This window comes from Carassius auratus, chromosome 3, assembly GCF_003368295.1.
Source record: "Carassius auratus strain Wakin chromosome 3, ASM336829v1, whole genome shotgun sequence".
Classification (NCBI taxonomy): Eukaryota; Metazoa; Chordata; class Actinopteri; order Cypriniformes; family Cyprinidae; genus Carassius; species Carassius auratus.
The window spans coordinates 24,440,577-24,550,133 of NC_039245.1; the positions used below are offsets into that span (position 1 = coordinate 24,440,577).

The 109,557-nt window shown below is 38.0% G+C and overlaps 4 protein-coding genes across 9 annotated transcripts; 2 read left to right on the forward strand and 2 right to left on the reverse strand.

Annotated features, from left to right (window-relative positions):
- Positions 1 to 1,524: 1,524 nt before the first annotated feature.
- Positions 1,525 to 10,274, reverse strand: LOC113051969 (interleukin-6 receptor subunit beta-like). Its single transcript, XM_026216173.1, has 15 exons — positions 9,879 to 10,274; positions 9,323 to 9,604; positions 8,239 to 8,374; positions 7,983 to 8,134; positions 7,603 to 7,745; positions 7,022 to 7,166; positions 6,555 to 6,631; positions 6,218 to 6,452; positions 5,725 to 5,913; positions 5,526 to 5,627; positions 4,994 to 5,125; positions 3,501 to 3,644; positions 3,266 to 3,344; positions 2,548 to 2,623; positions 1,525 to 2,467 (listed from the first exon to the last, which is right to left on the reverse strand). The coding sequence occupies exons 1-15, from the start codon at positions 9,940 to 9,942 to the stop codon at positions 2,096 to 2,098; spliced, it is 2,328 nt and encodes a 775-aa protein (XP_026071958.1). The 5' UTR covers positions 9,943 to 10,274; the 3' UTR covers positions 1,525 to 2,095.
- A 2,327-nt stretch (positions 10,275 to 12,601) lies between these two features.
- On the reverse strand, positions 12,602 to 14,445 carry LOC113042042 (relaxin-3-like). Its single transcript, XM_026200626.1, has 2 exons — positions 14,165 to 14,445; positions 12,602 to 13,165 (listed from the first exon to the last, which is right to left on the reverse strand). The coding sequence occupies exons 1-2, from the start codon at positions 14,325 to 14,327 to the stop codon at positions 12,873 to 12,875; spliced, it is 456 nt and encodes a 151-aa protein (XP_026056411.1). The 5' UTR covers positions 14,328 to 14,445; the 3' UTR covers positions 12,602 to 12,872.
- Positions 14,446 to 16,068: 1,623 nt separating this feature from the next.
- Positions 16,069 to 34,936, forward strand: LOC113051976 (MHC class II regulatory factor RFX1-like). 6 transcript variants are annotated; one of them, XM_026216184.1, is made up of 19 exons: positions 16,069 to 16,431; positions 18,502 to 18,853; positions 18,985 to 19,094; positions 21,582 to 21,677; positions 21,950 to 22,285; positions 22,839 to 22,936; positions 23,252 to 23,699; positions 24,886 to 25,085; positions 25,375 to 25,494; positions 25,583 to 25,707; positions 25,860 to 25,978; positions 26,069 to 26,178; positions 27,213 to 27,364; positions 27,550 to 27,647; positions 29,319 to 29,468; positions 30,564 to 30,772; positions 31,150 to 31,303; positions 31,578 to 31,623; positions 33,142 to 34,936. In XM_026216184.1, exons 2-19 carry the CDS (start codon positions 18,517 to 18,519, stop codon positions 33,300 to 33,302), a joined length of 3,069 nt encoding a protein of 1,022 aa, XP_026071969.1. In that variant the 5' UTR covers positions 16,069 to 16,431; positions 18,502 to 18,516; the 3' UTR covers positions 33,303 to 34,936. The 6 variants fall into 6 exon arrangements, with proteins under 6 accessions (XP_026071969.1, XP_026071978.1, XP_026071985.1 ...); XM_026216193.1 differs by having other exon boundaries at positions 18,507 to 18,853; XM_026216200.1 differs by having other exon boundaries at positions 16,070 to 16,431; positions 23,252 to 23,648.
- A 7,051-nt stretch (positions 34,937 to 41,987) lies between these two features.
- LOC113052002 (glutamate receptor ionotropic, NMDA 2C-like) lies at positions 41,988 to 107,912 on the forward strand. Its single transcript, XM_026216240.1, has 13 exons — positions 41,988 to 42,979; positions 62,507 to 62,948; positions 71,501 to 72,099; positions 75,059 to 75,173; positions 88,087 to 88,298; positions 96,802 to 96,970; positions 97,990 to 98,143; positions 98,924 to 99,049; positions 101,151 to 101,380; positions 104,219 to 104,379; positions 104,477 to 104,664; positions 104,736 to 104,968; positions 105,689 to 107,912. The coding sequence occupies exons 2-13, from the start codon at positions 62,523 to 62,525 to the stop codon at positions 107,276 to 107,278; spliced, it is 4,203 nt and encodes a 1,400-aa protein (XP_026072025.1). The 5' UTR covers positions 41,988 to 42,979; positions 62,507 to 62,522; the 3' UTR covers positions 107,279 to 107,912.
- Positions 107,913 to 109,557: the final 1,645 nt, after the last annotated feature.

A 109,557-nucleotide genomic window follows, 5' to 3' on the forward strand; every position in this document is an offset into this window, starting at 1 on the left:
TTGTCGGCGGAACAGATCGAGACGGATCTACGAATACGAGAAAGAAAAGGAAGAAAGTAAAGCAATGCAAAAACACAAGGCGAAAGAAAGGGGACCTTACAGGAACAAGCTCACACCAAGCGCAAAACAGCGGTGTTTGGAGAAGCTCTCAGGCATCCAAAATATCGACCCATACGAGCTCCCTGCAGTAGCACAGAGACATGGACCATTTACCTCCATGCACACATATGGACATTGGGAATTATATTGTTTTTGGTTTAAGTTACTACACTATGCAGGAGTTTAAAAGCCACAAGTCTTTGGAAAGTTACGAGGCTTTCTGCTGTGGCTGGGTCCATCTACAGCAGGTGATAAAAACAGTGTTGTACTGGCCAAAGAAAAAAAGTTTACTAAAAGTTTAGTAAAAGTAATGCAGTTGATTAAAATTTATGAATTAAAGGTGGCAGTGGCTCAGTGGTTCATGTTGGTTGCCTAAAAACCGGAAGGTTGGTGGTTCGATCCCTGGCTCCACCTGACCAAATGTCAAGGTGTCCTTGAGCAAGACACCTAACCCCAGCTGCTCCCGACGAGCTGGATGGCGCCTTGAATGGCAGACACCGCAGTCGGTGTGTGAATGAGTGAGTGGATGGGTGAATGTGAGGCAAATCGTAAAGCGCTTTGGATGGCCATGTGGTCTGTTGAAAGCGCTATATAAATGCAGTCCATTTACCATTTAAAAAAAAAATGACTTACCTGCAATTGGTTTCCTCTCTGTGTTTTCTGTCACGATCGGTGTACAGGAAACACAGAGAGTGAACCAATTGCAGGTAAGTCATTTATTAAGGGATAATCCAAAGGGGTAAACAGTCCAGGCAGGGTCAAAACCAGAAGATCCAAACAACATAAACAAGACACAAAGGCAAGGCAAGGCAAGAATTGACGGACATGAATAATACTCAGACATTAAACAAGGACTCCGGAACACAGACTCAGACAGACCGGGTATAAATAGACAGAAGGATAATGAGGGAACAGGAGACAGGTGGGGAACAATCAATTACACAACAAGGAGGAAGGTGACCAAATAAGGGAACAGGAAGTGATAAGGTGACAGACACCGTGAGAAAGGGGGACATCTAGTGGAACCCCAGGGAACACAACCCAGACACTGTGACAGATGTACTGTTACTTCCTCTACTGTCAAAAATCTGGGTGTTATATTAGACAGCAACTTGTCTTTTGAAAACCATATGTCCCATGTTAAAAAAACAGCATTCTTCTATCTTAGAAACGTTGCCAATATACGAAACCTTACCTGTTTCTGATGCAGAAAAGCTAGTTCATGCAGTCATGACCTCTAGACTGGACTATTGTAATGCACTGCTACAGTAGGTGGTTGTCCTGCATCTTCAATAAACAAGCTACAGGTCGTCCAAAATACAGCGTTCCTACCAGATTACATTGTAAAAAGGGCAATATAAATAAACTTAAATTGAATTTAATCTTACAGATATAATGGACACAAATAAGAAGCATATTCTTATATAAAATTATGTACATTCAGTTGTGTATTTATTAGTAATACTATCTCATTTGTGTCAACATGTGCAAGGTTTTCCATGTTAAATTATAAGGTTTAATGTGCAGAGATGCCTATGATACATTTGTAGGCTGAAATCCCTGAAAAGTGTAAGCCACGTGTCACTGAGGATCTATCAAAACTGTGCTCTCGTTTATCTGAGCATTCTGACCTGCCTAGCATTAGCTCAACCAATGGCTGGAGTTTGTGGCAGGAACATTCATTTTGCCGACCAATGGCAAAAGAGGAAAGTATTCTGGAGACCTGTATAGTCCTTTGATGAGGCTAATGACACAAAAAATATGTGTCAACTTTAAAAGTTGCAGCTAGTGTGAAGGACTGTAAATGTTAAAATCTGTGCGTAGTTCTGCAAGACCTCTCATGGATACATTTGTGTCATTTCATGAATAACACTTGTCTTATAACTCTTTTCCATGTTATTAAAAAGTACACATGGTTCTTCTGCAAAACTGTCCTTTTCATATGGTTACATTGAAGGCACTACAGTACAGATTAAACATCCTGAGGAGTGAAAAGTTAATTTGCTTTAACAGAAGGCAAAAAATGTCTTTCGTAGTCCGAGACACATTGCTGGTGCCACCACTCATCATCATCACCATCATCATCCTTCTCTTCATCAGTGTCGACCATCTCGCTATACTCCTTTGCCCAAGTGTCAGGCTTTGAAATGTTTCCTCTGTTAGGTTCCTCAGGCTGATCTCCACCTTCACTTGTTTTGCCCAGTTCATCTGGCACCTGAAAATTTTGGGGTTCCACATCGATTAAAACATTCTCTGATTCAGTCTCTGATGGAGGAGTAGGTGTGTTAGGATCCAGGTTCTCCACAATCTCCAGCTCCGAGATCTTTAGGGTCAACTCAGAAGGAGAACAGAGCCGTGGCCACACATGCTGGAAGAAAAGCCAAGACGTGAACAAATATACGTGATCTCTCTTTCATAAGGAACACTCAAAAGACTTTAGATTCTCACCTGAATGTTCATATGTTTAAACGTTTTACTGTTTATTGGATCTGGGATCTTCACAAAACACAGAGTTGCTTTGCACCTAGAGAGCAGATATTAATTCATTTATCACAAAATGTTGAGTTCATCAGTTCCACTAATTTTGTACGCCGTATGCAAGATGATAATCCTATGCATACAATGCTTGTTTTCAGAATACTATCACCTACTCATAATAACTAATAATGGATCTGCATATCTTAAAATAGGTGGACTTTTTGTAAAATCTGACAGCTGCCATTGAGCTATTTATATTCGCCACACACACACTCACATCTTCTGTGTCATAACAATGTGGTGTGACGGCATTATGACCACGTATGGAATTAATGGAATTGAACATCAGCAGGATCCAAATCAGTGGCTGATCTTTTGAAGCATTCATAGAAACTAAAGTTTTTGCATCCATATTTGACCTCAAAGCATTGGGAACCACTGTGGTAGAATTAGGATTTATCTTCACTGGACTAGCCAAGCTCATTGTTTCTGGGACACTCACACAGAATGCCTTTGAAAAAAGTGAGACGTGGATGGTGGAATGTGTACATCTAACACGTATTTATGTAGAAAAACTATAGAGCCCAGCGTAATGGAAAAATGCATTCTGTGTGAACCAGCTTTTAGAAGGGGGTGTCCATGTACTTTCGACCATATAGATGGAATTATGATGAAAGGCAATACTTACACCAATGTAAAAACCCAAACTAATACCAGGAACATCAATAATGGTATGAATACAGCAAACAGTATTGTGTTAACATCACCTAGGAGATGAGATGGATAGAAATGATTGGTTTACTACCTAAAGCTAAATTAATCTACATAATTTATGCAAAACAAGGACCTACTAGTATTCTGGATAATGCATGCAATGTAAATCCCAAAGGAGGAGAGAAACGGCCTGTCTTCCTCATACTTACGGTCTTTCTCATTGGTGGAGAAAGTGGTGTATCTCCTGTTGCCTTCCCCAGCAGCACTCACAGCGCTCACCCAGACCTGGTACTGTTGGGCCGGCTGCAGTTCTGACAACAGCACACTGGTTCTGTCACTGCTAATCTCAGACCCTGTTACACAGGCCATAGGACACAGATATACACTACTATTCAAAGTTTATGGTCAGTACAATCTTCTTATGCTCACCAAAAATATAGTAAAAACATCAATATTGTGCAAAATTATATATTTTTTTTAAAATCCTTTTCTATTTGAATATGTTTTCAAATGTCATTTATTCCTGTGATGCAAAGCTGTATTTTCAGCATTATCCATCACTCTAGTCTTCAGTGTCACATGATCCTTCAGAAATCATTCTGATATGCTGACTTAATGCCCGCGATCTTCTGGGAGAAGTGCCCATACAAGGAATTCCGGCCTTTATGTGATCATACAGGGTCAGGGATTTTTCTCTTTGAGTTTTGTTGTTTTATTAGCGTTAAATATTTCACCCAAAAATAAAAATTCTGTCAGCTGTCCGTCAATTCTGTTATAGTGTTTTATATTTATACCACCATTTACTCACTCAAAAGTGGTTTTAAACATGAATGAGTTTCTTTCTTCTTCTAAACATAAATGCTATTTTTAGGAACGTGGAAAATCAAACAGTTGCTGGTCTACAATGACTTACATAGTATTTTTTTTGCTACTATTAAATTCAAATATGGTTACACACATTCTTTAAAATATCTTATTTTGTGTTCAGTACAAAAAAGAAATTAATACAGGTTTGGGACAACGTGACAGTGAGTAAATAATGACAGAAATGACATTTTAGGATGATCAATCCCTTGACACTAATGACCGTAAGCTACATGTTAAAATAGTCCTACTGTCCCTTTAAGACCTGCACACATCTAATATACAGGCACTTATATGTTTTTCTCTCAACTGTTTACTTTCATTTTAGACATAACCAACTGGGTCTACATGTAAAACTTGTGTGTTTTTACAGTATTAGCACAAAAGATAACTTAGTTCAATAATCAGGCGCTATTTGACAGGCTTTAGCGTGCGTGCTTCGGGTGCAGAGACAGATCAGTGCGCGAATGAAACAATTAAAAGCACATGCAAATAATGAGAGAGTAACTCTACCACTGAGTTAACACTGATGTGAATGCATGTGGTGTTGTACAGTATATGACGGAGGCTCCAGAACTACAGTGTAGCACAATATTTCTTCAAAAATAAATTGTGGAGACATTTTTATCGTCCACGATCAAAAACGTCATATCGCACACCCCTACCCTAAAGGAGTGTATTTGGCACAGAAATACTCCATCATGCATCCAAATAGTTTTTTTTTTTTTTTACTTTGGCCATGTTTAGCATGAGAATCAAACTTTTTAACAGTGTACATAAGTCAGAATGCATGAAATTGCATTAGTTCGCCCCTTTAAAAGGAGTGACCATGGGTTACCTGTTTCTTTGATGCCCACTAAGTAATGCAGGATGACACCTTTGCTCTCATTTACAGGGATGGGGCTCCATGTCAAAGTGGCAGAGGAGTGAGAGATGTTATTCACACTGATCTCTGGGACTTCAGGAGGAACTGGCGGGGGAGATGAAGAGATGACACAAACATGAAGGCTAGAAAACCTGATTATGGGATCTCACATTTACTAGCCAAGTTCTTTGAGCCCTAAAACATGCTCAGTGTGAGAAAATGTCTGTCTTTTTTTTCTAAATCCAAGTGAATGGTACTGTCGCAATACACAAGCTAATTATTTACAATGCAATACACTTTTACAATGAATGCATCTTTTAACAAATAAGGTGGTTGTAAAAGGATGCCAGTATTAATTCATGGTAATGATAATTTAAAGAATTTTGAACTTGTGCTGTATTGTACCATTTGCAAATAAAACTGGAAAAGTCCCATTTTATGTGCTATCTTGTGGACTATTGTCAATTAAATAAAAGTGCATTCAGCGATTTAAGAAATGGCATACCTCCTTCAAGTGTGTATGCAATCTCTGAACTGAGGAAGGTGCTGTGGTTGTTGAAGACAGCGAACAGTGACACATTATACGCTGTGTAGTTCCTGAGATCACCTGTGGATGGAGGCAAACACAAAATCACTGTCAGCATCAGGCTGCACTAAAGCTTTCACTCTCTCTCTCTCACACACACGCACACACACACACACACCTTTGAGTGTGACAGATCTCTGGGTTCGGTTTACTCTGACCCAGTTCAGGCACGAGGGAGGTACCACAGACACGTGCTGTACCACATACTCCAGGACGCTCTCAGAGAACTGTGGGTGTACGGCCCATGAGACCAGCAGCATCTGGTTCTCACCTATTACACTCAGATTCACCTCAGGCGTCGTCTGTCCTACAGGGCATAAACATCATATAACAGAAGATATAATTATCCACTACCTTTCAAAATGTTTGTGGTCGGTAAGATTTGAATGTTAAGGCTGCATTCATTTGATCACAAATAGTGTAAAAACAGTACTACTGTGAGACAATTCCAAATTCAGTATTTTATTGTATTTTAAAAAAAAAATTATTCCTGTGATATCAAAGCTGAATTTCCAGCATCATTACTCCAGTCTTCAGTGTCACATGATCCTTCAGAAATCATATTAAGATACTGATGTGCTGCTTTCGATCAGAATTTGGCATTGACATACCCCTCACAGCAAACGGCATGAATGTGGGGTCTGATGTGCCCATTGAGGTGTTGGCTGACACAAAAACTCCCATAACACCCGGCTTGAGTGGGACACTCAACCGCAGGCAGCTCTGTTCAGCAGGATGTTGACTTTCAGTGTCTCTCCGCTGCCTGGTGAACTGCGTGCCATTTTCAAGCTGCAGCGTGACAATATAGCTGATAACGTCCCCTCTAGCCTGAGACAGAGGCATCTCCTGAGCGACAGAAAACGACAGCGAGACAGTCAAATGTTGACTGCTCATGCATGATCTACTGTACCACTAAATGTACTGATGCATTATGGGAGTACAGTCTACCTTCCAATAGACGTTACAGGAAGATTTGTCAGAATTAGGGGCACAGTCACTCCAAACATCCAGCTGTCCAACTGGTGCTGAAAAGAGACAGTATTACAGACACATCAGAGTCATTATCACTGATTTTGTTATATAAATGACTGAAACGTGCACTAAATGTACTGAATAAATGTCATTTTAAATATATATTCAGTTATTATAAACTGTAGTAACATTTCACTGTATTTTTGATCTAATAAATGTAGCCTTGGAGAGAGCCAAATGATCCAAAACATTAGAGGGAGTCATTCTGGATACACAACATGGTGGTGGCTCTTGTTTTAATCCAAACTGCTTTTGTATATAGAACTTGAAAACAGGAGACACATCCATATTCTCCTGCTGTGTGAATGTGCATCAAGAACATCTTCAATAAAACGATTACTGAGTGCATCAGCGTCTTCCATAATGAGGGGTCGTTCTCTGACCTGCAGGAGGCGTCCTGACTGAATACACTGAACTCCAGGAACTCATGACTTTCTCTTCATGTCCACAGTGGCATCGAACACGAAAACTGTACTCTGTGAATGGCTGGGGGTCGTCCAACACATACGTGACCTGGCGATCACCCACCTGCACAATGAGAATTCAACAGAGACACAATTTGTTTCGAACTAACCTCTGACACTGTAAAATGAATGAGTCATCTTTGATTGTAGTCTTGATGTCTTGAACAAGAACACATTTACATTAAAGAAGCAAACATTGTTAAAAAAGTAAGTAGTAAATACAAAACGCTGTTGTGCTTCTTCTCCTGGAACTAGTTTATAATCTGTATCTTATTGAGACTTCCATGTTTGAAAACAATCCGATTTTGATTCTTGAATCCCCAACATTTTGATGGATGCCATTAAATTGCAGATGGATTTTCTTCACTATAGAAACTCAGTTTACAAAAGCACTTTTGAACACGTGAACTGCACCCCTAAAGCCAGTGACGTCAAAGCTTAAAGGAAAATGAAGAAACATTCTTCCAAATCAGAATAGAGTCAGATCGATCTCCTCTCACCTCTATCCAGTCCATGTGACTGTTCTCATGGTACTGCACTTGACAGCTCTTGTCTAAGGGACCCAATCCATCACAGTACATGTCCCAGATCAACTCCAGCGGCACAGAGGTGAGCTTAATATTGTATGGGGGGTCTGGCCGTTCTAAGAAAAAATTGGAAAGAACATTTTTTTTTTTAATATATAAGCTGGCACAAAGTTACCAAACCTCTGAACTCTTGTATATATCTATGGAGTAGAATATCAGAGACTCTGGAGGTGTCGCACACACTCTTTCTTTACATTTATTAATAATAATCATCAGAACAGTGTGTACACTGGCTAATTTTCAGTGCTTTAAGAAAGTAAGTGATGGTTTATAGTAGATTAAACATGACTTACTGATATGACCCGTGTTGAAGTCAGACTTTTCGGACTGTACAGAACCCAGCACGTTTTTGGCAGTGACCCATGCTGTGGTGGAAGTGCTTTTCATATACTCAGTCCGCTTTATGACTGCACTCTCACTACTGCTTTCCCGGGATTTAATTTTCCTTTATATAAACACAGACAACAACAACAAAAAAAAACATTGTCAGATGCTCAAACACAAAGTCCATGTATAATGCAATGGTGGTGTTAATAAGAAAACACACACCCATCATAATCTTTCCAGTGGAGGGTGTAAACAGTAGGAATCATTGGCTCATTGGATTTGGTCCAAGAGCAGGAAATGTCTTCTACTTCCAAGTCTTCAACAGCACAAACAGGGCGGGACGGGGGAGAAGGTGGATCTTTAAAAGATGGAAGAATTTCAAACTTTGTTGAGGGAAGCCAACCAAAAGAAACAAAAAAAAAGACAGTGTGCTGCAAGAGCCCCATTACTGTTTAAACTGAGAAAACAGAAGTCATGTGGGGAAATCTGCAAAAGAAAGCCACCAGAGTGTCGCACACATTACATCCTTGGCTATTTTGGGACACCATCTCATCACAAAAGCATTTCTCAAAGACAAAACAAATTAAGCTCTGTTACCAAATAAGAGTTCCCTATTCAGCAGTTGCCTTTCATCAAAATGATTCACATTGCATTAAAGTATGCATTTTATCAATTTGTGCATTTCCTTGCAATCAACCCATGCTCTACTGTTTGAGCTACAGCTACACAACTTTCAGTCTTGCGCTTACAGTGCTAAGTGGATTACTTATAAATAGACCTTAGTCAGCGTGACTCGGATGTGAGGGATAGAAGTACAGTGCATTCAGTGAAATATACTGTTGTTTAACAACAAACCAATTGTTTAGCTGACGAAATGTCTCTCGGATAAAAGCCTTTGGTAGTCGAAAACGTCATAAAAGAGTTTCGAAAGTTGTGAAAATTGCATGATGTGGGACCTTTCCACATTGCGTGCCATTGACTGCAAGTCTATCCTTCACAGCCTCGTTTTCATCCGTGGTCATTTCAATATAGTGTCTAACCTGAGTCTGAACACGGATTACAATTACATTATGAAACTGTAGTAACATAATCTGCTACATTAAACATTTTAGGTAATATAATCCGACTACTTTTTGAGTACTTTTCCCCCTAACTTGTTCATTCATCTTAATTGTTTATGAACACCCAAATGCTGTAGTGATTGGGATCAAACAAATCCCTTCATTGTGTGCATCTAGTGAACGAAACATTTCCAGAGCTAGTAATGAGGTCATTCCAGATGAATGGTCAATTCTGTCATACTCACAGCCTCCTCTCACTGTAATGTTGCAGGTCTCTGCTGTATTTCCATTGCACGTGCAGCGAATATTCTCTATTTCTTCTGTTGCTATAGATAAGCTGATAGTTTCATTGGTACTGGCACATGTGCTGGGAAACTGATGTCTGTGGTCCTGGGTGATAACATTAAGCTGGCAGACATCACAACTGTTTGCTCTTGCCAGTGAACTCGTGTGGCACACGACAGACACATTACGTGCCACAGGAAGAGCTTGATTCCACCAACAGTTTAAAACCACTTCACAAGAGGCTGAACAAATAAAAAAAAGACAAGAATAGCAAGTTGAGGCAACAGAGCTATGATGAACTCAGATACATACAAAAATGCAGAGAAAAGTGACCAAAAGAGTTTTGAGGCTCATAATGAGTCTCAATGGATTGTGACATTCTTTCAATTGAAACAACATAGATTTACAAAAAGTAGGTTTAAAGTATGAAACAACCACTTTATTGCATAAATAACAATATATTGTCACTTGTATATGATAGAATGAAATATTATAAAAGGAAATACTTTTGCTCACCTTGAGAGCATATCCACAGGTAAAGTATTATAATAAAATGCACTTTGACCTTCCTCCATGCCATCGCTCATGGCACTCGGGCAAGCAAAAAAAGTCCAGTGTGACGCAACGTCCGAATTACAGAGTCACGGAAAGTCCACGCTCAGAGACTTGATTGTTTCGCTCCAGAGTCACATCGTTGACCCACATCCGCGTTTTTCTCTGTCGTCAAACTTATTTTCACGAATCAAAGAAAAACAGTAGGCTACTATTCGTCTTTACATCCTGGAACGAGCATTTTCCATTTGCTGTGATCTTGTTCCTTTTTTGTTCAATTTTCGTCGATTAAGTTGCAGTCAGCGTGCACAAACCTCTTCAAATGACACTGTTCATCTCTCTTCACGTGTAAACATACAGTAGCTCGAGTCACGCCTGTTTCACAGAAAGCGCATCACAAGACTCCGCCCAGACCCCGCCTGCGCTTAACCAACCAACCATAAAAAAAAAAAAAAAAAAAAAAACTATAAATGCATTCTGTAAATGCAATGACCTTTAGGGGAAACTGATTATTTAGAGCTTGTCAAATACCCACAAGTTGAGGTCTTGGTCTCCTGAGAGCGCGTGCACGCAACAAGAATTAACTATTTAAGCACCACTCAAATTGTGTCATCTGTTATAGAGACTACTGAACAGAGGTATACAGTATTGTTCAAAATAATAGCAGTACAATGTGACTAACCAGAATAATCAAGGTTTTTAGTATATTTTTTATTGCTACGTGGCAAACAAGTTACCAGTAGGTTCAGTAGATTGTCAGAAAACAAACAAGACCCAGCATTCATGATATGCACGCTCTTAAGGCTGTGCAATTGGGCAATTAGTTGAAAGGGGTGTGTTCAAAAAAAATAGCAGTGTCTACCTTTGACTGTACAAACTCAAAACTATTTTGTACAAACATTTTTTTTTTTTTTTTTGGGATTTAGCAATCCTGTGAATCACTAAACTAATATTTAGTTGTATGACCACAGTTTTTTAAAACTGCTTGACATCTGTGTGGCATGGAGTCAACCAACTTGTGGCACCTCTCAGCTGTTATTCCACTCCATGATTCTTTAACAACATTCCACAATTCATTCACATTTCTTGGTTTTGCTTCAGAAACAGCATTTTTGATATCACCCCACAAGTTCTCAATTGGATTAAGGTCTGGAGATTGGGCTGGCCACTCCATAACATTAATTTTGTTGGTTTGGAACCAAGACTTTGCCCGTTTACTAGTGTGTTTTGGGTCATTGTCTTGTTGAAACAACCATTTCAAGGGCATGTCCTCTTCAGCATAGGGCAACATGACCTCTTCAAGTTTTTTAACATATGCAAACTGATCCATGATCCCTGGTATGCGATAAATAGGCCCAACACCATAGTAGGAGAAACATGCCCATATCATGATGCTTGTACCTCCAGTCTTCACTGTTTACTGTGGCTTGAATTCAGAGTTTGGGGGTCGTCTCACAAACTGCCTGTGGCCCTTGGACCCAAAAAGAACAATTTTACTCTCATCAGTCCACAAAATGTTCCTCCATTTCTCTTTAGGCCAGTTGATGTGTTCTTTGGCAAATTGTAACCTCTTCTGCACATGCCTTTTTTTTAACAGAGGGACTTTGCGGGGGATTCTTGAAAATAGATTAGCTTCACACAGACGTCTTCTAACTGTCACAGTACTTACAGGTAACTCCAGACTGTCTTTGATCATCCTGGAGGTGATCATTGGCTGAGCCTTTGCCATTCTGGTTATTCTTCTATCCATTTTGATGGTTGTCTTCCGTTTTCTTCCACGTCTCTCTGGTTTTGCTCTCCATTTTAAGGCATTGGAGATCATTTTAGCTGAACAACCTATCATTTTTTGCACCTCTTTATAGGTTTTCCCCTCTCTAATCAACTTTTTAATCAAAGGACGCTGTTCTTCTGAACAATGTCTTGAACGACCCATTTTCCTCAGCTTTCAAATGCATGTTCAACAAGTGTTGGCTTCATCCTTAAATAGGGGCCACCTGATTCACACCTGTTTCTTCACAAAATTGATGACCTCAGTGATTGAATGCCACACTGCTATTTTTTTGAACACACCCCTTTCAACTAATTCAACTAATTGCCCAATTGCACAGCCTTAAGAGCGTGCATATCATGAACGCTGGGTCTTGTTTGTTTTCTGACAATCTACTGAACCTACTGGTAACTTGTTTGCCACGTAGCAATAAAAAAATATACGAAAAACCTTGATTATTCTGGTTAGTCACATTGTACTGCTATTATTTTGAACAATACTGTATTTTAAAATGCTAATCATTGAAAATCAGAAAAAGCTCTGTAAACACTTGCATTTTTACAACATTATAAATGTGTTGCATCAGGAAATGAACATTTTTGTGCACACTTGTGGTATTCATACTCCTGTGAAAACTTGGGCCAAATACATGAAATTCATCATGTAAGTACATAGACAAGCTCCTAGTTTCTGGGGGCTGAACACCTGAGCTCACACTGTACAAATATATATATATATATATATATATATATATATATATATATATATATATATATATATATATATATATATATATATAAACCTTTTCAACTCCAAAGTTGATTAATCACATTTTATTAAAACTATTGTTTTTAATTACAAGTTTTCAGAAATGGTTTTGATAAAATATGCAAATGACCACACACAGATTCATAAGCAATTAATGCAAATAATCACGTTTATTCAAGATTGAAATATACTGATAAAGATTAAAACGCGAACGCACTGAATCCAAAAAGTTTACATTACAACATCAAACATTATAAAAGCAGTATTTAAATTAACTGCAACATGGCAGCTCAATGCAAATCATTTACAAGTCTCAAGCACAACATGGAGACAGAAAAATGAAACACAGGATGTGACGGAGAAGCACACACACAAACACACTTTTTTATTCACTCATGCATGCCACACAGAAGGTTAGTCTCTCAGCAAAGGGAGCTGATTTCTCCTTTGCTGCAGCCCCATTTGCAGCAGGCGTTGGACAGTCCCACCACTACATCTCGTCCCTTTCTGTCCACGGTACGCAACGCTTCCAGCACCTCCTGTGAAATGAGGGAGCGCGCTGGCCTGCTGAACAAGTCACCTTCCTGTTCACCTTGTGCCAGTGATGGAAGATTTGAGTCAGGGGCATGCTGGGATGACGGGGCAGCACCATACAGCACTGAACTGTCTGCTGGAACATTACTGTCATACGAGCTGAATAAGTCCAGTATTTCATCTGTGAAATAAGACGTGTTGATTCATGTTATAGTTGTTGAACAATACACAAATCATCCAATAATCCTTGTTTTATTTACCACTACAAACAAGTATACATAACAAGTCTGTATATTTTAAAGAATCTCAAATATATAATATATTTTATGTTAAAAGGTTTTGCCGTTAATAAGATTTGTGTTTTTTTTTTCATTTATGTGTTCTAAAAACTGTAATATTGTGAAATATCATTACAATTTAAAACAACTGTTTTCTGTAGTGCATTTTAAAAATGTATTAATTTATTAAAATTAAACTATTAATTCCTGTGGTGTTAAAGCTGTATTTTCAGCATCATTCCTCCAGTCTTCAGTGTCACATGACCCTTCAGAAATCATTCTGACATGCTGATTGGCTGCTCTTGTGTTGCTTCTTACTTTTTGTGGAAGCTCAGATTTCTATTCAGGATTATTTGATGAATAGAAAGTTCAAAAGAATTGCATTTATTTGAGATATAATTTTCTGCAACATTATGAATGTGTGTGATCCCGCTTTTGATCAATTTACTGTAACGTGTCTTTGCTGAATAAAAGTATACATTTCTTTCTCTCAACAATTTTTTATAGTAGTGTAGATAATTCCTATACTTCCATTTTGTGTTATTTTATAATTTTAGTCCACAATTTTAAATATAACACTTTGTAACACAGTAAAAACAGAGTTATATGATAGATGGATAATCCAAATGTTTTACTGGTAGCGTATAGGTAATATTGTTGCAACATGGAATTTTTTAATTCATTATGTTAAAATTCTGACTTGCAAGAATTTTATTCGGTATTAAAATGTAATTTGGTGATGAAATCTACTCTAAAATAGATATTAAATAGGTGTATCAAAAATATTTAGCTGCTACTGTATTTCGTAATATTGTTGCAACCAGAATTTTTTATTTACTATATTTTCAAAAAAAAAAAAAAAAAAAACAGAAAGTTTTACAAACCTGCTTTTTAATACTAACCTGTGCTTGTCAAGGAGCGCTTCCATCGAGAGCCTCCGCAGGTGAAGATAACAGCTCGGATGAACTCCCGGCCGCATAATTTGACTCCGTACGAGGGGCCGTCCAGTGCCTGGACTCCAGCCAGCAGCAGACACACTGCAAGCGCGGTGGTTTTCCACATCATGCTGAGAGCAGATATTCACTGACTGCTGAAGATGATGTTCAGAAGCTGCTTTCCTGCTGGGCTCTCTTTGGTTGGGATCTAGGTGCCTGTTTGATGTTGTGTGATTTCTACCAGGTCCCTGTTTCTGCTTATAAAGAGGTGAGGGGCACACATGCAGGCAGGAGTCACAGATAACCCTGTGAGATAGTGGCAGAAACCTTTCCACTAACAAAAGCATGAGCAGGAAAGGTGGATGTGTAATTATGAGGGCATTCTTTGACACTAAACTCTCTTTCTTCATTTGAATTGATGAATCATATTTGCCGTACGACTCATGTCAGGATATTGCAGTGATTGCTCTTTACAAACAGTGATTGAATTAAGATGTCTATCTATTTTTCCATTAAAATCATTGCAGTTATTCTTTTTATTTACTTTTTTATTTTACATTGTTGCATTCAAGACATACATTTGATCATTTCTTGGGAATCAAACTTATGACCATTGGTTCTACTGTTTGAAATGCATCATTTATATAATATCTAAAGTTACAATTGTATAGGGGATGTATTTTTATTATCACATATTTTAAGGCATGTTATGTCTAAAGTGTGTTTAATTTTAGAAATATATTTTTTGCTAGATATCAAAGTTTTATTTATATTAAGATTTTTATCCAAAGCGACTTACATTGCATTTAATATATATATATATATATATATATATATATATATATATATATATATATATATATATATATATATATATATATATATATATATATATATATATATATTTATATAGTTTTAAGCCTACATTGCATATATTATGGTTTTATCCCAAATCTTGCATTGCATTCGAGGTACACATTTTATCAGCATTATAAACTCCCTGGGAATCGAACCCATGTCCATGGTGTTACTATCATGCTCTCTTGTTTGGGCTACAGGAATCCAATCATGTATAATAGGACTGTTAAATATTTCATCATGTGCATGCCAGGTTGTTCTGGATGGTTATTGTCACTTTGCACCTGTTTTATCATACCACATGATATACCACAAAAATTTAAGTTGAATCACATATGAAAGCAACGGCCCATCTCTCAAAAATCTGTCCTGAGTTCACCCGATTACTTGTTTTACCTTCTTTGCACTTCAGTGCAGATTTTTTATTTACTCATTTTCCCCTTTTTTTTTTCAGATGATGACTGTGAGGTGTGGAGGTTAAGAGAGAAAGAGGTGAAGCGAGCATGGCATTTTCAAAGTGTGATAACACAGACCATTGCACACGAGTGATCTTTGCAACCACACTGACAAAGGTCACCAATATCCAAAATGACAACAGAATAATTTCTTTTTAATGAATGTGATGATAACAATGACAACAGCATGACATTTCGAAAGACATTAAATAACCACAATATTTGACGTACATCTTTGCGTGTGGGGATGGTGGCCATGGAGAAAACAAAAAACAAAACATAAAATATATCTATAGTTAAAATATTTAACATATATAATTTAATAGCATATAATTCTTATAAAGAAGTACAAATTACAGGTCCATCACATTCATGAATGACACTTTTCTAAATGCATGCAATTAATACAAAAAATTTAAAATAATTGGAATACATCTTCTATTTTGTTATATATGAAAATTGCATATATTTATTAAATACATGTTGCTTCATTTGGAAGAGCCGGTTGTATCGTGTGTTAAAAGCTCTCTTGGATCAGCTTTCTATCAGTTGTTCTGTAATAGCGAACGTAAACCTCACAATACGACTGATATCAGATCAGTGCACACGATCTGAGCGCGAGCCTCTGATTGACACACGTCAGACCAATCAGGTGCGGCGCGTCACACTGGCTCCCTGGCTCCACCAATAGGAAGACGCGACGTTATAGTTATTGTCCTCGGGCCAATCAGAGCAAAGAAAGGGGGCGGGAACGCAGCGAGTGGGTAGCAACAGTTGCCCGGGTGAGGACGAAGCGCCATAGCCACGGTAGCCGTGGTGACAAGACCCCAGCAACGAGAATCAACAACAACAACCCGATTCACTGACAAAAAAAAAAACATTAAATCAAAATACGGCTGGAAAAGTCACTCGGAATAAGAGGTGATTCCGTTTCTTATTTTTCATATGAAGCCACACTATGTAGAAAATAGAAACAGGTGCGAGGATGCTGATATTCGTCGCGTCTATCGATGTCCGATAATAATTGTTAGTGAGCGGCTTTGCTAAGCGATCGTGTCGCGCTAGATAACAGGTAACTCTCTCAGGACAGACATTATTAGCTCAAGCTGCTCGCTGTTATGACCATATACGAGATAAGACTGTACAAAATGGCGGGTGTTGTTTGCAATAATCACACACCGCTGGAGACTCGGCACCCGTCCACAGCGTGCTGCTAGCGTTGCTATGGAGCCAGTTGTTACAAACGCTGTTGGCATAGTTACACCGACGACCACGTTGATAAACCTGGAGTTAATGCTGGATAAACCAGATAACTACCCCCTGTTCTTAACCTCCATATAACCACCACCCGGTCCTTAACCTTGGCCGACCAGTCCATGCTTATGGGATATGAAATAATATAATATGTAGTATAATGCGCCGAAATCGCATTCATGTGAGTCAGTGCTTTGTATATTTGCGATGCAAAGCGGCACATTGACTGCGCAGCTCGCACGTCCATGAGTAACGTTAGATTCTTCTGTGCTTTATATATAACGTTTCAGAGTAATCCTGAGTTATGTCTTTATTAGAATTATTATGCTATTTTATACATATTTATATTCATATAAGTGCGTTTTTTGTTTATTTGAACAAGTGATGCATGACAAAACAAGAAGTGCTACAATAAATTCAGTAGATATAAGAACATAAAAGGAAGTTATATGTATACAGGCTTGATGTGGAGATTATAGCATAACTGAATCAAACATTTGACTTATACATGACATTTTGACATTGATATCGATTTTTTTTTAAATTGGCATTGGTACTTAAAGGTTTTATTAACAATATGATTGGATAGAAAAAAAAATCTATTAATTTTGTGTGTGTGTGTGTGTGTCCAAGTCCCAGTTTGTGTTCTTGACAATGGTGTGTGCCCTTATTCATTTGTAAGCAGTCATCAGGTTACTGGTAATAGGACACCAAACGCTCTGCCCTAACCTTCCCTCCACTTCTTTTTGCAGGCCCAACAATGGTTGTAGTCTTTAGGGCTTTTCTGGAGCCATATTGCTGTGCCAAGGCAGTACTTTACAGAAGTGATTTGTGATAATAACGAAAACCCAACTAACTTTGGTAGTATTAGCCTATTATCTATGACAAGCACCTTCATTATTATTGGTCATACTTTTCACCCAGTTCAGATCTCGTCCTACACTATTGGTGATTTGATGGCGATGGTGATTCACTAAACCTAGCCAATGATGAAATAAAAACATTGCATGAGACTCTAAAATGCTTGATTCTGACTGGTTATTTGCGTCATTGGATGTTTAATAGTCCCCTAGTAATTACTGTCTTCAATAGCAATGTTGAATAAGAGATTGCTCATCTAGTTATCTGAGGCTGAAATTTCTTCCTTGTCTCTCGTATCACCACTAACTTGCTCTCTCTTGTTTCATATAAATGCCGCTGGTACCATCTTTTGCCTCAAAATCCAAAAGTCCTTGACTGCATTGAAAATGAACTTGGAGAAACCGATTAGATTTTAAAATTGCTTCCACTCAAATCAGTGCTTCATATCAACATAGTTATTTATTTGGTGAAAATCTGTGTAATAATTGGCTTGACTGTGCATTACTACTTCAAATATGCATCTTGTTTGAATTTATTAGCTGGGAACTTTTTTATTTCACAGAAGAATTGAGCTAATAGAATCAACATTTTCGTGTCCATTTAATTAAGTCAAGTCACCTTGTAATAAGTGAGATAATACGCATTGAGCCAGTTGTTATTGCAGAAACCCCCCCCCCCGAAATGGTGATCAGGACCCTGTCGCAAAGTCTTACTGTATATATTGACTTATATTAAAGGCACCTATTGCCGTGGCAATACATCAAAATTCACCTTCTCCAATCATACAACTGCATTGAAATGTAGTTTTTTAAATTTTCTTTTGTTTATTATATTGTATATATTATCGTATGAAGCTCTGATTAATATTGTATTCAGTCCAGGGTTAACCCAATGGCAACTCCAGCATATGTGAGGGAGCTGCAGCAGACCTCCCAGCCTCAGGGAGGCGGTATTGCTCCCACATCAGGCCAGACTTCCACCGTGACGGCAGCTCCCCAACAATTCCTGGCTGAACTTCAGACTACAGGGGCCACGTCTTCAGCGGCCCCACCCACCGACCAGACCACGCCCCCTCCCTCGCAACCACAGAAGAGCCAGGCAATTGCCCAGGCACCGCCCACACAATCCCCGCCCACTCAGACTCAATATGTCACAGCTGAGATTCAGAGCTCACCTACGCAGTCCAGCAGTCAGAATACACCACAGTACATCGTTGTCACAGTTACAGGTAAGAGTCGGTAAACATCTAAGAATTAATGACATGATATAGTCTCTGCTCAGACAAAATCGGATAAAACATCTGTCAAATATGAATATACTTCTTTTTCTCAATTTTACCCCCTCTGCTCCTTCCTATAGAGGGTTCTCTTCATTCCAGTGACTCTGTGTCAGATTCTAGTCCTCCTGCTGCTGTAGTCCAAACTGGAGTTCCCACACAGGTGGTGCAGCAGGTGCAGACTGCCCAACAGGTAACGTTAACCCTAAACCCTAAAGCTGCGCTTCCACACACACAGTAAAGCTGCCCGCACCACCACTCACCTAAACAACTTAAGAGTGCAGTGCAATAGCACAAAGGGTTAAATAAAGAAATAAATGAACATTTAGACTACTGTTGTATTCAGCACGGATGCACTGGTCTGATCAAAAGTTACGGCATTATTCAGCTTTGTTATCACATGAATAGGTGTTTAAAAATATTAAAAATGCCGATATTTGAAAAATGCCAAATATCTGCCGATATATCGGCATAGGCGTTATATCGGTCGACCACTATAGAAAAAGTTTTCTGAAGTTTAACAACTGTACATCCACAGGGAGCAACTCTATGTCCAAGTGTAACGCTGAATGATTTTTTTTTTTTTTCTTTAACGTGGTCTAACTGATTTAGGTTTCATCAGATCAGAAGAAGTGTTGTTGAAGCTTAGAAAACTGGGAGAGGATTTTTAAACACCCGGGCCTCAGTCAGTCCACAGATGGAGGAAGTCCAGATCTGCTTGTTGTTTGAGCATGTTTGAATTTTGTAGAAGAGCAGTTCTTAGAAAAAGGCTTGCCCTGCAGTCCTCAAACGAATGTAAAATGATGATTGAGGGATTTTTTACAAAAACCCTGTACAACACTAGCGTTAAAGGGAGGTCACCACAGAGAAAACCACCGCTCTCAAAAAACGTAGGTCATTTTAAATGCGTTAAAAACAAATTGGTAGTGATTTGCTAGTATTTCCCAAAGATTAAATTTACACAGAGCTAGATAACTAGTGGTCGACCGATATTGGTTTTTTAAGAGCTGATGCCCATATTTTGGAAAGCAGGATGGCTGATGGCCGATATGAAGATAATAATTTTATTTAATATTTAAGAAATTTGAAATAATTTGAAAATGGATTAAAAAATAAATGTTGATTATTTTCAAGATTACAAGATTTTTAAAACTAGATGTTCAATAGTCATTCAAAGATTTGTTTAAATATAAGCATATTTCCTGAATTATGATGGCAAATGAGAAAGTGTTATAATGTTTTCCTTTGTATTACTAATAATATAAAAGCAATCGTTATAATGCTTTTTTTGTATACATTTTAATTTCTTTGTTAACACGGGTGTCAAACTCAATTCCTGGAGGGCTGGAGCCCTGCAGAGTTTTGTTCCAACACTGCTGCAGCACACACACCATGTAGTTTTCAAATAAGCCTGGAGGACTTGATTAGTTGGATCAGGTATGTTTAATTAGGTTGAAGCTAAACTCTGCAGGCCTGAGGCCCTCCAGAAATTGTGTTTGACACCCCTGCTTTAACAGTTCTATCTGATTATAGACAGACTTCTGTCTGAGGTATGGACAAAACTGTTAACGACGACACTGTGTGTTCAGGTGCTACCGTTCTCAGTGCCATCAAAATAAAAGTCCCGCCACTACCGCATCATTTAAAATCGGCCAATGCCAATATTTGAAAAACGACAAATATCTGGCGATATATTGCCATGGTGATATATTGGTCAACCACTATTTATCGACCGATGCCGATATTTGAAAAATGCCAAATATCTGCCGATATAATATATTATCTATAATAGATATTATCGGCCTTGGCATTATATCGGTCGACCAGTAAAGATAACCTTTTCTGCAAGTTAACAACCGGCCATCCACAGGGAGCAACTCTATGTCCAAGAGTACAGATGCAGACCTTGTAATGATCCACATCACGCAAAGACATATAAGGTTTATTTTCCTTAGATTTAAATAGATTAATTTATTCAGTAAGGATGCATTCGATTTATTAACAAAATAAAAACATATATGTATTATAAAAGATTTCTATTTCAAATGAAAATATGTTTTGAACTTTCTATTTATCAAAGAATCTGGAAGAAAATTCATTACATTTTTCACAAAAATGGAACTAAAAATGTAGTTTGCTATCACAGGAATAAATTACATTTTAGTAAACAATAACACATAATTTTATTTTATTTTAAATTGTAACAATTTTGCAATTTTTACTGTATTTTTGGTCAAATAAAATAGTCTTGGTGAGCATAAGAGATTTAAAAACAGTCTTATTGACTACCGTAATTTTGGAATGGTAGTGCACCTAAAACATACTTCAGGGTTAATTTAGTATTATTGTGCTTGTGTCTTGGTAAGGACGTTTACGCTTACAAATAGCATTAGAGAAGTACCCTATTCACAGCGAGCTGTGGTTTATTTATTCTTAAAGAGAAGGTTCTGAAAACAGGAGGGTTACGGAGGTAAAGCGTATCTGCTCCAAATACATTTTATTAGGCCACTGATATGACTGAGATGAGTCTTTCTTTTATTTTAAACACAAGTGCTATTAATTTCTTCATACTAATTTGAGTGTCTGAGAAGCTTTGTTCTGTAACTTCCATTATTCTGTGAGAAGCAGTAGCTTGTTCGGCAAGCTAATGTTTTTCATTTTCCCTGTGATCTATTAACAGAGGTCAGTAGTTCAAGCTACATCTCAGACAACGAAAACAGAGCCGGGCACCCAGCTGAATGTCACCAGCCTACAATCTGTGCACCTGACACAGGAGGTGAGCTCTCTCACTCATTTAAATATGTGTTATCATGTTAGTAAAGACTGGCTTTGCAGTTAAATTGATGCCTATGATTTCCAAGTTCTTTCTCTCTCTCTCTAAAATGCATTTTTATGTTACTCACATTTCATTTTCTAATGTTCACAATCACGTCATCTTGAATGTAATGCATTAAAGGAATAGTTCATGCAGAAATGTGGCTTAACTATTCCTTTAATGCCAAATTCATTAAGCAGACAGTCATCTAACCCTCTGACGGTTGCTTTCAGAGCCCTTTTATCACACAGAGAGGAAGTGATGCACAGAGAGAGGGTGAACTGAAGAGAAAGAGACAGATAGACGACTGGTTGGAGCATAGGGCAGCAGTAGTACTACTAGAGAAAAGCACTAACCCGTTCGGAGACAGTTTATCTTATGCATCTATTAATGGAGGTTTGCTGGATTGCTCATCCTGTTTTGCCCCATCTCTACCTGTCACCTTTTCACCCCTCACCTTCTCAGTACCTGTCATGTCAGTGGGCTGGGAGAGAGACAGGGTCTCCTACACCTCTGTTCCTGTGCCAGATGTGCAGTCTTACCTCTATGAGATACCCTCTGCCCATAGCGTAGGTGACTTTAGTTAAAACACAGTGTTGTAGGTAAAGCTGTGTCAGTGAGAGTGAGTTGACTGTGTTAGATCATTTAGTGCAGTGATTTCCAACCAAGGGTCTGTGGGGAGTCGATATTAAAAACAGTGAATATGTAATATACACAAACTTGTTCAAAAGATATTTATTTTATCAGTAATATATTTTTATATTAAATATAAAAGCTAAATAACCTCTTAATAAACTTTTAGCTGTTTTCATCCCATCAAAAATATCCCATCTCAACTGAACCGATATCAAATATGCAGTTTGCTGATACTTAATTTCTCAAAAGTCTATTTTTCACCTGCAGTTTTTAGTTAAAAAGTTATTTTCCATTATATTAATAATAATATATTTTGTATTGTGTATAAGACTAAAAGGATGGGAAACACTGATTTAGTGTACTGAATGTTGGGTTTTCTTTTTTTCAGCTTATCTATTATTTTTATTGCAAATGAAGTTTGTTGCAGAACTGTGATCATGTCAATTTTGCCTTCTTGATTTGTGTATGGGTGTTTGTGTGCTACAGGTACAGCAGCAGCTCCAACAGGTGCCAGTCCAGCATGTGTATACTAACCAGGTGCAGTATGTGGATGGAGCAGACGCTAACTACACCACCAGCACCATGTGAGTATTTACTGGAACCAACACTCAGCCCAGGCACTGTGCATATCTGCTGCAAGGCTTTCCGTGCTATACATACTTCCTGGATTAACAGTTCGCTTTTCTTTTTTTAAACCACTGTTAACCATAGGTTAAGCAAAGCTTCACACTTGTATTTTAAGAAAGGATTCGCAATGCTTTTTACTGAAGATCAATTGTGTTACCAAAGATATACAGTGTGAAACAATGTTGTGCTTGTTTAGATACAGACAGCCAAACATAAATACATGTTATATATGATTACAATTCAGATTCCACCCTTTTTTGATATTCCCCCAGTCGTTCCAGCAGTTTCCCATACACCGAGGCCCCTCTGTATACCCAGACCACTGCTGGACAGTACTATGAGACCACCCCTGCCTCTGGGTCTGAGGCCACGTCCCCCGGCACCCCTCTCACCGTCTCTGTGACCACTGGATCCCCCGGCGTGTCCATGTTTGTGGCGGGGACGGGGCAGATTGTGGCCAATCCTACGACGGCGGCAGGGGGCGGAGTCACAGCTGTAGTGGCAACCACTGGGACGGTGGCCAATGGTTCTGGAGACTCCGGAGGCGAGGCTAACGGTAGCAGCGGGAGCTACGTGATTCAGGGCGGCTACATGCTGACCGGTAGCGGGACCGGCAGCAGCGGAAACGGTCACGGTTATCCGCACCCCACCCGTGCCTCTCCAGCCACCGTGAGTATAAACGAAGGCGAGGACAATAGCGTGCCGTCGGCAGACAAAAAGGTATGAGGACAGCAGGGGCGGGGCTTAGTCGTCACTCATCGCCACCCCTCTTCCCGCCACCCAAATGAATTTAAACGCATGGTGATCTCATCGCTCTGTTCCACATGTCAGAGAGCACAGTGATACTGCCAAGTCCAAATCATTTCCAGGTTTATTCTATGAAGAAAGCATTCCGTTTTGATGATGACACGATCCGGTTGACATGTAGCCTGTCAGTGGTGCTTGCTAAGGCTTTCACTGTGCTGTCGTATTCATTGGTGAAAACATTTAAATTCAGTCATAACCATATTCATAATATCCATGAGAGACAGATGGCCTTGTGTTCAACATGGTCCTATATGAAGCAGCCTTCCAGATCTGCTGCACATTCTATTGCAGAATACTTTTAGTTAAGGATTGAGGCATTCATGCATACTTGTCTTGTATGCCACGGCACGCAGAAACAGCTGTCGAGAGGCACACAGAGCTGTGAAAAAATGCAATCTGTATTTTTGCAGATTTATGACAAAAACATGGATGCGTACACTTGTTTGGAGTTTGGAGTCTGAAGAGTTAAAATGTATATGTTATGTCAATTATGTTATTTTAAGAGACTTTCAAAAACATGAAAAAAAAAAACCTTGAATAAAAAAAAACAAATTCTTGGTTTTCTGCCAACCTGAACATAACTGAAACCTTGAACTCCAAAGAAATGCAAGACCAGAAACGTATCTTTTTACCTCTAGAATATACGCTAACAAAATCTACATACAATATTAAAAAATACCTTTTCACAGCATTGTATGTTTTCTGAGCTGTCAAAATGACAATATCCATATGCGTACACATTGCTAAATTGTGCCATTTGTTGCAAATTTGAGTACATAATTTCACATTTAAAGTCAACGCAAACCCCCATTTCAGGTCCAAAACTACTACTACTTATCCAGTCAATTCATGATAATAAAATCAAGCACTGTCCAACATTGTTTTCCACTTTTAAATGAAGTAAAATGGGTTAGTGAATGAAGTTTGCTGTTGACTTTAAATGATTTACACCATGCAAGAGTGTATAATTACAGTGTATGCATGCAAAAGCATATGCATGGGTTTGCATTTGGGTGTTTGTCTATCTTAGGGCTTCTTTTAGCTTGTACTCTCTGTCTGAGAGTGTGTGTGTGGCTGTGTGTGTGTCTTATCCCGGCAGCTGTCCTCTGGCCCTCAGGTGCAGTGGTTGTTGGATAATTATGAGACAGCGGAAGGGGTGAGTTTGCCCCGATCTACTCTCTACTGTCACTACCTGCTGCACTGTCAGGAGCAAAAGCTGGAACCCGTCAACGCGGCGTCCTTCGGAAAGCTCATCCGCTCGGTGTTCATGGGGTTAAGGACCAGACGCCTGGGCACGCGGTGAGAGAAAGCAGGTCACATGACACACACTCTCTAACTGGGATGAAATGTATTTTAGCATTTTTGTCCAAGTTAAATAGATTGTCAGATGTTTTATTGATTATATGTTCAAATCATATGGACTGAATTGTAAAATCGTTTATAAAATCTTATAAAACCCCTACTGACTCCAAACTTTTGAATGGTAATGTTGAGAATCATATTCATGCATATGTGGTTAGATGCCTCCGTGATCCTCTGGTTCAGGTCACGCAGGTGCACTAAAGCTTTCGTCTGGTGTTTGTTCCAGAGGGAATTCCAAATATCACTACTATGGACTGCGGATCAAAGCGAGCTCATCTCTGCTCCGTCTGATGGAGGACCAGCAACACCTGGCCATGAGGCAGCAGCCCTTCTCCCAGAAACAGAGGTGACACACGTGCTCTCTTTCATATCTTGCTCTGTCCGTCACTCCGGTTCCTGTGTTTCTCAGTCCGTCTGGTTCCGTCTCCCTGCAGGTTGAAGCCAGTACAGAAGGTGGAGGGAATCACGAACGGCATGTCGTCCGGATCGGGACAGCAGCAGCAGAGCTCGGGTCTGTCGGACATCAGCACCCAGGTCCAGCAGTACCAGCAGTTTCTAGGTGAGTCATGACATCAGTGTGACATGTCAGAAGCGTAACCTGAGATGCATGTTCTAAAGGAAACGCTAATGTGGACCATTCAAGTGCGCTTTGTTTGGCACCACAATGCGGGTGCACAACTTATATTATTTGCTGTTATCATTGATGTTTAGATGCGTCCCGCGCTCTCCCAGAATTCCCTGATGTTGACCTGCAGGGTAGAGCTTTACCAGAGGGCATTGAGCTGGAACATCTTAAAAGCTTTCAGTTGCTCTACAGAGAACACTGCGAAGTGAGTCTTCGGCATCACGATGAATATCTGTGTAGAAGCTAAATATCCTTTCAGGTTGATTTTTTTTACTGGTCTTGTGTTCATCTGCAGGCCATTCTGGACGTGATGGTCAACCTTCAGTTCCCTTTGGTGGAGACTCTTTGGAAAACATTTTGGAGGTTCAGTGAAAGTCAGACAGGAGACTCAACAACACTAGCTGTGTATGTTTGCTTGACAGCGCAACAAACTCCTTTAGACCAGCACTACATATCAAGGTTTTCACAGTTTTGTGCTTTCAGGAGGATTTTATTGCTTCTACTGAGCAATAGAGCATCAAGTAAACCTGTAAAGCCTGACATATGAAATAATTGTCCTATATATATATATATATATATATTTGTATTTTTTTTTTTTATGTAAGAGTTAATTGAACTTCATATGAAAAATTAAGAAATCTAAAAAAGGAGTTTTTTACATAAGCCTTTTTACATAAAATGCATATCAGTATCAGTTGTGTATCAGTATATCTCCCTTAGTAAGATGATATTTAAAGGGGCCATGACGTTTTTTATTTTATTTTGTTCCCTGAGGTGTAATCATAATATTACTATTAAGTTTTTTGGATGAAAAACATTCAAATTTGAGTGATTTATGACCTTTTCCGACTCTTGTTACTCATCCGCTGACTGAAACAATCTGTTTTGGGTGTTTTCCCTTTAGGAGGTCAGTGTAGCCACCCACTTTTATGATTAACATTCATTACCGCCATTACTGTTTTAGAAATAGTCAGCCAGTATCTTACATACTGCAATTTTTTCTCAACACAGTCAATGGTGAAATGTACTGAACACACATAAATTAGGGGAAACTGAATCCTTTTTTTGCGGTATCTACAAACACGAAAATACAAAATAGGCATAGCTGTCTTGCTCTAGAGGTGGTCATATGCAAAGACTGTGCCCAGGTGACATCACCTTGCCCTCGGATGCAAAACAAGCCTCTTTCTGAGGCTTATTACATAAATGTTTTTTTATTGATGATGAGGACATTTTAAGTGATGAAACTTGCAGGATGTATAAGCAGGAAAGGCCACTTCAGTGTCAAAGGATCAAGAGAAATGTGGTTTCACATGGTTTGATCATGTTGATAATTTAGAGGCCTTATGAATTTGCTTATCAAATATGATAGAGTGGGCTTTCTAGGGTTAATGAATAATAAAACAACACACTTGATCTGTTTTCTTTGGCTATCTTAGGCATGATGAGTCTGAGAAGCGGCTGCCCAAGTCATGTTTGGTAGTGCTCTGTAAATACGATCCAGTGCTCCGCTGGAGTCGTGACTGCGACAACACACTGTACCAGGGCCTGGTGGAGATGCTCATCCCAGACGTCCTGAGACCTATTCCCAGTGAGTTCTCTCAATACAGATTTACTTATTACTATGCAGCAGTATGTGCCAGAGACCACTGGTGGTGATCCATCAGGCGAGTCACATGTTCCCAAGAGTGGTCTATTTTGGATGTGGGTTAACATTCAGGCTGCTGAGGTGAACCGTCCATATATTTTGCTGAAGTATCTTAATTGTTTCTCCAGGTGCCTTAACACAAGCCATCCGAAACTTTGCGAAAAGTCTTGAGAGCTGGTTGACTAACGCCATGATGAACATTCCCGAAGAGATGGTTCGCGTGAAGGTCAGTGATCGCAACAAATCATTAACGTTTAGCAATGACTAGTTCACCCAAAAATGAAAGTCTGCTGAAAATGTAGTCACCCTCAGGCCATCCAAAATGTAGATGAGTTCATCAGAACAGATTTGGAAAAATGTAGCATTTCAACACTTGCTCACAAATGGATCCTCTATGGTGAATGGGTGCCGTCAGAATGAGAGTCCAAACAGCTGATAAAAACATCACAATAATCCATATCAACTGTTTCTTGAGCAGAAAATCAACATATTAGAGGACGGATCATGTGACACTAAATATCCATCACAGGAATAAATTACAATGTAAAAATAATAAAATAATTTATCATTATATATATATATATATATATATATATATATATATATATATATATATATATATATATATATATATATATATACAGTGGGGCTCGAAAGTTTGGGCACCCCTTGCAGAATCTGTGAAAATATGAGTAATTTTCAAAAAAAAAAATAAGAGAGCTCATACTAAATGCATGTTTAGTTTTATTCAGTACTGTCCTGAGTAAGATATTTTACATAAAAGATATTAACATTTAGTCCACAAGACAAAAAAAATTGCTGAAATTATTAAAATAACCCCCTCAAAAGTTTGGGAACCCTTGGTTCTTAATACTGTGTTCTGTTACCTGATGATCCTCGACTGTCTTTCTGTTTTGTGATGGTTGTGCATGAGTCCCTTGTTTGTTTTGAACAGTTAAACTGAGCAGCGTTCTTCAGAAAAATCGTTAAGGTCCTGCAGATTCTTCAGTTTTCCAGCATCTTTACATATTTGAACCCTTTCCAGCAGTGACTTTATGATTTTGAGATGCATCTTATCAGACTGAGGACATTTGAGGGACTCAAACACAACTATTTAAACAGATTCAAACATTCACTGATGCTCCAGAAGGAAACAAGATGCATGAAGAGCTGGAAACTTTCAGAATTTGAAGATCAAGGTAAATTGTATCTTATTTGTGTACCGGGAAACATACAAGTATCTTCTTTCGCTTACGAAGGGCAGAACTAAATGGAAAACAATTATGTTTCAACAAAATAAGACAAATTTGGCCATCTTCATCGTGTTCAAAAGTTTTCACCCCCAGCTCTTAATGCATCTTGTTTCCTTTTGGAGCATCAGTGAATGTTTCAATCTATTTTAATAGTTGTGTTTGAGTGCCACAAATGTCCTCAGTGTGATAAGATGTATCTCATAAAGTCACGGCTTGTTACAGTATATTACATCATATCACTGATCAGCCACCTTGAATTCTGGTTATCTACACCATCTGCACTGCATTTTCTACATTACTCAACCACTACAGTCAATACCACAAAACTTCTGTTTTCTGAATGACTAATGATAGTTAGTGCTGACGGAAAGCTAAAAGTGTGCTCGTGACATACAGTCAGGTGCGCAGTACTCAACTAGGGGAGTTTGAGAGTGTTCATAGACTTGAAAACTTTCCCTAATTAATTTTGTTTGGGAAAATGCAAAGGTCACATCATCTGCATTAAGAAAGAAACTTTTTTACTCCTATCTTTTAAATCAATTTTAATAGCAACACAAAATCCCTAGTTAGATGCATCTCAGAATATTAAAGATTTGAATATTTCATCTGCTTCTAATTGCCTGCTTTCTCTGGTCTGTGTTTAGGTGACGTCTGCGAGTGCGTTTGCTCAGACCCTGCGCAGGTACACCTCTCTAAACCATCTGGCCCAGGCAGCTCGTGCTGTACTGCAAAACACGGCACAGATCAACCAGATGCTCAGCGACCTCAACCGAGTGGATTTTGCCAATGTGCAGGTGTGTGTGTGACTGGACGAATCCCTCACATCCCAGTCAGAACACTGCATTAACGAGGGCTGAACTAGAGCTTTCATCTGTCACCCTCTGAGATGAACTCACATTTCAGCATATGCATGTAGGTGTTTGTGGTCTGTGCAGCTGTCAGGGGAACGGAAAAACATCTAAGGGTTTAGCATAACCAACAATTTGTTTCCTTGAAAGTCATTTAAAAGTCATACTCATTTATGCTGAGTATCTCAGTAGTCATTTAGTAGATGATAAAGGGGTAGTCCACCCAAAAATAAAAAATTTTTTCACCATTTCATCTCCCTCATGTTGTTTAGACATCTATGACTTTTTGCCTGCACAACATACAAATATTTTTTGAAGAATTTTGGTCCAAAACATTTCTGTTTCCATTGATTTCCCATTGAAAGTCAATTGGAACTGAAACTGTTCGGTTACCAGCATTGATTTACAATATATTTTTTTTCATTTTCCACACTAAAAAGTAATTCATACACAGGTTTGGAACAACATGGGAGTGAGTAAATAATGCTAACATGATTTTTTCATTTTGGCTGGAATATCCCTGTTTATAAGGGAACAATCCTAGGTAAGGTGTCTTAGATTTGGATCAACCCTTGTGGGATTCAAAATATTTTTTGGTTACATTTTAGTCATAGCTTTAACCGCTTTGCCTAACCAAAAAGGGGCCATATTGAGCCATATCTACAGGCCAGAATATCATGAAGATATGAGAGTAATGTCCAGATTATTTTACTGTTTGTTAACCTTTATGTCGTCTTCCAAAAAAATGTTAGGTCTGGTATTGGTCTCAAACTTACTGACTTTGCTCACACGGGGTATAACAGCTTCCCCCTAAAAACAACCAATCACTTCTAAATAGAAATACAAAACCGGTGCTTATTGAAAGAAAACAAATGGTTAAATCCGAGATTTGGTAATAATGTAGCACAAGCCACTTTAAAAAGGCTGTTGATTTTTGACTGGGGACACTTGATTAGGTAAAGGGATTCTCAGCACAGCACACAGTTTAATGGATATTTGGTTGAGTTGATGTTTGTGAATCCCCATGCGCTCTCACTTTAGGAGCAGGCGTCCTGGGTGTGCCGGTGTGAGGATCGGGTGGTGCAGCGGCTGGAGCAGGACTTCAAACTGACCCTCCAGCAGCAGAACTCTCTGGAGCAGTGGGCAGCCTGGCTGGACGGCGTGGTCTCGCAGGTCTTAAAGCCGTACCAGTCTAGCACTGCCTTTCCAAAAGCAGCTAAACTCTTCCTGCTGAAATGGAGCTTTTACAGGTGAGCCTCGAAAGGTCGTACTAACACTAGGTTTGTGGACACCACATGGGATTTGTTCTCTGGGAAAGACTAGAGCATGATGTGACACAGCAGTCTACAACATCTACTATCTACAGTTGATTCCAGTCTGATCTTAGCATGTCGCTAAGCTAACAACATGATGCATTGCACAATACTGAGTGTTTAGTTAATTTTGCTGTTTGTAACCGTCTTCACATTGCGTGCTAGGTTTTAGAAAAGTTGTAATGACTGATGGAGCCAGTAACTGTAATGTCAAAGATGTTTCTCTCTTTTACTCATCCTTTTCTGCATCTCACCCACCCCACTGCTCTCTTCGTTCTTACACTTCCTGTATCTTTTCTCTGTTCTCGCTTTAGTTCTATGGTGATCAGAGACCTGACTCTCCGCAGTGCTGCAAGCTTCGGCTCATTTCACCTAATCCGGCTGCTTTATGATGAGTACATGTACTATCTGATAGAGCACAGAGTTGCCCAGGCCAAGGGCGAAACTCCCATTGCTGTCATGGGAGAGGTACAAACACACTCACACACACACACACACACACACACACACACACACACACACACACACACACACACACACACACACACACACACACACACACACACACACACACACACACACACACAATTCTTTACCTAATCTCAGACACACTTCTCCTTTTAGTGAGTGAGACACACAGACGTGCATCACTCTTCTCATAACAGGATATTAAACTGAGGAACTGTGAAAGATTCTGACTGTAGCGTCTTAAACGTCATAATTCTCTCCTTTGCTCTTTAAGTTTGCAAGTCTTGGTCGGAGTTTGAATCCACTAGATCCTGATAAAGGTAAGTAATTTTGCACACAAACACCAAACACATAATAATGGTTTCTTCTTCATTCATTCATTCAAAAAAAAAAACAACAAAAAAAAACTTCCCAAGGCACCCTAGAACCCACATAGGAATGCACTAAAAACTAAGAAAACCACACACAAACAGACGAGAAACTAACCACAATTTAACCAACCAATAAAAAGTTTAAATTAAATTAAACATTTTTTAATAAATATAAGTAAAAGTAAATATAAAAATGCATTGAATTTGTAATAATAAAATGTACATGTGTTTTAAATGAAGTAATAATTATTTTCAGTAATATTTTTTACTGTAACTTTAAAATAAATAAAAAATATCAAATGGATTATCAATATTTTTTAAAGAAGATAAAAATATTTATAAAAATACATTTAATTTATAATTTGATAATACAAAATAATAAGTGTATTTAAAATTAAGTGTTTTTTTTTTTACAGAAATTAATAACGTAAGTTACATTTTAATGTAATTTTAATGTAATAATAAAAAAATATCAAATGTATTATCAATATAAAAAAATATATTGTATACAAAAATACATTGATTTGGTAATAGTAATAAATATATATATTTTTTAAGTAATTATTATTTTCACTAATGTATAATGTCATTTCAAGTTAATGTTCATTTTAAAATAATAAAAAAATATCACTTGGGTTATAAATGTGACCAGTGCTGGAAAATGAGTCCGATTGCGCATAGGCTTTTGAGCTACAGGCAAAAAAGTAGATTTTTTTTTTACGTTTTTATTTTTATTTTAAGGTTTCTACAAAAATGAGTTCATTGAGCCCTCGTCTAGCAATCCCAATGCTCCAGATAATAATTTTAGATTTTTAATTACCTTTATTTGTTCATTTTCTCCACTCGCTCCTCAGACTGTCATCAGATGCGCGTGTGATTCTGATAAATATTCATATATACTTATATAATTTGACTATTCACGCAAACATAATCTGTTACATATTAAGTGAACATTTGGGGAACTGTTGGGGAAAAACATCTGATGTGTAACATTATATTAGAAAACTCGATTTTTCTGAAAATTTACTTTGCGGACTCTATCAACTTCAAATGGATGTAGTATAAAAATTAGTTAAACAATTTTTTTTTTTGAAATTTTGCTCATTGTGACTCATTTTGCCAACACAGGTCACAATTGTTGTTTCACTACTGAGAAATCAGTATTTTGTAACCAGTGTTGGGGGTAACGCATTACAAGTAACGTGAGTTATGTAATCAGATTACTTTTTTCAAGTATTCATTACACTTTTACATTTGCTATAAACAGAACTTCTTATATTAAAAACAATCAAGCCCTGCTCATATTTAAAAAGTAATGCGAAAGTAACACATTACTTTATGTATAATGTAACTAAGTAATGTAATTAGTTACTTTTTTAGGAAGTAACGCAATATTGTAATATTGTAAAAGAAACTTTCCCCTACACTCTTTATAACTGACAGTCTCTATTTGTCTCTGTGTCTCAGAAGAGGAAGAGGAGGAGGAAGAAGACAGCGATGATGAGTGTCAGGAGTTGTCTCTGCAGTCTGATGGGGGCGCTATGGGGGATGAATCTCTAGAACCGCCCGCTAAGCTGGCCCGAACCGATCAGAGAGTGCTGTTCACCACAGGAAGCATGGATAACTAAGAACTTAAATACATACACACATAAACACACACACATTTGCACACACAAGCACACACTCCACATAATCCTCATCTGTCATTCATGCACTTAAACCAACACATGCATCTAAAAAACAAGTGCTGCAGCTTACGTATGATCACAACATTTCAGATGTTTGTACTGTATGTACATTTCCAAGCCTGTCGACGTCTCAAATGCAGAGATACACAAGTGCTCACTGAAACACAGAGACACAAATAGAGCCGCCCTCGCCCTCACACACTCATATCATATCAAGATCTTTGACTGGGTGCTCTTGGATCTAAATCTGATTCTGTCTCTAATAGCTATTAAGACCCAGGAACATGAATGAAACCTGCTGCAACTGGATCCTAAGAGTCGTTTGCGATGGACTGAACTCTGATTGGCTACTGAAACCTGAACGAAAATATCAGTCAAGGTTTTTTTTTTTTTTGACCTAAAAGGGTTGTTAGTGAGAAAAGATGGACTGTAAGTGTGTTTGTTGAGTGTTGATGTATACTTTTCTGCCTATCCGTGTGTTGTTGGTGTGATTGTGAGTGACCCGGGACCTTACCGTTTTTATCTGCTAGCGTGAACGCGTGTGTTTTTGTGCATGTGCGAACGACCGTCTGTGGCTCTCAAGAAGTGTTGACAGTTGTTTTCGTCAGTGGTACCTTTTTTAGTTCTTGATGCCTTCAGCGACTGCCATATCATTAATTGTTTTAAGCATATTATAGCCCGGCTCTTTAAAACCCTTGAGTCTATAGGTGTACGCAGCTGGGTTGTGTATTGTTGATTTTTAGGGCTAGTCTATACATACCTCTGCAAATGACAGCAGTTTGCCAGAAATAAGAAGGGAGTTTTTTTCCCCAGTATGTTTTTCCTCTCTCTTTTTTTAAATGGTTTTTATAACATTAATTGACCTATTTTGTTGCACTTTTTCCTCCTGCCAAATGTCGTTCTGAGATTGGTACAAGACATTAAATGTTTCTGTGCTTACATACGTTTTTCTATGGTCACGAAGTGACAATCTTGATGTGTACAGCGTTGTCTCACACTGTTTAGTGCATATTTGATGGTTTGCTGTGTATTTGAGATTTGGGTCAAGATGTTTTACTAGAAACCTTCAGACAAACTTGACACCATTGCCCTTAGTAGCTAGAAGATGTAAAAGGTAGAGAGCGAAACGAACTTTCAGCCATTTCCTTCTCAAGACTCTTTGGTTGAATTAGTTACTTGTGTTTGTGGCGTATTCAATGATCAGTTTGAGAGACCTACAGTACATTAAAACTCAATATCTCAAATATAAACATATATAAACTATGATTATTTCTGCTGTATATCTGAGCATTGCACAAGATGCTGACTGATCTCAGACCAGCATGATGATTTTCTTTCCCACGGGAAACATATCAGAAGATCTGGAGATCCTCTCTTTATGACAGCCATTTTCATAACAAAATGAATTTCCCTGTTCACATTTTTTTGAAATCATTTCCATTTCCTGCTCAAAAAAAAAAAAAAAAAAAAAAAGCAAAACAAAACCAAGTGTGGCAGTGTTTTGAGTAATCTGTCACGAGAATGGTTGTGCCTTTGCAGTTATCAAATAAAATCCAGATGTTTTTAATTTAAAATAAATTAATAAATTAATCATTTCTAAAATTGTGAATTGTTTCAGATATGTAGTTGGATCTAGTTGCGTTTGTGTGTGTGTGTGTGTGTGTGTGTGTGTACTCTTGAAACCTGTGGGGTTTCACACCTCATTGTTATGAGTTGTCAGTGCCATATTAACTGCAGTTTGGTGTGTGACATCCTGTTGAAAAACATCAAAAGTGACGAGGAGACAGCGCATGTGGTAATGAGAGGTTTATGCATTTACTTGCCAAGGTACTTTCCTGTCAGACTGTCACATTATGTACCTCTTAGACATTTCTGAGAAAAGCAGCTCATCAGTATCGAGAAAAGGCAAAGCCTTTGTACCCTTGATGGTACAAAGAACCGACAAAAGAAAAGTGACTTCCTTTCAGAAATGAACTAAATGTATGTTTTTATATATTTATGAATTACGTATTGCATACTACTACTACTCCAAAAGTTTGGTTGCATTCATTTGATTCAAATTACAGTAAAACAGTAATATTAGGAAGTATTACAATTTAAAATAACTAAATAAAATTTATATTTGAATATATTTTAAAATGTAATTTATTCCTGTGATACAAAGCTGAATTTTCAGCATCATTCCTTCAGTCTTCAGTGTGTCACATGATCCTTCAGAAATCAGTCTGATATGCTGATGTGGAGCTCAAGAAACATGATCTTATTTTAAATATTGAAAACAGTTGTGTTGCTTAATATATTGTTTTTTTTTTTCAAGATTCATTGATGAAAAAGAACAAAGATCGAAAGAACAGCATCATCTTTATTTTTACAGCACTTTATACAACAGAAACAGTTTCTAAGCAGCTTGATGGTATTAAAAAGGAAAGTAACAAAGATGCAACTCAGTTTGCAATGCAAAGGGACTTGTTCCCTCTACATACCTTTGTGGTTAGCACTGCAGGAATGATTGCAGTAGAGAGAAGTTCAGAAGGTCATGTGGAAACTTTCAGTCAGACCACAAAGAGCTTGCTTTGAAAATCTGCAGTCTTCCCAAAAGTTCACCCTGGCATTAGTGGTTTCCTTCGCTGTTTGCTTGCCTGTATCTTTCCCAGGCCAATCAACTTGATTTTCTTAATAGTTGTTAGGAGGAAGGTGTTCTGAAATCTAAAAACTAATTTTTCATTCACACACGTTTAGCACAGGTACTCAGGGGAGCTTCAATGTGCCATCAATAGGGGGCAGAATAATACTGCTTTTTGTTGTGTTTTCAACGTTGGCACGCACATCAGCAAGTAGCAGGACATTATTATCAGACATCAGACACCACAGTGAGCTGGTGTATTTAATTTGAATTGTACACTCATAAAAATAAAGGTTCTTTATTGGGATCAATGAAGAACCTTGAACTCTTTTCATTGCACAAATCATTCTTTATAGTCGTCATTTTATTTTATTAAATATTCTTCACACTAAAGTTCCCAATTGAAGCACTATACACTATGCACTTATTCTGTACTATATGTAATCAACCGTCTAGGGTATGAATCAAGCTAAAACAGTTGACTGAAGGGTCCAACATTCCACAATTTGTTTACCCAGTTAAACCCAGGTACATTATCCAGGGATTTGAAGTGCACTTTTTCATTTTGGAATTGTGGAATGGGGATTTTTTATTTATTTATTTGACTTCACTTGGTGCAAAGTGCAACTTCTTTGCATGAGCTTGCGTTTCAGGTCTCCTGTATTCGCATGCATATGAATGCAAGTCCCTGGAATGAAAAGTGTGATGTGGCCAGCCCTTGAGAGTGTACACCAAGTTTAAAGAAGTGCACAGATGAAGTATCATCTGGTCTGGCACCTTCAAACAACTCCAATGCTTGGCTTGCAGCTGTTCGCACAGATGTTTAATAACATAACTGATTTCTATTCCTCAGGACTGGATGAAAATGACTGAACTTGAGAAACGTGACACTGACCAACAGTCTCTGTCACAACAGCTGCAGATGTAGATGTTATTCATCTTGAAGAGAACATTTCACCAGACAGCTTCTGAACCAGTGTCTTTAATTATAGCTGTACTTCAGGGTTATTACCAATAACTAAAACTTTAATTTAAACTAAAATGGAATATGTATATATATATCTCAGTATATCAATGATGCTAAAATAACACTGCTGTTCATCTGAGTGTAAATGTGCTTCTTGCTTCCTAAAACGAACACTGTGGTCACTTTTATTCATTTTCATATTCACCTGTTAACCTGGACAAAAAGTGGTACTGTAGATGCAGCTCAAGAAATGTAAAAAACAAAACAAAGATGAGTTGCAGAATAGAGGAAGAGGGCATCGGAGAGAGGAAGGGGCAGGTTTGAGGATGTAAACTGAGCTGCTGTTCAATACTCCGAGACTTCTGCCTATATTTGGATGTCTCCCCTGAGATCTGGTCCGTGCCAAGTTCTCTTCCCCTCTCCTTTTCTCGTTTTCCGTCAATCCCTGACTAATAATACACAAACGAGTTACTAGGAGTGCTACTTGGGTATTGAGAGATGTATTCCTCTGGTGCTCGTCAAATAGGAGATCCAAAATGTTTCCCAAATAAACAATAGTTCTGAGGCACTCACAAGGAATATAAATTTAAAAGCCTTTATTTAAACTTGGCTATCCATTAAAAACATGCCAACAAGGCTCTGTGGCCATCTTCATGGCAAATTCTAAATGGCAGTCTGTAGACTGCATGCTATACAGGTGCTGGTCATATAATTATAAAAAAAGTTGATTTATTTATTTTAATTTTGATGTTTATAACTGACAACTAATGAAAATCCCAAATTCAGTATCTCAGAAAATTAGAATATTGTGAAAAGGTTCAATATAGAAGACACCTGGTGACACACTCTAATCAGATAATTAACTCAAAACACCGGGAAAGGCCTTTAAATGGTCTCTCAGTCTAGTTCTGGAGGCTACACAATCATGGGGAAGACTGCTGGCTTGACAGTTGTCCAAAAGACGAACATTGACACCTTGCACAAGGAGAGCAAGACACAAAAGGTCATTGCAAAAGAGGCTGGCTGTTCACAGAGCTCTTTGTCCTAGCAGATTAATAGAGAGGTGAAGGGAAGGAAAAGATGAGGTAGAAAAAAGTGTACAAGCAATAGGGATAACCGCACCCTGGAGAGAATTGTGAAACAAAACCCATTCAAAAATGTGGGGGAGATTCACAAAGAGTGGACTGCAGTTGGAGTCAGTGCTTCAAGAATCATTACACACAGACGTATGCAAGACATGGGTTTCAGCTTCACATTCCTTGTGTCACACCACTCTTGAACAACAGACAGCATCAGAAGCGTCTCGCTTCAAAAAGGACTGGAGTGCTGTTGAGTAGTCCACTGTTATGTTCTCTGATGAAAGTAAATTTTGCATTTCCTTTGGAAATCAGGGTCCCAGGGTCTGGAGGAAGAGAGGAGAGGCACACAATCCACGTTGCTTGAGGTCCAGTGTAAAGTTTCCACAGTCAGTGATGGTTTGTGGTGCCATGTCATCTGCTGGTGTTGGTCAACTGTGTTTTCTGAGGTAAAGGTCAACACAGCCGTATACCAGGAAGTTTTAGAGCACTTCATGCTTCCTGCTGCTGACCAACTTTATGGAGATGCAGATTTCATTTTCCAATAGGACTTGGCCCCTGCACACAGTGCCAAAGCTACCAGTACCTGGTTTAAGGACCATGGTATCCCTCTTCTTAATTGGCCAGAAACTCGCCTGACCTTAACCCTATAGAAAATCTATGAGGTATTGTGAAGAGGAAGATGCGATATGCCAGACCCAAGAATGCAGAAGAGCTGAAGGCCACTATCAGAGCAACCTGGGCTCTCATAACACCTGAGCAGTGCCACAGACTGATCGACTCCATGCCACGACGCATTGCTGCAGTAATCCAGGCAAACGGAGCCCCAACTAAGTAGTGAGTGCTGTACATGCTCATACTTTTCATTTTTATACTTTTTAGTTTGCCAAGATTTCTAAAAATCCTTTCTTTGTATTGGTCTTAAGTTATATTGTAATTTTCTGAGATACTGAATTTGGGATTTTCCTTAATTGTCATTTATAAACATCAAAATTAAAAGAAATAAACATTTGAAATATTAGTCTGTGTGTAATGAATGACTATAATATACAAGTTTCACTTTTTAAATGGAATTACTGAAATCAACTTTTTGATGATATTCTAATTGTATGTCCAGCACCTGTATATCTGCATGACCTAGAAGCACGGTTGTTCGTCTGCACAGGTATCACCTGACAAAGAGCAATTACAACAAGTTACTTTAGATAAGACAAGTCACATTTTCAATATATTACCAACTTTTCCACATGACGCGGAAGAACACGCGCTTTTCGTGTGCGGATTTCACGTGCACGTGCCTCTCTGCCTCCTCTTGATCTTTCTCCTGTTGGTCCTGTGGGCCCTTCGGTGTTCTGGCATGTGAAACACCTCGGCCAAGTCGTGGAGAGAGAGAGCATATGGCCATCTCTGCCTCTCTCTCTCATTCTCTCATCCCGACATGTGTGTCCTCCTCCGCCCAGCGGCCACCTGCGACTGTGAGTCTTCAAAAAAAATAAAAAAACTGGGTGGTTTTCAGGCGGCAAGGAAGTCGACCGGAAGTTGAAGTCGGCCGGGTGCCGCCATCTTGTAGCAGAACTTCACTTGTGTTAGCATCCCATTGACTTCCATTCATTTTTGCGTCACTTTGACAGTGAATAACTTTACATCTGAGGCATTTAAAGACTCCATTTGGCCATTATTTATTTCTAAAGATACACGACAATGTATAAAGGGCATAATTACGTTATGGCCCCGTAGAAACAGTTTTGTAAAAATAGGCTAACCATTGCATCATAACCACGCGACTCTCTGTCGCATTACCGTACAGACAGGAGGAGAAGCTCGCAGGTAATTAACTTAATATGGCGTACTGGCGTTACATTTTAAAATACTATACAAAATACTTAATCAGAATACTTACTCCTGCTCACTCACGACAAAGAACTCCCCGCTCAAGCTCGCCGTCTCTGCAAGATTAACGATGGCAGTTTGCACGCACAGCCACTCAGAAGATTTACATCTGTCAGACAGGTTGCTGACGTCGTCAAGCTTTGTTTGAGTCTGCGCGTCAGAAACGGAAGTGCTAAAAAACGCTAAAAATGGGCTTCACTTGTCTCAATTGAGTTCCAATGGGGTTGCTGTGTCCATTTCTTTTACTGTCTATGGTGGTTTCACGCGTTGCTGATGGCCAATCAAATCAAAGTAGGCGGGGTTTACCGTATACTGAAGCAGAGTGCGAATCAGCGTGAAAAACACGAAAGTCGTGGAACAATATTTGATGACTGTTTTACAATTAAAATGTTAAACGGACAGCAGTAATATCCATGCAAATTTTGCAAATTTAGTAGACTGTGTATATATATATGTATATATATATATGTATATATATATATATATATAAATTAAATTAAATTGATGCATTTAGCAGAAGCCAAAGCGACTTACAGTGCATTCAGGCTAACATTTTTTTTTACAGAACATGTGTTCCCTGGGAATTGAACCCACAACCTTGTGCTGCTAACGTAATGATCTACCGCTTGAGCTACAAGAAAAAATGTATATACATATAGCTTGAAAAATAAATAAATATATAAATATAATATATATTTTTTTCTTATTGGATATGTCTGCAAAATGCTTATATGTCCAAAATAAGACTTTGCCAGGACTCTATAGTAACAATCCTATAATGGAAAATACATTTAGACATTTAGAAAATATAGTATTCTCTATGGCCATGTTTACTTTATGGGCTTGTATAATTAGGACAGCAAAGTCAGGAGCTGTAGTGAGACAGAGAGGAAGATGAGGACATGAGCCAGGCCTCAAAACTGGATCCCATGAACCAACAGACTTTACTGTCCACACCAACAGACGTGATTTTTTAAAAAGGTCTTTTTAGACCTATATATTTATAGTGTGAAAATATTGTGACAAACAATGTATATTGGCAGTTTAAGCAGTACTATATTTTTGAATTCCATCACTGAATGGTGTGCATTAATTGAGTTTTCTGATTGGTTCAAAACATTTTTTTGTCATAGGACCTTAAATTTGTACATTATGAAAGTTGGTCATGTAACATCAAAAAACCAGTGAGATTTGACCTTAGCTGATGTTTAAAATTTTTGGATCAATTTCATGCTATACTTGTGTCCTTTTTGGAGCTTGATTGTTTTGTACAAAATGTACTTTCGCAATATGGACAAAAGCAGCAGAAACATTCTTCAGAATAACTCCTTTTGTGTTTCTCAGAAGAAAATAAGTCATACAGGTTTTGAATGACATGTGGGTGAGTAAATGATGATATTTTTAATTTTTAATTTAAATTTTTTAATGAATTCTCCATTTAAAGAAAAAAATATGCAATCTTTTTATGCAAGTGTAAATAAGTTATAAAGATATACTTTCTAGGGTATTACAGCTTCAGTAATTCAGTTCAACAACTCAATGAATTGAATTCTGCACATTTGGATGCCAGGATTGCTGAATTAACCAATCAACATCCAGGACCAGAATAATGCATGGATGGATGATGTTTGCTTGTCCTTATGTGTGTGTGTGTGTGTTCACTTGCATAATTCAAAGATGTACGAGCTCTTCTGCCTCTCAACTGTTTGTTTAATACACATTTTTGACCATTACAAAAAGTGAGTCCAACTAGATAAATGCACCCCCTGACCTTTAGCACTGAGAGAAACTCCTATTAGGCTACAGCATTTGAGCTATTGGTAGTAAAACCCAACCTAGATGCTGTACACACAAGTATACGGTCGTAAACAAGATTATAAAGTAAAATTGGTGTCAATGCCAAAAGTATGCAGTTGCATTCGCAGACTATGAAATTGCTATCAATATTATGTCTGGACTTCAAAGAATGGGAGTGGAAATAACCAATCACAGAAAGCCATCTGTTTAAGAAGAGTTATTTAAAGAGAGAGAGAGAAGATGGTCTACTCTAGAGGAAGGGAGAAGGGAGGGAGGAGGGTTAGAGAGAGAGAGAGAGAGTTAGAATAAATCCTTACCACATAATGATTACAGCTCACAAGTCCTGCCTCTGATATGGAGTGCAGAAGGAGCCAGGATTACAACTACAGTAATCTGAGAACCGTAACTGCACTCCACAGCATCAGACGAACACACATCAAACATCAGGGGTCAGGGGAAACAGAAATGAGGAACTTTTGAACAGGATCTTGCTTTACAACTACAGGAGACAAAAATAGTTACAAACTCCAGGGAATAAGAAGCTAAAATATCTGTTGGCTAGCAATCAACAGCCTATCGGCCTGTGCCACCTGTGTGCCCTTCTAACTGCCAGTGTTTTTGGAGTAATCCATTGTGTCTTTTACTGGAGTCAGGACTACACTTGAAGAACGTGTTGGAAACAAGTTAGCAAGGTAAACAAAATCTGTTCTTTGGACTGAAAAGAACTCGGAATGCACCGAAAACTCCATTTCCTGTTTGTTTATTTTGACATGGAACAGCAGAACATTCTAAATTCTATTCCATTCCTGATCTGATTTGGACGCACTGAGATTTTGACCCGTCCAAGGAGAGCTGAGACACATGCGGCCCGTAACCTGTGACCATCCTGGACGAGGAGCTCTATGTGCATCTGCACCAGGACACTTGTGGACAGCCGTCTCCTGCGTCTCATTTCTCCTCTAGCATTCACTCTTCCTCCATCTCTCCACGCCACCTCCTATTTCCACCCCCCCTCCCTCCATCCGTCCCCCCCTCCCCTCACGAAAATGATGTGACCTTCTGCCAAACTGCTAGAGACCATGCTACTGTCACAGTGGGCTGTTCTGTCTACACTGAAATAGAATCAAACAAGAGCCACGAGAGAGAGAGAGAGAGAAGAAGGGGGGACGAGGGAAAAAAAAGAAGAAGAAAAAAAATCAGGACGAGTCACGAAGGAGAAAATGTGCTGTCGGGTGTCCGGGCTGGATGTGGTTTGCCAAAGCAGGTAACTGATCACCTTCACTTCTGGCAGGGATGTTGCTGGCACACATACATGCAGATGCACTTTAAACCGGATTTTTGAACTTGCGCACCTGTTAATTTGTGATTTTAGTGAACTGGCAATTCCATTTATGATCTGTGCAGTGTGAAATGAATGCTAGGTGTGTTTGGGTTATGAATCATCTGGAAAGTGCCTTACTGTGGTCGGACAGGGCTGCGAAACTCTCATCTCCAGCCGGTGCACCCACAGGTTGGATGCTCGTTGAAATAGTAAAGTTTTCATTCATGTGTGATGGACACCAGAAAACAAACCTGTAGGTTAATGCATGTTGTTGCTGTAGTATGTCACTCTGAGGTTCCTGGCTTGCAGGTACACCAAAGATCAATCACTTCTCACAGCAGATGGAGCGCGTTTCCCCGTTAAAGTCGTTGTCCTGGAATGTTAAAGCGGCAGAAATTGAATTCCGTTGAGGGGTGAACTGAGAGATCTTGGAATTGAAGCAATGACAGCTTTCAGTAATTACTGTTGGGAGCAGTTATTATGGAGCACACAGTGACGCATTTGGGATTCGTCCCGCTGAAGCTGTGATAATGTGCCACTTTCGTAGTGGGAAGAGGGTGCTTCATAACAACAAGGTGGATAATGGGAAGAGGTGTATGGGATGGCTAGAAAGAGACAAATGCTAGTCTATCAGATCCAATCACAGGTAATCTTGTACAAAATGTTCAGGGAAAGTTATTAAGAAATCAAAGTGGTGGGTGACAGTTTCAAAATTAGAAAGAGCCCAGCTAAATATATACTCCAGGGCAAATGGAGAAACATAATCAATCATAATTATATCTCTTCAGTTTCCAATAATATCAATATGATTTTTGGGAGAACATTTATAATTAGTAAAACAGGAGATGATTAGTAAAAATCAACTGTTGTTTTCAAATATTTTTGTGGAATGTAGATAGAAATGTAATTTATGTGAAAAACTGAAAGATTTTGTAGATGACCTGATTGCCCTTGCGTCCTTGTACTCCTCCAGAGCAGTGCTTTCAGAGTAATACCTTTTTTTCCTTTTTTTTTTAGATATGACCTGATATGATTTTACTTTTAATAATACGAATAAATACTCCCCTTGCAGGAATAACGTTTATATTTAAGCTCATTCGATGACGAGTTTCGTATGTTGTAGTTATAAACAAACGTAGACAGGATTTAGATGTCTCTGTTAGCATATTTGCTGAGAAATGTAAGGAAGGTCTGTGTAGGGCTGGCACTGCATGTGTAGTGTGTACTATGAAGGACACAGTGTGCGCTCTAGGAGTGTAGGACAGTTACGTCAAAACTATGAGGTGTTCTATCTTCACTCAAGGCTTTGTCTCGCATTCAAGGGTGAGCCTGTATAGATCAGTTGAGAAATCGTGTCTCATTTTTCAGTTTTTCCTTCAACCAATTAAGAAGCACTTATAGGTTACTAGATTTCTCAAGGTTGACCTGGAACCTAGAAGATAACTTTCCAAGTAACAAGCTAAATATACAATTGTCCCCCCTTTCTTTCTTTTTTGAGAGTCATGTTTGATACATCTGGCTTTTATGTAGTATGATATCAATGAGATCTTTATAAGTGTGTATCAGAAAACTTAGAATGCATACAAATATCACTTGTCGCTCTATATCTCCCAATAATGTGCCTGATGATATTTAAATGCTTAGTTTTATCATTTTATTAGTAAGTTTTAGCTCTGCAGTTTTTTTTGTGTGTGTGTGAGGCAAACCATATGAAAATACATGTAATATTGATACAGTAATATTTAAGAAACAAACAAATAAACATTTCTCAAAAGCATCACTTTTGAACATGAAGAAGAAAAAAAAAAAGATTGTATGGATCATTTCAACTGTTTTCAATCCAATAAGTGTTCATCTTAAAATGGCTAACAATATAAAAGAGCCACAACCTGGATTTTTTTTTAAGGAATGACACTAAAAGGCATTTTATTTGCTGAAAAAAAGTATAAGCCATCAATCAGATGATAGAAGGCATTTAGTAGATGGTGAATAACAAGGTTTTCAGCAAAGTTTTGATCATGCTGATCATACAGAGGCCTTGGAAATCTGTGTATCAAATATTATACAGTAGGCTTCATAATGGTTAAGTATCAGCAATAGTAACAGATAGACACAGATACAAAATAAAATTGTTCTTCCCAAATATGAGTGATGATGAACAGAAGAAGAGATTGGGAAAGTTGAGCCAAGTCATGGAGAGGGTGAGTGTGTGCTGGTTGTCAAATGCCTGTGTGCTCATCTATGTAAGTGTGTGTGTGTGTGTGTGTGTGTGTGTGTGTGTCCACCCTGTTGTGTGGTGAACAAGTCAGTGCAATGTGGAGCCAGCAAACCCTGGGATCAATGCATCTGTTCTCTGCTTACACAGAACACAACCAGCAGAGCTCGCCTTCGCCTTATCTGTCAACACTCAATACTCGCAACACAACAGTAATCACATCAGATTCTGTACGCAAAACAAGACTTCATCTGATCACTGATCATACCCTTTCTTACCAAGCTGTTTAATGAGTCTGTCTGGCGTGAGAATGTTTTTATTTTATTTTATATGTAAACAATTTGAATTCAGTTTGTATTGAGGTGGCAAACCTGATGCAGAATTCACATTTTCCATTTAAATGTACAATTCACATTTCAAACATTTCAAAACAATTCACATTTAAATGTAAGGAAGTAGAATCTAAATTAATTGAAATTCAAAGAACTTCATGTCACTGATGTTTTTAACTAGAAAAGCATACTTTGTCAAGACAAACATTTAGTTTTTTAAGTTTCATATTAAATGTCAAAAGCCTAGCAATGACTTACAATGAGGGTTATTAACTAAAGCCATAAAGACTTGCATTAAAATTGCTTTAAATTAAATAGGGAGGGATTTTTTCAATGTATTGTAACTATGTATTAAAACTAAAATAAAAAATAAAAAACAGACATAAAAATAATATTTGAATTAATAAAACATTACTAAAATAGCCCTGCTTACACATTAGCATCAAGGTGGCAACGTTTGCATGAATAAGCACCACTTTTTTTTCTTCATAAATTTGTATTTCACATGTAAGATTTGTTTTCAATGCAGCATGGTGTCGACTAGTGCAAATGGGTCAAACTCACATGACTAAACAGATGCAGTCTTAATCCATACTACAGCCAAACATGCACCACATATCCACACCAAACACACACGATATATTATTTTCCTCACATTATATATGCACAAAATGTGTTTATTTACATAAAAATGCACCACAGGTGAAAAAACAAAACATATCAACAGTTGATGTGAGGAATTACACTGAACAACAACAACAACAACAATAACGACAATAACAAAAAAACGCAACACTATTGTTTTTGCCTCCATATCTCTCAAGTATTGTTCACAAATCTGTCTAAATCTGTGTTAGTGAGCACTTCTCCTTTGCCGAGATAATCCATCCACCCCACAGGTGTGGCGTATCAGGATGCTGATTAGACAGCTGGCCACAATAAAAGGCCACTCTAATATGTGCAGTTTTATCAGATTTATCAGATTATCTCGGCAAAGGAGAAGTGCTCACTAACACAGATTAGATTGTTGCATTTATAATTTTGTTCAGTGTACATTACATTCATTATGTTGTCTGATATCACCCAGCGCCACAGAACGACGTTCAATCTTTGCACAGAGACACATGGAGTGAATAAATTAGACCGGAGCAGCAATGCTGTTCTTACTGGCAGTTAAATGAATAGACGTGGTTTTATGAAGACGATGCTGAAAGCCATAATGACAGTGCAGTAAATTCAATGACCCCAAATTGCAGGTCTGTCCTCATTTACTCACTCTCATGTAGTTTTAAACCCTTAAGACTTTCTCTCAACTCAATAGGAGATGTTTTACAGAATGTTCACGCTGCTCTTGAGTCTACGCGACTTTATTCAACATATTCCAAATTCATACAATAGCTTTGTTCGAGGAACCAACCGAAACATTCCACAAGAAATAGTGTTCTCAAAGTGTGGATAAAAAGCCATACAGGCTTGGAACGACATGAGGCTGAGTAAATGATGATGTTTTGTTTTAGGTGCGCCGTTCCTTTAAGACTGCTCTTATTGTCCAGTGTTTTAGATGAGTGACTGGCACTGCTCACACCGCTTAATGAGATCTATCTCCCAGAAACAACATCCAGCGCTGCATCACACCATACAGGACAATGCCTCGTCAGCAAGTTGGGACATTACGTGTCGCCCAGAGCTGATCGGTTTAATGAAATGTGTGAATGACTTATAGATAGATAGATAGATAGATAGATAGATAGATAGATAGATGAGAGTAGAGAGGTTAATGATGCAAATGAGTTCAACCCAACAATATTACATGACAAGCGTGACACAGCCACTGTGGGACAGATTGCAGGATTGCTCCAAGGTCATGTAGGGGAAATTGTAAATTTTTTAAGCAACAAGGTCCCATGGCCACATAATTTGAGGAAACACAATGTTAACGCATGTGTCTTTCTCTCTCTCTCTCTCAAACACACAAAGCTTCGGTAGTGGGGAAGCTCCGCTGGCGCGCTCAGGTGTTACTGTCAACAAAACACGTGTTTGCATTTGTATTCAGAATGCAATCCAAGTGCACCTTGGTCACTATAATGTCCTCTGCCAAAGAAGAAGACAGAGCGCTGTAGGATGCAAGGAAAACAACGGCGAACACCAAAGCAAGAATCTCCTCCCCTGCATTGTAGCATAACACTCTTTAAGGGAATATTACGTCTCTAATATGAAACATTTAGGCCATTTTTAAAAATGGATGCCTTTGTAAATGTATTTTTTTACTCTACATATTACAAATGGTTGTTTATTGTTCATACTTGGACAGAACCTAAGTAGCTTGTTGAGAATAGGTCTGCTATTACTTTTAAAAGTGATCAAAATTACTATATTCTCCTAAAAAAATAAATAAAATAAAATCTATAGCAGGAAATATTTTTTGACTTTAAGTTAATTAATTTAGTGTTACCATATGAAACATTATTTGGTTCAAACATATTCGTAAGCACTCACCTACCAACAATTTTTAACACCTTGGCAACATCACAGTTGTCCCTGGCCACCACCGACATGTATATTTTTACTTTGATGATGATTAAGATGATTAACTTTTTATTTATTTAAGTAATTAATTAATTCTGATTAATTACTAAGTACTGAAGTGATAGTTTAAGAAATTTCTTTCATCATTTACTCACTGTCATGATGTTCCAAACCTGTATGTGTTTCTTTCTTCTGAATATATTTTTATGAAATTAAGGAGAATGTTTTACCTGTCTTTGTCTATATGATGAAAGTCAGATTTTCTTTACCCATTAGCATACACTATTGTTTATAGTTTTAGTATTAATTTTATTTTTAGCAACAATGTCAACACAAGTCAATACCACTGGATCCGAACGATTTTCACTCCATGGGCACAAAAAAAAAAAGAAACAGAATTTATTTTTGTTCCACAAAAGAAAGTCACACAGGGTTGCATTTCCCAAATGCAACTAATTGCTGTCGTTACCAATACAGTTCAACGGAACTTGCGACGGTAGTCGGCTAACAGTGCTTTTGGGAAGTGCACCCTTCGTTTGTAGTGACATGAGTGTGAGTAAATCATGGCAGAAGTTTTGCTTTTAGGCAAGCTACCACATCATGTATAGTCGTATACAAGTATTTTTGTAAAATCAAGTATTTTTCACACTACAGATGTACAAGCTGCTTCCCTTCCTTGTGTGGAAGGTCACTGAAAGTTACTACATTTTTCAACACATGGGAAACCGAGGGGCGAATGGGTGTCGATCCACAAGCCAGATCACAAACAAAGTGGTATGTTTATATGCGGATTACTCTGTGAGTGGGTTGGTGGCAGTGCGAGTTGGAAAAAAGCAAGTGTCGTGCGTGAGCAGAGGAAAGCAGACTTGCTGTTAAAGCAGCGTAGTGACATCTGGATGAGCGGAGATTCTGTGGTGGATGCCACAACCTCAGCTTAAGGCCGTCTTATCATGATCCCGCACTCCAAATAGCCCACACACACATATACATATCTATCTATCCATACATGAAAACCCAGTGGATGCTTTTGCTATGCACCATAACCCAACATGCACTGGAGTTTAGTGTTACCAGCAGTGCCATATACGATATATGGAGTCTACAGCTACATGTGTCAAGTAAAATGTATCATTGCCCCAGCACCACATTTTCAATTCCAATGTAATCTGCTGCTTTTCTGATGTAATTACAGTTAAACAGCCTGGAAACAAATCCTCACTCTCACGCAAAAACATACCAAAAAAAGAAAAAAAAAGCAAATCAGCTTGCTGTGCTAAGAAGGTTGACAGTGAGTGAGAAATGTGTTTGGGGGGAAAGATCTTGATGGATGGACTCTTTGCATTCTTCTAGGACTTTTAGGACTGGGTTAATAGAGATCTTTACAGAATGTCCCAGGTGCTAGTCCAGGACCAGATCCATGTCCTTTCTAATGGTCAATATTAATGCTGATGAGAGAAAAGCCATGTGAAGAAGGTTATTACCTTGGGTTCCTAAAATGAGAGTTTTGGATAAAATGTATGCGTAAGGGGCAAGTTTTATTATGCAGAATCTTTTAATGCAGAAACCTTGTTTTTTAAGGTTCTTTAATATCCAATGATAACTTGTGTGTGTATATATATATATATATATATATATATATATATATATATATATATATATATATACACACATATATATATATATATATATATGGGATGCACCAATTTATCGGCCAATAATCGGTATCTTCAGATAAAAACAATTATTTCCATTCTCGGCCATGGACTGATTTTTTTTAAAAACAGCTGATGATCAGGGCCAGTTATTTTTTGTCAGTCAAAAGGCAGCGAGATAAAAAAACGTCAGACAGACTTACGTAAAAAAAAAAAAGAGCCTCTTGTGTTGAATTTAGCGCTGTCCAGGTTTACGCAATAATAATGTATTAACGCAGCACCGTTAACACAGGTCATATTTGACCCTATAGCTCAAGCCAGGGATGCAAGGTCCAAGATTTTCCCTTTACAAAACATTATTTGTGATGAGACTCCAATCCAGTTACTTCAAAAAGCTTTGTGGTTTGGTTTGGTTTGGAAAGGACATGTGGCCAAGTATGGTGTCCCATACTCGGAATTTGAGAACTCTATATCTATATATATGTATACATTTTAATAGTACATAATAATAGTAACACATTTTTTTTTTTTTTACGTTTTCTAGTTACTTTTTTTGCATTGTGCAGTTCACTAAATGGTCCTGCCGTGTGACAAATTAATGTTTAAGAGTTCAAATATTCCATGTGGTCTTTCAATTTACATGAGGTCATAAAAATGCATGCATATTAATTTGAAAATGTTGTTCAGATAGAGTGTAGCATGTAACAACACAGGACAATTCTGTGAATGTCATGTCAAAGTACCCACATAGGAATGAACCAATGATTTATTATTTATTAGTGGAGATCATGAGTGTAATTAAAGGGAAATTGATAGCCTGTGTGTTTTTTAGACATAAATGCCAAACTAAATGCTTAAAGTTACTATTATGTCCGTGAATTTAAGTAGGTCAGGTTGTAGCGTTTAGAGATCTGAGCTAGTAACAACTTAAATTGAAGCACGTCCTGCGTGTTGTCACGTTTATGATCCATCAAAATGTGGATTTATATGATTTATGCTTTGTGTGCAATAAAACATCAAAACCTCCTGTTGAGGAGTAACAAGAATGCATAGCAACACCCTGGCAACCACCCACAATACCTTAGCACTGTGTCTGCTTGCAGATGCAAACACCATACAAATTATGTTACGATGATGTAAACATTTAGTTGCAGTTACATTTACATACATATCAAGGTCAAACTTCTATTTTAATCAGGATTTTTGTGATTGCTGCTGACACAAGATCTCAGGTTTCTATAAAATAAGAAAGATTGAAAGACTTGAATTTTTATGCATTCAAATGCAGTAAGATTTGGACATGGGAAAGTACTTGAAGGCTGTATAATGTTATAGTAGTCACCTTGTGAGGCGTTTATACCTGCAGCAGCTCTCAGAATCAGTCAGTGTCATGTTAAGCCAGCATGGCTGCTGCATGACTGTGCTGTAATGAGTCTTAATGGCCCTTTAATGGCTCGTTAAGCCACAGTCATGCAGCAGCTTTAATGAGCGCCTTATGTGGAGGTGCACATGCTAAAATACACTGTCAAACACAATACCACAGAGAGAGTCAGCACAACTCTCCAGGCCAGTCATGTGTTGTGGACATTTTGATCTGTGTTTCATTGTTTGTGATCTATCTTGGGTTAGTAATTTACACATGGATCTTTGGGCACTACAATTTAGGTTTAGCACAGCTAAAGCGTCAGTATGTGTTTCTGTCTGTTCGTCTATCCGTCTGTCCGTCTGTCTGTCTTTCTGTCTGTCTGTCTGTCTGTCAGTCCGTGTTTCCGTCAGTCTGTCTGTTCTTCTATCCATCTGTCTGTCAGTCTGTGTTCCTGTCAGTCTGTCTGTTCATCTATCCATCTGTCTGTCAGTCTGTGTTCCTGTCAGTCTGTCTGTTCATCTATCCATCTGTCTGTCAGTCCGTGTTTCCGTCAGTCTGTCTGTTCTTCTATCCATCTGTCTGTCAGTCCGTGTTTCCGTCAGTCTGTCTGTTCATCTATCATCTGTCTGTCAGTCTGTGTTTCCGTCAGTCTGTCTGTTCTTCTATCCATCTGTCTGTTAGTCCGTGTTTCCGTCAGTCTGTCTGTTCTTCTATCCATCTGTCTGTCAGTCCGTGTTTCTGTCAGTCTGTCTGTTCATCTATCCATCTGTCTGTTAGTCCGTGTTTCCGTCAGTCTGTCTGTTCTTCTATCCATCTGTCTGTCTGTCTGTCAGTCCGTGTTTCTGTCAGTCTGTCTGTTCGTCTGTCCAGATGTCTGTCAGTATGTGTTTCTGTCAGTCTGTCTGTTCGTCTGTCCAGCTGTCTGTCAGTATGTGTTTCTGTCAGTCTGTCTGTTCTTCTATCCAGCTGTCTGTCTGTATGTGTTTCTGTCAGTCTGTCTGTTCTTCTATCCATCTGTCTGTCTGTCTGTCAGTCCGTGTTTCTGTGAGTCTGTCTGTTCGTCTATCCAGCTGTCTGTCTGTCTGTCTGTGTTTCTGTCAGTCCGTCTGTTCTTCTATCCATCTGTCTGTCTGTCTGTCAGTCCGTGTTTCTGTGAGTCTGTCTGTTCGTCTATCCGCCTGTCTGTCTGTCTGTCAGTATGTTTTTCCGTCAGTCTGTCTGTTCATCTATCCAGCTGTCTGTCTGTCTGTGTTTCTGTCAGTTCGTCTGTTCGTCTATCCAGCTGTCTGTCAGTATGTGTTTCTGTCAGTCTGTCTGTTCTTCTATCCATCTGTCTGTCAGTCTGTGTTTCTCTCAGTCTGTCTGTTCTTCTATCCATCTGTCTGTCAGTCCGTGTTTCCGTCAGTCTGTCTGTTCATCTATCCAGCTGTATTTAGTCCGTGTTTCTGTCAGTCTGTCTGTTCGTCTGTCCAGCTGTCTGTCAGTATGTGTTTCTGTCAGTCTGTCTGTTCTTCTATCCATCTGTCTGTCTGTCTGTCAGTCGGTGTTTCTGTCAGTCTGTCTGTTCGTCTGTCCAGCTGTCTGTCAGTCCGTGTTTCCGTCAGTCTGTCTGTTCTTCTATCCATCTGTCTGTCAGTATGTGTTTCTGTCAGTCTGTCTGTTCTTCTATCCATCTGTCTGTCTGTCTGTCTGTCAGTTTGTGTTTCTGTCAGTCTGTCTGTTCGTCTATCCAGCTGTCTGTCAGTCCGTGTTTCTGTCAGTCTGTCTGTTCGTCTATCCGCCTGTCTGTCTGTCTGTCTGTCAGTATGTTTTTCTGTCAGTCTGTCTGTTCATCTATCCAGCTGTCAATCTGTGTTTCTTTCAGTCTGTTTGCTCGTCTATCAGTCTGTCTGTCTGTCGGTATGTGTTTCTGTCAGTCTGTCTGTTCTTCTATCCAGCTGTCTGTCGGTATGTGTTTCTGTCAGTCTGTCTGTCCATCTATCCGTCTGTCTTTCTGTCTGTCAGTCTGTGTTGCTGTTAGTCTGTCAGTCTGTCTGTTCGTCTAGTCAGCTGCCTGTAACCTGGAAGCATAGTGTGGAGCATGAGAATCGTGATGAATGGCTGCGGGCAGAACAGAGAGGAAAGTATATCTGCGTATTAATGTGACAGCTTGTTACTGATGTTTATCACGAGACCATAATGACAGGCATCATTTAATCAAGACAACATGAGTAAATATAAACCTGGAGCTTGTCAGGGCCGATGACAGACAGCCAGATGTTGACTCACGATAGCTAAGGGGTGAAATCTGATGGCAGGCTGAATGAATGCTGCAGTTTAAACATTCGTCAGCACCACAGTCATGAAGATTCATATTAAAATGGAGTGCTGACCTTGATCTGATGTGACAATAAACGCGCCTGTTTATTGACTAGACTGTTTGTCCAAAAATGAGATCAGTGAAGGTGCGTCTGATTTAATACCCCTTCACATTCACTACAAGTCCATGGGCATTTTATGGGATCAGATTGCTTAGCAAGTTGTGCTGTTTAACCTTATTTTACCCAAACACTTAAACAGGTTTTTTTTTTTTAAGGTTATTCAAAGGGTTTTAAAAAATTGTATATGGCAAAGTACCATATTATTATTATTATTATTATTATTATTATTATTATTATTATTATTATTATTATTATTACATTCTTACATTTTTGTATTTATTTATTTATAAATACTTTATGAAAAATTTATGAAGTCAGTGAAGTGAAGTCTTGATAATGTCATTTATTTCTACTTTATTCAAAGCATTGTAAGTAAACGTAAAAATGCTAAAACATTTATTGTTATATTGTAATATTATAAAGTCTTCATTGTTAGATTAAACTTAATTTATATGTATAACATTTTTTAGCATTTCCAAAGTATTTTATATAAGAATTAACATGGTAGAGCACCATATTATTATTATTATTATTATTATTATTTTTATATGCTTATTTTCTATGTATTTATAAATACTGTATAATGTAAACAATATATACTTTTTGCATTACAGTAATGGCAGTGAGTAAGTGCAGTTGTTATTTGACATGAAAATTATTTAATATTTACTATATTATATTATTATAGTATATTTTTTTAAATTAAAAATGATGTAAACTGTATAGGCCTATAGTGATTATAATATGTAAAGCTACACAAGAGTCTTTTGGCTCTTGCTTGTAATTTTGCCAGTATGCTGTAATTCTTGTGCAATATTCAGTTTTATCTCATCTGAGCGGTCAAGCAGGAGGAGGAGCTTTTTATTATGTCATAGTATTACCTTTTTTTCTCTTAAAGTTTCAATCAAAGCCTGGTTATGTACCTTGGTTGGGGGTTATGGAAAGGATTGCATCTTTAAATGTCATTGTACCACTATGAGGAATTTCCAAGGTCAGAGTGTGATGGAACTGAAGTTGGAATGTGATTCCCTTGACATATCAAAGGTTCGGAATGTTATGATTGAATGGGAAAAATTAGCTCAGGGATGGATGGAAATACTTTCCAAAGAACTATATTTTTTTTTTTCCAAAATTTGTGAGGACCTCAACTCAGAAACGGGTTGAGCTTACAGTTTTCTGTTGGTACTCTTGTTAAAACTGACGTATGGTATCAATAGCAATCAATAAGTACATTGTGATTTGTAGATTTTCCTCTCTCTTTTGTCCACTAGAGGGTGTTGAACACTTCTTTGAGGTTTGAAGCACTGTATTAAGTTCCTGCTGCTAGATATTTGATCAGACCTGCAAAATACACTCTTAATCTCCAAATATTTTTAACTCAAGACATTGTACAAATGTAAAAAAAAAGAAGAAGGAAAAAAAAAAGAAAAAGAAAACGAAGAGTGCTGGCAGATAAGGAGCAGAATATGGGAGGAGGATGGTGGGGCGCTTCATGCCAGACTGGATCTGCAAGCGCTACTTTGATCTAATCTGGTCTGTGTTCTCAGAGGCAGCACTGATTTACACAGAGCCAAATTAGAGAGGTCACTAATCTAAGCAGAGACAAACTTTCTACTGATAGCAGCTCGGGACAATCAAGGACAGTGACACATATTAAATCCATGCAGGAAGTAAGAGAATAAATAGTGTGTGTGTGAGAGAAGAGGGGAAATTAAGTATTAACTATAGACTTGTAGATTGGTAGACTGGATTACAACTCCTAAAGGTGAAGTGTTTCATTAATGTGCCTCTAGAGTCACCAAGGGGAATTGGAAAATAATGACGCTTGTTTATGGATAGTTTATTATCAATTATCTATTTATTTCTATAAATCCTTTAAATATGATATGATTTTGGAAATATTCTATAATTTAAACCTATCTTTTTTCATCACAGCAAATACTATGAGAAAGTTAGTTATTTGTCATTAAAAATAATCAGTTATATTTACCTTATTCAAATCATTTTAAATAAGCTTAAACACTACAAAGCAGTTACCATATTGTTAAATTATTGTTTTTAAATATAAGCTATTTTTACATTACTCAAAACATTATAACTAAGATTAGACATGCTAAAACACTGTATTATTATTACATACTTATTTTATATTTATTGAATCATTTATAAATACTGTATAAATAATATAAACTATTACCTTTTACATTTCAGTAATGGCACTTTATATTATATTATATTATATTATATTATATTATATTATATTATATTATATTATATTATATTATATTATATTATATTATATTATAATCTAGCCATGGGGGTCACATTCCAGTGACTTCTGGTCCCAAGCCCGGATAAATAGAGAGGGTTTCGGCAGGAAGGGCATCCGGCATTAAACATTGCCAAATTTAACCATGCGAATCATCAGTACGAATTGCATACCAGATCAGTCGAGGCCCGGGTTAACAACGGCCACCATCGACGCCGTTGACCTAAAGGGTGCTGGTGGAAATTGGGCTACTGTTGGTCGAAAAAGTAGAGGAGGAAGGAGAGTGCATAGACAGAGAGAGAAGAGGAAAGGTAAGAGTGTAAGACTGAGAATAGGAAGTCTGAATGTTGGTACAATGACAGGGAAAGGTAGAGAGCTGGCTGATATGATGGAGAGAAGGAAGGTGGATATACTGTGTGTACAGGAGATCAGGTGGAAGGGTAGCAAGGTTCGTAGTATAGGAGCAGGATTCAAGCTGTTTTATTATGATGTGGATAGTAAGAGAAATGGGGTAGGTGTGGTCCTGAAGGAGGAGTTTGTGAGGAATTTCCTGGAGGTGAAGAGAGTTTCAGATAGAGTGATGAGTCTGAAGTAAGAGATTGAAGGGTTATATGTTGTTAGTGGTTATGCCCCACAGGTAGGTTGTGAGTTAGAGGAGAAAGAGAGATTCCTGAATGAATTAGATGAGGTGATGGAGAGTATTCCCACGGGTGAGAGAGTGGTGATAGGAGAGGATTTTAAAGGACATGTTGGTGAGGGGAACAGAGGTGATGGGCAAGTTTGTAGTTAAGGAAAGGAATCTTGGCAGTGGACTTTGCTAAGAGGATGGACATGGCTGTGGTTAACACTTATTTACAGAAGAGGGAGGAGCATAGAGTCACTTACAAGAGTGGAGGTAGGAGGACACAGGTAGACTACATCCTATGTAGAAGAGGCAATCTAAAAGAGATTAGTGACTGTAAAGTGATAGTGGGAGAGAGTGTAGCCAGACAGCATAGGACGGTGGTGTGTAAGATGACTTTGTTGGTTTGTAAGAAGAGGAGGTCAAAAATAGAGAAGAAAACCAAGTGGTGGAAGCTGAAAAAGGAGGAATGTTGTGAGGAATTTAGACAGAAGTAAAGTGGTCAAGTAGTGCTGCCAGATGACTGGGAAACTACAACAGAAGTAATCAGGGACATAGGGAGAAAGGTGCTGGGTGTGTCATCTGGAAGGAGGAAAGAAGATAAGGAGACTCGGTGGTGGAATGAAGAAGTTCAGGATAGTACCAGAGGAAGAGGTTAGCCAAGCAGAAGTGGGACATGGACAGGACTGAAGAGAATAGACAGGAATACAAGGAGTTACAGCGCAGAGTGAAGAGGGAGGTGTCTAAGGCCAAGCAGAACGAATATGTACAGGTTAGCAAGGCAGAGGGATCGAGATGGGAAGGATGTGCAGCAAGTTAGAGTTATTAATGATAGAGATGGAAGGGTGCTCACAAGTCCGGAGAGTGTACAGAGGAGATGGAAGGAGTACTTACAAAAAAAAGAGTAGAAGGGGTGAACTCTGTGGAACAGAAAGTAGATAAGATTAGAAGGGATGAAGTCAGGAAGGGTTTGAAGAGGATGAAAAGTGGAAAGGCAGTTGGTCCTGATGTCATCCCGGTGGAGGTCTGGAAGTGACTAGGACAGGTAGCTGTGGAATTTTTGACTAGTTTGTTCAACAGGGTTTTAGAGAGTGAGAGGAATGGAGAAGAAGTGTGTTAGTGCTGATAATTAAGAATATGGGTGATGTGCAGAGTTGCAGCAACTATAGGAGGATAAAGTTGATGAGCCATACAATGAAGCTATGGGAAAGAGTAGTGGATGCTAGGTTAAGGAAAGTAGTGGAAATTTGTGAGCAGCAGTATGGCTTCATGCCCAGAAAAAGCACAACAGATGCAATTTTTGCTCTGAGAATTTTGATGGAGAAGTATAGGGATGGTCAGAGGGAGTTGCACTGTGTGCTTGTAGACTTGGAGAAAGCGTATGACAGGGTGCCAAGAGAAGAGCTGTGATACTGTATGAGAAAGTCAGGAATAGCAAAGAAGTATGTCAGAGTGGTGCAGAACATGTATGAGAGGAGCAGGACAGTGGTTAGGTGTGCTGTAGGTCAGACAGAGGAGTTCAACGTGGAGGTGGGACTGCATAAGGGATCGGCTCTGAGCCCCTTCCTGTTTGCTATAGTGATGGACCAGTTGTCAAAGGAGGTCAGTCAGGAGTCTCCTTGGACAGTGATGTTTGCAGATGACATTGTGATCTGTAGTGAGAGCAGGGAGCAGGTGGAGGAAAACCTGGAGAGGTGGAGGTTTGCGCTGGAGAGAAGAGTAATGAAAGTCAGTCGTAGTAAGACTGAGTACATGTGTGTGAATGAAAGGGAGGGAAGTGGAACAGTAAGGTTACAGGATGAAGAGGTGAAGAAGGTACAGGAATTTAAATACTTGGGGTCAACAGTCCAGAGTAATGGAGAGTGTGCGAAAGAGGTAAAGAAGCGAGTGCAGGCAGGTTGGAATGGGTGGAGAAAGGTGTCGGGAGTTCTGTGTGATAGGAAAATATCAGCGAGAATCAAGGGGAAGGTGTACAGGACAGTGGTGAGACCAGCTATGCTTAGAGACAGTGGCACTGAGGAAGAGACAGGAATCAAAGCTAGAGATAGCGGAGCTGAAAATGTTGAGGTTCTCTTTGGGAGTGACAAGATTGGACAGGTTTAGGAACGAGTACATCAGAGGGACATCTCATGTTGGACAGCTCATGTTTTGGACGTTTGCGGGACAAAGTTAGGGAGGCCAGATTAAGATGGTTTGGACATTAGAGGTAGTGAAGTGCACAACAGATACCACAAAAAGGAACACAAACAGAACAGCTAGGGAAGGCTTCAGGAAACAACTAGCAGAATACTTGGGTAACAGAGAGGGCAGCAAGACCAGGCTGATAGAGAAGGCCACACAAAGCACCACAGAGCAGAGCTCAGAAACTTTTTTACCACGGACCCTGGAGATAGACCAGATGCCTAGCTGGAAGAACCAGGGCAGGACACATGGGGACAGGCCAGGAACTCGAACACAAGGCTAGACCAGACAAAGCTCCATAAAAACACAAGTTAAAATCAGAGATAAAGAATATAAAACAATTAACTAACAAAACTAAAAAAAAAAAAAAACTATTTAATCAACTTAAGAGAATGATCAAACAAAACCAAGAATCAAGACTAGAAAAACTAAATTACAAATGAAAGAAAAGGGCAAAAACAAACAAATTATTAAAACAAGGAGTAAGACAAGAACATAGAATCACAAGGACCAGACAAAACAAAGGCCCGACACAGACACCGACACCGACACCGACACCGACCGACACCGACACCGACACCGACACAGACACAGACACAGACACAGACACAGACACAGACACAGACACCGACACAGACACAGACACAGACACAGACACCGACACAGACACCGACACAGACACAGACACAGACACAGACACAGACACCGACACCGACACCGACACCGACAGTGGTGATGAGAATGACCACGGACCAGCAAACAAAAAGGGTAAGGTGCACTATAAATAGGGAGGAAAGTACATGAGGGACAGGTGAGCACAATTAGATCAACTAGGGTAACAAGAGGGTGTGGTAAAGAGGAAACAAGGAGGAGGGGCTAAAGGAGCACTAGACAGGCCATGTGCTGACACTAGACACAAGAAACAAACATAAAACAGAGTGACAGTGCAAAACCCTGACAGCTCATTATTTGCTCATAAACATTAATCAAGACGTGATGTTTAAAAACCGCTTGATTCTAAACCCTATTAACTCATGTTCTTCACAATTCGCTGTTCGTATGGACTTATGAATAATGCACCGCACCGTCTGCATTCTCATCAGTTACAGTACCAATTTATATTAATAAATTGCTGAACATTCCTCACAGCTGTTATAGCGAACAAGCAAACGCAATCATTCAACCGAGCGGACAAGCTTGTGCATGGAAATTAGCGTGTAGCCAGTGAATTCCAGAGCTATTGGTGAAAAATTAGATTGTGCCTTTTTACTTTTTGGTCCTCTTGATGGATATTTGTGTAAGGGTAACAAGGCCATGCGGACTGTGTGTCGCACGTCTCTTTCCTCTGAGTAAGCATGCATGTGCAATCTGCCAACTGCTGTGTTGAAATCTGTCATTGTCACTGTATAAAATTATCCACATTGCTTTAGATCGCATTTACCAGTAATGTGCTTTAATCAAATTCACCACATGTTTTAATACGGTTCATTTATCTGTTTGACATATACCTGAATTAAATGGCATTATCGACAAAAGAAATGCATTTGATTAGGTCACTGATGAGCCATTTGGCCAATCTGTTACATTTTGCACTTTTCCATATATCAATAATTGCTTGTGCAGCAGAACTTGATTTATATCCCTCACATTTGGTACAGCAAATGTTTTTAAACCGATAGTTAACCTAAAAACAGAATGTTCTGCCATCATTCACAGAAGAAAGAAAGTCATACAGGTTTAAGACAACATGAGGGCGAGTAAATGAAGTACAGTATATATGTATAATACATAAAAACATAAAATGAAAACAAGCAAATAAAAATAATAGAGAACGCTAGAGTTAGAGGGTATTTTTTTAAAATATATGTTTCTTATATTACATTCAGTTTATTAATCTGAACATATTTCTGTTTGTAATAAATGCTGTTCTTTTGAACTTTGTTTTTATCAAAGAATAACAAAATCAAGGTTTCCACATAAATATTAGCTAGCACAACTGTTTTCAACATTGATAATAATAACAAATGTTTATTGAGCATCAAATCAGCATATTAGAATGATTTCTGAAGGATCATGTGACACTGTAGACTGGAGAAATGAGGAAGGTTGGTGCAGGAATATAGTCTTCTCTGCCACACGAGACCGTCGGATGAGGTGATACCATCAGGCCGTGAAGCATGACATGCTAGGGGGGATTACGGAGGATTACATGGTGTCTGGCTCATGAGACACAGTAAATTTGTTCAGCATGTTCAAAGTGGCATCTCCGCAGCACTCGCCTGCAGGCGGCCGGACGGCTAAAGCCATTCAAAGACCCGAATCCCCTTAAAAACAGCGCTGAGTCTGACGGATAACCCCACGTGTCCATACGGATGTTGTTTAAGGATCACTGCTTTGATATTACTGGATATGAGTTTCAGAGCGTGAAAGGAAGATTGGGCGAGTTATAAATGGAAGATGATAAATGAAAGCTGAATTTAACCTCGTTTTATATCTGAGGTTTTTATATCCATATTGGCGGCCTAAAACAATCTTTAAAAGCCAATAATATAACTCAATGTTTGCCTATTGACTTTTTTTTATTTATTGCAGGGATTATGTTAAACACCCTGTAAATAAAAGAAATTAGGGGTAATAAATCCCCATGTTCTGTTTTTTTTTTTTTTTTTTTTTTTTTACGGTGGCCACCATCTGTTGGATGTGGTTTGAGAGTAGGACAGCATCTGGACAACCCAGTGACTCCCGAGCTCTAACTCTAAACGTGCAATCTCTGCATGCAACTCTAATGGCCTTTAGCATTTAATACGGGAATAGTTCTAAATGGTTTGCTGTTAATGCTGACTGGCAACAGAATGAGTCTGAAGTCTGGATTATGAAGTATTATGGCAGTGTTGTGTCATGGATGAAACTGATCTGTTTACAATAGCACACCTTTTTCTCTGTGTGTGCACAACCCTCTGCAGTGTTATAGCCACTGATCTATAATATAGAGATCAGTGGTTTTAGCCATTGGACATTTATTAGATCATGAAATGTGTTAAAAGGTAGAATGAAGAGTAGAGACTTGGAAGTTTTCTTGTTTTAATAAATGATTACAAAGACAAGTGTTTTGTGTACCAGTGAATCATTCACAATTTTTTTATTTTTATTAAATAAGATATTTTTAATATTTAATCACAATGTTAATGTTATCTTTAAGCAGTTGCAGTAGCTGATTTTTTCATTCCTCAACATCATACAGTTTATAGAGGCAAATAGTTACTGATTAACTTTTTCTCTGCCATCATCAACAAAGTTGCTATGGATCAATTCTGTGTTAGAAACGTTGCCAAATAATTCATTTTGAAGTCAAACTCCCACATTTGAAACGCTGTTTAAAAATGTTGCTCACAGTAGATATGTTTACCTGCACAAATTTTCAGCAATCCAAATAAATCCAATCCAAATTCAGATCCTGTTTAAATTAACCTCAAAATTGCTGTCCAATTAAAATTTTTATTTAAATGACCAGTTTGTAAGACATAAATAAACATGAATGTACGTAAAACTAAAACATACTATGTGTAAACAGATATATGAAATATAAAAGGTCTCAGCTAAACTTATGCATCACGGCACTGTGCGTGTGCGCAAAAATCTTTTTTCATCCAATAAAAATAGCCATATTCAAGTGTTTACATGCTTAGATTTATCCTATTGATCACATCAATTTAAAATGAGTTAAAAAGTTGTTTGAGCCACAATCTGATTGCTAATGTATTATTCCGGTGCATGTAAACGTAGTTAAAGTTTTGACTTCTATTTGAGGCATTAATTATATGGCTCATCCACCCTTAAACCCCACCATCCCCTCTTACTGACCCCTGGCTGTGTTCTCTTCCATCCAGGCAGTAGGCGACTGAGATGGGCGTTCATCTAGGCTGTCTCAGCGACACACTGTGGCTGCCGTTGCTGCTGCTGCTGTCCGTCTGCTCTGCCCCCCGCTGCCAGTGCCGCCCGTTCGGGATGATTGAGCCCACCGTGAACGTGGCAGTGGTGTTCAGCGGCTCCGCCTACCAGATGGAGATCAAGGGGCGACTGAGCCGGGAGAACTTCCTGGACCTACCGCTGGAGGTGAACCCCATCACTGTGCTGGTGAACAACACCAACCCACGCTCTCTACTGACACGCATCTGCGACACGCTGGCTGCTAACAGGGTGCACGGGGTGGTCTTTGAAGATAACATTGGGTCCGAGGCCGTGGCGCAGATCCTAGACTTCATCTCCACGCAGACGGCCGTGCCCATAGTGGGCATCAGCGGGGGATCCGCCGTCGTCCTGCCTCACAAGGTCAGAGTCAAATGCTGTGCAAGTTTCAAATGTTGCTTGACCTGGATAGTTAAACTCTGATTTCTGGGTGTTCATGCTGAGATGAGACTCCCACAGAGTTCTTTCACGGTTTGCATCAAAGACTTGTAAGGGATAATGTACACTCAGCAGCACAAATAAACCCTGACAGAGTCATCCGGACCCTGATGAGAAGTAGAGAGGTCCCGAATCTCCCTTATGGGGTTTATTTTTGGTTGACCGAACATTAAATGGCTAATTATGCAAATGCTTACCAATTAAATAAATAAATGGACATGAAATATCGATTTAATATGAAATAATGTTGTTATGTGGAAATAAATAGAGTGCAAACATGAGAAACATGAAACTAGGAAAGCTATAGGAAACTAATGAAGCCAGTCTGGTTTACAGTTGTAATTGATCTGTGATTTTTAATTGTATACTAAAATATTTGAACCCGGAATGTAGATCCCCGGACCTCACACTGGCCAACCAAGAATCAAGCATTTACACTAGTATTCATTGTGGCATACACTGTAAAAAAAGACATCAGTAAAATAACAGAAAAGGTACTGCTAGCTCATTACATTATTCATAAATTTTACAGACATTTCCGTTAATGCTAAAACACAGTTCAATCAAGTAAATATTTCAAAATACTGGTGAAACACCTGTAAATAAATACAAAAAAATTCATGAAATTAAAGGGTCATGAATTGAGAAATCAAAATTTCCTTGATGTTTTGCAATGTAGAGATCATTGTACTATAAAAACTCTCAATCCTCACATGTGAGATAGTTCAAAACTTCCCCATTAGTCCAAAAACAGATTTTATACTATAATACACGATCACTAAAACTAACATGACCTTGCAAAGGATCCTATATGCTAGATCATATCCTAGGAAAGTGAATATTTATTTTTTAACTATGTGTATGTCTAAGTTGAGCATTATTTGTTCGTTCGGTACATTCTTTGGTAAATCAGGTGCAGTTTTGGCACAGGCATGTTTCTTACTTTTTACATTCCAGTAGTTCAAAACAGTAGAGAAAATGTCCTGGGTTTAATTCTCATGGAAGGCATGAACTTATAAAATTAAAACCCTGAATAATGTTTGTTGCTAAAAAAGTTCATAAAATGCATAAATGTAACTTTAGGCATGAAAGGAGCTGTTGTGGATTAATGTATAGCTTGATTGCAATGTAAGTCGCTTTAGAAAAACTATCTATCAGATGCAAAAATGTAGAAGTTATTTAATGAATACTAGTAACGAACTGTTGGAATTTTCTGTTATTGAAATGTTGCACACGACAGAAAACACTGTTGTGTAAACCTCTCTCTCGACGGTCTCACAGATTCGGGTCCACACCAAAAGCTCTAGTGTGACAGCAGTATTAATTGGGGAATCTGGTTGATTTAATTGGCCATTATGAATTTTCCTGTTCCATAAAAAGCTTTTTAAGTGGGGCTTTGTTAATACGATACGCGTATGACTGAGCAGTATGAGTCCCTGATGAAAAGTAATGAAAAAGTCAAATTAGGCACAAGCAGCAGTCTCTCAGTGCTGAAATATCTTGAGACACAGCAATGAGTTCAGTGTTCATTTCCAGAAACCCTTGTATTTCGGCACAGCACTGGGGAAATAATGGCTAATTAAAGAATCATCATTCATCATTATTTACAAGCTCTATTGATTTTCCCAGCCTGAATATAGTTTACCACTGGATTGGTTTTCCATACTTTTGATGCGCAGTAAACATCATAAGGCATTAATTTGCATCATCTTTTGTGATCTTTAGGGGTGGATGAATATGAAATTGGTAATAGCACAATGATCTCTGGCATGGACCTAACACATTTTAGACCAGATAGATTGGAAATAAACATTGTTTGTGTGTTTAAGCAACATCATGCAGGCAGTCCATAATATAAAATTGCTGTGCACATGTACTAAGAAAATACATACATACAATTTCACTGTATTGTAACCTTAAAGTAATTTTGTAGCATAAAGTCTCAACTTGGTGGTATTACCGGAGTTATTTGTGAAAGAGCCTGGAAATGGATGGGTCATTTAAGAACTATTGTACATGGACAGTATTAACGAAGGCCAGTCTTTCTCTAGATGTGCATCACTGTGTTGTTCAGGCTGCTGAATTGAAGCAGAGATCAGCTGACCTTTGCTTTAGCTCAAAATGAAGCTGCGAGGAACAATAGATTCCTCTCTGTTTTATTGCTATGCAAATCACAATGAACAATGACATACAGCACAATATATTTATTCCACAAATAAATATAGAAAATATGTTTATTTAGAGCACAATATAAAAAGCACAATATGAAAGCTGAAAGGGATTCTGTAGCAGTATTTCAGCATCTGACTGTATTTATATTCAAAACACTCACTCCACCAGAGCAGAATATTTCTTTTCTAATGCTAAATCCATATATCTGGCTATGAAAATCTTTATTTATAATAAGCTGCAGCATGGGAGGATATTGCAGGTTCAGCTTGTGCTATTGCATTTTACAGATGTTCTTTACGATCGATCGATAGATAGATAGATTATCACAGTTTATTCACTATAGTTTAGAAAATGGTAATAAAATATGATAAGAACTCAGAGTTAAACTGTGTCAGAACAAATTAAAATTTATAATGTCAGATGACACTTAAGCAAAACATGGTTAGCTCAAAGTGTCTCGATAATTTTTGGTCCCAATTTTGGTCACAGTTTACTTTATTTTGTTATCCTCACTTACCTTAATGAACTATAGTGTCCTGCAGCCACTAGTAAAAACCAATATTAAAATGTATTATTAAAATCTGGTGTCTGAATAGTTTTTTGTGTTGGACTGCAGTGATTGTCAGGATCTAAGGATTACAAAATACTGTAATAAATTCAGATTTTCTGTCAGAGTGAATATGCCACTTGAACCTGGAAACATACCTTAGAAAGTCTTTAATTGTTTCTGAGGTGTTACTTTTGTGCATAATCATCTCAAACTTCATGCACAAAAAGCTGTTAAATAAACAGAGGAAATGGAGCAGAAAGTTTATTTACGGTTGTGATCATCTTTGCTGTTAACGAACAGCAATATTGTGTTTAGAGAGCTTATTGAGATGAATGTGTATGATTTCAAAAAAATTATCTCAATATCTTTAATATTTGTACCACTTTTTTTGTGTGTGTAAAAGATTTTTCTACATTGCCAGTTGTTTTGTCTGTGATGTGTTATTAACTTTAGTCTTGTACACTGTCACAGTCATGACAGTGTCGTATTTTTATCATCTTAATGGGATAATCCAACCCAAAATTAAAAGGTTGCCATTAATCACTTACCCCCATGCTATTTCAAACCCCTAAAAGCTTCATTAATCTTCGGAACACAATTTAAGATCTTTTGCATGAAAACCAGGAGGTTTGAGACTGTCCCATAGACTGCCAAGTAAATAACAGTGTCAAGGTCCAGGAAAAGTATGAAAGACATTGTCAGAATAGTTCATCTGCCATCAGTGATTCAACTGTAACGTTATGAAGCAACGAGAATACTTTTTGTATGCGAATAAGTATCCCTTTAAGTCATGCCTATATAAAAACATTAAAAATACATTTTAGAATTTAGGACAACAGACTAGGAAATGCAATAGAATTACATGTGTAATGTGTATCTATTTATTTCTGTAGACATATTGCCCTAGTATGTATAATATGAATCTCAGTATGAGAGTTTTAAAGAAACAGTTCACTCCAAAAAATGAACATTTGCTGAAAATTTACTCAACTTTTGGGCCATCCCAGAATATAGGTGAGTTTGTCTCTTTATCAGAATGGATTTAGAGAAATTTGCATTATATCACTTCACCAGTGGATCCAGAGAGTCCAGACTCACTCTGACGGCACCCATTCACTGCAGAGGGTCCATTGGTGAACAAGTGATGGAATGCTAAATTTCTACAAATCTGTTCTGAACTATTATTTCATAACTCTTTTAAATTTTAGGCCCTCATTGGCAGGCTGGTACAGCTGTACCCAGTGGACTTTTGACAGGCATCTCAAGTTGTGACTGATGAATGCCACCGTTACGCCAGATGCCACCCTGCTGCCCACCTTTCCTGCATATACAGTAGTACGACAGAGAAATTGTTGTTTTGGCAGTAGATAATGTTTATATGATAACGCAAGTGGTTCAAATTTCCCTTTTGATATTATTTAAACTTTATTCTCAAAATATTATGATTTTAATATTCTTGCCATTTTAACGTAATAATTGAACTTAAAGAAAGACTTTTGTATCACGATGATTTCTATCATGATTGGCTAGCATCTTCTTGAAAGTCACTGCCTAAGATGAGTCAGAATCACAAGTGTCATTTGCATTAATTAGTTTATAGATTAAGTCATATTTAATAGTCTGTATGAATAATTTGCAGGGTGTCCACTAAAATAAAGTTCCAAAACAAAAGAATCACATTTAAAACAATTAAACCCAGGATCCAATCAAACAAAACCATTGGCGGGACTGAAAGCACTCAAAACTGCAGGACAAGGTCACAATGAGTATGTTATGTATAAGAGTATGTATAATCAGTGGCTGATTAACAGAAATGAGCTGGTGTTTGTAGCCATAGTAGCCTAAAATACTGCTGTGATAGTGTGGCCAACTTAGGCACAGATACATGAAAATGTACCGCTATATACAATATCCATTTCCTGTTTATTACACATCTACTCCAGCAATAAAACATGGAGGGATATTAGTGTGGAAACTAACTTTGCTCTGAGAGTTTTATAAATTAAAAATGTATGCATTTAGCAGATGCTAAGCAACTTACAGTGCATTCAGGCTATCAGTTTTTAACTATCATGTGTTCCCGGGGAATCGAACCCCCAACCTCTACCAGTTGAGCTACAGGAACACTATTATTTATTTCACTATTAATGCAACACTCTTAAAAATAAAGGTTTAAAAGTTGTTGTTTTTTTTTTTTCACAGTAATGCCATAGAAAAACCATTCAAGAGTGAATTACATTTAAAACATCTAAAGAAACTTCTCCACTATAAAGAAGCCTTTGTGCTATGGAAGGTTTCTTTGTTTTTAAGAGTGTACATGACAATTCGTCCCCTTGGAATTATAAGGTTCTATCTGCGTTCCGAGTAGTTTTGAGATATTGAGCTTTAAAGTTTTTGTGTTCCATAGACTTCTGTAGATAGAACCTTATTGTTTTTTCAATAAAAAATCCCAAAATGTACACAACTTAAAATAAAACATCACATAATGTAAATAAATTGTCACAGAATAAGAATATGTGAATAACTCAATTTTGACAAAAATGCCAGATAGAACCTTATAATTCCAAGGGGACGAATTGCTGCATGTAAAACTCTTCTGTATTTTATCCAAACATGATCATATGGCTATTTCGGTCATCTGTTACTTAAAAAAACGAAATCAAAAAACCTAAAGACATTCATGGCCATGCCCTTGATCCTACACAATAACAAGAATCCAATTTAGTCAACAAAAATTCATTTATTTGGTCTGTGTTGTTCTTGCGGCCCACGTACAGAATCTAATCTTGTAGGAAGCGAGCGTTCATGCCTCAACCGTACGATGAGAATGAAATCATTGTGTGTTTCCTCTCAGCAGTCAATCGTGGATCAATGTGGCGTTCATGCTGCTTTCGGCTGCGCGAGCGGCACAGACACGAGGAGATCCGGCAGACACCGTTAACTGTTTTTCAGGCATAAGGAAATAGAACAGCAAATGAACACATCCTTCGCCAATATACCCTTATGATTTCTTCTTATTGGATTTCATTGATATTTGCTTTGCCTAGAAGCTCCTCGGAGACACCGAGCAAGAGATTTGCTTTATCTGGCCGAGCACAGAGCCACAGGTCTTTGTGAGTTGAACACATTGGACTCTCTATCTATCACACATATGGAGAGACACACAGAGAGAAGTTTCTTGTGGAGATTAAGCGTATGTAAGCAGCTAAGCCATTATATTGATCTTTTTACTGGACACCTACGTAATGAGCAATATCAAGAGAAAAAAGGATGAAAAGTAAGCATGTATGTGATTCCGGTTTAAAATCATCAATTGCACAATCACTTTTTGCCTTGTGTATTTTGAGAAATTAAACGTCCCTAAAACGCATTCACTAAAAACCACAAACTTTTCACATTCCAACTAGTTTAATTTGTCCGCTAGTGGCTTTTTTTATTTATCTGGCTAAGGATAATATATTTCATGTATCATAAATATGCTCAGTTAAATAATACTTGATAATCTTATAAATAGTGATTAAATAACAATATTATTTGATAATTAAATTTGACAAAATATGTATAGGTGTGAATTACATGGGATGGACAGAAATAATTTATTTTCTTTTTTTATGGATTTCCATAGTTTTACATTATATGTCTGGGTCTAGAATAAGACTAAAATGCTTAAAATAAAATAAAAAAATTGCATTGAATAAATGAAGACACTGTAAAAAAATAAAAAAAATAAATAAAAAAAAATTACAGATTGCATAAGGATTTTCTGTTTTGGAAATTTTCCAAAGTAACATCACAAGAATGATCAAAGCAATGCATTTCTGAAGTAATATGAGTGCTGTTGCATGCTAAAGATGTCTTCATGGCTCTAGGATGTTGTGGGTGCTTGCCAGGGTATTACTATGTGCTTGCTAACATAGCTGGAGCTCATTATCATGTGTATTTGGGTAGGTGTTCAACATCTCTTTAGTATTCTGGTCTGTAGATGTAACTTAGGAACCTTCTTCAGTGTGTAAGTCTATTTTTTGCCCCTTTTAAACTCCAACAAATGGAAATTGTAGATCTGAAGTCTTAGAAAAGTACACCTCGTCTTAACAATCCACATGCTGCAAAATGACAAGCTACTTCCATTGCATGTAGAAGTAGTATTCATCCTCATTCAGACCGACATTGTCATGTTCACAGATAATGTGGATAACATAACATTTAAGGTTTGCTGCGTAACAGCATTCAGAAAAAATATATTAACACATTACCATGGTGCAGGATCTTTCGGTGAATTCATCAGTGTTTCTCTGCAGTGTCTGTAATCTTTGAGGGTGGTAATCCTTTCCAAAGCTTTGCATTTAGATACGGCTTGTGATGTCAGCAAAACGAAGCAGAGTCAGTGGTCACCAAGTTTTTGAGTTACAAGCAGTATTTAAAAAAAAAAAGCATGCTCACGCTCTTAGCCAATTACACTGCATATGGGTGAGAGCAGAGAGACAGAAAGATTACTTTTAAGATGACATAAGCTTGACATAATCTCCACTGGCAATGCATAATCATCACTACGCAATACATGGTTCCATTGCAGTCTGTTCTCCATTCAGAGGTCCTTTACATAAGAGCGATTGGGAGTGTTGGGTAAATAATAACTTAGCATTCATGTTTTTTAACATAAAATGATCTGAGGACATATATTACAGCATCCAGCGCCAAAGCATGAGTGTTTAAGGCTTGCTTCTTGTGTGGATCACCTTTATCCATCCATCCATTCCTCCATTGTTATATCTACATGTTTTAAAGTGTTATACGAAGAAATTCGCATGAAATGTTTCTCATAATTTTTTCTCTTTTATGCATCTAACATTATATTCTTTATGCTGTCAATGTATTATAAAGTACGTTTTCAAATTACAATAGGAATATCACTGTAAAAAACATTGAGTTAAAACATCAAAGATTATTTGAATACGTTTTACAGGAAAATAATATTTCATTCAGTCTTCAGTTAATTGTTAGTTTTACTACCAATTTTTTTGTGATTTTTTTCCCTGCACCAATTTATTTCAGTGTAAAAGGTAGATTTTTAATTTAGCAAACAACGTTTGTTTTTGTGGTTCTTGATACATGAAAACCCCTTGTCATGGTATTATACCTACACAAATCAGACAACTTAATGCAAAAGTGATACATCGAACCTTAAACAATCTGACAGCCTTGGTTGTTTGGCATGCTGCAGGTTTCTTCGATTGAAATGAGCCGCTATTGATAAGGAGCTTAATTGAGGCGATTTAAAAGTCTTTAAAACAGTATTCAAAAAGCTTATAAATATCTAACCCATTATATTGCTCTAACAGTGCTTGGTCTCACACCTTGTACTTTTTTAAATGCAATACACGTTCAATGACACAAGCATTCAAGCACTGTGATTTTTAGAGCAGTTAAAGAGGTCAGCGAACAGGTGGAATAGACGGGAACTTCTCCCGTTCCCAGCCTAATAAACAGGCTTACCCTACTTTCCCAGTGTTTTTGTCTGAAGGACATCACTGTAACGCTGAAAGTCTCTCTCAGGAAGCTTTTTCAATTTGAAATCCTCTCTTGGTAGCAGTTGGCCTACATCTACAAAATAAAATCTGGGGAGCATACACACAAACAGTAATATTCTGTAATACAATAATGATTAAATTACACACAATTGATGTTTTTGGTTTTAACAGCTAGAAGCAATATAAAGAAATGATGTCAAGTTCTCACTTTGCTGTCTCTCTGGCAGGGTGACGGTTCTACCTTCCTTCAGCTGGGCTCTTCCATCGAGCAGCAGATCAATGGGATGTTCAAGATGATGGAGGAGTACAACTGGGACAGTTTTGTGGTTGTGACCAGCCTGTACCCGGGCTATGACACCTATGTGGACAAAATCCGCTCCGTTATCGATACGTCTTACTTCCTCTGGGAGTTGCAGGACATCTTGACATTTGACATGTCAGCCGACGGCATGAACGACTTCCGTGCCCGCCGGTTACTTCAGCAGATCGACGCGCAGGTGCTGCTGGTGTACTGCTCACACGACGAGGCCCAGTACCTCTTCACCATGGCCAGGGAAGTGGGTTTGGTGGGTCCGGGGTATATCTGGCTTATCCCCAGCCTTGCAGTCGGAAACCCCAATATGCCTCCTCCAGACAGCTTCCCCGTGGGATTGATCAGCATTATCACAGATCGCTGGAAGATGAGCTTGAGAAACAGGGTCAGGGATGGTGTAGCCATCGTGGTGAAAGGAGTGGAGAACTTCCGCAAACAGAGAGGGTTTATTCCTGATGGACACATGGACTGTCAGAGTCTGGTGCGGCCATCCACCAATGACACTCTCTACAGGTGGGTTCTGAGGGGTTTCTTTTTTTGTGCCACTAGTGGTTGAAAGATGGCTAACATCTATTAAAATAATTAATATATATATTAGTGAGCTTTGGAAGATGGCTGTGGTAATCAGAAATAACGGATACCTATACATTAAAATTTTTAGATTTGGCCAGATAATCAGTTTGGTAAAGATATATTGTGTATCCCTATTAAAAACAACTGTAGGGGCTTTGTCCTCACATTCGTTGGTATTTTTGGCATAACAAAGTCCTTTACTGTAATGCAAGGGGTTGTAAGCAATAAACTTAAAGTCTATCAGAAATAGGTAATAGCAATTAAGTAATAATACTTCATCAGAAATAAAATGAAATGACATTTCAACAGACTTTGATTTGGGATGCGCTAATCCTAATACCACTTAATATATATTTGGGAAATGTATTTGATGCTGGTTTTGGACAACAGATGGAGGATATTTTAGGAAATCCGATATACAAATGTGCTGTGGTATGAAATTTATGATAAGGTTACAAAAACTCCCAAGAACCTTTGAATTTACCTCACCCAACAGGGTCACCTAAGCAAAATGAAGGTGGATGGATATAAAGTGACAGGAAAGTTTGAACTTCTGCCAGCAGTTTTCTGAAGCAGGGCCAAAAACCAGGGTGCTCATTTGCTGCACATTGCCCAGTCTGTGCCATCCAGATTTAGATACAAGGATCAGAGCAAAGATATAACATGTGATGTGCTCCTTCTTGCCAGGGCTGCCCAAAAGAGCAATCTGGTGCCATCTGTGCCAGGGAACACAACAAATCCTATTTCGTCAGAAAATGTTTTAATCATCCATAGGGGAGCAGAGTTTGAGCGGCCGAGGTAGAGAGAGGTGCTCTGGGTTTGGTGCAGCCCAAGGTCACTGGGTTGTAAATCATGTGGAAAATCTGTAAATGTGTGTGTGTGTGTGTGTGCATTGCTCTAAAATACCACAAGTGGTTTTTATACCATTATCAAAAGAGATTATGCTTCCTCATTTTATTCCCAACATGTATACTGTCAACACATACAAATAATTTTAGTATAATCTTTACACAACACTTTTCATTAAAAGTTAATATACATCCAATTTGTTCTAAATATTTTTGTTTCATTTTCCAGTTAAAACATTTAATTGAAACAATATAAATGTGTGCAAGATAATGGTTCAGTCTCTACATGACGGTTAGCATATAGTCTAAGAAAGCTGTTGCCTTAATAGGCAGTGAGGCAGCTCACTAAGTTTTGGAACAGAACTGAACACATTCACATTCCCTTAGTAGCATGACTTTTTGACAATATAATCTTGCTTTTGAAGGGATTCATTTTCTCATTTCTCATTCAGTTTTAAGATAAAATGCCACTGAAATGATCTCGATCCAGAAGAATCACCCTCATTATTGATGGGATGTTTTTAATTAAGTATGCGATTAAATCATTTTACCTGTTAATGAGATTACAGCAGATTATCAGTTTATGCTGGTTTTTCACAGAGATGACACTCAAGTGTGCCCATAATACTCAGGGGGCTTTCATCACCTCCGCTGGGACGCTGTATGTGTGAGAGAGGTGTATAGATGAGACAAGGCTGTCCAATATCCCACCCACAGCGAGATCAAATTATGCTGCATGATGAATCATGTGGCTGCAGTTATCAGATTTTTTTTAATGCTTTGAGCATAAGATTATACCTTTTCAATAAAATTAGACATGATGCAATGTTCAGTATCAAAAGTGTATCTGACTTTCAAAGCACTAATTGAGTTTGTTCTGACGATGTATTCCACTTGATCTTAAAGGGTTATTTCACCCAATATTCAAAAGTATGTCATTAATAACTCACCCTCATGTCGTTCCCAACCCATAAGACCTCCGTTCATCTTCCGAACACAGTTTAAGATATTTTAGATTTAGTCCGAGAGCTCTCAGTACCTCCATTGAAGCTGTGTGTACGGTATACTGTCCATGACCAGAAAGGTAAGAAAACATCAAAGTAGTCCATGTGACATCAGAGGGTATTGTCAATAATCTGACGATACGATACGTATCATGATACAGGGGTTGCGATACGATAAGTTGCGATACATTGCGATACTTCTTATTTTAGGAATAGTATATATTGTAAGGAAAGCTGTCATTAAGAACACCACCATACGCAAACCTTAGCAATAAATAAATAAATAAAAATTGTATAACCAGAACACAGTGGGATCTGCATTTGCAATAATCAGTCCCTGTAACATTCAACGTTATTCAACCCCTTTTTGTGCAGTACGAGTAAACGGGGATAAATTAAACTGCTTGAAGGATCCTTTAATAAAATAAAACAATATAAAAACAATAAAAGCATAATCTAAAAAACCAAGCCTTGTGCATTATAAAGAATAACATAGTTATTATATCACAGTTGGTTTAAAACTTTTATCTCTAACGGTGTCAGAGTTTAATTAATTTAAGTGGGTACAGTTTATAAAACATTTGAAAATATGATTCAGTACTTTATATAACAACAATAAAGGCATAATCTGACAAACTAAGCCTTGTGCATTATACTGAATACTATTCTGTGTATTTTACAGTTGGTTTGATACCTTTAGATCAAATGGTGTTGTCGTTTAATGGATTTATATTAAAGTTGTAAAATTATTATAAAACACATAAAACAGTAAGATGGAACTTTGTGCAATAACATTTATATATTTTAATATATTCTATGTTATTGTTAACAGAAAACTACAAACAACCTAGAACATCAGTGGTTGCTAGGGTGTTCAGGTTGGTTTTTAAGTATGTTTTTAGTATGTTGCAATGTGTTATTTTGGGCGGTTCTCAGTTGCTAGGGTGCTTCAGGTGGTTACTAGTGTGTTGCTTAATGACCACCAACAATATGTATAAAAAGTAAAACCTGAAATGTCTTGTTTTCATTCTTTTATTGTTTTCACAGGCACATGCTGAATGTATCCTGGGAGAACACTGACTTTTCCTTCAACAGTGATGGATATCTGGTCAACCCTTCCATGATCATAATCACCCTGGACCGCGGTAGACTGTGGGATAAGGTACAAATGTTTTTTTGCCTGTAAAACTTTGTAACATTTCATTTTCTTCTGACATATTCTATTCAAAATGTTGCAACTCCAATAGCATCATAAATTTTAATGCACCTCCACAGGTTTCATTGCCTTCAGGCTAGTTGTGAGTCAAAATGCCATAGATAAATAGCACGTACACCTTATCGTTATTAGTTTGAAAAGCATCAACTTTCACTTTTTATGTTTAGAGAATGGAAATTGGAAACATCCTATTAAACATTTATGTTTTTCCCAGAGCTAAATGACATCATCTGTGTACTGTCTAGTTTCATGAGCAAACCATTCTCAGAAGCACTGCATTTTTATAGTGGTCACCATGAATGATAGCACATTCACACGGTCCATCTTCACACATCAGAGATAGCAGATGATACAAATTGAAACAGGCCGCCTTAATTCATTCATGGAAATGTGCACAAAAAACATTTCCGCGACTACTTTCATGCAACCCCAACACTGTTTACACGGCCAGTGGGAATGGTGCAAATAAAGACCGTTTTGGTTCAGGGCCTCAAAAAACTGTGTCCAGCAGTCTTTAAGCTATTACTCGCTATTGGTATTTTCTTCATTTTGGACTCAGTTCATTATTGGGTGTGGAATCTTGCCCAAAGCATCCTGGCAGAGGCCACACTTTTTTTTTTTTTTACCTCCAGGTGGAGTGAAGTTATATCAGGAACTGAGAGTGATGCAATGCTGGTCTGGATCACCACTGAGAGAGAAAGCCATAAAAAAATAGAACAAAGCTCAAATGAGGCCATTCCAATTTGGTGTCTGACCCAGCACAGTCACCACTCTCTGTTGAACACACACAGACTGCTGTAATCTGATGTTTTCTAGTATTTAAAACAAGATGGAATCTCCTCACATTGGGATTCTATTACTTTTTACACTGATAAGAAGTTGATACAGAGCTAGCTAGAGCATGTTTTTCACAACATCAATAATATGTATTTTGGTTTAATTGGTGTACATACACCATTAAATAACATCCTACCAGTGGAAAATTGGAAAGCCTGCTCTTTCATAGCTCAGGAGACTTAGTGAACTTCATACATCAACCTTATATTGAGCATAAGGTCTCACAATTGTGTGATATAAAATCACAATTGCAAGAAAAAAGTCAGAATTTGTGAGTTTATATCATGCAATTGCAAGAAAAAGTCAGTTATTTTTATTCAGCAGCAGTCATGAGCTTCCATACAGAGGCTTCTCAATAGAGATGAAATATTATCTTAGAATAGATCTGAGACATTACAAGAATTTGATGAGGAATATTAGATGTTGCTTTCCATTTAATCTCACTGCTCTCTAGCTCTTTGAAGTGACAGTACACCCAAAAATAAAAACTGTCATTATTTACACACCTTCATGTCAATCCAAATCCTTATTACTTAATAGTAACACTTTATTTTAAGGACCAATTCTCACTGTTAACTAGTTGATTATTAGCATGCCTATTACTAGCATATTAGCCTTTCATTATTACTTATGAAGCACATATATAATAATGCCTATTAGGACTGTCTAATTGGCAATAGTTAAAAAAAACTAATTGAATTTAGAATATTCGCCGAATTTAAAATAAAAATCCACATCTTCAGAGATTTAATGTCTTTGATTTGCAATTGATTTTACCACAGGCTCAATTGTCAGTTATTTCATTATTTCATAAAGATTATTTTATTTTCTTGATTTTAGGACAAACACAGTGTCTGGAAATTACATTGAAATAACATGACTCTAAATCTAATGCATCCTGAGAGTGTTGATTTGGTCCATAAAACAGTATAAGTTATGCCTAAATGAACCTTAAATCATGATGAAAATATGTCAACTGACCACTTTTGAACTGGTTCGTCTAAATCGGACGTACGGAGCACATAAAAAAAAGACGTCAAAAATGTCATTCTGGCTCCTCAGTGGACGTTTTTTCAATGTCAGCAAAGACATAAAAAAGACGTCCACTGGACGTAACTTTGCCCAGTGGGTATGCCCCCAATTACCATTACAAAAATCTCAATCTTAAACATTTGCTCATTCTGTGTATTTGTGTCGTTAAAGGAAGCTTGATTTCAAATTTTATTACTAACTGAATTGAATTTACAAAATAATAATAATAATAATAATAAAAAAATACAAGTACACAGTCAGTAATAAATTTATAAAACAAATGACCTCAATTCACTTTGAGGTATTCAAAAAATATGACCACACTGAATTTTTACAAGCAAAGATTTAAGAGCCATATACAATATGTTAGATAAATGGAACATCAGATGGCTTTGACCTGTAATGACTGTGAAATGTAGTGTGCAGACAGTAGACAGGATAATTATATGTGCAAATCAGACAAATATCCCATTGCAAAACATTTCTATCATAAATTTACATTATAAATAAATTAAAGTTCCATTTTTGATTGTTGAAAGACTTTCTTCTGTGGAAAATGAGTAATAGAACCGTGTCAGATATTTCAGTATCGGTATCAAAATATAGATATGTATGATAACACTACCATGTAGTTTATTTCTCCAAGCTCTGAGACATAAATGACGCTGAGCTCCACCTCTGTCTGATCAACTCTTCACCCGCTGCAGCGGTTCAGATATCAGCGATTTGATTGGTCCGTTTATGATCGGATATTTTTATTGGCTACTAAAGTGCTTCAGAAATTTGAATATCAATTCAAATTGTGGGTGTACTCAGTTATGACTCAGTAATGATTTAAAGTAACGAAGTAGATTATTCTGCTTAATTAAACATACAGCTTTAAAAATATACTGAAAAAAGTAAAAGTACCCGAAAAAATTACTTAATTACAAGTGAGTAGTTGTAGTTGTAGTGTAGTGTAGTCATGTAGCCTATTCTAATGCTTTGAATAAACATGCATTAGTAATATTTTGCTCAATGCACCTTCTTGTGGACTCATGAGAGAAGCCAAAAGCTTTTCATCACCCTAACTGAAATTATGCATTTTAAATTTGAATATTATTTGAATATTGATAACATACTGTAGAAGTAAAAAATGTGAATTTAGTTTTTTATCCATTGCCTTATTCTGCAAGGCCACATTTTAGATCCTTTAATCCTACCCCATACATAAACTTAACAAATACCTAACTATAATAATAAGCAGCAAATTAATTAAATTCAAATTTATTTATATAGTGTTTTTCACAGAAAATGAATGTGTCTACATTACAATTTAGAGTGATCTGTTATTTTAGGACTTTAAGACTAAAATTAGGACCTTTTTGAGGGCAAAAGTTGGAGAATTGGTCTCCAAACTAAAGTGTGACCTACTTTTGTTTGTGAAACACAAAAGGAAAAATATTGTAGACTGGGCCATTCACTCATTTCTATTGTGGAACGATCCTTCAAAAAAGGATCATAATTTAGCATGAGGTGTCATTAAAGTAGACTATATGATATGATATGATCAACTGATACTTTGAAAAAACTATCTTAAAAGAATGATTTGTTCACGTTTTCAGTAAATGATGTTCTTTTTCACACAAAGCTATCATGTGGCTTTAGAAGATATTAGAACTTGTGTGGACAACTTTAATGATCATTTAATGAAGCATTTCCATTTTCATTTTCTGGTTTCCTGTTGCAAGTTCAAGAACATGAGTCTTTTTCCTTTTTGTTGCATTTGGAAGAAAATAAAGTCAAATGGGGTCAGAATGACATGAAGGTGAGAAAATGATGACAGAGTTTTCATTTGTCTGTGAACTCTTCCTTAAACAGATATTTCTCCCTTTGTGTCGCAGTCACTCTGACTTTGTTATCTACTTTCTTTGAGCCTGATAAACAAAAAGTGTGATTTTTTACTTTCTTCAAAGAATGAGGCCTCTTTTATCCTGCTCATGTATTCACAAGTAGTCTTGGTGCATGATGACAGCAGGCATGATGAACTTCTTTTGATGAAATAGATCGTCTCGCTGTGTTGTGCACATGACTCTCTCTGCTCTCATTGACAATCTGTCTCTCACCATTGTCCCTTGCCTCAGGTGGGAAATATACAACTCTTATCTATGGCTGTTTTGAACATCTTTTTCAGTGCCGGGCTGAAAGAGTGCTTTTCCATTCCAGGCCTCTTTGCTTTGCTGATGTAATGTACTGTGCAGGTAATTTATTAGGCAGAAGATTGTACTTTTCAAACACAGGGGGCTGAAAGCCAGTGATAACTCTTTTCTTATGACTTCACTATTGTCATCTTCCAATGACACATTTTTGTCAGAAGCTGCTAAGGTGCCCTTAGGTGCGAGAGGAGAACATTAAGGAGCAGACACCAAAGGTTGGCCTCGCTTCAGTTGCTGAACTGTGATACAGAGTAAAGAATATGCAAATTACATATTATAAAGCAAAGATAAATTGATTGCTCGATCTTCATAGTAAATAAGTTTATGTAATGAATCCCACTTGAGGCGAGTTATAGATGAACCCAAGTGAGGCTTTATTCAATTTAACGAGAAAAAACTAAACTAAACCATGTGAGACTGTGGAGCAGAGGTTCGTGGAGCAGAATTGGACCTTCATCGTAGAATCGTGGTGGACCTGGACTATGGAGCAGTAACAAGCCTGGTCTATGGAGCAGTGGAGGACCTGGACTCTGGAGCAATGATGGAGCCCATGAACCGTGGAGCAATGGCAGGCCTGGAAGCCAGGGCAGAGCCAAAGATCACCACATGTCAGGAAGCCATGGAGGAGCAGAGGCATGGGCAGATCACCTGGCCTTGATAGAACAGCACAGTAACTTTGAACAGTTTCAGTGGCAGTAACATGAAAGGCAGAGAGTTTATGAATGTTGGATCAAGGCTCTGGCTGTGATGATCACGACCCAGTGAGACACAGGGAGAGAGAGATCCAAGTGTAGGTATGTTTTTATTAGGGTAATCCAAAACAAGCCAGGGTCAAAACCAGAAAACAGTCCAAACAAACAAACAAAGAAGGAGCAGGAAGGGAACAGGAACAGGAACTCGGAAAGCGAGGAACTCGGGAGACGAGAAGACTGGGTAAGACATGAAATGGAAGGTAAGGACTCCATCAAGACAACAGGAAAAGACTGGTTAATATAGGGAGGGTAATGACTATCAAGTGAAGACACCTGAGTGCAATTAACAGGAGTGCAATTACTGTGATGAAGGGACAAGGCTTGTGAGAATAGTAGTGCCTGCGGTGAGGTGCCTATGGGGAAGTGAGACCACTAGTGGACACCCAGGGAAACAGAGACCAGACAGCGTGACATTACCCCTTCCTCCACGGAGCAGCTACCAGATGCTCAACCCGAAACCAAGAAGAGACCAAGGAACACAGAGACAAAGAGATGGGCCTTTAATCTAGATTTAAACTGCAAGAGTGTGTCTGCCTCCCGAACAATGTTAGGTAGGTTATTTCAGAGTTTAGGCGCCAAATAGGAAAAGGATCTGCCGCCCGAAGTTGATTTTGATATTCTAGGTATTATCAAATTGCCTGAGTTTTGAGAACGTAGCGGACGTAGAGGATTATAATGTAAAAGGAGCTCATTCAAATACTGAGGTGCTAAACCATTCAGGGCTTTATAAGTAATAAGCAATATTTTAAAATCTATACGATGTTTGATAGGGAGCCAGTGCAGTGTTGACAGGAGCGGACTAATATGGTCATACTTCCTGTTTCTAGTAAGAACTCTTGCTGCTGCATTTTGGACTAGCTGTAGTAGTTTACTACTGTTTACTAAGCGTGCAGAACAACCACCCAATAAAGCATTACAATAGTCTAACCTTGAAGTCATAAATGCATGGATTAGCATTTCTGCATTTGACATTGAGAGCATAGGCCGTAATTTAGATATATTTTTGAGATGGAAAAATGCAGTTTTACAAATGCTAGAAACGTGGCTTTCTAAGGAAAGATTGCAATCAAATAGCACACCTAGGTTCTTAACTGATGACGAAGAATTGACAGAGCAGCCATCAAGTCTTAGACAGTGTTCTAGGTTATTACAAGCAGAGTTTTTAGGTCCTATAATTAACACCTCTGTTTTTTCAGAATTTAGCAGTAAGAAATTACTCGTCATCCAGTTTTTTATATCGACTATGCATTCTATTAGTTTTTCAAATTGGTGTGTTTCACCAGGCCAAAAAGAAATATAGAGCTGAGTATCATCAGCATAGCAGTGAAAGCTAACACCATGTTTCCTGATGATATCTCCCAAGGGTTAAATATAAAGCGTGAACAGTAGCAGCCCTAGTACTGAGCCTTGAGGTACTCCATACTGCACTTGTGATCGATATGATACATTTACATTTATTCATTTAGTTGACACTTTTATCCAAAGCGACTTACAATTGCTATATATATCAGAGGTCACGCACCTCTGGAGCAACTAGTTAAGTGTCTTGCTCAGGGACACATTGGTGTCTCACAGTGGATTTGAACCCGGGTCTCCCACACCAAAGGCATGCGCCTTATCCACTGCGCCAACACCACCCCTGACATGTATTTTCATTCACTGCTACGAACTGATGGCGGTCATATAAGTACGATTTAAACCATGGCAATGCACTTCCATTAATGCCAACAAAGTGTTCAAGTCTGTGCAAAAGAATGTTGTGGTCAATTGTGTCAAACGCTGCATTAAGATCCAAAAGACTAATAGAGAGATACAACCACGATCAGATGATAAAAGCAGATCATTTGTAACTCTAAGGAGAGCAGTCTCAGTACTATGATACGGTCTAAATCCTGACTGGAAATCCTCACATATATCATTTTTCTCTAAGAAGGAATATACTTGTGAGGATGCCACCTTTTCTATTATCTTGGACAGAAAAGGGAGATTCGAGATTGGTCTATAATTATCTAGTTCTTTGGGGTCAAGTTGTGGTTTTTTGATGAGAGGCTTAATAACAGCAAGTTTGAAGGTTTTGGGTACATATCCTTATGACAATGAGGAATTAATAATAGTCAGAAGAGGATCTAGCACTTCTGGAAGCACCTCTTTTAGGAGCTTAGATGGTTTAGGGTCTAACATACATGTCGTTGGTTTAGATGATTTAACAAGATTATACAATTCTTCATCTCCTATAGTAGAGAATGAGTGGAACTGTTCCTCAGGGGGTCTATAGTGCACTGTCTGATGTGATACTGTAGCTGACGGCTGAATGGTTGCAATTTTATCTCTAATAGTATCGATTTTAGAAGTAAATCGAGAAGTAGTACATAAAGTCATTACTGCTGTGGTGTTGGGAAATGTCAACACTTGTTGAGGCTTTATTTTTCGTTACCATACTTGTAACAAGAAGTAGAATTTACAATTTTGTCTATATGAAGTTTGCACAAAACTAAACAATGATCTGAGATATAATCACTTGGCTGCATAATTTTAACAATATCAACATCAATTCCATGTGACAGTATTAAATCTAGAGTATGATTTCGATAATTAGTAGGTCCTGAAACGTGATATCTAACCCCAATAGAGTTCAGAATGTCTATAAATGCTTCAGATGAGTTATACTTGAAGCCTGCCCTCTGAGAAATCCTGAAAACGTTGTTATAAATTGAAGCAACACCTCTTCCTTTGCCTTTTAGACGCAGCTCATGTTTATAACAGTAATCTTGGGGGGTGGACTCATTTAAAATAATGTAATCATCAGGTTTTAGCCAGGTTTCTGTAAAACAGAGCACATCTAGATCATGATCAGTGATCATATTATTTACAAAAAGTGTTTTCGTAGAAAGGGATCTGATATTCAATAAGCCAAGCTTTATCATTTGTTTATCCATATTGCATCTGCTTTTTATTTGTTGAACCTCAATTAAATTGTTCATCTTAACTTGGTATGGACGTTTTTTATTTATTTTCTAGTTCAGGGAACAGACACAGTCTCTATAGTGTGATATCTAGGTTAAAGAGTCTCTATGTGCTGATAATTAGCTGACCTATGTGACGTGAGGCAGCTAGCAGACGGTCGGTTTAGCCAGTCTGTCTGCTTCCTGACCTGGGCCCCAGTTAGTCAAGTATAAACACTAAGACTAAACCATATTAAACCATATTACTACTACTAGTTCTACTACTATCCTAACAAAATACAATGAATTATGGATTGATGAGCTGCTGGGTTCATGAATATTAATCACGTTGTCTGCGTTCGGTCAAACTGATTTGCTGAAATCAAAACAGGGACGGTAATAGAGCATCACAATCCCGCCCACAGCTGGTGCCGGAAGTAAAAATTCAATGCAATTTCTGCATTGACATTTGGGGTATAAGCCATAAAAACTTAACCATACATGGTAGACTTAAAACCAGCTACGGCTGTACTAAGCGATAGTATATGCTCATATAAACTTAAGGATCACGGGCACTAACCTTGTTTTGATATAAATGCCTTTTATTCGCGATCTCTTGGCTAAGTACTTCATTACCCACAATCCTGAACAATCCCACAATCCCACTGTGTTGCATCTGATTGGTGGAGCCATAGACAGTAGGTGGAGCTCGTGTAACCGTCTGGTTAAACCCCGCAAAGGTCCGTGAAGACTGAAGATCATTAATAAAAAAATAAAATAAAATAAAAACCTGTGTTGCGTTTTTGCAAGGTAGACTTATCAGTGCAATCATGATCTCCTTGGCTGCCATGAGAGTTTTTCAGGGAGGTTCGTAAGCTAGGCTACTGTAGCCTTCATATGGTATGAGTCATATCAAGCATTTTATAATGCCACTGTCAAAACAATATTTAGCCTAGGCATACCTTTTTGTGAATTTACTGAACATTTGTGTAATGGCAACGACATGTGTTGACGACAGAGCAGTGATTGCAGTCAGGTACAAAGCACTGCACCATGTTGCTGACGTTATTGTTAACCACTTTCACACACGCACACAATATGTAAAATACACGATGATAAATATAAAAATCAAAACACAATACCTATATAAAACACTTTATTTACACGATTGTAAATTCACTACATTCACTATATAAAATAAAATTCACTGGAGGAAAAAGTTTGCGCGAGCGGCCGTCATCAGATTTGGAAGTCGCTCAAAAGGCTCGTTGCCTCGTTTGCGGTTGTGCCTTCAGTAGAATTCAATGGGGCGCGGTGGTTTATGGGATGAGTAGTTCCTGCGCTCGAAATGAAAATATGTACACAGTCTTTTACCTTTGACTTTTTTGGGATTTTTTCTTAATTATTTCACTCGAAATTATATGTTATATGCTTATGAGTTCAGCCGTAGCTGGTTATCTTCACACATGCTCTAAAACTCTTTAGATACGGATTTTTCCGAAAGTCAATGGGAGAAATGAATGGGAAATTTACTTCCGGCACCAGAGCCCTCTCGGGCTGTGGGCGGGACTGTGATGCTCTATAGATGAGCGCATTAGATTTGTGCATTAGCTCCGCCCACTACCGGAGAAATCGGCATATCTACTGCTTGTTCGAAAAAATTGAATAAATGAACACCATTCTTTTGACAGGAAAATAAAACAAATAATATAGTTAACATGTAGCGCTTCTATTCAGTGTGGTAAGACTCTCACTCTCTCTCTTTGCATGTGTGAGAAACAGCGCTATCAGTAAAGCGATGATGAATCGTGCGCCTTCAAAGAGTTTACAGTTTGACAAATACAGGTGCGCTGTGCTTTACAGATCGCTTGATAGAGAGTGAAACTCTGAAGTGCTCAGTCAGTGTTCAGCGAGGGAAATATATCTGTGCTAATATTATAATAGCCTCGAACACACACACTGGCGAGTAAAATCTAAGAATTTATTAGCCAATGGCTAACGATAGACATCATTTAGTCGCCCAGAGTAAAATTTAGTCGCATATGCGAGTGATTTACTCGCAATGTAGAGGTTTGCCATGATGTAAAAAAGGCTTTGGCTTGGCAGGCATGACGTGAGCAGACTCTGGCGTGGCGGTCGTGGTATTAATAAATCCTGACATGATGGTCGGGGTATTGTAACACTCTGATGTGGTGGTTACTGTAGGATTGCAGGGTTTCTCGTCTGCAATTCCTACAGTAAAATAGTGCAAGGTCAATATATTGAGCCATAGTCCATTGTCAACAGAAAATATGAAATAAAGTGCATGCATCTGTTATAAAACATCCCTTACATGGCTCCGTGGGGTGACTAAAGGCCCCCCTGTAGTAAATCCATGCATTTTTGAAAGATAAATATCCAGATTTCAAACATAATAAACACTTTTTTTCTCACATCTGCTGATGCTGAAGGGCCCCTGGAGCCGTGTGAGGGATGTTTTTTTTTACAGATGCTCGCACTTTATTTCACGTCTTGACTGTTGACAACAAACACCCGCTTACCCCCATCGAAAGGCTTGGACGAGCAAGGACAATTTTTTATATAACGGTGATTGGATTATTCTAAAAGAAGAAAGTCATTTACACCTACTGTAGGATGCTTCGAGGATGAGTAGAAGATGGACAAATTTTCATTCTCGGGTGAACTAACCCTTTAAAACTGCTGCTGTCACTCCCATATTAAAAAAGCAAAATAGAGATTCAAACAATCTCAGTAACTTCCATCCAATTTCTCATCTTCCATTTATTGCTAAAATGGTGGGTGTTGTGTTGTCTTAATTACACAACCATGTAACGGTAAATTTTGAGTCTGAGCCCCTTCAGTCTGGGTTTAGGAAACTGCACAGTACTGAAACAGCCTTGGTTAAAGTTGTTAATGACTTATTCTTAGTTTCTGATTCTGGCGCTCTCTCGGTTCTCATCTTACTCGATTTTAGTTCAGCCTTCGACAATGTTGACCACATACTTTTACTTAATTGACTGGAAACTGACTTTTGAGTATCTAGGACTGTCCTAGATTGGTTTAGGTCATATTTTATGGGTCGCAGTCAATTCGTTTTTATGGATGGTTTCAGATATGGAAGCATCAGCGCAAGTTCTACCATGAAGACTTAATGCCACGTCACATAACAATTAGATCTAGCCAGTCGGCACTCAACATGAGGAATACAAAAACCCTCTACTCACCCTTCACTGTGTTTGCAGATACCACCACTAGGTCGGCCCCTTCCATGTGGGGGTAGGCTTTGCGCTGCCTTCGTCTTCGGAATGAATAGCTTCACCTCCTCTTTTGGTACAACTGATGTGGATCCTGTTTGTAGTGGTGTCCCACAGGGTTCAGTTCTTGGTCCCCAGCTTTTTAGCATTAATATTTATCATGTTGGTCAGCTATTAAGATCCCTTGACCTTTGCTACCATTTCTAGCTGATGATTCTCAGATTTATATACATTCTCAACCTGGTCAATTTGTGGATGTCCCTCATCTTTCCAACTGTAAGATTTCTGAGATTAAGTTGTGGATGTCTAAAAATGTTCAGTGTCTGAATAGCTCTAAAACTGAAAAAATTTTGGTTCTTTAGATCTATAAGTTGATGGTGTTGCCCTAGAGCTACAGAGTAAACTAAAAAATCTTGGTGTTATCTTTGACGACACCCTTTCATTCAAGCCTTTTTTTTTTATCTTAGAAATATCACGTATTCGGTCCATGTTGCCCTTTTTTGTTGCTGAAAAATTTATTAATTCTTTTGTTTTCTCACAAATTGATTTATTGCAATGATTTCCTTGTTGGAGTGTCCAAATCCTCACTTAGCAAATTGCAATACTTGCAGAATTCAGCAGCTAAGATTTTAACTGGGGTTAGGGTTAGTGACCATATAACTCCTGTTTTGAAGACGTTACACTGGCTCCCTGTTAAATACCATATAGATTTTAAAATCCTAATGCTTACATACAAGTCTCTGCATGGTCTTGCTACACAGTATCTGGCAGATCTTTTAACATCTTATATGGCAGTTCTCTTAGTTGTTCCCAAAACACGGTTGCGATCCAGGGGTAAAGAGGGCCTTTTTAACATATGCTCCAAAACTATGGAATTGACTCCCAATTGACATTAGGGATGCTAATTCTTTAACTGTTTTTAAAACTTTTCTCAAAACATTCTTTTTCAGAAATGCTTTATTTTATTAGTTTTTATTATATTGTTTTGTGATTTATGTTTTATGTAAGCTTTCATGTACAGAGCCTTGAGAAAGCAACTTTAAGGCGCTAGATAATATAAATGTATTATTATTATTATCATTATTAAGTATTGTATTGTTGACCAAATCTATGTTTGGATATAAGAACTATAATTTTCCAAAGATTCATGAAGAGCTGTACATTATTTAACTGCTTTTATGAGTTATTTTATGAGTAAGCACACAGTAAGAAAAAAACACACACATGGGATTCCAGTCAGGGACCGATTTCACACTAGACGAGTAAGTCTGGACAGTCTCTTGCTTAATAAAAACAGAAATTAGTTTCACTCTGTGGTCTTGTGTTTTCCCTGATGAAAAGAGCTAGCCGATATATTACAATTTGTCTATATTGCTAAGCACCATAAAATCTAATGAATATAATTATCACACAGAGATTTGCATCGTCATTTAAATACAGCCTTGCTTTCATTTCCTTGATTAGGTTGAAACAGAAGTCCTCATTATATATATTATATGGCATTTTTCTCATGGGTCTTGTCTTTGCTTTAACAGGAATAATAATGATCTGTGTTAAACCCGTTTGAGAGGAAATTGACAAAAGCCTCAAATTCTGCACACTGAATACATAACAACCCAAGTGTAAACGGAAAACAGAGAAAAATTAAGATAAATAACAGTCCCTCAAGTCTCTTATTTTGCACATTTGGATACTTAGAATGCTGAAAATATAGGGGGAAAAATGTTTTATGACAAAGTTTTGGATATCTGCCTTAGCTTTATGAGTGTAAGTTATTTTATTGTAAAACCCCAGGACTAAATTCAACTGCTTTAAGCTTTAAGCACGTTAGCATCTCTCTTTCACAGGTGGGGAATTACGAGTCGGGTATCCTTCAGATGAGATACCCTGTCTGGCCACGTTATGGGACCTTCCTGGAGCCTGTGTCTGATAACCGTCACTTGACAGTGGCCACACTGGAGGAAAGGCCTTTTGTGATTGTAGAAGCTGTGGATCCTGTTACTGGCACCTGTCTCAGTAACACCGTCCCCTGCAGACGGCAGTCAAACAAGACTGAAACGTAAGTAATCATGTTTTGGTCTGCTTAAAGAAATTCTGTCATCATTTACTCACCCTCATGTTGTGCCAAACTAGACTTTATATTTTGAATAATGTTGTGGTCCAAACAAAATGAGATGAAAACATGAATTAAAAAAGTGTGAATTTGCAGAATTACAATTAGATCATACACTAATTGCATCAGATTGCCATTTGCACATTGTTTTTTGCAGTGTAGAGCATTATAACCAATTGCCCATATTTCTGTTGAGCTTATGAATGAAATGTCTAATCAGAAGCATTTAGATTAGTCAGTGCTAAAAAACTGTTTGGTTGAGTGCACACATTTACTGACTGAATTATGCATGCTCACAAATTCTCTCAACATAAACAAATGCAGAAAATATGTAATTAAGAAATACATTTTGCAGCTTCAATGATTATAAAGGGGAGTTTTTGTGTAACATGCACTAAACTACTCAAAACATAACCAAATACAAAAACTGATCGGGCAACACGTGTTGTCAAACTGATGAATGCATTCTTGCAGAATAAACATTAATTTCTTACATATACAGTATATATACCAGTGCTAAGCTGCAGCTGTCATTATCACCCAACCACACAGCACAGTAAACTTCTGACAGCCCTGGATAATTAAGGAGACCGAGAATTATATTATATTGTATTATATTATATTACTGTATAATATTATTGACTTCTAAAACCTATTTTAGTTATGCTTTATTCATCTGCCACAAAAATAAATTTTTGCTACTTTATATTTTCTGCCCCCTCTCACCTTTTTTAGCAAAGATTGATATAGTACCAAAAAAAACAAAAAAAAAACAACGGCAACAAAAGGTTCTAAGGCAGTTTTTTTTTTTTTTTTTGCTGTGGTGTGTCAGTAGGAAATATCAGTTTAGATTTAAAAACATTTTTTCATTAACTGTAATAATCCAGTGAGATTTTTTGTGTGCAGAAGGAGTCTGTCAACAGCTAGTGCTCCACACAGAGATGTTTTCTCATCATAATCTAGTTTATCTGAAACAAAGATTTAGAAAAACTGAGACAACATCTCCAACGTGCTTGAAGAAACCTTCCTACAAACCTTCAGTACCTGAAAAACTATGCACAAGTGCACCTAGGACAAAAATGTAATAATCTGTTTATGAAATTATTTTTGAAAGCATCCTCACTTTACAGCATTTTTTTTTATTAAAGTGCCTAAAACTTTTCACAGCACTGTAGCCTTGCTGGTAGGTTTCTTCAAGTGTCTTCTAGACGTTGCCACAGTTCTTCTGGACTTATTTTTTATTCATTGACAGCTATCGTTGTAAAGCATTATAATCTGTTGTTTGTTTTTGGTCCTTCACAACCTGGGAACTGCTTGTGTTCAGCTCTTGATGAGGATAGCTGGATAACTCAGAGAACGGAGTGGTAATTAGCAGAGCTTATTAAAGCTGCTCTGGACTCAGCGGAGGGTCTCAAACCCCTCACGCTCTGCCTCCCCTCTCCAAACACTCACACAGTGTTGTGGTAGGCCCATTAACATGTTATTTAAGAATCATTCCTTCAGGGTGTTCTACTCATTACTTTGAGGCCAAACCACAAGAGCTCCTGGAAACAGATGAACAAAACAAAGCAAATTAACATGGATGGGAAATACTTACTGTAACGGCATACAAACTCCATAATCATGGGAAGAAGGAGGCAGGAACCGACGAACATTCAAATCAAAACTTTAATAATCAAATAAACATAAAACAGCGCAACAGCCGTGCACAAACAAAACTAAAACACAAAATAAAACCCAGGACTGGTCCTCTCTCGTCCTTCGCTGTAGTCGCTCCTCTTTTGTATCCTTCCAATCTCCTCCGTAGGACTCGAGACCGGTGAGTGGAGCAGGTGTCGCTCATTTCAGGGACAGACAGAAGGCTGTTTAAATGTTGTGATCTTTCCCAATCATTCTAATACAAGAATGTTTTCATAACAACATGAGCCGCTTAAAATGATTAAAGTTATTAACATTACAGATATTCAAAATGGTAAGCAAGCGCTGCTTTGTTTACAATTCGTATATCAGTCCCTCCAGAAAAATGTGATTATGCGATCGCCTGATTTAATGCATAATCAGCAAAAGGCCGCATATTTATGCGGGGTCGCATTTTTTTTTTATATGACGCTCTTTTGCCGCATAAATTGACGATTTCAGAAAGCAAAATATATGCGGGGCTAGCATGATTTCATAATTTTCCCCCTATTGCCATGGGAACCTTATGAAGTGACGTAATTACGTGACGTGAACATCATCTGCAAACCCCGCGGTGAAACCAGGGTGAAACTTGAAGCGCGCAAATTATTCTTATTTGCCAACAAAAATAAGCGCGAAAGAACGCGCGAAGCAGTTTCCCGATTTGTTACATGACAGTGGAGCCAAATTATATTGCGAGAACTTACGAAAACTGAGGTTTGATGACATAGAGAAAAAAAAGGTGATTCCCCCAACACCCCCTTCTCACTAGGCTACTAACACTGTTGTGGTTTCATTCAGAAGTTGATGCACCTCTACAGTTGTAAGATTGCACTTTTTTTTTACAGAACAGTACCAAAAACTTACAGTTGTAATTATATTAGTAGTATGTAAAATAATTTACGTTGCAGTAAGAGATTGCAACTTAAATATTCTGTGATTTAGCATGCTCACGTATGCGTATAGGAAGTAATAGGAAATTACTCTTTACATTAAGGTAGTAGTAGTAGTAGTCTAGTGTTGGGGGAATCACCTTTTTTTTTCTCTTTTTCATCAAACCGCAGTTTTTGCAAGTTCACGCAATTTCATCGCATAAAATTGCAAAAATATCCCGCATATTCCATCGCATTTTTTAAAGAAAACGTGCCACAAAATCAAGGATTTTTGCCCGCAACAATCACAAAACAAATCTGCGTTTTTCTGGAGGGACTGGTATAACTGAGTTTATCTTGTATATCTTTGTTTTGGGTTCTCCTTTTGAATGATGAATATATACTATTAATAGCTGCTGATATGAACAGCTCATTCCTCTCAGGCATGCACAGAATGCACGTGTTAGTTTGCTGTCGGCTGCAGTCTGTTCGGTGTCTTCCATCGCAGCTTTTTGGTCCAACGTTGCCGACACGAGGTGACAACACCGTCGGCTTTCGTTGCTGCTAGTTCTTTAAAGTCGGCTTGATGTGTCCCAGCCTAAAACAATAGTTGTTGTGGTTTATAGTGATGATTGTGCTATCATGTGGGTGGGAGTTTATTGTGACTCATTGCCTCTAATCTCCTTTATGCCACACACCATTAGTCAAGAGGTTACATGAAAGGTTAGAGAGTGTAGAGTGTCATTAGAGCACTCTGCATTTTGCATCTCTCGTCCACTCTTTTCTTTTTTTCTCTCCTTTATTCATGCTTTTTCCATCTTTATTTATACTGCTTTCTAAGGCATGTGTTTGAACAAAGTCATAAACTTTGGTTTGCACTGCAAAGATTAATGTTACCTAAAACGGTTCAGAAATTGACACGATGTAACTTCTTTTGAGAAATGACTTTTGAGGATAGTCTGCTCGGTGGCGCAATAGCTGTCTGGTTTAGGGGTGGGTTTTGTTTCAAACGGGAGGGCACAGTGGCACAAATGTGTGAATGTTCCCTGAAAAAGAATCTGGGGACTACTTGCCATGTCAACAAATGGATGATGCACTGAATACCTCAGTAACATACACATGAATTGGTACATATCTGGCAGTAAATGGACCCATGGTAATTCCTGTGTATGGTCAGTTATTCTCCCGGATTGCTCCAAAAATCTGTTGTGTGTACAGGAGTTTACTGGTCCGTATACACCTCTTTTCATGCAGTAATAATACAGGCTAATTTAAAGCAAAATTAAAAGTATATTTGGGTACACGTAGCCGACCTCTCTCATTCACCACATATCCAAATGTTTCCATATTCGCAGTGTATTTGAACCAAGGCTAAACTAGGCTTTGTACTTCATGCATGTTCAAATGTACCACCGTGGTCCTGTGCATACATTGAATGGAACGGATTGTAAAACAGACTATTTAAATTTACTAGTGTAACTTTTTTTTTATTTTGACTATTTTATTTTGATAATGAACAGGCTGTGCTGTTTGCATTGAATATATAGTGTGCACATGAGGTGCAACAGCTGAAACATAAAACCTAGCAACCAGAACACTCTAGCAACCACCTAGCAATGCCTTTGCAATCACTCGCATTTTCTTCAAGAAATGTGTTAATCCAGCTCTATACTGCTTATTTTACAAAAACACACACACACCAAAACACACACAGGAGCGTTCATGCTTGCTTTATTGCCTGCAGTCCATGTTAAACCAATATGGAGGCCTGCTATTGTTTTCCAGGGTTGTAATTATAGTTGGCTGAAGGCTGTACTCTTTATTTTTCCTTGGGCACTGTGAAATGAACTGGAGCTCTGAAAACAAATAATGCTCTAGTGTAGAAAGCTGAACCAAAATAATGCTCCTAAAAGCTCACATTTTAGCTCAAATCACAAATGCTCGGGAAACATTTAAAGCGTATCGATTGAATTTCTCTGAGTAAGTGAACCTATTGATGTAGCAGTGAAAGTGTTTTGGATGGCTGTTCTGCCACACGTCTCACTAATGTGAACTGGATGGACATTTCTACTACTTTGTTAATGCATTAACCCACTCCCTGAAACTGATGCTCTTCCTCACTACAACAGCAAGAATCTGCACTTAATATTGATTTTTCTGTAATTACTTTCTGCTTCTTAGAGGGAGGACAGGAAGGGGATGGGATTGGGAAATGTAGGTGTCCGACTCAACTTATGCATTGCTCTCATGAGCACCACAGATCAGAGCACCTGCACATAGAATTTATTCTAGTATCAACATCAGGTTGATCCTGGAATAACATTACTGTCAACCAATAATGTTGTACAGTTTTCTTGTGGGGATGTTTTTTTCCCCCCATGAAACAATGTTTTCTAAAAACAATTCTGCTGTTGCTTGTAATAGCGATACAAATAATATTTGATTTTTAAATACATTCAGCTGCCATCTTGCAGATTGTAGACTTGCACACACCCCTTTAAATAATGAAATAATCGTTGAAATACAGCACTTTCATACACAATGTTTGTAGACTGTGGATAAAATGTTTTGATAAAGTATCTGTGATTAACTGTACATCAATAAATGACACCAATCCCGTGCTATGAACAATGTCATAATTTTTTTTAATGTGTCTTAATGACATAACATCTCATTATTATGAGAAAATATGTTGTTTAAATGACATAACATCTCATTATAATAACATTGCTTAAGGAAATGAAGCACGTTTTTATTGTATCTCTGAGAAGAGCTGAATGTTCAGAAATGTTTCGATGTCATTTTCTATTCCTCTTACCTCCATATAATGCATATTAAAGTAAGCTGCATCCCAAATTACGTACTATACACTATGTACTCATACTCTATGCACTCAAATATGAACTATGTACTCAACCCTGTAGTGTATGAATTATATAAAGTTATTTTGTCATTCATAATCGGAGTCTGATAGCCCCTCCCCCTTCGATATGTAATTAAATCTGTGACAGTTCAGTCAAGTGTCCAACATTCAATTAATATTTTTTTTTTCGGTTAAGTGCATCATCTGGGTGTTCAAAGTTCACTTTTTCTTTTTGGAATTTTCAGTGTGAACATTCTACTCACACTATTTTTACTAATAAAAACATCATAAAATAGTGCATAACATGACTTGGGACGCACTTTCACAGAAGTGTTTTAGTCCGTCTGCTGTTTTTGTTTTGTGCAGATGTCTTACGTGGTATATTTTCCAAAATCTTAAGTCAGACCGTTCTCTTCTTGCTTTAAATCTTGAAATTATACAATCTACACTGTAAAAAGAATCAGTGACATTTACAGTAAAATACCGTACTGTGATTGCCAGAAGTTCACCGTAAAAAATATGGTAGCAACATTTTAGGTTTTACAGACTTTAATTCACATACCATATTTCATTAACTGGTTTAATGTTAATAAACCAACATACTGAAGTGATAATATCTGTTTTGAACCATTGTAATGGACTGATAACCACCAAAAATGGGTGGTGATGAGAAAGTCACATGATGAACCAAAGCTCATGACAAACAGCTTTTCTATGAGCTGAGGAGGCCAATACTTATATATAGAAGGTGCACAGTGTCATTCACACAAACACTAAACCCCATCATGGTGACACACGATACTGAAATAATGCAATAAACATTAATTTAACAACTTCAGATGTAAGATTAAACTATAATGTACAAAACTGATAAGAAAAAAAATATGAAGTGTCATTCAGGGAATTCTGGGAGTGTCAATTTATGGTTTTTCACTGTAAGTTATACAATGACTTCCAAAATTTTTTATTTTTAATAGTATTTTACTGTAAAATGTAAAATGTAATTACATTTATTCACCGAATATAGTATGTAAACTTACTGTTAACCAGTTAACAGGTTTTTACTGTAGGATTTTTACAGTATTTTACTGGTAAAATCTTTTTTTTTCAACTGTTCATGCTACATGTTGTCTGTTCAACATAAATTAAAAAATACATTTCCTGTTGTACTGAAATCATATCGAACCATGACCCCAAAACCGAGGTATGTACCCAACTGTGACTATTATTGTAACACTCATTTGTCTATTTGTATTTATTTACTTAATTTTATTATTTATTGAATTTATTGTATTATTTTTTATTTACATCGTATGTCACTGTTATGCCTGCAGGTAAATGAAGTCCTCTTGTTGCAGCACCTGATCTAATGCGATTGTATTAACAAATTATGTAAATACTATGTGAAATCTGATTTGATCATTCGGACTGAGAAAAAAATTACATAAATCTTAATTGAACAAAGTATCTGAGCCCCAGTTTTATCCTGATGGCAGTATGTACAGTCTCTGTACAGTAACAGCTCTTATCTGATGTGAGCTCAGCCTAGTGACCCCACACGCCGTTTCTCTTCCATCTTTATTTGGTTGTGATTAATTTGAGTTGGATTTGTGTCCTTCCATCTGCCACAGCTACGACGAAACACTAGGACCTGTGGTGATGGCCACTACCCATCCACCCACTCATTGCTGACGTCACACGTCCTCTCACCATGTCTCATCATCAGTGCTCTTGTAATCTTCCCTTGTTTAGTTACTTGCCATTTTTAGGTTCTCCCAGAGGACACTTTCTTGCGTTTTCATGTGTACATTGATGCTATTTAGAGACTATAACCATAAAGGCTCCTTGTTACACATTCAGAATGCAGTGTTATTCCCTGTCTGGCCGTAGAAAAGCACAAACAGCCTTCGCCACTGCCGTTAAACCGTGTGAATGGATTTATTGGAGCTGTCGTTAATCACTCATGATTGGATGTAAGTTTCGACTCGACATTCATAATCGAGGAAACAGGCCAAGACTGAGGAAGCAATATAATGTTAATGAGGCACAGCCACCACTGAAAGGTTTTTCATTTCAGATATCTGCACAGAAATGGCCCTTTTTGTATTTATTTGTTGGTGGTGGCAAATGGATTGGCACTGAACATAATTACAAAACAAGTCTGAGTAACTAATGACGGATGCAAATAGATTATATACAAGACATTGTTCTTGTATCGTGTCTGACCTATTTAAAACTTCTCACGTACAACAAGCTGCACCTAAAGACTAAACATCCATGTTTGGGTTTGGTCTTAACATTCAGAGATATTTTAAAAGCATTCAGACTGAACCATGTTCACTTACATTGTGAAATTGCCTGTTACAGCTCATGTTCATAAAACACCTCTTGTTGAATTGAAACCATCAGCCTTTTTGGATATTTAACCACTAGGCCACACCAGCCAAAAAAAAAAACACTTGCAGTTCTCCATCCATCCATTATTGGTGGTGCTTGTTTCAACGATTCATTTTGTGGTGGGGAGATGGTGTGTTACTTTTCAAAGAAATCAGACTTACAATTTTGTGGCGATTCATTGAGATCTGTTTCAGTGTGCTTGTGCTTCTTGAGATTTAGATTCAGATTTGTGATTTGTGAAAGGGATCATTTACACCTCATTGACATATTTAAAGGAAGTAATCCGATTAAAAAATAATTTGAAAATTGAATACTGCTATGACTGATCAGGAGAGATTGTGTCGGATTCTTTTAGTTGCAAATATAATAAGTAAAAGAATCAAATTTCTCTTTAATATGCAGTACAGTAAAAGTAGAAGTCAACAGAAGTATATATACTTGAGTAAAGCACCAATATCTTCTACATCACTGGTCGTTGTAGGTTTGGATTTCAAATTCTTGTGAATACTGCCATTGAAAATTACAGTTCTATGTTAATGACGTCTAAATGCGAAGAGAAAACCTTTAACTGATTTTTTCTATTTGTACAGTTTCTGTATTTTTTTTCAAACTTGATGAAGTTCCCGTTGTGTTCCCACAGGATAGTCGGACACACTGAGCCTTACACCAAACTATGCTGCAAAGGCTTCTGCATAGACATCCTGAAAAAGCTCTCTCGCAACATCAAGTTCTCCTACGACCTCTACCTGGTCACCAACGGCAAACATGGCAAGCTGGTACGAGGGATCTGGAACGGTATGATCGGAGAGGTGAGAAAACTTCATGAAACTAAATTCACCCAATTTACTTTCATAAAACACATGGCTGGTCTTATTTTTATATAAGGATTCAATGGTCTTCTGCATAATCTTACTTCAATGTCAACATTCCCCCTCCCTCTCATTTTTCAACTCCTCTCCTCCAACAACTAGTCATTTCAATACCAATTTTTCACCATCCAATCAATTCTTGATGGATAAAATCAAGTGCCATTTTGTTAAATAAAATACTACATTGTACATATAGTAAGTAAAATGGTTTGCAAATGCTTTAAATGTCATTTGCAGATTCTAATGCAAACTAGTTCTATAACTTATTTAGCGTCTTTGATGTCAAGCTAAACAAGAAAACAAAGCCTAAATCTATATGAGAGAGACACGGTTGACTCCAGTATTTTTCTCTAAAAGCTTGTTCATTCCAGCGGACGTGACTGGCATTGAAATGACACAAACAACCTTGTAAATAAACATCTCCATCAAGCAAGTCGACGTTTGATGCACAGTGGCATCTAAAGAGTTTCAGACTGTGACGTGTGCTTTTGCTTTGTCCTGTATTTATTGCATTTTTTTCTGGGATGCAATAAAACTATTGTGCTCATTCGGGCATTATGGATGATGTGGGTTAACTAGAGAGAGAGAGACACACACACAAACACACACACACACACACACACACTCACTCACTCCCATAGTGATTACAGGACTAGCACAGTCACAAAAAAACATGCTTACGGTTATTAAATCCACAATTCACCCAAAAATGAAAATTCTGTAATGATTCCAAACCCACATGACTGACTTTCTGCTGTAGATTTGTAGACATTTTTTTATTAACCTCTTTTGGATATACAAAAAAAAAAAAATATGCATGGTAAAAAAGATACATTTTCACACAGAAACTGCAATTTTACAATGAATTAAAAACAGCAAGTGACACATTCAATTAAACATGAATGCAGAACTTAAACTCAGTATATATACAGTATATATATTTGCATCTATCTTCTCAGGTGTTTTATAAGCGAGCGGACATGGCCATTGGCTCTCTGACCATAAATGAGGAGCGCTCTGAAATCATTGACTTCTCTGTGCCGTTTGTGGAGACTGGCATCAGTGTGATGGTGGCCAGGAGCAATGGAACCGTGTCTCCGTCAGCCTTCCTGGGTAAGAAATATAAAAAACTAGCACAGCTGATCATGTTTTTACAGCTAAATCATATACCAGTGGAGTATCTACAGTATAACTGAAATGCATTTTTATCCGCCATTTCCTGTGAAGAAATTATTTAGAAATCACACATTACTTAAGAATTGTGCCTAATTGTTTGATATTTGAATATTATTAATATACTATTATATATGATTATATTTATGTATATTTTAATTTTAGTGTAAGTTTAGTATTTTAGCCCCCCCCCCACCAAATTTTGTAATTTTTGTTCTTCAACAAACTTATTTTAGTTACCAACATCCACATTACTTACTACCAAGTTTTTAATCTGATATTTCTATATGATCAGTATTAGTTAATAACAATAAACCTTGGAGTTGTTCTTAACTAACTACAAAAGTATTGGTTTCCAATGTTGACACTATTTTATTTTCAGTGATGTAGTCAGTTAGTCATCCCATAAATCCTTTTGCACATTTTTCCATTATACTGCAAACAATAAACTTTCCCAGAAGCCAGAATTCATAGTAAAACACAATAGCATACTGTCATTTCATAAAACAAGATGTAGTTATAAATATTCACAGTGCAGTCTTACTCGTGTGTGTTCCTCTTGTTTAATGGCATATGAATCGTGTGGACTTTAATTTGCACCTCATTTTGTATGCATCATTTACAAATTAAAAATGGTCTCACAGTCCTACTACAATAAAAACCAAGTCGTTTGGGAATACCGTCATTTGCTTGATCTGTGTTTGTCTGTCCCTCTTTCAGAGCCCTACAGCCCAGCGGTGTGGGTGATGATGTTTGTCATGTGTCTTACAGTCGTGGCAGTGACTGTGTTCGTCTTCGAATACTTTAGTCCTGTGGGCTACAACCGCAGTCTGGTCAATGCCAAAGGTCAGTGTTCTGCAAACACTTCAGGAACTGTGACAGATGTCAGGTTTGACAGAATATAAGCAAGGGGAAAAGATAATTCATGTATGAGAGAAACGCTTTATTACTCAGATGGTTATGCTTTTATAGCTCAGGTAAATTTATTGAGCTCTAATTTATGTTTACTTAAACTAATCTTGTTTTTGTTTCATGAATTCCTTGAGTCAATACAAATGAGATAACAGACATTTCAGTATAGATAAGAGTAAGAGATAGTTTGATTTTGGAGGAGCCTGATGAGAAAAGTTTGAGTTCATATTAAGAAATCTGACTTTTGATTGCAGACTTTGGAATATAAGCACAGTTTGAGATTCTTTTAAAGGTCACGTTTTTCGTGCTTTTTTGAAGCTTTGATTGTGTTTACAGTGTGCAATATAACATTATGTTTATGTTTTGCGTGTAAAAAAACAGTATTTTTCACACAATTCACCAATACCGTCATAAAAACGGGCTGATGACTTCCTTGTTCTATAAAGTCCCTCCTTCAGAAATACGTAACGAGTTCTGATTGGGCCAGCGGTACCTGTGTTGTGATTCGACAGCAGCTGAGTGCGCGGCCCTCCTCGAAACATGATTGGACTAGTTTTGAGAAGCATGAAAACCTGCCAATCCTGATCTGAACCATAGACAGTGAAAGAACGCATGTGCTGGAGATGTACTTATAATCACAGGAGTGTTTTTACTGACGAGATGCGCATGAAAATCGTATTAGATTTTTTTGCACAGCCCTAACATCTAGTTAACAAAGCTAAACAGCATTGTCCTTTGTGTAATAAGTTACAGAAACTGTTAAACGCACCATTTTAAATCATAAAATACACTTACTGGTTGTCGTTCATAAACAACACCTTCTCCAGACAAAGAGGGAACTGCTCCATCTTTCAAGAATAATCTTTGTGCGAATCCGGCATTAAACTGATTGAGATTGAGGAAGTTGTCCTCAAGAAATTTGCTGCACATAGTTTTACATGCGGATTATAATTTTCGGGAACCGAGTTAAACATAAATTGTAACCATTAATCTCCAAGTACAGTGTCCCTGGGAAGCCAAAACAAAGATGATTGGACTCCGAGATGAAAATAACAGCGTTTCAACGACATGGTAACAAACACAAACGCAGCTCTTCCTCTTCTCCGTCAGAGCGCAACAAGGCCACGCCCCCTTTTTTGTGAATTACTGTGCGCGGTGGTTAGTCAAAAAAACTGTTTTAGTGACGTCATTACTGCAGGAACTAGAGGGATGTAGTCCAAACGGGTCGTTTTTTGTAGCTGAATTCTGTAAAATAAAATATCTCGCTTGGCATTGAACTTTGAGCTGTGGAACTTTACAGATATTATTTATACTCTAACAACAACATTACACAAAGTTTAAAACATGGGATCACGAAGAACGGGACCTTTAAGATCTCTTCTGAAACTCTAGAGGTGATGCACATGTTTTTCTCCGAAGAATCATCCGAGTTAATCTCACCACTGTGTAGGCAGAAGCAACTGAGATATTAAGGAGATCTTATTTGTGATTTTTCTTTCTTATGGATTGTCGCTGTCTGTCCTATCCATCTGAAAAACCAAATATATATCTCACAGATACAAGATCTCTCAAAATACAACATATCTAATTTATGTCAATGACCTCGAAAATATTCAAAATAATGTCCTATTATCATTGCAATAAATAGTTATTATTATTCAGTAATTTTAATGAATTCTAAAAATAAATTTACGCATTTATAAAGAATACATTTTATTTGAATGTTGATAATATTATCTAAAAGAAAAAACAGAATTTCATAGTTTGAACTTTTTAAAAGTTTGATGTTAATTATTACCTTTGGTATTATAGTAATGTGCAGTAATAAGTTTCCGTGAATAATTTACAATATTAACAGAGATTTTTAAAACCTTTTTTATCCTTAATTGTTTATTATTATTATTATTATTATTGAATTTATTTTTTTAAAAAAATGTTAAGGTATGTTAAGTAAACCACTGTTCAATAAAATTAATTAATTAATTAATTAACAACCAAGAGTGATGGCAACCAACTTAAATATTCTCCATTTCAGATCCAGGTGGGCCGACGTTCACCATTGGGAAGTCGGTCTGGCTGCTGTGGGGGATCGTCTTCAACAACTCAGTGCCCATTGAAAACCCCAAAGGCACCACCAGTAAGATCATGGTGCTGGTGTGGGCTTTCTTTGCCGTGATCTTCCTGGCCAGCTACACAGCCAACCTGGCAGCCTTCATGATCCAGGAGCAGTACATTGACACTGTTTCTGGACTGAGTGACAAGAAGGTAAGAGCTGCCAGCATCTCTCTTAGCCAAATGGCCATTCCAGGGCACGAGTTTTTATCAAAGCTATCACTCTATGGAACTACAAGAGGGTTTTGTGCTGATTATATATATGTACATCGTGACTATGTAAACTTTAATGATGAGATCCTGTACTATATTACTCATTTGTGTTATTTTAATAAGACGTTTATGGGCAATTTGTAGCATTAAAATGGTTTTAAATGCTGGCAACATGATAAACATTGTTAATCATGTATTGTAAACTGGGTTTTGGTAAAATAATCTAAGGATTTCATTGCTTTATCACGCTGAAATGTGTCTACTAATAAATTGCATGTTAACCTAAGCTGCCTAGTTAAGTGGTCATCCTATTTAGACAACTCTGTTACACTGTTTTATCGGTTGTGTAGGGACACAACAAGGTGAAGTGATTTACAATGATACTGAAAGCTGTTACAACTGGCGAGCTTCAGAGGGAAACTGTTAAAGAGCAATTTTGAAGACAAAGTGAGACTTCATGCCAAAAGACAGTGATTAAAGAGCCACCCAGGTTGACTACCAGGGAATTAGACACTGACAGCAAGGTGTTTTTGTGATGCATTTGGATTCAGGAGTGTGTCTGAGTGTGTCATTACACGAACAAAATGCCTGAAGGGCAAAATAGCCGGAGGGCAAGAATATCATGTAGAGATTACTTGCTTTCAAACAGCGCAAACTTTGATAGCTGCAGCTTAGCACACTTGTTTTTGTAGCAACATTTTTTTATCTATTTATATATTACATTGTTGGCTTAATTTTAGCGTAACAAACATAAAGATGATAAAATACAATTTTAATTTATTTAAAGAAAATAAAAAGTAAAGTACAACATAGAAATGTTTTTGAAAGTTCTTTAAGTAACAAAACAGAATATGTAAAATAATGTAATGAAAAAGAAAAATGATAAAAAAATATTGTATTTATTAATTATTTTGCATTTTTATCTTAAAATCATGAAACAAACCAAACATGCTAAATTACTTCAATGGCTTTTTATGTATATATATATATATATATATATATATATATATATATATATATATATATATATATATACAGTACAGACCAAAAGTTTGGACACACCTCTTCTCATTCAAAGAGTTTTCTTTATTTTCATGACTATGAAAATTGTAGATCCACACTGAAGGCATCAAAACTATGAATTAACACATGTGGAATTATATACATAACAAAAAAATGTGAAACAACTGAAAATATGTCATATTCTAGGTTCTTCAAAGTAGCCTCCTTTTGCTTTGATTACTGCTTTGCACACTCTTGGCTTTCTCTTGATGAGCTTCAAGAGGTACTCACCTGAAATGGTCTTCCAACAGTCTTGAAGGAGTTCCCCGAGAGATGCTTAGCACTTGTTGGCCCTTTTGCCTTCTGTGTGCAGTCCAGCTCACCCCTAAACCATCTCGACTGGGTTCAGGTCCGGTGACTGTGGAGGCCAGGTCATCTGGCGCAGCACCCCATCACTCTCCTTCTTGGTCAAATAGCCCTTGATGCCTTCAGTGTGACTCTACAATTTACATAGTCATGAAAATAAAGAAAACTCTTTGAATGAGAAGGTGTGTCCAAACTTTTGGTCTGTACTATATATATATATATATATTAGTATATACAATTCTCTGTTCTACATTAAAAATTTTTTTACATTTTGCTGACGCTTTTATCCAAAGCTACTTACAATTGCTATATACGTCAGAGGTTGCACACCTCTGGAGCAACTAGGGGTTAAGTGTCTTGCTCAGGGACACATTGGTGTCTCACAGCAGATTCGAACCCAGGTCACTCGCACCAAAGGCATGTGTCTTGTCCAGTGTGCCAACAACACCCCATATGGTGTTGCGCCAACACCACCCCAACATTACTTTTTCTTAGTTAGGAGCAAACTTTTTGTGTGGTCAGGGCCACAGGACAGATGAAAGACAACACTTATGCTGTCTTCTTCCATCAGACGACAGTAAACACACTTCGAAGGACGCATTCACTGGCACTGGAGTCCGTCACATGCACTCAGCCGGAATACAATCACATCCACTCGTTCCTTCGAGACTGTTCTCCTTCATTCACACCAGCAAGGTTACCTACATTACAGCACAAATATTCATGGCTTGAGTTCTGAAGTGCTGTCTTAGTGGCTACATTACATTTATTTGATATGACATTAACAGCAGTTAATGAACATGGCCGGAATCATGTAAAAACGAAACAATGAGAAATTTAGCAAGGGGAAAAGTAATATTGAAATTCCTCAGATGTTTGGTCAGGCAGCTGAGATAATTTCTCATCTTTCTGAGGACAATCTGAGGTTCAAATGTTAGAATTTAAACAGAGGTGCGAATGAATTGACAAAGAAGGGCTTGAGACAGAAAAGAGCATTGATGACCCAGAGGTTCAGTCCAAGTTTTATCACTGCAGCCCTTTCTTCATGAGGATTAATTTCAGTCATATTCTCATTTGGAATTAGATTATATTTAATGTGGCATTTGCAGATAAAGAATCGTGAGAATCCTTGGATGAGGGCAAAGATGAAGGCTGAACCTTGAATAAATTCCCATACAGAAATCCAGCTTAAAGAAAAATCAATCACACTTTCCAGCAGCGTAGCTTTCCCAGCCAAAAGTCATTACTGGCATATCTAGCAGTCCTGGAATCTATTAAAATGCATTAATCCTTAACCAAGGAACTCATCCAGGGATCTATTTTTTCCACTTCTTTAGCACACACCTGGACTGTACGTTGTTCACAAAGTTAAATTTAAACATGCTAACTTGTTAAAATGTTGCCTTTCAGTTCCAGAAACCACAAGACCAATATCCTCCATTCCGGTTTGGGACTGTGCCCAATGGCAGCACAGAACGAAACATAAGGAGCAATTATCCTGAAATGCATTCCCACATGGTTAAGTACAACCAGAAAGGTGTAGAGGATGCACTCAACAGCCTCAAAACTGGGTGTGTTTACTTTCATTGTCTCTTGAATCTATAAACAAATCTTTCCGCAGTGTAATATCTTTTCTGCTGACATGTATCATTTCTTTTCTACTAACAGGAAGCTGGACGCCTTCATATACGATGCAGCTGTGCTTAACTACATGGCTGGTAAAGATGAAGGGTGTAAACTGGTGACAATAGGTAGTGGGAAGGTATTTGCAACAACAGGCTATGGTATCGCCCTTCAGAAAGAATCTCGCTGGAAGCGTCCCATAGACCTAGCTCTTCTCCAGTTCCTTGCTGATGGTAACATAAACTTACTTTCGTTAGAGGAGCTCTGATTCGTAAGTCTGACGGAAATGTATTATGTGTTACAGGTGAAACGCAGAAGCTCCAGACAGTGTGGCTCACTGGTATCTGTCGTAACGAGAGGAAGGAGGTGATGAGCTCCAAGCTCGACATTGACAACATGGCCGGAGTGTTTTACATGCTTTTAGTGGCTATGGGTCTCAGCCTGCTGGTCTTTGCCTGGGAACATCTACTGTACTGGAAGCTACGGCATTCTATCCGCAAGTCTGAGCGCTTGGACTTCCTGCTGGCCATTAGCAGGGTAAAGTTTGTCATAAATACTCTGAAATTAAATTCTTTGGTGTCTGTTATGCTTAGAACAAGGTTACAAATCCATAATGTAAAGTAACTCATTTGCCATTTGTATTTTCTCTTTTTAACCAAAACAACTTGTAAGAAAATGCAGGTAGAAAATGAGAAATTTACAAAGAAGATGTAAATGTATCTTAGCAGAGAGAAATTGTGGTGAAATTGATGTTCAGGGGAATTCCAGGATGTGAATGAGCACCAAAAGTCAAGAGAAAAGCGGTTAAAATTAAATTAGGGTCTTAGGGTTATGGACAGAGCTGCCAAAGTCCATTTTAAGCACATTCTTTAGCTTTACAAACTTAAAGACCTCATTTAAAGGTGGAATATTACTAATGCACAGGCAGTCACTTTTCTATCGAATAATTAGACACTTTCAGAGATAACTATGATTGCTGATAAATAGAGAATCTTATCAGTCACTGCCAGTTCTTGAGGTAATTAACCACCCGCAAAATTAGCTAATAGAATTCTGATGTATTTCAAGTGGGTGTGACTTTAATTCATCTAGGTCACTGCAGCAAAATTACATCAATTGAATTTTGTGAGACCTTTGCCATTCATTACTATACTTTGTTTTCCAGTGTTTTAAGACCTTTTACAGTCAAAACAATAGACACAGTAGCTTTTAAGCTTCAAAATGCCAGCCTCATTTTCCCTTATTTTTTCCCTGAAGGGAATCTACAGCTGCTTCAACGGTGTGGAGGACATGGACCGTAAAGGGAACATGCAGAGCCCAGATGTCACCACCAGTTACACTCAGGCCAACATGCTGAAGATGCTCCAAACCGCAAAGGACATTGTCTCATCTGCAAGAGTTGAAAACTCACTGGACAATGCTACAAAGACCATTGAGAACTGGAGTCGACGTGATCCAGAGTCAGCCAGACCTAGTCTTCCTACCTGCCTCATAGGGACGGACTTCAGCCACAGCCGCCTGCCCTGCATTACCAGCGTTACAGACAACCACTCACCATACCCTCAAAACATGGACAGCACCACTCAGCACTTGTTGGAGAAGACTCACATGGGAACACGGCCTACCTCACTACGCTACACTCTTCCCGCACGTACCACCCACCACCACATCTATGAACGAACGCTACCCATATCTAGCCTCAGCAGTCCCCATATTGCCATGAGAGATCCACCACCTCCTACAGCCCCGAAACCCCATGTGTACCTTGACCAGTCCTATCACCACCCTACCTCTGGCTATGTCTCTTACCATGACTTTCAGGTACCAGATATCTTTGTGGAACACCAAGAACCTTTGGGAAGCCATAAACAATACATGGCAGGTCTGGGTCGCAAAAAGAGGTCCCACAGCTACGTAGCAGCATCTCCGGAAACTAGACGAAGGGACGACTATGATGTTCCCCAGTCTTGTCTGGCTGAGCTAAAAAGCAATCGCCTTGTGGAAAACCATTCCCATACTACACCCTGCATGAGAAGCCACTTCCAGAGACCCGGCTCTAGCTGCAAATCCTGCGCAAAGCTGTATCTAGAACCGGACATGGATGACGTTCCTCTTCTGGGGAAAGATAAAATGAACCGCCGCGCCTCTTTTCTCAGGGCCACGTGGGGTGGTGACAGGATCCGGCAGCTGGATGAGAAGCCCTCCACCTCTGCATCCTCTACCAGTTGCATCAACATGCCCGATCTGTTCCCTCGAGTGGTGGTGACCAATCCCAAGCCTTCGAAGATGTACGGCAACACTGGTAACAGCCTTCGCTACAACATGGCAGTGGAGCCAGCCTATCTGGACCCCGCCCACATGGGCTCCTACCCGTATAAGCCACAGAAGTTCAAGTACTCAAAGTCCATCCGCCTTCCTTCATACCGGGAGGCGATTCTAAAGAATACGGCAGCCCTTCGGCGCTCCTCTTCCACACTAGTGCATGGACACTACTCAACATACCTGAACTCTTATACAGACCTCCCAGTGTATTTGGGTCCTCTACCACAGGGACCCACTCAATTCCATGAGCATTCCAAAGACACGTGCCACCTGTTTCCTTTCGCCAATCATTGCCCGGAAAATGCCGCCTTGGTTCCCCGTTTAGGCAGCAGGCATGTATTGTACCAGAGCACTGCAATTGGAGGCTATGAGGGGCCCAGGCGCTCAAACGATGAGTCGTTGCACACTGTACCGGTTGCTTCCGTGCACAGGGACCGCAGGCAGGTTCTAGTGGCACGGAACGTACACAGTCCCTATGCCCCACGGCCCTGGGGTAGGGTATCTAGTCTGGAGTCAGAGGTTTGAAAACCTTTTAAGATAAACTTCTAAAGACAGTTTCCCCCAAACAGTGAGGGAGAAATGCTGGGAACTGCTAAATGAAGTCAAGCTAAAAAGATGAAGGTGGACTAGAGGTGGTGATCTCAGTGCAATAATACCCTCAGACAGCAGGGATGGGACGGGGGAATGTACAAGTGATTACTGTGGAGACTTGTTTCAGTATACTTTAAAAGAATAAAATAAAATAAGAGTTATAATTAACTGTTCTTAATCTATAATCTATTGATTGTAATTTAAACTGTTTTTAAATGCCATTACACCAGTTACACTCATCCTCTGCAAACATTTGGATGTAGCATGTTTTAAGGCAGCTTTAAAACCAAAAAGGTTTGAATTGTAAATCTGATTTTCATTTATGCCAGGGCATTTTAAATCTGGAGAACCACTGGAGAATTTATATAACACAGCTACACAAAACTGTCTTCCAATAATTTTCTAAATCCAGGGGTTTGAGAAAGCCATTAATTATCCAATTATGTCACTCCACCAATGTAATTCGGATCTTATTTCAAGAATGGTAAAGAATTGATTTGACATCCGTTGTTCCACAGCAATTTCACTGTTTAATAAATGATGGGATGGCGTTGAGGCCAACTGAAAATGACTACTGTCTTTGTTTCTTCTGCAAAAGAAAAAACTAAATAGAGAGAAGACTGTTCATTAAAAAGCTGCATGGTTACATCATGTCTTATATTTTAATGCACTGAACCCAACAAGTCAAATGTAAGATCAGACATCATCTTGCACAAACAATCACCGAAAAGGCCTTGTGTTACAGACTTAAGGTGCTAATCAACTGTGAAATTGGAAATATTAAAATGATTTCTAGTAAAACAAAGAAAGATTAATGTCATCAGTGCTGAATGAGCCTGTGACATGCTTTTACAAATCCTCCCTAAAAAAGAACCTTTTAAAATAACAACTAGTCTTCAAAATGTACAACTTTCTGAAATCTCATGCATTTTGCACCGTAATTAGTTGTTGGTTACTGTTATGCAATGCTATAGACCAGGGGTGCCCAACCCTGCTCCTGGCGATCGACTGTCCTGCAAGTTCAGCTCCAGCCCTAATCAAACACACCTGAATCAGCTAATCAAGGTCTTCAAGATCACTTGAAAAGTCAACGACCAGGTGTGCTGAAGCAGGTTGGAAATAAAATTTGCAGGACAGTGGGTCCCCAGGAGCAGGGTTGAAGACCAATCCTATATAGACACTCTCCTTTAATTCTCTTGCTTCTTTAACGTTCTTAGGAATATAGAGTCTTAAATTAAGTCTTAAATGGTGTCTACAAAATGTTGCATGCATATAGCCACATAAATGTATCCCAAGATTATATATGACCTAGAAAAAAGAATGTTTCATGAATACAATTTCACTCTCCATTCGCTACAAGTGCATTACTATTCATACTTGCCAAATGGAAAAACCATTACATCTGCAGATTCTGCTGTAGGTCTCATATATCAGTGCAGGGAATGCATGGACTGCATTAAAAATGCATAAAATAACACAGTATGACATTAAACAGCGGTCTTTTATTTGCTGACCTCCTGTTTTGAAGCAGCCTGTGGTGCCTGTGAAGTCAACGCATGGTGAGTAGGTCAAATGCTGACTCAGCATGGAGGTTGCTTGCTCTATTAGAGCAGTTTAATCCCTCTCACCTTCCTATGTCTTTAAGATGTGACTTGGTTTGCTAGCATTCATCTTTCCTGTTGAGCACCATTGTGGTCTTAGCCCTTTCTAAGGACCCCAGGAGACTGGAAGGGCTCCAGGACTCCACCTGTGAAGTGTAAAGATCAGTATAATAATGGTTGGCTGAATGGGCTGATTAGCCCTGGGGAATAGTATGTTTAATCACAGCAATTTAGGATGATGAACATCTGGGCATTGAGCCAATCATCAGGGACACTGTACTGAGCTATATTGTCCAGCCACCTTCATTTAGTACCCTTTAGATGGAACAAGATGGAAAAGTGACCACAAGGACCAGGCTCTTGAATCATGAGCAGTACTCCTTTAAGCAGTCCCAGGGGTTGGTGGGTTAGTGGAGAGAGAGAGATAGCACATGTAACAGTGTCATTCAAAGCTGCTGACAGAAGAAGCTTTTCATTAAGAGAGATTTGGTCTGTGAATGAGTGCAATTCATTTTGCCGGTCATTGTTATCAGAGCAACTTTATCCGCCAACTTCCCAATCACAAGATTTGTTGTCTCATCTCAAAAAGAGAATGCAGTTGAAATACAGAAA

What these genes read in the sequence shown, in the direction of transcription:
- LOC113051969 (XM_026216173.1), bottom strand. Translation starts at nt 9,942, where the DNA reads ATGGCATGGAGGAAGGTCAAAGTGCATTTTATTATAATACTTTACCTG. An exon ending in CTTCAACACGGGTCATATCA is followed by an intron (nt 7,746 to 7,982) that starts GTAAGTCATGTT and finishes ATTTTTTCTTAG; the next exon opens with AACGGCCAGACCCCCCATAC. An exon ending in AGTCAGGACGCCTCCTGCAG is followed by an intron (nt 6,632 to 7,021) that starts GTCAGAGAACGA and finishes GTCTCTTTTCAG; the next exon opens with CACCAGTTGGACAGCTGGAT.
- LOC113051976 (XM_026216184.1), top strand. Translation starts at nt 18,517, where the DNA reads ATGGCAACTCCAGCATATGTGAGGGAGCTGCAGCAGACCTCCCAGCCT. An exon ending in AGGTGCAGACTGCCCAACAG is followed by an intron (nt 19,095 to 21,581) that starts GTAACGTTAACC and finishes ATCTATTAACAG; the next exon opens with AGGTCAGTAGTTCAAGCTAC. An exon ending in TGGATTTTGCCAATGTGCAG is followed by an intron (nt 29,469 to 30,563) that starts GTGTGTGTGTGA and finishes CTCTCACTTTAG; the next exon opens with GAGCAGGCGTCCTGGGTGTG.
- LOC113052002 (XM_026216240.1), top strand. Translation starts at nt 62,523, where the DNA reads ATGGGCGTTCATCTAGGCTGTCTCAGCGACACACTGTGGCTGCCGTTG. An exon ending in ACCAATGACACTCTCTACAG is followed by an intron (nt 72,100 to 75,058) that starts GTGGGTTCTGAG and finishes TTGTTTTCACAG; the next exon opens with GCACATGCTGAATGTATCCT. An exon ending in TCTCCAGTTCCTTGCTGATG is followed by an intron (nt 104,665 to 104,735) that starts GTAACATAAACT and finishes TATGTGTTACAG; the next exon opens with GTGAAACGCAGAAGCTCCAG.
- LOC113042042 (XM_026200626.1), bottom strand. Translation starts at nt 14,327, where the DNA reads ATGATGTGGAAAACCACCGCGCTTGCAGTGTGTCTGCTGCTGGCTGGA. An exon ending in GCGCTCCTTGACAAGCACAG is followed by an intron (nt 13,166 to 14,164) that starts GTTAGTATTAAA and finishes CTTATTTCACAG; the next exon opens with ATGAAATACTGGACTTATTC.